Genomic DNA, 144,179 nt, shown 5'->3' on the forward strand with positions numbered 1-144,179 from the left:
GAAGAAGCTGCCCCCCCGGGAATGCCACTCCCTGTCCCCCAGAAGAGAAACAGGCTTTCTGCTTTGTTCGTCTGAACTCAAAGGGCCTGGTGACCTCAGAGAGTGTCCCTGTTTGCGTTGTCCCCCTTCCCTTCAGTTGGTCTAATCATCCAGGTGCTGTTTAATCTTTATTATGGTTCAAAGGTGTGCAGAGTTACAGGATCCAAGAGCACACGGTGGAGTCTGCATGTGGGATCCAGACCCGCCTGGGCTTGCCTGGTAACAGCTGTGGGCGAAGTCCTTCTCCGGGAAGAGCTGAGGGACGTTGTGGGGGAGATGTCCCCCCACAGAGCCCACCCAGGCGGCGCTGAGCGGGGGTGAGCCCTCAGAGCACAGCCCTTGCGCTGGTGGCCCGTGTGCACCTGTCTGGGTTTCCAGGGAGGCAGTGGGGCCTGCAAGCAAAGCCTTGTGAATTCTGACAGGTGTTCTGCCACTGTGGTGCCCACTGCCTGGCAGCTCGGAAAAACAACGTAGTGTTGGAAGTCTGAGAAAGAGGCCTCTGGCTGTCCCTGGGGACCCCAGCTGCCCTGGGCCACCCCCCCCACCTGTCCCAGGGCTTTAGGCCTCAGGACGGCAGTGGCATGGGTGGTGGCTCGGCTGGACGAGGAGCCCATTAGTCCTCCCAGGGTCACTGGCGAGAGCGCATCTTGATGAACTGATTTAGTCCTCTCAAAACAGCCCTGGCAGTGAACGCTTTCATCACCCCACAGCCAGGAAGGCACGAGCACTGTGGACTGGCCAGTGTGGCCCAGAGCCCGAGCCCCAGGTAGAGGCGCCAGCCGCATGATCAGCCCGAGAAAGGCGCTGTGCTGAGGGGTAGGACAGGAGGGAAGGCAGGGTCCGTGTAGCCCTGCCCCGTGGTCCCCGGGGCTGTGGGCGCGAACGTGGTCCCCAGGGCTGTGAGCACTAACGTGGTCCCTGGGGCTGTGAGCACTAACGTGGTCCCTGGGGCCATGAGTGTGAACGTGGTCCCGGGGCTGTGGGCAGGAACGTGGTCCCCCGGGCTGTGGGCGGGAACGTGGTCCCCGGGGCTGTGAGTGTGAACGTGGTCCCCGGGGCCGTGGGCGCGAACATGGTCCCCAGGGCTGTGGGCATGAATGTGGTCCCCAGGGCTGTGAGTGTGAACGTGGTCCCCAGGGCTGTGGGCACGAACGTGGTCCCCAGGGCCATGAGCGTGAATGTAGTCCCCAGGGCTGTGAGCGTGAATGTGGTCCCCGGGGCTGTGGGCGTGAATGTGGTCTCCGGGGCTGTGGGCGTGCAAGCCGCGTTCCCTGGAACCCGAGAGAGGGGGGTGTTGGGGATGGATGCACTTCAGTGTGGCAGGAGACAGGTTGCAGTGAGAGTCACTCAGCAAACACGGGTCGAGCCATCTTCCCAGCGACCGTCAACACAGTGCGCAGCGCCATCCTGAGTCCCGTGGACCTCAGTTACAGTCCCACGGGGGACTTTGCCTTGAAGCGCTCCAGGGTAAAGACAAAGCGTTTACGTCCACGTCCAGCGCTGTCCTTTGCACATTGTTGGGAGACTGGGCTTGTCTAGGGTGTGGGTGGAGGGAGCAGGCGGGTGGATGACTGGGGGGGGGGAGAGGATCAGAGAGGTTTTCCGCTGGGGGACTGAGGGCTGTCTCTTGCTGTTCGTGTAGCAAGTGTGTGAGGGCCTAGATTGTCCTGTGACGCCCACTTCCCTCACACTCACTCCTCTGTGATCAGCAGTGCCAAGGCCCGCGCTGCACGTGCCCAGACTTCTCCCCCGCTTGTTCCAGCTTCGTCTTTTCTGCTGTGAATGTTAACCCACCGAACAAACTCTTCCTGTCTAGCTTTTCCTTGGGCCAATTCTCCTATCCTTTCTTATCTTCTTCCCTGGTCAACCTAGCACCTGTAAGAGATGACTCATGGGGGCCGGTGCTGTGGCCAGTGGGTTAAAGCCCCAGCCTGCTGCCCCGGCATCCCATATGGGCGTCCTGGCTGCTCCACTTCTGATACAGCTCCCTACTAATTGCCTGGGAAAGCAGTAGAGGATGGCTCAAGTCCTTGGGTCCCTGCACCCATGTGGGAAACCCAGAAGCAGCTCCTGGCTCCTGGCTTTGGCCATTTGTTATGGCCGTTTGGGGAATAAACCAGTGGATGGAAGATCTCTGTCTCTTCTTCTCTCCCTCTGTAACTTCACCTTTCAAATACACTAATAAATCAATAATTTTTTAAAAAGATGACTCCTGGGTGTTATACCGAGTAAAAATGGGCCTAGACCCCTCTGTGCTCCAGTGGTGACGTTTGGCTCAAAGCAGCCACTGCTACTGTGAGCTTGATACGTAAGCTCATTCTAACCGGAGTATACCCTTGGAACAAGCAGCTGAGTCTCAGCCAGCCACAGCAGCCAATCGCAGGCTGCCAGCTGATCAGGCCACGCCCATATACGAGACAAATGCCCACCATAGCCAATGGCATTGTTTCTGTAGGTTACTTCCTTTTCTTTGGCTATAAATATAAGCCGGACAGATGGATCATTTTGGATCAACTTCTGTCTGGAATGCTGCTGAGTTCTAGAATCTTTTTCTTGCCCCAATTTTGGTGACTTTACTCGCATTTTTCTTTGCCATCGCTTACATAATGCTGAGCTAGAAGCCGGAAGGACAGGCAGTCTCCTTTTCCGGCTGACCCTCCTTGCTTAAAGCAGGCAATCAAATTTCCGTCTCCTTATTTCTCTTTTCTAAGTGGCTAAAGAAAGCACTACTTTCTTTTGAGGATTTGTACCCTTCACTGCTCTCTAGTTCTTTTTAAAAAAAGATGTATTGATTTATTTGAAAGGCAGAGTGACAGAGGGACACACACACACACACACACAGATCTTTCATCAACTGGTTCACTCCCCAAATGGCCACAGTGGCCCGGGGCTGGGCCAGGCTACCAGGAGCCAGTAGTTTCATCCAGGCCTCCTACATGGGTGGCAGGGCCCTACAGACTTGGGCCATCATTGTCCGCTTTCCCAGATACATTAGCAGGAAGCTGGATTGGAAGAGGAGCAGCCAGTGGCTTAACCCAATGCACCACAATGCTGGCCCCATCCTCTCTCTTGTAGTCGGAAGGTCTCTCCTTTCTCTTAGCTCCAGGCATCAGCATTTCCTGTCCTACTCACATCTGCCTCCAAGCTCAGGCTGACTCCTCTCTTAGAGCTCTTGTTTGTCGCTGCGGGAGAAAGGTTGAATTCCCTCTGGGATCTGCCCACCTGTGCTATCTCTGCTTAGTCTTTTGGTTTGGGCTCTGGCCAACTGAGCCCCAAGTGTTTTCCTAAGTAGAGTACGCCTCTTGTGAGTCTGCCACTCTCTCTTGCCTTCCTCCCTGCCTCTCTTTCATGTCCCTTTTATCTTGCTCTAAATCATATATTGTCCTAATAGAATGCACTCTCATTTAATAAACAGGCATTCTGAGTCCTGGGCACCTCTTCTGGATTGAGTCACCCTGTGTTCCGTTCAGCCTTGGGATCCTTAACTAAGAAAAATGGTTACTTCTCTAAAATATTGGTCTGTCTGCATTCAAACAACTGACCTGACCTTTCTCTTCCTCCATGAGGTGGCTTCAGTACAAACTGTCCTATCCCAGAGAATTCCCCCTGCTTTCCTCGAGAACAATACTTCATTACAGCTGAAAAGATATTTGTTGAATAAAGTTATTAAAATCAAGGTTTGGATGGATGAGGACATAAAAATACCCACTATACATTATTAGTTCAAAAAGAAAGCAGTTTACAAAGTTGAATGCTTAGCAAGGCCGGAATTTTATTTAGAAGTTTATATACACAAAATTAGAAAGCAAAACTGTTCACATGTTACACCAAAGTTTTAACAGTGGTTGTCTGATTGAGGGAGTTATGACCAAATTTTATTTTTTCCTTTGGCTCATATATTTTCCATGTGGATGTATTACTTTTATAAAAGGAGGAAATGCTTTTATATAAGTAGCAACATTGAAGCATGCCTTAAACCTCCCTTGTGTGTTTCATCACGGCTTTCTTTGTCTTCCACTGTTTAATTCACATTCACTTCTTGGAGATGGCGTTCCAATGATGTCAGAGTTCAAATATCTCACAGTAAAAGGGCACTGGCCATTTCCCAGGGGTCGCGGGGGTCACCTTTGCTGAGGTGGATGTGGCCTCAGAGATTTAGGAATTAGGGATTAGGGAGGTGGCATTACAAGGGGCTGACCTTTGCAGACACTTCGATTGTGTTGTTTGATTGTTTTTGTTTTTAATTATTCTGTTGATAGGGCACTTACTTCAAGCACTTCCACAAAATTTATTGAGAACCCTGAGTACCAAGAACTGTTTTTTTTTTTTTAATTAATTAATTTATTTGAAAGTCAGAGTTACAGAGAGAGAGAGAGAGAGAGAGAGAGAGAGGTCTTCCATCCACTGGTTCACTCCCCAGTTGGCCGCATTGGCCAGAGCTGAGCTGATCCAAAGCCAGGAGCCAGGAGCTTCTCCTGGTCTCCCATGCAGGTGCAGGGGCCCAAGGACTTGGGCCACCCTCCACTGCTTTCCCAGGCCATAGCAGAGAGCTGGATCAGAAGTGAAGCAGCCGGGTCTCAAACCGCCGCCCATATGGGATGCCAGCACCGCAGGCGGCGGCTTCACCCCCTATGCCACAGCGGCAGCTCCAGGAACTGTTCTGATGTGTGGCCCTTCCCTGTCCCTGCCCTCAGTAGGAGGCTGCTCAGTGTTGCTGTGAAAACAAAAGGAAGGAAGGGGTCTCTTAGCCAGGGCGGTCAGGAGGAGCCTCTGTTTGTGGGTGGTGCTTGAGCGGAGGCTCAATGATGTACGAGTCTCTGGGAAGACCATTTCAGGGAGAAGGATCGCAGCAAATGTGAGAGTCCCAGGATCCCAATGAGCGAGGCCTGTTTAAGGCCGGCAGGAAGTTGGTGTGAGAGCGATCCATGGGTAGGGGTCGGGCATAGGGGGTAAGAGCAGGAAGCAGGAAACAGGAAGTAGGCAGCGCGTGCCGGCCCTCATGGGTCACACCAGGGACGCTGACATCTTTCCTAAACACCACAGGCAGCAACAGGAGGGACAGACGGACTTTGACCTGCAGCAGGTGAGCCCGAGTGCATGATGGCCGCTTCAAGTCTCCCTTCACGTTCAGTCTCCCAGGATTTACGACAGGGAAGAAACCACAGAAGACACTCCCTACCACGCTGGACAGTTCTGTCCAGGAAACTCAGCTACAGAAAATTTTAAATTTTCCCAACCCTGTTTAGAGAATTTCTTACACTGATGTAAGGTGGTTCTTGGGCTCCGCCTGTGTAATTTCAAAAATGGATTCTTTGTCCCCGAAGTGTTACGTGATGTTCCGTGTGCATCAAAGTGCTCCGTGAGGTTCTCCCCGCTGATGACAGCAGAGGTTATAGCATGTCACAGAGGCCGCTGCTGTGGTGCAGTGCTGGCATCCCGTGTGGGTGCTGGTTCAAGTCCCAGATCCAGCTCCCTGCTAATGGCCTAGGAAAAGTAGTGGGTGACCCAAGTGCCTAGGAGACCCAGATGAAGCTCCTGACTCCTGGCTTTGCCCAGCCCAAGCCTGGCCATTGCTGCCATTTGGGTAATGAACTGGCAGATGAGATGGAAGATCTCTCTCTCGTGTCTCCCTCTCTCTCTCTGTAACTCTGCCTCTGAAACAAACAATAAACCTTTAAAAACAGTAGTAAGTAACCATTTCATCTTAAAGTAAAAAAGCAGATGTTTAGGTGGTTGTTTTCATTTTTATTATTTAAAGATTTATTTATTTATTTGAAAGTCAGAGTTACACAGACAGAGAAGGAGATGCAGAGAGAGGGAGTCTTCCATCCGCTGGTTCACTCCCCAGTTGGCCGCAAAGGCCGGAACTGCGCCGATCTGAAGCCAGGAGCCAGGAGCTTTTTCTGGATCCCCCATGTGGGTGCAGGGGCCCAAGGACTTGAGTCATCTTCTACTGCTTTCTCAGGCCATAGTAAGAGCTGGATGGGAAGTGGAGCAGCCGGGATTTGAACCAGTGCCCATATGGGATGCCAGTGCTGCAGGTGGTGGCTTTACCTACTATGCCACAGTGCCGGCCCTGGTGGTGGTTATTATTTAAAACTATACTGCAAAATTGCAAACAAAATCTGTTTCATGAATTCATGTAACAAGGTTCGGGATTCTTAGAAAACAAATACTTTTTTTTTTAATTTGAAAGGCAGTATTACAGAGAGTGAAAGCAAATCTTTTGTACAGATTTAAGGGAACTTGGTTCTACATTATTATTATTATTATTCCTTTAAATTATTTCTATTTTTGAAAACTTTCAGATGGTGTAGAAAAGCTTTGATGATATAGAAATTAGAAACATTTAATTCCCCAATCTGGTTTAACAATTATCTTAAGAAAGAAAATAGTTTATCTGTCCCTGAATTCTTCGATTTGTTTTCTTTGTAAATGGCATCATGTATTTGAAGTACTGGTTACATTAATAAGTTAGTCCTGCAATATCTTTACCCTGGCGATAATCCTTTAGCACCAAGTAAAAGATGTTGATCTCTGTGAATAAAAGAAGTTAGTTTAAGAACATGGTGCTACTAGTTCTGGACTGCTGATTTTGTATCAAGAAATTATTCCATGGCCTGTGGAGGTTTATAAATAGTAATTCTTTTTAAAAAAGGTTCTTTTATTTATTTGAAAGGCAGAGAGAGAGCGCGCGATAGCAATGAAGACAGAAATCTTCCATCTGCTGTTTCATTCCTCAAATGGCCACAATGGCCTGAATTGGGCTAGACTGAAGCCAGGAAGCTGGAACTCCATCCAGGTCTATCACGTGGGTGGCAGGGGCCCAAGCACTTGGGCCATCTTCTGTTGCTTTCGGTTGCATTAGCAGGAATCTGGATTGGAAATGGAGCGGCTGGGACCCGGAGTGGTGGCGGTAGGGGAACGCAGGCATCCCAAGAGGTGGCTTAAGTGGCTGCAGCATGATGCCGGCTGCTCCTTGTCTTTCTAGACCGTGGTTTAACTGTAGATCAGGGCTGGCAAGCAGGATTCACCCCACGGGCCAACCCTACACAATCTAAACATCTGTGACCCTGATGTGTGCAGGGAAATGTCGTGCTGTGTAGACAACACCCAGCCTGTGTAGACAACACCTGCTGGCCCTGGCTTATGTGGGACGGCAGACTTGTGTGTTTGCAGGTTTGTGTGTAGCCTGTGTGCTGATTGTCTTTCTTAGGGCTGTTACTTGTGTTTCAGAAAGTGGCAATGGCAAAGGAGTGTAGTCCATAGAGTGTTGTGGCGACAGTTAGCAAACTTGTATTCCGGGGTTGAACTGAAGCAGCGAGAGCGGGCATTCTCAGCTAAGTCCTGATTGTAACTCTAGAGCTTCCTACCTTTGCTGGAGGCACCTGCAGAGTAGCCCAACCCGGCTGAGAGGGCTGCGTTCTCACCCTGGAGCCTGTGACTGTGGTGGGTCACCTGGCCCCGGAGAGTTAAGGCTGCTGGCGAGGTGATCTGGAGATGGGGGTTGGTGCTGGATTGTCTGCCTGGGCTCTGTGACCCCACAGCCCTTGGAGGCTCAGAGGGGGGCAGGAGAGAGGAGAGGAGACCAGGCAGGCCTGCAGCGGCTCAACCTCTCTCGCTGGCTTGGAAGATGGAGGAATGACCAGGAGCAAGGAATGTGGTGGCCTCAAGCACCAGTGGAGGGACAGCTCCTCCAGAGCCTCCAGGGGCGCAGGCCAGCTGCCATCCTGAGTCCAGCCCAGGGAGACCCCGTCGGGGACAGCTGTAACAGGACGCGTTTGTGCTGTTTGTGCCACTGCTGATGTGGTGGCAGAAAGCAGATGAAAGTGCGTTTCTGCCAAGTCAGGGAATCACTTTCTAGACTTAGTTTCTTAATGGAAAAAACGCAGTGGTCGTGGCTGTTATCCAGCATGTTTTTGTTTTCTTCAGCCATCTGACATCTTCCAGTTTTCGGACGTGAAGGACACGTCCTGTGTGTCATCTAGGCATTGGCACGCCCCTACGCTGGTCAAGCGTTCATAGCCACATGGTATCTTTGTGATGCCTTCTATTGCGTTCCGGTTACTGAACCCCAAAACTGTTCCAGGCCACACTGGGACAGGATGGGCCATGGCAAGAGCAGGGCCACTCTGTAATCACAGGCTGAACACAGACGGCACTTGAACATTACCTAGGTTACAACAATGACCACGCAGCCTTCGGTCCTGGCAAAAATAGAGGGGTACCTGTAGCTTTTTCTTTCTTTTTTTTCTCAAGCCAAGTACATCTTTAGCCTCACTAATTTTCCTCCCCTACCAGATAAAATTTGTTGAAATATCCAGTTGTTCGCTGATAACATCCAATCCAGAGCAAAGTCTGGCAACCTTAGGCTCTCCCTCAAGCCACCGGATGTCAACTTGAATCTGCTAAGTCCTTCTGAAGCCTTTTTTTTTTTTTTTTTGACAGGCAGAGTGGACAGTGAGAGAGAGAGACAGAGAGAAAGGTCTTCCTTTGCCGTTGGTTCACCCTCCAATGGCTGCTGCGACTGGAATGCTGCAGCCAACGCACTGTGCTGATCCGAAGGCAGGAGCCAGGTACTTCTCCTGGTCTCCCATGGGGTGCAGGGCCCAAGCACTTGGGCCATCCTCCACTGCACTCCCTGGCCACAGCAGAGAGCTGACCTGGAAGAGGAGCAACTGGGACAGAATCTGGTGCCCCAACCGGGACTAGAACTCGGTGTGCCGGCGCTGCAAGGCGGAGGATTAGCCTATTGAACCACGGCGCCGGCCACTTGAAGCCTTCTTAAAGAGGGGTCCCATGAATTCCCATGGGCTGTGCCTTCCTCTGCTGCAATGATTCACAATGCAGTTTGTCCAACTGCAGGTGTGCTCCTGGGAGTCTTCGGCTAAAGGGCATTGACAATGGCTAGCTTTCACATTTTATAGCATCCAATTATTTTTTTGAAAATTGAGATACAGTTCCTATATCATAAAAGTCACGTGATTAAAGGGTGCAATGCAGCTCACACTTTATTTATTGCAAAAGTTATCAGAAAATTGTGCAACCATCACCACTCTCTGGTTACAGAACATTTTCACCGCCCTAAAAGGAAACGCCATACTCATTAGCAGTCACACCATATTCTTATCTCCTTTCTGTCTTTGTGGATTTGCATAATCTGATCTTTCATAAATAGAATCTTGCTTTTTTGGGTCCAGCTTCTTTTACTGAGTGTAGTGTTTTTAAGGTTCACCCATTTTGTAGCATGAATTGTGCTTCTTTCCTTTCTAAGAGTGAAGACAGTTCTGTTATGACCACATTTATCTATTTGTTCATCAGGTGATGAACATTGGGGTTGTTTTCACTTTTGTCACAGCACAGTGTGAACATACTGTATGAATTTTTGTGTGAACCTATGTGTTTAATTCTTTACTAGGATTGAAATTCCTGGCTCATATGATAACTCTGTTTCATTATTTGAGGAACTACCTAAATGTTTTCCCAAGCTGTTTTACCAATTTTCATACCCAGCAGACATGTATAAAGATCCTTTTTGTACATGTCATCATCAACACCTGTTACTGACTGCCTCTTGTTAATAGCCCCCTGACTGGCTGTCATGTGATATCATCTCTTGACTTGCTTTTTCCCGAAGGCTAATAATCCAAAACTTCAATTTTTGTATGGATTCCTTGTAATTTTCTCTATATAAGATTATATCATCTGAAAACAGAGATTTTTTTCTTTCTTTCCAATATGAATGCCTTTTAAAGTTTTTCTTGCCTAATTACCACAGATAGAATATCCATTACAATGTTGTAAGAAGTTTGTGATATCTTTGTCTTATTCCTGATCCTAGAGGTAAAATTTCAGTCTTTTATTATTAAGTATGATATAGCTGATTTATTTAAGGAAATATCAGAATGCTTATGAAAAATGAAATTAAAAGATCAAAAAAGAAATTATAAAATTTGTTTCCTAATGTTATCTCCATCAAGTTCAAAAAACAACTTTTTTTTTGTTTATTTGAAAGGCAAATAAAAAGAGGAAGAAGAGAAGAGGAGAGCAGAGGAGAGGAGAGATAGGTTAACCATAGTGATGGCTGAGGGGGCTGAAGCTAGGAACCAGGAACTTAATTCAGATCTCCCATGTGGGTGGCAGGGACCCAACTACTTGAGTCATCACTACTCCTTCCCAGGGTCTGCCTTAATGAGAAGCTGGAGTTGGGAGTTGGAAGCAAGCACTCCATGTGGGAAGGGGGAGTTATCACTGGCATGTTAACCTCTGGGTCAAACACCTGCCCTTTACGACGCTCTGTAAGTGATGGTATCAGCCATTTAATCTGTCACCAAAGAACTGGGGGTCTTGGGAATTTAATCATGTCAATATAATCTTTTTTACATTATTAACTGAAGTAAAATGGGTGTCCTTTAAAGATTTTTTAAGATTATGAAACCAAAAGGGTTTCAGCAAGGGTCGGATCAGGACAGTAGGGCGAATGCCTAATGATTTCCCATCAACACTCATAAAATTGCTCTTGTTTGATGGGAGGAATGAGCAGGAAAATTTTCACAGTGGAGATGGACTGCCTGGTAAAGGTTTCTCAGGTATTTTTCTGCTAAGGCTGTAGCCAATTTCCCCAAAACATTCCCTGAATAAGCAGATGGGATGATTCTTTGGCTCTCCAAAAGATCCACAAGCAAAACGCCTTGAGCCTCCATAAAGATGGTTGCCACGACATTTTTCTCTTGACCGTCCACCTTTGCTTTGACTGGACCAGACCACTGCTGGTAACCAGTGCTTTGATTGTGCTTGGTCTTTGGGAGATGTTTCCTCTCCTGTTGCTATTCTTGTAAAAACTACTTCAGGATATTGATTCACTTGTTTACAGTTTCCATTGAAAGCTCTGCTCTTGTCTACAGCTGATCGGAGTTGCTATGGTTTTGGCACCCATCCATCAAAAAGTTTGCTCTACTTTAATTTTGCAACCAGAATTGTGTAAGCTCAACCAGGTGAGATGTCTGTGGTCTTGGCTATGGTTTCTGTTGTTAATAATTGGTCTTTTTCAATTAGGGGATGAACAAGATTGATTTTCTCATAGTGGATGTGGATGATTTGCTGCTACAGGCTTCATCGTCAAGATCTTGTCCCTTCTTAAAATGAGCTGTTTGCAGCAGGCAGTAAGCACTGGGGATGCTTACATCACATACAGCGTGCCTGGGTTTGAGTGCCTGCTCTGCTCTCAATTCCAGCTTTCTGCTAATGTGCACTCTGGGAGGGACCAGGTGATGGTTTGAATCGCTGGATCCCTGCCACACACATGGGAGCCTTGGACTGAGTTCCTGGCTCCTTGTCTTGACCTGGCCCACCCATGGATGTTGCATGCATTGGGAATTGAACCAGCAAGTGTGAATCTCTCTCTGTCGCTTTGTCTCTCTACCTTTCAAGTAAAGAATACTAAAAATGAAAATGAATCATCCATTTGTAAGTTGATGATTTGTTGGGGACTTTGTCTTTATAAACTTTTTTGTAAAGCAACAGCTATTTCAGTGTCCGTCTTCTGAGCTTTACCTGAATCTGATGTTTGTTCTGACTTCAACGCGAGCTGAATCCATGTTGCTCTGAGAGGGGCTGTCCTCACACTGATGTCTTCTATGTGTAGTGCCTCAAACTAGATTTTGTTCAGATGTCTTATAACAAGTTAGCATTATTGATTCGGGTGTCATTTTTTGGAAGTTCATGTATAGTTTTTCATAATATGCATTTCCATGAACTTTTTGAATAATCCATCAGTGTGAGATGATTTTCTTCTATTCCTAGTTTGTTGAGTATTTTTTTAAAATATTTACTTATTTATTTGAAAGTCAGAGTTACAGGGGAGAGAGAGAGAGAGAGAGAATGAGAATATGACAGAAAGATCTTCTGTCTGCTGGCTCACTCCCCCGTGAGCTCTACAAAGAGCAAGGCTGAGCCAGGCCAAAGCTGGGAGCCAGGATCTTCTTCTGGGTCTCCCACATGGGTGGCAGGGGTACAAACACTTGGGCCATCTTCCGTTGCTTTTCTCAGGCCATTAGCAGGGAGCTGGATCACAGAGAAGCAGCCGAGACACAAACTGGCGCCCATATTAGGATGACGGGGTCTCAGGTGGTGGGGTGGCCTTACCCACTATACCATGATGCCAGCACCAAGTATGTTGTTTCTTAAACCCTAGAAATGTGTTGGATTTTCTCAAATTCTTCTTCTAAATTCATTGAGGTGATCTTGTGGTTTTTATCCTTTTTCTATAAATACAATGTATTGTTTTTCCTGAGAGTGATCTTTTTCTAAGAAAGATTTACTTATTTATTTGAAAGGCAGAATGGGAGGAGGGGAGAGAGAGAGAGATAAAGAGAGAGAGAGAGACACACACACACACACTTCCATCTGCTGAGTCATTCTCCAAATGGCTGCAATGGCTGGCCTGGGGCTGGTTCAGGTTAAAGCCAGGAGCCTAGAACTCGATTATGGTATCTGATGTGGGTGGCAGGAGCCCCAGAACTTGAGCCATCTTCTGCTGCTTTTCAAATAAATAAGTAAATCTTAAAAAAAAAAAAGAATCCTTCAGAGGCATCCTGTTGCCTTGCCTGGGCACACAAGGCCATTCATTTCTTGGTTGCTGATACTCCCCTCCCATTCTCTTTCTCACTCAGCCAGCACCGACTTCTCCCCATTGGTATCCAGTAGGGCAGAGAGGAAGTAATATTAGCCTTTCACATCAGGCACTGCACGCCCTGCAAGGCGGATGACTCATTTCTCCCTAGGCTTCCTTGTCTATCTTTGGTTTCAGGGTGTTTTTGGTTTGGACTGTTCTGACCTGATGCTGCTCAGTAATCCCCTGGGGATGTAAGGAGCTTGTCCACTGGGTCCAGCTCTGTTGAGAATGTGAGGTACTTGGTGTATCTTGTTCTCTGCTTTGGGCATTAGCCTCAACTCCAGACAAGATAATTCTGCTTGACATTCTGTGACTTGAGTTTGTGCTGATATATGAAAGTATAATATAGGAAATTCTATAATAGATGTATGAGAAAATATAGAGACACAAAAATTTAAGGCTTTCTCATATCCGCTTGCCTTTTAGATAAACACTTTAGATCTTCATTTAGAAACATGAAGATGATGCAGATATCTAGAAAATGAATCCTTGCAGTTCTGATCATGCAAGCTCATGTCTTCTGCACCTGCCTGCATTGAATCTGTACCTGGCCCAAGGTTCCTGGCTGAAACTGAGGCAGAACAGGGATCCCACTCCAGTTGGTGCAGCTCAGCTTCGGGTGTTGAAGGTGATACCCCTCAGTGCACACGCCGTGCCCCCTCTTCCTTTGTGTCTAGCTCTCTTGCTCTTGTACAGTAGGGTTCTGAGAGAGACCCTCTGGACAGGAATCAGAGTAATTCCGTAGTGATTGGATGGCGCAGGCAATGTCTTCCAGCTAACAGATCCTCACGGGTGTTCAGCTGGCCCTCACTCTGCCAGCTGGGGGAAGTAGCCAGGTCTCATCTTTACCTGTTAAACAGGTCTTCACTACACGTGGGTGCTCTCGTCCACAACTTGAAATTAGGAATGTTCTTGATTGTGGCAAATGAGGAGACGATAGGCACACAGAGTTCCCTGGGTCACTGTGAGAAGCCGCAGGGGCACCCACTACCATGAGATACTGTGAACTTCTTTTGCTTGACTGTGCTTCACCCTGCTGGAATGCCTGCTGGACATTTGGAGAAAGCAGTTGTTAAGAATCTGCATGTGCTATGCCAGCTGTGTGCAATTTTTAGAATATGGCTCTGTTCTCTATTTTGAGAAGACATTTTACTCCGTTTCCAGTTGGTCAGCGTTACTGAGAGACACTTGTTCATCAGAGGTTACTCACAGGGCAAGAACAGTTGGGAGAGGGAGATGCAGTGATCCAGGGCATATCGAGTGCCAATGCTCAGAGGGAAGCAGCTTTGTTTCTGCTTGAGATGCCACCCCGCTGTGTTAAGACAGCAGGTGTTGGCCCACCATTCCGGGTTTTTAAATGTGTTATGAGGAGGGGGCTGGCGCTGTGGCATAGCAAGTAAAGCCGCAGCCTTCAGTGCCAGTATCCCTTATGGGCACCGATTCTAATCCTGACTGCTCCACTTGCAGTCCAGCTTTGCTATGGTCTGGGAAAGCAGTGGAAGATGGCCCAAGTCCTTAGGCCCCTGCACCCACATGGGAGATCCGAAGAAACTCCTGGCTCCTGGCCTCAGATCAGCACAGCTCCAGCTGTTGTAGCCATCTGGGGAGTGAAACAGCAGATGGAAGACCTCTCTCTCTCTCTCTCTCTCTCTCTTGCTCTCTCACTCTCTCTCTTTGCCTCTGCCTCTCTCTAACTCTGCCCTTCAAATAAATAAATTAAAAAAATGTATTATGAGGAGACAGAGCGCGGAATTCTTAGCGTGTGAGTGATTTCGGTGACGTTTGAAATGACACGCTTCACTATCCAAGGAACTTGTTGGTAGAAACTATCGTGTTACCATGACGAAAGACACCAGGTCCAAAACAGGAAATCTGCTCATCAGGAGGCAGCTTGCAGCAAAAGCAAAATTTCCAGTCTGCTGTCTCTGGTCCAGGTGGCCTATATTCTTGTTCTTAGCATAGAATTGGATTTGACATGAACGGTTTCCTTCTTCATATTCTGTTTTTGATTGGGGTAAAATTTTTATTTGGTGAAGCGTGCAGATACTAAGTACATGAGTGTGTATCACTCAATGAGTTTTGGTAGATATCTATTCTTGTGTAACAATTGCAATGAAGATACAGAACATTTTCATCAGCCCCCAAATCCCTTCATTCCTACTCTGTTCTTCCCGCTCCTTACAGGCAAGCATTGGCCTGCTGTTCACCACTGCATGTGAGTTTTGTCATTCTAGAACTTTCTATGGACTCATAGAGTGTACCCTGCTACCTTGGGCTTCTGAAGACCAACAGGATGCTTTTGAGTGTTGTCCATTCTTTCACATGGATGAATAGTTATCTGAGTTTCTGGGATTTGTAAGTTAATTATTTTTACAAAATACAGGAAGGTTTCAGCCATTATTTCAGGTAGTTTCCCCACCCATTTTCTCTCTCCCATCATTTGAGGACTTCAGCGGCTGTGGTTATGCTGCCTGATACTGCCCCATGCGTCACCGAGCTCTGCTCATTTCTTATCTTTACTTCGGGATGGCTTTCTGTTTATATGGCTTCAACTTCAGTCATATTTTTCCTCTAGTCTGTCTTTATATTCACCAAGTTAAACTTTTATTTTGTGATTACAATTTTCTGTTCTAGAATGTTCATTTTTTAAAGATTTATTTATTTATTTGAAAGACAGAGTTACATACAGAGAGAAGGGGAGGCAGAGAGAGACGGGGCGGGGGTCTTCCATCTGCTGGCTCACTCCCCAATCGGCCACAACGGCCAGAGCTGCGCTGATCTGAAGCCAGGAGCCAGGAGCTTCCTCCCATTCTTCCCACAAGGGTGCAGGGGCCCAAGGACTTGGGCCATCTTGTACTGCTTTCCCAGGCAATAGCAGAGAGCTGGATTGGAAGAGGAGCAGCCAAGACTAGAACTGGCGCCCATGTGGGATGCCAGCACTTCAGGCCAGAAAAAAAAAAAAAAAGAAAAAAATGCCTGTTCAAGTCCTTTGTCCGTCCCTCCCTCCCTCCCTCCCTCCCTCCCTCCCTCCCTCCCTTCCTTCCTTCCTTTCTTCCTTCCTTCCTTCCTTTCTTTCTTTCTTTTTTTTTTTTTTTCGGATCAGTGTGATGTGCTGGCCACAGTGCGCCAGCCGCGGCAGCCATTGGAGAGTGAGCCAATGGCAAAAGGAAGACCTTTCTCTCTGTCTCTCTCTCTCTCTCACTGTCCACTCTGCCTGTCAGAAAAAAAAAAGATTTATTTTATTTATTTAAAAGACAGAGTTACAGAGAGAGGTAGAGACAGAGAGAGAGGTTTTCCATCTGCTGGTTTCCTCCCCAGATGGCTGCAATGGCCAGAGCTGGGCTGAATCGAAGCCAGGAGCCACGAGTTTCTTCCGGGTCTCCCACAAGGGTGCAGAGGCCCAAGGACTAGGGCCATCTTCTACTGCCATGCCAGACCATAGCAGAGAGCTGGATCAGAAGTGGAGCAGCTGGGACTAGAACAGGCGCCATATGGGATGCTGGCGTTTCAGGCCAGGGTGGTAACCTGCTGCGCCACAGCACCAGCACCTGTCCATTTCTTAACCGGATTGTTTGGTTGTTGTTGAATTTCTCGAGCTCTTCATAGATTCTAGATGTGAAACCTTTATCAGCCGCATAGTCTGCATGTACTTTCTCCCGTTCTGTTGGTTGCCTCTTAATTTTGCCGAGTGTTTCTTTTGCAGTGTAGAATCTTCTCAGCTTGATGTAATCCCATTTGTCAATTTTAATTTTCATTGTCTGTACTTCTGGGACCTTTTTCAAGAAGTCTTTGCCTATGCCAATGTCTTACTGAGTTTCCCCAATGTTCTCTGGTAATCCGATGATATTGGGTCATAGATTTAGGTCTTTGATCCATTTTGAGTGGATTTTTGTGTAAGGTGTAAGGTAGGGTGTCTGGTTTCATACTTCTGCACAGGGAGATCCAGTTTTCCCAGCACCTTTGTTGAAGAGACTGTCCTTACTCCAGGGGTTGATTTTAGCTCCTTTGTCAAAAGTAAGTTGGTTGTAGATGTGTCGGTTGATTTCTGGAGTTTCTTTTTTTTCTTTTCTTTCTTTCTTTTTTAAATAATAAATGCTCAATGACCATATATTGAATACCAAGTAGATCTCCACTTTATTTATTTATTTATTTTAGTTTTTTTTTTTTTTTTGACAGGAAAAGTTAGACAGTGAGAGAGAGAGACAGAGAGAAAGGTCTTCCTTCCTTTTGTTAGTTCACCCCCCAAATGGCTGCTATGGCCAGTGTGCTGTGCCAATCCGAAGCCAGGAGCCAGGTGCTTCCTCCTGGTCTCCCATGTGGGTGCAGGGCCCAAGGACCTGGGCTATCCTCCACTGCCTTCCCAGGCCACAGCAGAGAGCTGGACTGGAAGAGGAGCAACAGGGACAGAACCGGTGCTCCAACCGGGACTAGAACCCAGGTGCCAGTGCCGCAGACAGAGGATTAGCCTAGTGAGCCGCAGTGCTGGCCTCCACTTTATTTTTTTTTAAAGGATTTATTTGAAAGTCAGAGTTACACAGAAAGAGAAGGAGAGGCACAGAGAGAGAGAGAGAGAGAGAGAGAGAGAGAGAGAGAGGTTTTCCACCCACTGGATTACTTCCCAATTGGCTGCAACAGCCGGAGCTGTGCCATTCCGAAGCCAGGAGCCAGGAGCTTCTTCCTGGTCTCCCACGTGGGTGCAGGGGCTCAAGGACTTTTGCCATCTTCTACTGCTTTCCCAGGCCATAGCAGAGAGCTGGATTGGAAGTGGAATAGCTGGGTCTCAAACCAGTGCCCATATGGGATGCTGGCACTGCAGATGGTGGCTTTACCCACTATGCCACAGTGATGGCCCCCATTTTATCTTATTTTTTAAAAAGATTTATTTATTTATTTAGTTGGAAGTCAGAGTTACAGAGAGGAAGAGGCAGAGAGAGAGGGATGGAGAGGGAGGGAGGGAGAGGTGTCTTCCATCCACTGGCTCACTCCCCAGATGGCCACAATGGCCAGATCTGTGCCAACCTGATGCCATGGAGCCAGGAGCTCCTTCCAGGTCTCCCATGTGGGTGCAGGGGCCCAAGCAATTGGGCCACCTGTGCTGCTTTCCCAGGTCATAGCAGAGAGCTGGATTGGAAATGGAGTTGCTGAGACTTGAACTGGCACCCATATAGGATGGCTTTACCCACTATACCGCAGCACTGACCCTGATTTCTGGAGTTTCTATTCTATTTCATTGGTTTATCCATCTTTTTTTATGCCAGTGCCATGCTGTTTTGATAATAACTGCCCTGTAGTATGTCTTGAACTCTGGTGTTGTGATGTCCCTGGCTTTGTTTTTATTTTATGACTGCATTAGATATGTGGGGTCTCTTGTGTTTCCATATGAATTTGGCATTATTTTTCTAGATCTAGAAGAATGTTTTTGGCATTTTGATTGGTATCTCACTGAATCTGTAAATTGTTTTCAGTAGCATAGACATTTTGATGATGTTGATTCTTCTAATCCATAAACTTTTGATTCAATTTTCCATGAACTTTTTTAAGTATCTTCATATAGTAGTCATTGACCGCCTAAATATCTTGATAAATGAATAGGATAATTAAGAAAAAGGGAAATATTAAAAAGAAAACTTGAAACTTGGATTTAATGAAAACTTCAGTTTTGGGTGGTCTTTTTTATTTTATTTTAAAGATTTATTTATTTGAAAGTCAGAATTACAGAGAGAGAGAGGGAGAGACAGTGAGAGAAAGATCTTCCATCTGCTTGTTCACTCCTCAGAATGCTGCAATGGCCGGGTCTGGGCTAGGCTGAAGCCAGGAGCTTCATCCGGGTCTCCCATGTGGGTGGAAGGGGCTCAAACACTTGGACCGTACTCTGCTGCTTTTCCCAGGCCATTAGCAGGGAGCTGGGTGAGCAGTGGAGAAGTTGGGACACAAAGGATGCCCATTTGGGATGCTGGCATGGCAGGCAGCAGTTTTACCTGCTCTGCCACAACGCCAGCCCCTTGGGGTAGTCTTTAAATGGTGTTTTCCAATACTGAACTTTGTCCTGAGTTATCAGTATTTTGGGGTCAGTTATTTCAATATCCATTAAATGTTAGCATTGAAAAATGCAAGACCTTGGTTTACTGCTTGGGCAGGGGGAAGTTCAGAATCAGGTCAGCCGGAGGGGGAGGCTTAAATCCTAAACTCATTTGCTTTTAAAAAAAATTTTTTTTTTTAAATTTATTTGATAGACAGAGTCAGACAGCGAGAGAGAGAGAGAGAGAAAGGTCTTCCTTCCATTGGTTCAACCCCCAAATGGCCACTACGGCCAGAGCTGCGCCGATCTGAAGCCAGGAGCCAGGTGCTTCCTTCTCGTCTCCCATGTGGGTACAGGGCCCAAGCACTTGGGCCATCCTCCACTGCACTCCCTGGCCACAGCAGAGAGCTGGACTGGAAGAGGAGCAACTGGGACTAGAACCCAATGCCCGCAAGGGATGCCGGCGCCACAGGTGGAGGATGAACCAAGTGAGCCACGGCGCTGGCCCCAACTCATTTAATTTGATTTCCCTTGAATTCTAACTCAGAGAAGCACTCTGGGAAACAATGGATGCACGGGTGCTTTCTGGGAGATCAGGTGACAGTGATGATATGTCACCTATATGTTCAATCTAGGATCAGCTAAGCTGTGTGTGTTTGTTTTTTTTTTTTTTTTTTTTTTTAAGGAAAATGACCTGAGCCAACTTATACATAAAAAAAAATTCTGATGCGATGACATAAAAGGTTAATGCCAGTATTTGAAAGGTGGGGTGGGGGGAGAGAGAGAATCAGACTTCCGTCCACTGGTTTACTCCCCAAATGGCTGCAACAGCTAGGGCTGAGCCAGGCAGAATCCAGAATCTTCTGTGGATCTCCTATGTGGGTGCAGGGGCCCAAGCACTTGGGCCATCTTCTGCTGCTTTCCCTGGCACATTAGCAGGGAGTTGGATTGGAAGTGGAACAGCTGGGACTCGAACCTGTGCCTATATGAGATGCCTATGCCACAGGCTTCAACTTTACCCATTCTACCACAACACCGGTCCCATTTGTTTTCCTTTATAGTTGCTATTGATTTTATGATTTTTTCCCTAGGGAGAAGTGATAACAATTTTGAAATAACATAATTTGAAGTAAAATAAAGTATGAAATAATGCTTATAATCAGATAATTCTGCTTGAAGGTAGAGAGATTTAAAAGCTTGTTTTCATTTACAGAATTTCATGCCTTTTCAATGAAAAAAGTACAGTAGAAACATAATTTTCAAGTCTTATATGTTAGGGAGAGTTGATTATTGAGTATCTTCATTTTTTGTTAAGTATGTTAATATTATGAAGTAACACATTAATAGCCTTTCAAAATTGTCACTTCCCTGTTCTTTGTTACAATTAGGTATGCACTGTACTGCCTTTCCCATAGCAGCGTTTAGTAGGATTTTTTTTTTTTTTGACAGGCAGAGTGGACAGTGAGAGAGAGAGACAGAGAGAAAGGTCTTCCTTTGCCGTTGGTTCACCCTCCAATGACCACCACAGCTGGCACGCTGCGGCCGGCGCACCATGCTGATCCGAAGGCAGGAGCCAGGTGCTTCTCCTGGTCTCCCCTGGGGTGCAGGGCCCAAGCACTTGGGCCATCCTCCACTGCACTCCCTGGCCACAGCAGAGAGCTGGACTGGAAGAGGGGCAACCGCAAAAGACTCCAGTACCCTGACCGGGACTAGAACCCGGTGTGCCGGCGCCGCAAGGTGGAGGATTAGCCTAGTGAGCCGCGGCACTGGCCTAGTAGGGTGTTTTATAAGAGCAAAGCTTCATGCTGTCATGAGCTGGGATATCCTGCTCCGAAGTACATGAAGGGACATCCTAATCTCAGTAGTGGAAGCTGGAAAATGGGATGTGCAGTGATGTTTACCTCAGGATAAAAATTTACTAAAAGAAAACGGCTGATTTTCTAGCTGCGTCTGGGGATGAGAAGAAACTGGGGGAAACTTGCAAAAGGTTGTGTGGAGAAAATACAAACTTTAAAGTGGAAATAGAGATATAACTGTTAAGTGTAAATGCACTTTACGAAGATATGTGATCTTTTCCCATGAGGTGTTGTTTTATTTAATCCTTTTATGTCCTCCTTCACTATCACTCCATTTCCAATCAAGTTATAAGAATAGTTTCTATTGTACTGATGCATTCTGATTCTGGAAACCCGCGTCTCTAATTGCAATTTAGCTCTGGGAAACCTGCAGTAAGGAGGGCCGTCTCACGTTGCAGTTTTATAAGCGAAGCGTCAGTGCTGGGACTTGGCATAGGAGCTGTGACGAAGATCAGTTTCAGTGATGTGGGTTTCAGTGATGTGGGTTTGAGAGCTGGCGGGAGGTATTTTAGGCAGACCAGTGTTTTTTTTTTTTTGTTTTGTTTTTTATTTATTTTTTGCTGGTGTTTTACCAGGAGGGATGTGCATATCATTGGTAAGGTCAATGCAGCTTTATTTTTGAATTCATGACACAATGTCATGACACTGACATAAAGAACTTTGGAGGAAGTCTCGTTTATTAGCCTTTCTATGGTGTGAAATTTTAAATTTTGTTAGCGCAATGTTGTCGTTCCAAATGAAACTCGCAATGAGGCTTTCTTCATTGTATACTTCGGAATGCTACCCTTCTATTCTGCATTTCCAGTAGAAATGTGATTTCAGAGTCCCTGCGTTTTAGTACTCAACTCTAGTTGCTCCTGGGGTAGGTGAAATGTTAGGATTAGATTTGTATCAGCTTCCTTATTGGCTTTCCTTCGCTTTCTCCTTGGACTTTGCACAAACAGCTGCTAAAGTTGGCTTGAGACCTTTTACGACTTCTCTCCCTCCCAGTCTCAACTATTTTAGCACTGACCTTTGTCCTTCTCTCTGGAGTAGGGACAACTTGATACTGCCAGCCACAGAGAGGGAAACTGAACACGGAGGAGACAGAGAAGTGAGCTCCAGAAGCAGCACCAGCGAGTTTGAGGGCATCAAAGAATGGAAATTCCCTCTGGGTATTTTCACACAGAATCAGGTTATAAGAGCAGGTAAAATGTTTTATTGTTTTAGTTTCTTTGTCTGGAAGCAGAAAAAGTTGAAGAGATGGAGGCCACGAAGCCTTTGCTGGAAAAGACTGATCTTGTTAGACTGAGTTTAGTCTGCTGCTCAGAGTGTCTTTTTCCCTTACATCTTCTACTCGTAAATACATTGCTGGGATCCTGCTGAATTCTGAGCGTCTGTGTTTCACCTGGGAGCCCACACCAGATAACTCTAAACAGATTTCTGCTTCTTTTATTGCCTTCCCCCAAATGCATGTGCCCCAAGTAAGGCAGAGTCACCGGAAAGGAACATGCTTCCACAGCCACCCCTTTGAGTTGCCACCATGATTGCTTTATTTAGTACCATCTGGCACTTTCTTGTTCCCTTGTTTCTTTATTATTCGTGCCCTCCAATTAGACATTGACTTTTATGACAGGAAATACCATCTGATGGGTTCCATCTCCTGGAGCAGCGTCAGGCACACAGCAGGTGTGGATGCTGGTTGAGTAAACGGGGGAGGTCCGGCGTCCTGGGCAGATCTAGGCCACAGTGAAAGAGTGCCCCCCCTTGGCTCTGCAGAAATCTACTGGGAGATCCGCACCTCTGTTTCCAGCGCTCTCCCTGCTTTCCCACTTGAATGGGCACACGCCCGCTGCAGACCTGCCGACCTTTCCAGCCAGGTCCCTTCTTTGTGAAACACCCAGCAGAGTCATCTCAAGTATCGCTGACTCGACTCCTCTTTTTCCTTCACTCCCTGTATCTGTGGTCCTGCTTTGTTCACAGGGGATGTGTTCCAGGACCCCTGTGGATGCTGAACACATGCACTGTGCTGAACTCTGCATTCTGGTTTTTCCTATACACACATAATAACTAATACTAAAATAGAACAGTTACTACAGTGTGCTGTAATAAAAGTTGTGTGAATATAGTCTCTCTCTCTCTGAAAATATCTTAGCGTACTGCAAACTGTGGTTGATCATAACTTTAACCACGAAAAGTGAACCACTGATAAGAAGGTGTTCGTAGTGCACACAGCTCTACTCCCACAGGTTCCCCAGTCCATCTCCTTTCTTCGTCTTTTGTTTTCCACGTGGATGAGTTGCTACGCTCCTCCGCGTAGGCCTTCACACCCCTGAGTGAGTGGTATCTCATCCCACTCTTGTCCTTCATCCGTCCTTCACACAACAGCTAAAGGGTTATTTAAAAATCACAAACCACTTTAGAATACCTGCCCACTACCATTACAGCAGTGTCCAAACTCTTTATCACGGCTTTAGCCATCTCCACGTCTGGGTTTTGGCCTCCTCTTCAACGTCCTTCAGTTCTACTTTTCTTTTCTTTTTTTTTTTTTTTGACAGGCAGAGTGGACAGTGAGAGAGAGAGAGAGAGAGAAAGGTCTTCCTTTTGCCGTTGGTTCACCCTCCAATGGCTGCCGCGGCCAGTGCGCTGCGGCTGGCGCACCGCGCTGATCCGATGGCAGGAGCCAGGTGCTTCTCCTGGTCTCCCCTGGGGTGCAGGGCCCAAGCACTTGGGCCATCCTCCACTGCACTCCCTGGCCACAGCAGAGAGCTGGCCTGGAAGAGGGGCAACCGGGACAGAATCTGGCACCCTGACCAGGACTAGAACCCGGTGTGCCAGCGCCGCAAGGCGGAGGATTAGCCTGTTGAGCCGTGGCGCCGGCCCAGTTCTACTTGTCTCACCAGCGTCCAGCCCAGTGATCTTCCTCTGTTCATCCGTGAGTCATGGTCACACCTACTGGGTGGACTTTCCAGAACCACTTTCTAGAATGTCAGTATTAGTTCATCTTATCACTCAGATTTCGACTCTGATTTATAGAAGTGCCCTCGGTCATGCTCCTTTACTTCCTGTACCTTGTTTTCTTCATCAAACTTAAACTCTATTAAATGAACCTTTTTTTTTTTTTTAATTAAAAGCTCATCAGGGGCTGAGAACCAGGTCTTTGTCTTTCTTATTTCCTGTTACAGTCCCAGGGCCTAGCACAGGGCTGGGTTTATAGGAGTAGATGTTCAGGGATGTATTCTAAGAGTGGAAGTGTGTGTGAACACTTAGAGACTTGTGTGCATCAAAGCCGGGAAGGTAGTCGTATGGTGAGAGTGGATACGCCTATTCATGAAAGTGACAGGGGACCTACGACGACCCTACCGCACTGGGCGGATATGAGATGGTTTCAGGCCTGTGAAAACCACTGACACAGAGAAGAGGAAGCCGACAAGAATCAAGGAGCTTTCTGAGCTCCAAGCTTGTCAGGAAAAGGCCACAGGCTGGGAAGAGTGGTAGGAGAGGGTGCAGCGCCGGTGCGAGCGCTTTTGCCATTCGTGTGTGTGTGTGTGTGTGTGTGTGTGTGCCACTCTCCCGATCCCTGCCCCTCCTGCCGCTGTCAACTTGAAAGGCTACGCTCCCTAAAGCTTACTCAAGCGGCGGCCCATGCTTTTGCGTCAAACAAGTGAGGGTTCCAGGGAAGTTGTAGAAAGCAAGGTTATCTCTGGGATGTAAATAATATGTTAACGTTGCGCTGGCCTCTGCAAAGCTAAGTGCCTTCTTGGAACGCGCTGAGCCTGCGGTAAGTTGATAGCCAGCCTGCAGCCGCCACGGGAGGACTTTGGTCTTCGTGCAGAAGGGAGTCTGGTCAGCTAATAGCCCCCGGGGCCCTGCCCAGGCTATTTCGGGGAGAGGGCACCGGAGAGGGCTGAGGCACTCACTCTGTGAGGAGCAGCTGGCCGAGTGGCTCAGCTTCAAAACCCCAGAACCCGTGTGTGGGGTTTAATCAGACTGGCTCCGGGGAGAATTAAAATGAGAGGGAATGCCGCAATCGGAAGGTGTGGACGTGGGGGGATGCCGCTCTGCGGCTGTGAGAGAGGCCGAGGTGGACTTTCCAGACTTTTCCGCTGCTGTGCCTGAATTCCGGGGGGAGGGCGCTCTCCCCGCCCCCCTCTCCTTCCACTGCAGGGGCCACCACTGAAAAGCTTGTGGGAGGTCTGACCCGAGGCCCTGCTTTAAAATAGGCTCCTGTCTGTCTCCCTCTGCATTTCCTGTTCCATGCGGTCAGGTCAAAGGAACCACTGTCTGCAGTTATTTGGGGTTTTTGGGACAACCCCTACTAAAATAACTTGATTGTGGGTTACATTGAGCTGTGAGTGTGTTCTGGAAAGTGCCCTGACCCCATGAGGCTGGCCGTGTTGCCAGTGGGGATGGAGGGAAAGGGGGTTTAGCAACTGAGTTTACAAGCTCTGCACTGGCGCCCGTGCTGTGGCGAGGCGGGTTAATCCTCCTCCTACAGTGCTGGCATCCCATATGCACACTGGTTAGAGTCCTGGCTGCTCCACTTCCCACCCAGCTCTCTGTATGGCCTGGGAAAGCAGCAGAAGATGGCTCAAGCGTTGGGGCCCCTGCACCTGCGTGGGAGACCTGGAAGAAGCTCCTGGCTCCTGGCCTCCAATCAGCCTAGCTCCAGCCATTGCAGCCACTTGGGGAGTGAATGAGAGGAAGACCCCTCTCTCTGTCTCTCCCTCTCTCTGTCTGTAACTGTACCTCTCCAATAAATAAACAAAATCTTTATTAAAAAAAGTTATGCACTCACAACTGGTAGTGGCACATAATAAAAAATTAAAACAGCACAAGTGAAAATAACATCCCATAAATACAATTAGAAAGTGGTCCAGCAGTGATTATTATTATTCACGTATATGTTGGCTCCTCCTCCCTCCTCCAGGAACTTTATTTCAGCGTTCGCTTCCTTCACTATCTTCTAAAAATGCTGGATTAGCTCCTCAGATCACAAATTCAGTTCTGCATAATTTTTTAAGTGTGATTGTACGCATGTCCAAGGGCTAGAGATAGCATCAATGAAGAAAATACCCAAAGTCAAGTGAAGTGTGTGAGGTCTTGAGATTTTTATTTTTAAAGACTTTATTTTATTTACTTGAGAGAGAGAGAGTTACAGATAGAGGAGAAGTCTTCCATCTGCTGGTTCACTCCCCAAATGGCCACAACTGCAGGAGCTGGACTGATCTGAAGCCAGGAGCCAGGAGCTGCTTCCAAGTCTCCCATGTGGGTGCAGGGACCCAGGAACTTAGCTCATCTTCCACTGCCTTCCCAGGCTATAAGCAGAGCTGAATCAGAAGAGGAGCTACCGGGACATGAACCGGTGCCCACATGGAATGCCGGCGCCACAGGCAGGGGCTTAGCCTACTTAGCCACAGCGCTGGCCCCAAGTGTTGATATCTTTAACACATTCCAGGAGAGGCCCATGGAAGTGCTAACCTGCTGGGTAATTAATATGTTTTTGGCATTATTTTCTTGATTGAGAAAAAGTAGCAAGGCCACTTTATTCTAGTCTGGCTCCAGTCATCTTTACCTAGCCCTGCAGGAAAATCCTGTATCACTGATGTTATGTTTATGTAACGCCAATGTGTTAGGTGGAACACATGTTTTTAAATAAGAATGCCAGAGACAGAGAGAGGCCCTTTTAGATACCATAAAGAAAGACGATACTCAGGGTCTTTTTTTTTTTTTTTTTTTGCATGGTTTGTCAGCTTCAATTCCTGTTTGTACTTAAGTCTTCTATTTGATCTAGAATATGAATGCATTTTAGAAAAGAAGTGTATCTATGTATGATAAAATTTATTATTAAAACGGACTTAAACCAGGTCTTGGCTCCCATGAATTTGTTCAAACTGAGCTACTTTGAACTCAAATTCCTGTGTAGCACTTCAACTGCGTAAGCAGGGAGCTGGTTGAGGCTGGTACAATGAGCCAACATGGTTATTAGATTACCTTAAATCAAAAACTGTGTGATAATTCATGTTGAAATTAGAAGAATCTGAAGTGAGTTCTTTTTCCTTTTATGCTGTAATGGCTTTAGTTTAAATTATGTTATTCAAAGAGTGCTGGAGCTTTCATAAATTATTCATTTGCGAAGATTTAGCTGTTTCCAGCCAGATCCTGCAAAACAGAATGGGTTGAGTACAATGCTTTCATTTTGCCGACACATGCATGAAATTCCTTAGCCTTACCTGGGTATCTGTTTGTGAAAGGGACAATCATTGCTTCCTAGCGGGTCGGCTCATCTGATGGTTCCCCTGGCAGAACAACTGGGGAATGAGCTTTTCCTCATTCTGATCGTCACCCTAAGTTCAAAATTCAGAGAGAAATTAAAACTGCGTCTCTGGGGATTGCAGCAACTTTTGTATCTTTCTATCAAGCTAAGCTAGTCTTTTCCTCAACCTTTGTCATCTCATGTTTTTCTGGAGAAGCAATACTGTTTGTATGGGTCTTTCTATAATGTGTACTGGTAGCTACAGTAATAGGTGTATCTTCTCAGAGTCTTTTTCATGTATTTTTGTTAGGATGACTATCCATTAGTTAGGAATATTTCCAAGATTCCTGTTTTCTGGTCAACACACTCCATTACTGGACACAGATGCTCAGCTGGCAATCAGTCATCTATAATTATGCTTTGGAAACCCCCCATGAACAAAGACAAGGAACTTGAAGTCATAGCTACAATTTGTAGGTAATTCTGTAAAATTCATCTTCTGCAACTCAGTGATGGAAAGATTGCTTCTCTTCCCACAACAAGCATTATTTAGTATAAATGGTATTATTTTGTGCAACAGTTTTTCAAGCTTTGTTGGGTTTCAAGTTCTGAGTCATCTATGTTTTTCCTTCCTTTTCCTTCTGTTCCCTTTCTACGCCTCAAGTCCCTTGATTATAGCTGACCTGGTGGGAAATGAGAACTGGAGGCAGGTGTGGGAAGAGACTCCACCTGTGGGACCACATCTCCATCACAATGGCTGGCAGCAGCCTAACAGCCAAAGTAGCAGGTTCTCACAAGCGATGGCCACCAGCCTCCGAGAGCAAAGCGAGGAGGAGTGGATGAGAACAAGTGGAAGCAACAAATGCAGAAAAGCAGCTTTTTAGGAAAATTGGTCATGAAGTGAAGGGTACTGAAGGGTGGTAGCTGGAGAGTGTGTTAGAATGAACAAACTTATTTAAAGCAGGGCATGACTTGGCCATGTTACCTAGAGGGGGAGGTGAGGGAGAACAGGGCAATTTCTGAGACAAGGGGAAAGGAATGGACTGTGATTCCAGCTCCTTGGAGGAGGTGAAGGATGGAAGATCAAGAGCTCACACGGAGGGGTTAGCATTACTGAAGAGGCAGAGCAGCTTTTGAGAGACTGTGATGATCAAAGAAGCATTAGGAAGACAGAGATTTTCATGGTTGATTTTAAGTGTCAGCTCGGCCAGGCTTGCGGTTCCCAGGTGTGTGCTATGGACTGTGTTTAAAGCTGTGATTGATGTTTACATCAGTAGATTCTGAGGCAAGCAGATTACGCTATAGGGAGTGGGGACCATCTGATCAGTTGAATGCTTGGAGAGCAAAGACTGAAGTTCCCGAGAAAGATAGAAATTGCCTCTAGGTGACTGCAGTAGGCTCAGCCTACTGGCCTGCCCTGCAAAGTTTAGATTTACCAGATCCACATCATGTGAGCCAGTTCTTAAAAATCCCCTCCCCTTCCCTCCCCTCTCCTCCCCTCCCCTCCCCCCTCCCACATATCAGGGAGGACATTTGGTATTTGTCTTTCTGAGTCTGGCTTATTTACTCAAAATGATGCCATCCTGTTGCATCCATTTTACTGTAGAATTTAATTTTTTTTGACATTTAACATGCATCTAAGGTGAACCAGTTTCATATACGTCATCTATACAGATTTAGGAGCATAGTGGTACTTCCCACCCTGCCTCTCTCTCACCATACGTGCTCCCACTCTTCCCTCTTCCTTCCTTCCTTATTCTTTCCTTCAATCAATGGCACACTTTCAATTTATTTTATGATCATAAGATTAACCCTCCACTAAGTAAAGAATCCAACAAACGCTGTTTCTCAACAATAGAGACAAGGGCTGTAAACAATAATCAATCCCCAAAACATCAATTTTGCTCATACTCTGTTAGTTACCACAGATCATGGAAAATACATGGTATTTGTCTATTTGGAACTGGCTTATTTCACTAAGTCTAGTGGTTTCCAGTTGCATTCATTTTGTTGTGACAGACAGAATTTCATTCTTCTTTATGGCTGAGTAGTATTCTGTAGTGTGCATAAACCACATTTTCTTTATCCAGTCATCAGTTGATGAGAATATGTGTTGACTCTATATTGTAGGTATTATGAATTGAGCTGCCATAAATATGGGGTACAGATAACTCTTTCAAATGCTTATTTCATTTTGTTTGGGTAAACTCTCAGGAGTGGTATGGCTAGGACATATGGTAGACCTATTTTCAGCTTTCTGAGGAATCTCCATACTATCTTCCACAATGGTATACTAGTTGGCATTCCCACCAACAGTGGATTAGGGAACCTTGTCCCCCACATGCTCACCAGGGTTTATTGCATTTTGATTTCTGTATGAGAGCCATTCTAACTGTGGTGTTGTGAAACCTCACTGTGGTTTTTATTTGCAATCAATTCCCTGATGGCTAGTGAATCTGAGCGTTTTTTCATGTATCTGCAAACCATTTGCATTTCCTCTTTTGAAATGCCTGTTCAAGTCCTTTGCCCATTTCTTAATTGGATTGTTTTGTTGTTGTGTTTCTTGATCTCTTTATAGATTCTGGCTATTAATCCTTTATAAACTTCATATTTTACAAGTATTTTCTCCCATTTGTTTGATTACCTCTTCACTTTGTTGAATGTTTCCTTTGCAGTGCAGAAGCTTCTTAGCTTGATGTGATCCCTGGTCTCCATTTTTTTCTTTTTTTGCTTGTGCTTCTGGGGTCTTTTCCAAGAAATGTTTACTTATGCCAATGTCTTGCAGAGTTTCCTATATGTTTTGCTCTGTAATTTGATGGCATCAGGTTGTAAATTTGGATTGTTGATCCATTTTGAGTTGATTTTTGTATAAGGTGTAAGGTACTGGTCTTACTTCTGCCTGTGTTGATTCAATTTTCTCAGTACCATTTGTCGAAGAGACTATCCTTTCTAAGGGATTGATTTCAGCTCCTTTGTCAAAGATTAGTTGGTTGTAGATGTGTGGATTGATTTCTGGGGTTTCTATTCTGTTCCATTGGTCTATATGGGTATCTTTTGTGCCTGTACCAGGCTCTTTTGATTGTAGCTACCCCATAGTATGTCTTAAAATCTTGTATTGTGATGCCTCTAGCTTTGAGTTGGTTGTATCAGATTGCTTTATCTTTTTGGGGTCTCTTGTGTTTCCATATGAATTTTCCATAATTTTTTCTAGATCTGAGAAGAATGTCATTGGTATTTTGATTGGGATCACATTGAATCTGAAATTGCTTTTGACATTATGGACATTTTGGTGATATTAATTCTTCCAATCTGCTAACAAGAAAGATTCTTCCATTTTTTTGTGTCTTCTGTTTGTTTCTTACATGTTTTGAAACTTTCATTATAGAGATCTTTCATCTCCTTGATTAAATTTAAATTTATTCCAAGATATTTAAATTTGTTTATAGCTATGGTGAATGGGACAGATCTTACAAGTTCTTTCTCAGCCATGAAATTGTGTATACAAAGGGTATTGATTTTTGTGTGATAATTTTATATTCGCTACTTTACAAAACTGTCTTATGAGTTCTAGTACTCTCTCAGTGGAGTCTTATGGTTCTCCTATATATTGAATCATGTCATCTGCAAACATGGGTTATTTGACTATCTCCTTTCCATTTGTATCCCTCTGATTTCTTTTTCTTGCTTAATGACTCTGGCTAAAACTTTCAAAACTATATTGAAAAGCAATGGTGAAAGTGGGAATTCTTGTTGGGTTCTGCTTCCAACTTTCCGCATTTGATATGATGTTGTCTGTGAATTTGTCATATATTTCCTTGGTTGTGTTGAGGAGTGTTCCTTCTATAGCCAATTTGCTTAAGATTTTTTATCATGAATGGGTGTTATATTTTATCAAATGCTTTCTCTGCATCTGTTTTTAAAGATTTATTTATTTATTTAAAGGCAGAGATACAGAGAGAAGGGAGAGAGCTATAGAGAGATAGAGAAAGAGATAGATAAAGGTAGATAGATAGACACACACACACACACACACACACAGAAATCTTCCATCTGCTGGTTCACTCCCCAAATGACCACATGGCCAGGGCTGTGCCAGGCTAAAGCCAGGATCCAGCTTCTTCCAGGTCTCCCATGTGCTTGCATTGGGTCATATCTCGTTGCTTTCCCTGGAGCATTATCAGGGAGCTGGATTGGAAGTGAAGCAGCTGAGAGTTGAACCAGTGCCCATATGGGACGTAAACACTGCTGGCAGAGGCTTCACCTTCTATGCCACAGAGCTGTCCCCTATCTGCATCTTTTGGGATAATGATACAGTCTTTATTCTTCAACTTGTTAATATATTAAGTTGCAAATGTTGAGCCATCCCTGTATACCAAGAATAAATCCATTTGGCCTGGATTAAGATCTTTCTGATGTGTTGATGGATTTAATTAACTAGTGTTTTGTTTAGGATTTTTGCATTTATGTTCATCAGTGATATTGGTCTATAGTTATCTCTCTTCTTTTTCTGGTTTTGGAATTAAGGTGATGCTGGCCTCATAGAAGGAGTTTGGGGAGGATTTTCTCCCTGTCAATTGTTCTTAATAGTATGAGAAGAATTGGAATTAGTTCCTTTGTTTTTTTTTTTTTGTTCCAAAGCCCAGAGCTGCTTAAATTATTGTAGCTATTCCCTTTTCAGCCATCTTGGATTTCACCACTCTCCTGTTTTTAAGCCCTTTGGTGTCTTCCTGTTCCCTTAGAATAAAATCCAGAGCCTGAATTATAACATCTGGCAATGACCTGACTCTGGTCCATCTGGCCATGGTCTTATCCACACCTTGGTCCAGTCACTGTATTCTGGCCACGCTGGCTGCTGCCTTTTTCTAGCGTGTGCTGACTCCTTCCCACCTCAGGGTCTTACACCCACTGTTATTTGTTCCGGGAAGCTGTGTGCTGGGTTCTCTGCATGGCCAACTCTTCCTCTTTGCCTGGAGCTCAGCCCAGGTGTCATTCTCCATCCCGTTTGTCTACTTCAATAGGAAATAATCCTTTGGAGGGCAGTCAGTCTGGCTGGCCCTGGGTTCTCAGACTGGCACATAATAAAAGCCTCAAGAAATGCCCATTGGATGAGTGACTGAGTCAGCAGAGTGAGCCTCAAAGATTCGCCCTCATTGTCTCTGACTTGAATCTACTACCCAGGCCGTGAATTTGCCAACACCAGCTGCTATCTGAAGATTTAGCCCTGTCCTCTGCTGCAGGTTAAACAGCACCCCCCGACCCCCAAGGTTATGACCATGGCACAGTGCCCAGACCCGGTGAATGTCACCTTACTTAACAAAACAGTCTTTGAAGACGTGATGAAGTGAGCAATCTTGAGATGAGGTCATCTTGGGTTAACTGGGTTGGGGGAGGGGACTCTAAATTTGATGACAAATACTGTTGTGAAGGAAGAGGGGCTGGTGGGCTCAGGGGAAACACTATGGGAAGACGGGGGTAGTGATGAGTGTTCTGAGGCCACATGGTGAGAACGCCTGGCCTGGCTCTTGTGTAGGGAGCACAGCCCTGCACTGACCTGTGCACGCCTGTATTGCAGACTTTCAGCTTCCAAACTGCAAAAGAATTCGATTATGCTGTGTCAGGTACTTGAACAAGTTTTAGTGTATGTCCCAACTTAGAAGGGACCATATTTATACTAAAACGATTATTATGTATCTGGATTTCTAATTTAACTGAGCATTCTGCTTTTTTTGTTGTTGCAAAATCTGACAATCTTGCTGTATTATTAGGACTATTTGAAAGTGAAAAATTGATGGAAATGATATATAATTTATTCCACGGAAGAACTAGCTTCAGAGTCCAGTGCTGTGGCTTAGTATGTTAAGCCTCCACCTGCGACACAGGTATCCCATGTGGGTACTCGTTTGAGTCCTGGCTGCTCCACTTCTGATCAGCTCCCTGCTAAAGTGCCTGGGAAAGCAGTGGAAGGTGACGCAAGTGCTTGGGCCCTGCACCTCTGTGGGAGAACTAGAAGCAGCTCTGGGCTCCTGGCTTCAGTGTAGCCCAGCCTTGGCTGTCACAGCCATTTGGGGAGCGAACCAGTGGATGGAAGAGATTTTCTCTCTCTTTCTCTCCCTCCTCCTCCTCCTCTTCTCTGTAACTCTGCTTTTTAAGTAAATAAAAAAAATTCTTTAAAAAAACTGGTTTCAAAATTTTAAAAATCAATGTAAGTAAGAAGAAAGTGAAATTGATGTCCTGAGAGCTTTAACTATGCCACAAAATCCTAAAATTTTTCCCAGAACAATAACTGAACCAAGTGCTTAGAATAATTGTAAATGATTTTCACATTTTAATTCTGATCTAAAGCTAATTTGTTTTTTGAGCCATAAAAAATAATAATCAGAGACTATCTGATCCTGACTTAATTTTCAAAAATCTCTAGAGAATTGAGATAGGTTTGGGACTTTCTCTTATTTCTACCACCAACAGTTTATTAGACTCACCTTGAATAGAAGCAAATTAAAGCACAGGAATTAAAAATACTGGGCTGAGGGCAGCTTTTCTGGAGCACATTAAGAACCATCATCTTCTGGGGTCTGCAAGTCGTCCTGGAAAGCAGGAAGGAGCCTTCCTTAAACCGTTTGTCCCCTACACACCTCGTGAGCAAGTCACAGCACCAGCAGGCAGAACTGTTCTCCTCCACTCCAAGTCTGTGTGCGCATCATTTACAATCACTGTCCTTCTTTTCCTTTGAGAATTTTGAAGTACGAATTTTGTGCAGTCTATTAAATAAGTAATTGAATCCATTTTAGGATGAGTTCCACAAGGGGGAAAAAAAAGCCACATTCTTACATAGAGAGCCACAAAAACTTCAAACCTGTTTATTTAAAGAAATACTAAATAAATTGGGCAAATTTCACCCAGGAATTTAGGTGTCCGTGGTGCTAAACCAGGTAGAAAGAACCTAATGCAGAGATTCTCCTCTGTCAGCTTTATTTCTATCCTGGATGCACTAAATGTCATACCCGAGCCAAGGACAGTCTCCCCAAGCCCCTGGCGATTGAAGAATTTAAATTATGTATGCGGACCACTATAGTTCAAAAGTTGTACTTATGAAATTTATATTTACTAACTAAAGGAACTAATTCCAATTCTTCTATACTATTGAGGTAGTGATACGGGAAGGGGAGAGAGTAGGACTCGGCTTGGAGAGTGGAGCTGGGCCTATAGCATCGAGACTCACACCTGATCAAGCCCCAAAGCCTCTCTCCCCCAGGCTGGTGCTCACAGACTGAGCCTCTAGGCTTGCCTTGCATCGGCAGAGACCTGTGCTCTGGTGGTCAGACTCATTTTGGTGTCACTGCTGTCCTGCAGCAGGCCTGGTGGGCACCCCTGGAACTTTGTGGGGCCCAGTGATGGTGGAACCCAGTTATGACCAGCCTGGGCCCAGTCTGGGCTGTCTTTACCCTCCTCCAGTGCTGGGCAGACAGCGAGGGGCTACAGGACTGTGTCTTGAAAGTCGGTGCTGGGTTGGTATAGCCCAACACTGGACATATGCTGATGCCTCCATCCCTAGAGTCAGGGCCCTTGGACAGTCTCTGGACTTGGACTTGCCCCACTTTTAGGCAGAGACCTGTGCCTTGGTTAGACTTGTCTGGGTGTTAGAAAGAACAGTCTGATGGGCCTGGTGTGAACTTGCAGGATCACACAGGGCTTGGTGACTGTGAGACCCGGATATGGCCCACCTACAGCCTGAAGTAGCTGAGAGGCTCCCTCTAACACCCCTCCTACAACCTTGGGTGGACAGCAGGGAATTACAGGATAGTTTGAAGATAAAATGTCAGGCTGATGAAACCTAGTGTTGATTAGATCCTGACAATCCCAGTCCCAGACTGGTTCCTGAAGACAGTCTCTGGACCCGCTCCAGTGGACAGCAGAGCTCTGTGGTCCTGGCTGAGCAGTCTGATACCTGAGCCAGCTTCACTGGTGGCTGGCAGGAGCAGTCCTGGGCAGCAAGTCACCCCAGCAACAGACCATAGCAGGGTTGGCTTCAGTCTTACCCCAGACAGCACTGGTCTTGGTGGGCTGTTCTTTGATTTCATCTAGCGTCGTGGCATTTGTAGACACAGGAAAAGGAGTCTGAAGCTCCCTTAGGTCCAGGAAGAGTTTGCAGGGATGGACTACTACGCTTTTGGCTATCCCAAACACATCAACTGTACATTTGGGTCAAATTTGAGTCTAGGGAGTATTGTAGGACTGAAATATTAAAAGTGTATACACAGAAGACCTGGGACAACTCCACATACAGTGCTATCTAGTGCCAATGTAGCAGAAATATCCATAGGCTCAGAGAAAATAAACAGACGCTTAGAGTTTCAAGAAGGACAGCTGAAAATGAAGCCAGATTGCTAAGACTAATCTTTCAGTGCCCAGATGACACCATACTGCAGCAAGCATCGGGAACTCCCAGGAAATGATGCCCTCACTTACAGAGCGAAATAGGGCGCCAGAAACCGACCACTTAGGAACTGAAATTTCCAAATACTTGGATGAAGAATTCAAAGTAGATGCTTTAAGGAAACTCAAAGAAATTCAAGAAATCACAGAGAGATGATTTAATCTTCTAACAGAGATTTGATAGGGAGAACTGGACATAATTAAACATGATCTGGTGATGTGGTATAGCTGGTAAGCTGCTGCCTGTGATGCCAGCATCCCATATGGGTGCTCGTTTGTGTTCTGGCTGCTCACTTCTGATCCAGCTACCTGCTAATGGCCTGGAAAAAGCAGCGGAAGATGGCGCAAGGGTTTGGGCCCTGTCACCATTTGGGAGACCGAGATGAGACTCCTCAATCCTGGCTTTGGCCTGGTGCAGCACTGGCCATTGAGGCCATCTGGGGAATGAATCAGTGGATGGAAGATCTTTCTGTCTCTGTCTCTCTCCCTGTTTCTCTCTAACTCTGGCTTTCAAAATAAATAAATAAATCTTAAAAAAAAATCTTATCAAAGAAAAGCCCAGGCCCAAATAGCTTCATTGCTGAATTCAATTAAACATTTAAAGAATTAACACCAATCATTAAATTATTTCAAAAAATAGAAGAGGTAATTATTCCAAACTCATTCCATGAGGCCAGCATTGCCTTGACACCAACACCAGAAAAGCACACAGCAAAAAAAGAAAACTATAGGCCAACACTCTTGATGAACAAAGATAGAAAAATCTTCTACAAAATACTAGCAAATTGAATCCAGTAACACATTAAAAAGATCATTACAATTATGATCAAGCGGAATTCACCTCACTTTTGTTAGTTTGGCTATTATAAAAATATAAGAATCAGTGTTGGTGAGGATGTGGAATAAAGTGGACTCTGTACACTGTTGGAATGTGCATTAGTGCAGTATTGTGAAGGTTCCTCAAAAAACTGAACATAGAACCATATGGCCCAGCAATCCCACTCCTGGGTATATGTCTAGGGGAAATGATTCCAAAAGACATCTGGTTTCCCATATTTATTGCAGCACTGTTCACAATAGCCAGGAAATGGCAGCAACCTAAGTGTCCATCAGCTGATGATTGGAGAAAGAGTAAGTGGTACATACACACAGTGAATATAACTGTAATGTTATAGCCACAAAAGAGGATAAAATCTTGTCATCTGAAGTAACGTGGATGGACCTGGAGGTCATTTTGTTGGTTGAAATAAGCCAAGCATGTACAGATCACATGATCTCACTTGTATGTGCAGTCTAAAAAGCAGGTGAGCTCATAGATGTCAGAAATGTCATGGTGGTTACCAGAGGCTGGGAGGGAAGTGAGAGAGGAGGGCTGGAGAATGGTTGATGAATGGGGATTAAGTTACAGCTGGACAGCAATAAGAAGTTCTGAGCTTCCACTGCATAGTGGGATGACAATTGGTAATGCTAGTGTGTTGTATATTTCTCTATTAAAATGAACTAGGAGCTAGGATTTTTGGTGTTTTCACTATAAACATAATTTAATTGCCAAAAGGACAAATGTGTTTACCTGACTGAACATTGCACAATGTATACATGTGGAGAAGCATTGCCTAGTGCCTTATAAATATGTACAATTTTTGTGTCTGTTAAAATAAAAATTTATTAAAATACAAATAAATAAGTAAAACTTTAAGAATCTGGGAAAAAAGTCATCCTGAAGTGCATTCCACTTATTGCTGATCATTTAATGGCTAAATCTTCCATTGTTTTAATGAAGAGAAACCTTTCTCCTTGCTGCCAGCAGTAGTTGATAACCCTGCCGTTAGTGGCCATGCACCTGCTAGAACCATGGTCTATGGAACATTCAGGCCAGCTTTCTCCAGAAATACAGTTATTCAGGGAATGCATTGTTCAGTCTCAGCTTACAAACAAAAGTGTTGTATGTAATACCCCTGGGACAAACTAGTCTGATCAGTATGAATTTTGATATCTGTGTCGGCTTCAAGTCATTTGGTAGTGACTTCTGTCGCTCCCCCTCTTCGTGGAGGAACGACACTAAACCCTGCCTAGGCTTCATATCCGAGTCACGGCACCATTATGTCGCTCCCCGTCTTCGTGGAGGAACGACACAGGACCCTGCGCTGTTCTTTCGTCTGCTCGGCCCTCCCCGGGTTTGCTGCTGGTTCTTCCCGGGTTGGCTACTGTCCCTTCCACCTCCGTGGAAGGGCAGTTCCCCCTGGCCACTTTCCCCACTTCCGCAGGGGAGCGGCACACCGCCGGCCGGCTCTTCTCGGGGGCTGCACAGGTGTTCCTTCAGCTAGATGTTCCCCTTAGATGTTCCCTGGTGCATGCCGTCTCTCTCCTCCTTTGTAGTCCTCCTCCGCCAATCCCAACTCGGCTGCCCACACGCCGAGTACGCTGCTCTCCTCCAATCAGTAGCAAGTCCTACAGTTTATTGGTTGACTGGAGGCAGCTGTGCGGAAGCTGTTTACTTCTCTCCCAGCGCCATATTGTGGGAGAGCAGATGCATAGAATAAGTCTTAATTCCAGTAACTCAGTCCAGTCCGGGCTGCTCCCCACAACTTCTACTGGTGTTTGCAGGGTGCAAGGACCCTAGGTTGGTTAGGGCAGCTGCTCTGATCTGACATCGCTTTAGGGCACTGCTTCTCAAACTTTAGTGTGCCTCCTGATCCCCTTTGAGACCTGTGGGTCTTGGAGAGGAGCTGACATTTTGCTTTTCTCAATGTAGAAGCTCCTAGGTGGTGCTGGGGCTGCTAACCCAGTGTCTAAACACGCAATACTGAGGGCTCAGAATGAGTGGAGACCAATGCTCTGGTTTAGAATCTTGATTCTGTGTGCCACAGGACTAAGACAACATATTAGAAAGCAATGCTTTGATGCCTGCAATGTGCAGACACTGTGCAAATCACAAGGTACATATATAGAAAAGCACACTCTCCACCCTCCTAGACAGTGACATTCTACGGGTGCACCTGTGTGTGTGGGTTGAGGGGGAGGGACTAGAGGAGAGTGATTCTTTTTTATTTCGCCTTGGGTTGTGTCATAAGTTACAATGAGTAGTTTCTTTTCATCATTTTAAATACAAATCATGTAAAAGGTTTTACTTTCTAAATTGGCACACAGATATAAATATTTGTGGGGTACCATGTAGGGTTTTGATACCTGTATATATTGTGTAATGTTCAAGTCAGCGTAAGCGTAACTATCTCCCCACTTACTATTTCTTTCTTAGTGGTGAAACATCCAATATCCTTTCTTATAGCTGTTTGGAAATATCAAATATTTTATTGTCAGCTATGATCAGGCTGCTGTGCCAAAGAGAAGAGCTTCTTTCTCCTAACTATAACTTGGTATCATTAACCAACACCACCACCTACCACTCTTCCTAACCTATGGCAGCCAGTAGAAGTTATTAAGTTTTTACAGGTTTATTTGTTTGAAAGAAGGGGGGGAGAAGGAGAGAGAGGGACAGAAAGAGAGACAGAGGGAGAGAGAGAGAGACAGAGACAGAGACAGAGAGAGAGACAGAGAGAGAGAAAAGATGGATGGATCTTTTGTTTGCTGGTTCACTCCCCAGATGGCTCCACAGGCAGGGTTGGCCTGGGCTGAAGCCAGGACCCTGGAACTCCATCCAGGTCTCCCACATGGGTGGCAGGGGTCCATGTACTTGAGCCATCATCTGCTACTTTTCCCAGGTGCATTATCAGGGAGCTGAGCCTCACGCTGACACTCCAGTATGGGGTGTCAGCATTGCAAGCTGCAGCTTAACACGCTGTGCCACGATGTCAGCCCCAGCACTCAGAGTTATGAAGAGCAGCTGACATTGTAGTAGGGAAGGAAAACAATTAGCACTTGACATTATAGCAAATCAAGTGTTACTGTGAGACAATAGGAGTTATTGTGTAACATATTATGTGTTACAAAGCTTATTGTGAGCAGAGGAGGGATGAAGGATATAATGACAGTTTGGTTTGAAGTGGTAGTTCAGGATTCAGACTTCAGCAGGTGATAAGCCTGGAGGCAGAAGAGGCAGCTAGGAAGCTGTTACTGCAAACTCAGGGTTGAGCTGGATAGAAGGGGATGCATGTGCGAAGACAGAATCAACTCGTGCTAGACTGTGTGGAGAGTAGAGAGACCATGGAGGGTGACTCCCACTTTCCCAGTTTGAGCAGTTGGGTGAATGCTGACCCCATTCGCTGGGAAGACAACACAAGAGGAGGAGATTTTGGGGCTTGAAGTGAGACTGGCACGTCTAAGTGGGTCTTGGAGGTGGAGTTGTAGGATTCAGGATGGAAGGTAGACTTGGATGACAACTGAAGCCATGACAGCAGTCACGTTCATTCAAGGAAGCATTGTTGAGGCTTTTAGAATATTTATTTATTTGTTTGAGAGGTAGTGTGAAAAAGGGAGGTGAGAGAGAGAGAGAGAGAGAGAGAGAGAAAGAATATGAATTCCCTTCCCCAAATGGCCTCCATCATGTCCAGATCTGGGCCCTGGGCTGCAGCTGGGAGCCAGGAACACAGTCCATATCTGCCCACGTGAGTGGCAAGAACCCAATACATGAGTCATCACCACTTCCTCAAGGGACAGCATTTGAGGAAGCTAAAGCTGAGAGTGCAACCCAGTTATTTCAATGTGGGATCTGGGTGTCTTAACCACCGGGCTAGCCTTCCTGCTCCTGCAGAGACCTGTAAACCAGATTCCTGGGAATATGCTTATGGACTTCAGCGGGTCTGCGTCTTCACAGCTTGGAAGAGGCTTTCAACTATTGTATGAAGATTTTCTGGGAGTAAGATGAGAAGATTTTATAAAATTCGTACAAGAGCCTTTTACCTTGAAAAAACTTAAGAACCGATAGAGTGGAGTATGAAGACAGATGAGGACAGACAGAACTTTAGGCAACAGGAAGACGGGTTAAAAACTCGAAGGCTTCGGAATCAACTCCTGGGAATGTCATCTCCATGGGAACTCGTTAGTTCTTGCCAGACCCCAGAACTCAGCCGCCCCTTATGTTCCTCCAAATTCTTCATGGGTACATTTCTGGAAAAGGAAGGCCTGGCTCTCACAGACTTGAGCTACGAACACTGAGTTTGGGGGTGCAGATGACTTCCTAGGGGTAAGAGGACTATGAAATATTTAACTCCAGGCTTCAGAATTCTGGAGACATTCCTCTTTGTTAGAATTTTAAAAACCTCAACATTTCCAATTAAATCTTGGGTAAAGAAAATAAATATAATTCCTCAAGTACAAAGGATTCTTGTCTGTGGACCATGTGCCTGGCTTTTTATTCACTTGTCTGGATGGAAAGATGAAAGCTGAGTCCAGCATTGGATTCACCTGGTAAAATTAAGATAAAGGATCAAATATCTTTTGAAGTACAAATAGAATATTCACTTCTGATTCATGTTTTTTTGCAAATACATTATGTTCTGGAAGGCTTTCACACATGAATTGGATTAAGAACAATTCAAGTTTGATTCTACGTCTTAGAATTTTTTTTTAACACAACTATCAGCATGCTTACTTTGTCCTCACAACTCAATTTTCTGCTTAGTTTTAGAGGTTTCAAGCAAAAATTCAGGAACTTTGTTAGCGTACTAAACAGATAGTAACAGTAGTCACAAAAGGAAAGGAAAGAGACTCTACCACCAGTTATGTTCTGTCTGGAGCGTCTACTCAAGAGGCCAGATACTATGCTTCCGGCTTGGCCAATCCTCTCTGTATTGCTGATTAGTTTTCCTTTGCCACATGACAGGTTACCTCCAAGCAAAGTAGTTTAAAACTAAGCTACCTTATGTAAGAGACCTTGGTTCCTCTTCATAGGGTTGCCCAGTGGCCCTGTGATGCGACAGCTAGCTATCGCCTGCTTGAGTGATCTGAGAAAGCAAGATAGAAACCTTGATGTCTGTGATGACCTGGCCAGGAGGCCACTTCGGTGCAGCCTCCCATTGGTTACACAGGTTTGTTCTATGCACAGGGGACTACCCAGGGGCAATACTAGCAGGCATAGGAGGAGCACAGCAGGCAGAGAGTGTTGGGAGCTATTGTGATTTTGTAGATTTCATTAAAGCATCACTATCCCCACCACTCCCAAGCATGCTGCTTTACCAGTATGCCAAAGAACTGCGCATGACATAACGGAGCCATGGTTATGTCTAGAGACAGAGGCATTGTCTGTAACACTGATTTAGTCTTGAAGAGCACTGATACCCAGGAGTTTTTACTCCCATTTTTAACATGTCCGGTGGACTCTAAACTGAGAACTGGAAAATCAGCTTTAAGGAATGGTAGAGCCAGGTAAATGTGGGGTTAGGCAAAATAGCTCATGGGTATAATTATGGTGGCTTGAACCTCGAAAGGGAACAGCTGATTTCAATCAAGAATTTCCCCCAATGAGGAGTAAGCCTTCTGTCCTTGTTTTATGGAAAATAATTGGTGTATCTCATCCTTTCCATGCAATCTGTAAGAAGCTACACTTATGGGTCGGCGCCGCGGCTCACTAGGCTAATCCTCCACCTGCAGCACCGGCACTCTGGGTTCTAGTCCCGGTTGGGGCACCGGATTCTGTCCCGGTTGCTCCTCTTCCAGGCCAGCTCTCTGCTGTGGCCAGGGAGTGCAGTGGAGGATGGCCCAAGTGCTTGGGCCCTGCACCCCATGGGAGACCAGGAGAAGCACCTGGCTCCTGGCTTCGGATCGGCGCAGCACGGTGGCTGCAATGCGCCGGCCATAGCGGCCATTGGAGGGTGAACCAACAGAAAAAGGAAGACCTTTCTCTCTATCTCTCTCTCACTGTCTAACTCTGCCTCTCAAAAAAAAAAAAAAAACTTAAAAAACAAAAATAGAAGCTGCACTTATGAACAGTGTTTCCCTGTAAGGAGTAGGAAGTCCTTTAACACGTTTCCCTTCCCTCTTCCTTCCTTGCAAGATTTCCCAAATGCCAGTTCTTATGGGGATCTGATTGACTCTAAGACAGCTTGTCCCGGATTACAAATTTAGACTTAGTGTAAGTTTGGAGCCTGTTCAGTGTCCCATTGGAGGTTATGTAAAGGACATGAGGGACACTGAGGCAGGCCATGGTGCAGGTCAGAGGTACGCCTCTCTGCACAGTCTCTCCTCAGCTCTGCTGAGTCACGTACAGGGAGCCGCTTCATCCTGAAAACTCAAGGGTCACGGCAGCATCTGGGAACGCGTATGGGCAGCTTCCCGGCGGCTGGACTCCATCTTTCTGGATCCAGAGAGAGGAGCTGAGAGGAGGCTGTGTGCGGGACAGAGCTGCTTCCTGGAGGTCATTGCCAGACTTTAAGAGATTGCAGATTGGGGAGAATGCTTTTGAGATGTTGAAAGGAATTCTCTGGATGGTCTTATTTGAGCTTTCTGTCTCATCAAAGAACGTAAGCCCTGGTTATATTTTAGAACAGCTTGATTCTGCCAGTTGAGGAATAACTCAAGAAGAAGGAGAATTTTTCAGTGGGCTCTCCAGAGTGGTAGGAGGCTTAGCCAAATCACTAACGCTTCCATGACTCTGCTTGTATTGATTCTGTGAAGCGGAGGTGCAACTAAGTTCACTTTAACTGCAATTATCACACAGAAATTCATATCTGTTTTTGTGTCTTTATTGATAAAATAATGCAAATATGCTTCTTAAATTCTAACAGGAAGCTTGCTCCTTCTTTGAAGGATTTACTGCCCGTTTTGTGGGTCAGATGTTTAGACGTTTCTCAGAAAACATTTCTTTAGCAATTCTTAGAGCGAATCAATAAAACAGAAAACTGATAAGCGGGAATGCTCCTACCTGTACCAGCAGATAGTTTAATCACATGTTAGGACAAAATCTGGGCCAGCAATTAATAAATAACCTTGATATCCTACCAACACCCAACATGCTCTGTATCACACTGATGATTCATTCATTTCTTGCAAATAAGGAGACTATTCCCAGTCTATCAGAACTGACTAGGCAGTGCTGCAGTTAAAAAGGTACCCAAATCTCCTTAGTGTGAAACAACACAAGTTAGTGTTTTGTTTATTACAGGTCTTTTGTGGGTGTGCTTGGGCCAGACACACGTTACCTGACTCCAAGGTACAGACTCAGTGCACTCTGAGACATTACCTGTGTGGAGAGGGGGAAGGAAGGCTGCGGGCCCATGTGCCGGCTTTTAATTTTTTTTTTTTTTGACAGGCAGAGTGGACAGTGAGAGAAAGAGACAGAGAGAAAGGTCTTCCTTTGCCGTTGGTTCACCCTCCAATGGCCGCCGCTGCAGCCGGCGCACCGCGCTGATCCGATGGCAGGATCCAGGATCCAGGTGCTTTTCCTGGTCTCCCATGGGGTGCAGGGCCCAAGGACTTGGGCCATCCTCCACTGCACTCCCTGGCCATAGCAGAGAGCTGGCCTGGAAGAGGGGCAACCGGGACAGAATCATGTGCCGGCTTTTACAGTTGCTAATTTCAAGTGTGTCTCTGCAGCCCACAGCAAGGCACACGGCCAATCCTGCTTTCAAAACCCCAGGGATGTACAGTGCTCAAGCGGAAAGGGGCACTGCCCATTGTGTCTGAAGGATGATCCTTTAGGGAGGGGCAGCAACTTCATTCAACATCGACACAATCCACTAGACCCACTCAAGGGCTGGTGGGAACGAGTCTAGAACAAGATGTAACTGAACGATGGCTTGTGCATTTATGAGAACCAATTGTACAGACTATACATGTGTCATTACTGGTGGTAGTGGACTGATACCAACAGACAGGAAGCCGTATGAGCTAGGTGTTGACTGAATGATAAGACAGAAACTTTAAGTAGATAAGATGTTTAATGGTACCTGTAAATGCTAAAAGAGAATTATAAAACTTGATGATAATCCTAAAAAAGAAACAAGAAATTTGGGAATGATCAGATAGCCTGGGCTTGTTGAACCTTTACCCAGCAATGCTCTGTAGCTGAGAGCTACAGTGGGTTTGTCCCAAGGACTACTGGTTTCATATATCCTTGCTCCTGTGAACCCAGGTCATTTTCTGAGATTGGACAAGGCCAGGAAGGTGGACAGCTAGAGGCCTGCAGATTCCTGAGAGCTGGTGACATCACAGAGACAGTTGCAATCCCCCATGGGTAAGGAGGAAAATGACCTTAGCAGGGGAGCAGTAGATGGAAACGGCAGGGAGTGAATCCCTGGCTTCTCTCAATGCCTCATCTGTTAGATGAGTCTGAAGAAGGTGACCTGTGAAAGCACCTGGCAGCACTTGGCCAAATTGTGGTGCTTTATGATAAAGCATAAATCCATCAATAATAAGCTCTTAATTCATGTGGGGTGAATGGGAATCTGGAAGGGGCCTGACAGAGTAGAATAACAGAGGACCAAACATGGTTCTAGAATTTTCCTTCACCTGTTAGGACCTCTATTGATCCAGCCTCTGGTTTCACCGGTGCCTTTTGTTCCTTTGTAAATCTGGCTGCACGGCCTCGGGCTATCTGTGCAGATGGCCCCACACTGTGAGAAGTGCCCCGAGTGAGTCTAGCAGATCCGCTGGCCCTCTTTCTGCACGGAGGGTGTTGTGTTTTCTCGTGAATCTCTGTATGCCAGTCACACCTGACTTGACATGATTCATGTAAATACTACATGAACTGATGAAATATGAACACAAAAGGGAGAGAACATTCCTTCCATGAAAAGTTAAGATGAATGATGTGGAGACAGGTAATAAAAGTTAAATAATTGCTCTCCAACTCTTCACGAAGATGTAGGAAAATCAGAACTGAAAAAAATGGAGGATTGTGTGTGTGTGTGTGTGTGTGTGTGTGTTTGCATGGTGTAGCATCACGGGGCAAGCAATGGATTCTGGAGCTAGACCTCTCTGGGTGCAATGTGCCTTTACCCACTTGACATAGTGTCTCAGTTTAGTTTTCTGTGAACAGGGATGATAAGTAACCCCAATAAAATTAGGTTTTATGTTACTGCAACAACTTATTCTCAAATTTAAAATATTTACCTTGTATAAATATAATTTTTATATGTCCATGCATATACATTTATATGTTCATGCATGTTTATAATGTATTCATACATACATGACTTTGCATATATATTTTGTTACAAAAGTTGGATCATTCTAAATATTGTTCCACAACTTGTCCTTTCCTTCACAAAAAATCATGGATATCTTTCCTAACAAATGCATCAGGCTTTTAAAAGGCTGCATACTATCCCATAGTATGGAAGTGCCATTTTTCTAAGCTCTTTGCACATATTTACACAAGGTTATCCCCCAGCTAATCAAACTCGACAAACAAAATCCTAAATTATAATTTTCATTCTAAACTGTTGGATCTCTCTCAATTGGGTTACTTATTATGGTTAAGAGTGTCACTCTCCTGGGGCCAGCTCTGTGGCTTTCTTGGTTAATCCTCTGCCTGCGGCACTGGCATCCCATATGGGTGCCGGGTTCTAGTCCCGGTTGCTCCTCTTCCAGCCCAGCTCTCTGCTGTAGCCCGGGAGGGCAGTGGAGGATGGCCCAAGTGCTTGGGCTCCTGCACCTGCATGAGAGACCAGGAGAGGCACCTGGCTCCTGGCTTCAGATTGATGAAGCTCTGGCCATAGCGGCCATTTGGGGAGTGAACCAATGGAAGGAAGACTTTCTCTCTGTCTCTCTCTCTCTCTCACTGTCTATAACTCTACCTGCCAAATAAATAAAAAAGAATGTCTCTGTTCTTTCACCCAGCTGACTTGAAAACTGGCACCAGCATCCCCCCACGTCACAGCTGTTCACTGCACTATTAGCAATGTTTCCTGGAGTGTGCGCCTTATGCCTCCCACTGTGCGAATCCCAGACAGGCTCTTCTCTGGTCGCACCACTCTCACTCCAGCAATCCAAGCCAAAATGCTGCAGACCAGCTGTTTCACGTCCCAAGGCACTGAGCTTGTCCAGTTCTCCACCTAAATACCCCCTGATTTCATTGTATACTTCTCCCTGCTTCTTCCTCACTCTTTTCTCTAACTGACACATGGTAATTGTACACATTTACTGGGTACATTGTGACATTTAAATACATGTACACATTATGTAGTGATCAGGTCAAGATAATTGGCCTGTCATCTCAGACATTTATTAATTATTTGTGTTGGGAATATTCAAATTTTTTTCTAACAGACATTTTGAAATATTCAATTAATTATTGTCAAACATAGTTATCTTACTGTGCTATCAGACATTAGCAATTATTACTCAAATTGACCTGCACCCTGTCCCTGTTCACCATCCTTTCTCCATCTCTCTCTCAGATATACCCTTCCCAGGCTCAGTTAACCACTATTAGATGCTTCTTCTTCTTCTTTAAAGATTTATTTACTTATTTGAAAGACAGAGCCACAGAGAGGCAGAGGCAGAGGCAGAGGCAGAGAGAGAGAGAGAGAGAGAGAGAGAGGTCTTCCATCCGCTGGTTCACACCACCAAATTGCTGCAAAAGCCAGAGCTGTGCTGATCTGAAGCCAGGAGCCAGGAGCTTCTTCTGGGTCTCCCACTTGGGTACAGGGGCTCAGGGACTTCAGCTATCCTCTACTGCTTTCCCAGGCCATAGTAGAGAGCTGGATCGGAAGTGGAACAGCCAGGACTTGAACTGGTGCCCATATGGGATGCCGGCACTGCAGATGGTGGCTTTACCCACTTACCCACTAGGCCACAGCGCTGGCCCCTATTCACTACTTCTAAGAGATCAACTTTTAAGCTTCCATATAGAAGTGAGAATATGTGATGTTTAGGTTTTTGTGTGTGACTGACTTACTTTGCCTAACATAATGTCCTCTGGTTCAATCTATGTTCCTGCAAATAGCAGAATTTTATTCTTTATGCTTTGATGATATCCTGTTGTGTGCATCTACTCATTTTCCTTATCCATTCATTCTTCAGTGGACAGGTAAGGTGATTCCATGTCTTGGCTGTTGTGAACATGCTGCAATATGCATGCAAAGGCAGGTGTTTCCAAGGCACATGTTTCATTTACTTCAGATATAACCCCGGGAGTGGGATTGCTGGATCATGTGGCGGTTCTATTTCTAGTTTTTTGAGCAACTGCTGTATTATTTTCCACAGAAGCTGTGGAACAATGCGTGAGGGTTCCCTCTTCTGCTTGCTTGCCCCCATTTTTGTCTCTTGATAATAGATACTCTGTCTGGAGTGAGGTGATAGCTCACTCTCATTTTCATTTATATTTCATTGATGGTTTGTGATGTTTAGAATTTCATTTTATTTTATTTTCCCAAAGAAATAATTTATTTAAATATTACAAGCTTCATGGATTTCCTAAGTACAACTTTAGGAAAATAGTGATTCTTTGTACCCTACCCTCCCTCCCACCCACACTCCCACACCTCCTCCCTCTCCCATTCCCAGTCCCAGTCTCCACTAAGACCCATTTTTGATTAGCTTTATACACAGAAGACCAACTAAGTAAAGAGCTCAACAATTTGCACCAAACAAAAACAAAACAACAGAAAAACTGTTCCTTAATAGTTGAGACAAGGGCTGTTCTTTTTTTTTTTCAGAAGCTTAATTAACTTTAAAGAAGCACCCAAGAATAATACATCTTTTACAAGCACTTAGACATAATTATAATACAACTCTTTGAGGACAGAGGTCCTGCATGGGAAGTTAGTGCAGTGACTCCTGTTGTTAATTTAATGTACATCAGTGATCACCCAAGGCTCTTGACATGAGCTGCCAAGGCTATGGAAGCCTTTGCAGTTACCAACTTCCTCCTCCCTCTCTTATTCCCAGTCTTATTTTTTACTAAGACCTATTTTCAATTAACTTTATGCACATAATATTAACTCTATACTAAGTAAAGCATTCAACAAATAGTATAAAAACAAAACTGTTCGATAACCATAAAGACAAGGGCTGTTCAGAGTCATCACATCTCAAAATATCAGTTTCACTTCTATAGATTACCTTTTAGATACTCTATTTGTTACCACCTATCAGGGAGACCACATGGTATTTGTCCTTTTGGGACTGGCTTATTTCACTAAGAATAATGGTTTCCAGGTGCATCCATGTGGTTGCAAATGACAGGATTTTTTTTTTACTGCTTTGTAGTATTCTATGGTGTACATACCCCATAATTTCTTTTTCTTTTTTTCATGGAAAACAGAATTGAAAGATAAGTTTATTTTGGTGCAAAAAAACCTGAAATACATGCATAGTGTTTTCAAAATGTGAATGTCCATGAGCTTTTTGAAGAAATCTTTTAAGCCTTTTGGCATATACAAGGATACATTTACAGGCAAACAAACAACAAAACTTGGTAAGAGCAAGGGGCTCTAAATGACTTTCTCTATGACTATTCTATGTATAGGAAAAGGGATATTATATCATTCTGGGGATCGTAGCAGACACTTTGTGAGCCTCAGAAGAAATAGAGCCGTCTGGTAGCCACTGATTCTCCTGGTCAAGAACAATATGTAAAGATAGGATCACTTGCCCTTTTCATCAGACCTGATATTTTACTATTTTTAAAATTCAAATGCATTCTTAAAGGGGAACTCCATACCACTGAGGATACTCCAAGGAATATAAGAATCTCTAAAAACAGTTCTGAAAGGGAGTTCTGAAAATGTTCTTAGCAGTTGGCAGCATTTTTAGACAAGTTTATAGAGACAAAATATTTTGAATATATAAATTCTGTGATTTTTTTCATTTTTTAAACTTTCATTTAATAAACATAAATTTCAAAAGTACAACTTTTGGATTATAGTGGTTTTCCCCCCATAACCACCTGCAACCACCCCATCTCATACCCTGTAATTTCTTTATCCAGTCTTCAGTTGATGGATATTTGGGTTGATTCCATGTCTTAGCTATTATGAGTTGAACTGCAATAAATATGGGGTACAGATAACTCTTTCATATGCTGATTTCATTTCCCTTGGGTAAATTGCCAGGAGTGGGATACCTGGGCATATGGTAGTTTTATATTCAAATTTCTAAGGTATCTCCATACTGTCTTCTACAGTGGCTGCACCAGTTTACACTCCCACCAACAGTGGATTAGGGAACCTTTCCCCCACATCCTTACCAGCATGTGTTGTTGATTTCTGTATGAGAGCCAGTCTAGTGGGGGTGAGGTGGAATTTTATTGTAATTTTGACTTGCATTTCCCTGAAGGCTAGTGATCCTGAACATTTTTTCATGTGTCTGCTGGGCATTTGGATATCCTCTTTTGAAAAATGCCTGTTTAAGCCCTTGGCCCATTTCTTAACTTCGTTGTTTGTTTTGTTGTTGTTGAGTTTCTTGAACTTTTTATATATTCTGGATATTAATTCTTTATCAGTTGCATAGTTTGCAAATAATTTCTCCCATTCTGTTGGTTGGCTCTTCACTTTGCTGAGTGTTTATTTTGAAGTGCAGAAGCTTCTCAATTTGATGTAATCCCATTTTTCAATTTTGGTTTTGATTGCCCATGCCTCTGGGGTCTTTTCCAAGAGCTTTTTGCCTATGCTAATGTCTTCAGGGTTTCCCAAATGTTCTCTAATAATTTGATGGTATTGGGTCATAGATTTAGGTCTTTGATCCCTTTTGAGTAGATTTTTGTGTAAGGTACAAGGTAGGGGTCTCGCTTCATACTTCTGTGTGGGGATCCAGTTTTCCCAGCAGCATTTGCTGAAGAGACTATCCTTACTCCAGGGATTGATTTTAGCTCCTTTGTCAAATATAAGTTAGTTTTAGATGCTTGGGTTAATTTCTGGAGTTTCTATTCTGTTCCATTGGTATATCCATCTGTTTTTATGCCAGTACCAGGATGTTTTGATTATAACTGCCCCCTTGGTATGTCTTGAAATCTGGTATTGTGATGTGTCCAGTTTTGTTTTTGTTTTATAAGATCATTTTAGCTATTTGGGATTTTCTGTGTTTCCATTGAATTTCAGCATCATTTTTTCTATATCTGAGGAGCATGTACTTGGCATTTTGATAGGTATTGCATTGAATCTGTAAATCACTTTTGGTAGTGTGGACATTTTGATTAATTTGATTCTTTCAATCAATGAATATGGAAGGTTTTTCCATTTTTTGGTGTCTTCTATTTTTTTAATTTTTTTGTACTTCTCATCATAGAGAGCTCTGACATTCTTGGTTAAATTTATTCCAAGGTATTTGATTTTTTTTAGCTGTTGTGAATGGGATTTATCTTAAATGTTCTTTCTCAGCCATGACATTGTCTATGGATACAAAGGCTATTGATTTTTTTGGGTTGATTTTATATCCTGCTACTTTATCAAGCTCTTCTATGAGTTACAATAGTCTTTTGATGGACTTTTGGATTCCCTATATATAGAATCATGTCATCTGCAAATAGGGATAGTTCAGCTTCCTCCTTCCCAATTTGTATCCTTTTGATTTCTTTTTCTTGCCTAATGGTTATGGCTAACACTTCCAAGTCTATATTGAATAGCAGTGGTGAGAGTGGGCATCTTTGTCTGGTTCCAGATCTCGGTGGGAATGCTTCCAACTTCTCCCCATTCAATAGGACACTGGCCATGGATTTGTCATAAACTGCCTTGATTATGTTGAAGAATGTTCCTTCTGTACCCAATTTACTTAAAATTTCATTATGAAGGGATGTTATATTATATGAAATGTTTTCTCTGCATCTATTGAGATAATTACATGGTTTTTGTTTTTCAGTTTGTTAATGTGATGTATCACACCGCTTGATGTGCATGTTAAACCATCCCTGTTTCTGAGTTTTTAATGTATTATTCAATCACTTTCATTGGTGTGTTGTAATTTTCTCTGTAAAATCATTCACTTCCTTGGTTAAATTTTTTCCTAGATTTTTTTTATCTGGCATGAATGGAATCAATCACTTTCTTAATTTCTTTCTCAGTGATTTTGTCATTCATGTATTTAAAAAGCTACTTATTTTTGTGTGTTGACTTTTTTTTTTGCTCTGAAAACTTACTGAATTTGTTTATTAGTTTTACATTTTTTGTGGTGAATCTATTAGGTTTTTCTGTGAATGAAATCATGTCTGCAAACTGGGATAGTCTGAACTCTTCCTTTCCTATTTGAGTGCTCTCTATTTCATTATTTTGTGTAATTACTATGGAAGGTTTTTATCATTAAGGGATATTGAATTTTATCAAATTCTCTTCCTGCAACTATTGAGGTGATTGTATGGATTTTGTCCTTCATTTGTTGTTTTGACATACTGTGTGTTTTTATTTGTGTATGTTGATTTGCCTTTGCATCTCTGGGATACATGCTGCTTCTTTATGGTAAATGATTATTGCAACGTGTTGTTAGATTCAGTTTGCTAGTGTCTTGTTGAGAACTTTTGCATCTGTTTTCATCAGGGATATTACATTGGCTATAGTTCCTTCTTTTTGTCCTGTCCTTATATGGTTTTGGTATTAGAGTATTACAAGTTTCTTAGAATAAGTTTGGGAGGGTTCTCTTTCTTACAATTCTTTTAAGTGCTTTGAGAGGAGTTGATATGAATTCTTTAAAGATAGGGGAAAATTCATCTAGCTCTGAAATTTTGTTTGTTGGGACACTTTTTAATATTGATTTAATCTTGTCTCTTTTTATTGGTTTGTTCAATTTTCATGTCTTCATGGTTCAGTTTAGAAAGATTGTTTAAGGATACTCCAGAAGTAGGGCCGGGCAAGATGGTGGAATAGGAAGGGAGCACACTGATAGTCCAGGGAGAGACAGTTTAATAAAAGTGGAGATACTGCAGGCTCAAGGAAGAGTAGGGGAGGAAACAGCAGAAGAAACTCTTCCAGAATGCGTGATTCACAGTGGACCTGCGTGGAGAGCGTGGGAGCCCACAGTTCGGGACACCTGGGGCAGACTCAACACACCAGCACTGGAACGCGAGGTGAGCCGAACCTCAATAGCCTGAGACACCGGCAGGCAAGTGGAGAGAGGAGACTAGAGGGAACGACCCCCAGGGGAAGGGAAAGTTCACCAGGCTAACTGGAAGAGAGAGAGAGAGAAAAAAAAGGTGACTGGTACGGACACGGGTTTCTCTCTCTCCTCTCACCTCTCAAGGGCGAGCAAGACAAAGAGCAGGTGCCATCTTGGACATATGTCATAAGCAGAGCGACCTCAGGTCTGCACCGGCCCTGAGCCTAGCAGAAAAACCTGACTCTGGGCAGGGCGAATTAACAGGAGATTAGGACCTAGTAAATCTGTGGTGCTACTGAACTGAGACTGTGAAAAAAGAGACGGTGGGGGAGAGAACTCACGGAATACACGTGAGTACTCTCCAGAGATGCTACAATTCCGTAACTTTGGCAACCCAGTGGGAGACTGAAGGAGAATCTGAGCCCACCCTGAGGGCAGAACAGATTCCCTGTGTGGTCCTTGGGAAAGAGCTTCCAATCTCTGGCTCCTGTGGGTATATCATTTGGCTGCTAACTACCTCCAACTTCGTTCAGCTGTGCGGAATTACTTCCCTTTTGAATCAAAAAAAGAAAGAGAGAGAGAGAGAGAGATCTACTACGCCTAACCTGGGAGTGTCACCTTTGGCACACCAAACAGAGCTCTCAGGCCACATCCATCTCAAGCCTCTAAGGCTCCATCAAAAACAGACAGTCCACTTAATCTAGAGTCATAGTATAACAAGAAAAAGCACCACAGTGAAGAAACCAAATATCTCCAATATGCCAAATAACAAACGCAAAAACCAAGGTAATAAAAACAAGGAAGTCACCATGACGTCCCCAAATGAAAAAGACACCCCAATTCAAGATTATGAAGATGATGAGATAGAAGAAATGCAAGAAGCAGATCTCAAAAAATTGATAAGAACATTAAGAAGTTCTCAAAAACAAATTCTTGAACTACAGAAATCCTTAATGGACAAGGTAGAAAATCTCTCTCGTGAAAATGAAATATTAAGGAGGAATCAAAATGAAACAAAACAACTAGTACAACAGGAAACTGTGATAGTGACGAGAAATCATAATGAAGTGAAGAATTCAATAGATCAAATGAAAAACACAATAGAAAGCCTTACAAACAGAATGGGTGAAGCAGAAGAGAGAATATCGGACTTAGAAGACAGAGAACAGGAAAGGATACAGTCAGACCAAAGAAAAGAAGAGGAAATTAGAAATCTGAAACATATTGTCGGGAATCTTAAGGATACTATTAAAAAACCCAGCATTCGAGGTTCTTGGAGTTCCTGAAGGCATGGAGAGGGAGAAAGGATTAGAAGGCCTTTTTAGTGAGATATTAGCAGAAAATTTCCCAGGTTTGGAGAAGGACAGAGAAATCCTAGTACAGGAAGCTCACAGAACCCCTAATAAACACGACCAAAAGAGATCCTCACAACGACATGTTGTAATTAAACTCACCACAGTGAAACATAAAGAAAAGATCCTAAAATGTGCAAGAGAGAAACGTCAGATTACTCTCAGAGGATCTCCAATCAGACTCCCAGCTGACTTCTCATCAGAAACCCTACAAGCTAGGAGGGAATGGCGAGATATAGCCCAGGTACTAAGAGAGAACAACTGCCAGCCCAGAATATTATATCCTGCAAAGCTATCATTTGTGAATGAAGGTGAAATAAAGACTTTTCATAGCAAACAGAAATTGAAAGAATTTGTTGCCACTCGTCCAGCCCTGCAAAAGATGCTTAAAGATGTGTTACACACAGAAACACAGAAACACGGTCATCAATATGAAAGAAGGTAAAGGAAGGAAACCTCACAGCAAAAGATCACAGGGAATTCAAAGCATATATTAGAACTTATCTTTGGCAAATGGCAGGGCAAAGTTACCACTTATCATTAGTCACATTGAATGTGAATGGCCTGAACTGTCCAGTTAAAAGACACCGATTGGCTGATTGGGTTAAGGAACAAAACCCATCTATTTGCTGCTTACAAGAAATGCATCTTTCCAACAAAGATCCATACAGACTGAAAGTGAAAGGCTGGAAAAAGATATACCATGCCAACAGAAATGAAAAAAGAGCAGGCGTAGCCATCTTAATATCGGACAACATAAACTTTACCACAAAAACTGTTAAGAGTGACAAAGAGGGACACTATATAATGATTAAGGGATCAATACAACAAGAAGATATAACAATTATCAATGTATATGCACCTAACTACAGGGCACCGGTTTATCTAAAAGATTTGTTAGCAGACTTAAAGGGAGACTTAGACCCCAATACAATAGTACTGGGGGACTTCAATACTCCACTCTCAGAAATAGACAGATCAACAGGACAGAAGATCAACAAGGATACAGTAGATTTAAACGACATTATAGCCCAAATGGATCTAACAGATATATACAGAACTTTCAATCCTACAGCTAAAGATTTTACATTCTTCTCAGCAGTGCATGGAACCTTCTCTAGGATTGACCACATACTAGGCCATAAAGCAAGTCTCAGCAAATTCAAAAGAATTAGAATCATACCATGCAGCTTCTCAGACCATAAAGGAATGAAGTTGGAAATTAGCAACTCAGGAATCCCTAGAGCATACGCAAACACATGGAGATTGAACAACATGCTCCTGAATGAACAATGGGTCATAGAAGAAATTAAAAGAGAAATCAAAAATTTTCTGGAAGTAAATGAGGATAACAGCACAACATACCAAAGCTTATGGGACGCAGCAAAAGCAGTGTTAAGAGGAAAGCTTATATCAATAGGTGCCTACATCAAGAAATTGGAAAGGCACCAAATAGATGAGCTTTCAATTCACCTCAAGGATCTAGAAAACCTACAGCAAACCAGACCCAAATCTAGTAGGAGAAGAGAAATAATTAAAATCAGAGAAGAAATCAACAGGATTGAATCCAAAAAAACATTACAAAAAATCAGCCAAACAAGGAGCTGGTTTTTTGAAAAAATAAACAAAATTGACATCCCATTGGCCCAACTAACTAAAAAAAGAAGAGAAAAGACCCAAATCAATAAAATCAGAGATGAAAAAGGAAACGTAACAACAGACACCACAGAAATAAAAAGAATCATCAGAAATTACTACAAGGACTTGTATGCCAGCAAACAGGGAAACCTATCAGAAATGGATAGATTCCTGGACACATGCAACCTACCTAAATTGAACCAGGAAGACATCAAAAACCTAAACAGACCCATAACTGAGACAGAAATTGAAACAGTAATAAAGGCCCTCCCAACAAAGAAAAGCCCAGGACCAGATGGATTCACTGCTGAATTCTACCAGACATTTAAAGAAGAACTAACTCCAATTCTTCTCAAACTATTCAGAACAATCATAAAGGAGGGCATCCTCCCAAATTCTTTCTGTGAAGCCAGCATCACCTTAATTCCTAAGCCGGAAAAAGATGCAGCACTGAAAGAGAATTACAGACCAATATCCCTGATGAACATAGATGCAAAAATCCTCAATAAAATTCTAGCCAATAGAATGCAACAACACATCAGAAAGATCATCCACCCAGACCAAGTGGGATTTATCCCTGGTATGCAGGGATGGTTTAATGTGCGCAAAACAATCAATGTGATACACCACATTAACAGAATGCAGAAGAAAAACCATATGATTATCTCAATAGACGCCGAGAAAGCATTTGATAAAATACAACACCCGTTCATGATGAAAACTCTAAGCAAACTGGGTTTGGAAGGAACATTCCTCAATACAATCAAAGCAATCTATGAAAAACCCACAGCCAACATCCTATTGAATGGGGAAAAGTTGGAAGCATTTCCACTGAGATCTGGTACCAGACAGGGATGTCCACTCTCATCACTGCTATTCAATATAGTTCTGGAGGTTCTAGCCAGAGCTATTAGGCAAGAAAAAGAAATTAAAGGGAAGGAAGAACTCAAACTATCCCTCGTTGCAGATGATATGATTCTTTATTTAGGGGACCCAAAGAACTCTACTAAGAGACTATTGGAACTCATAGAAGAGTTTGGCAAAGTAGCAGGGTATAAAATCAATGCACAAAAATCAACAGCCTTTGTATACACAGACAATGCCATGGCTGAGGAAGAACTTCTAGGATCAATCCCATTCACAATAGCTACAAAAACAATCAAATACCTTGGAATAAACTTAACCAAGGACGTTAAAGATCTCTACGATGAAAATTACAAAACCTTCAAGAAAGAAATAGAAGAGGATACCAAGAAATGGAAAAATCTTCCATGCTCATGGATTGGAAGAATCAATATCATCAAAATGTCCATTCTCCCAAAAGCAATTTATAGATTCAATGCAATACCAATCAAGATACCGAAGACCTTCTTCTCAGATCTGGAAAAAATGGTGCTGAAATTTATATGGAGGCACAAGAGACCTCGAATAGCTAAAGCAATCTTGTACAACAAAAACAAAGCCGGAGGCATCACAATACCAGATTTCAGGACATACTACAGGGCAGTTGTAATCAAAACAGCACGGTACTGGTACAGAAACAGATGGATAGACCAATGGAACAGAATTGAAACACCAGAAATCAACCCAAACATCTACAGCCAACTTATATTTGATCAAAGATGTAAAACTAATTCCTGGAGCAAGGACAGTCTATTCAATAAATGGTGCTGGGAAAACTGGACTTTCACGTGCAGAATCATGAAGCAAGACCCCTACCTTACACCTTACACAAAAATCCACTCAACATGGATTAAAGACCTAAATCTATGACCTGACACCATCAAGTTATTAGAGAACATTGTAGAAACCCTTCAAGATATTGGCACAGGCAAATAATTTCTGGAAAAGACCCGGGAGGCACAGGCAGTCAAAGCCAAAATCAACTATTGGGATTGCATCAAATTGAGGAGTTTCTGTACTGCAAAAGAAACAGTCAGGAGAGTGAAGAGACAACCGACAGAATGGGAAAAATATTTGCAAACTATGCAACAGATAAAGGGTTAATAACCAGAATCTACAAAGAGATCAAGAAACTCCACAACATCAAAACAAACAACCCACTTAAGAGATGGGCCAAGGACCTCAATAGACATTTTTAAAAAGAGGAAATCCAAATGGCCAACAGACACATTAAAAAAATGTTCAAGGTCACTAGCAATCAGGGAAATGCAAATCAAAACCACATTGAGGTTCCACCTCACCCCGGTCAGAATGGCTCACATTCAGAAATCTACCAACAACAGATGCTGGCGAGGATGTGGGGAAAAAGGGACACTAACCCACTGTTGGTGGGAATGCAAACTGGTCAAGCCACTATGGAAGTCAGTCTGGAGATTCCTCAGAAACCTGAAGATAACCCTACCGTTCGACCCAGCCATCCCACTCCTTGGAATTTACCCAAAGGAATTTAAATTGGCAAACAAAAAAGCGGTCTGCAGCCTAATGTTTATTGCAGCTCAATTCACAATAGCTAAGACCTGGAACCAACCTAAATGCCCATCAACGGTAGACTTGATAAAGAAATTATGGGATATGTACTCTTTAGAATACTACACCGCAGTAAGAAACAACGAAATCCAGTCATTTGCAACAAAATGTAGGAATCTGGAACACATCATGCTGAGTGAAATAAGCCAGTCCCAAAGGGACAAATACCATATGTTCTCCCTGATTGGTGACAACTGACTGAACACCAAAAAGGAAACCTGTTGAAGTGAAATGGACACTATGAGAAATGGTGACTTGATCAGCATAGTCCTGACTGTTAATGAACAACTTAATACATTATCCCTCTTAGTAGTTTTTTTTTTTGTCTGTTCTACTTAATATGACTGGTTTAATTTTATAATTAATACACAGTTATTTTTAAGTGTTGAAATTTAACTGAAATGTGATCCCTGTTAAACATAATAGTGGGGATACGAGAGGGAAGAGATGTACAATTTGGGACATGCTCAGGCTGACTTGCCCCAAATGGTAGAGTTAGAAACATACCAGGGGACTCCAATTTAATCCCATCAAGGTGGCATGTACCAATGCCATCTCACTAGTCCAAATGATCAATTTCAGTTCACAATTGATCATAATGAAAGGACTAAGAGTCAAAGGGAGCACATAAGCAAGTCTAGTACCTGCTAATACTAACCGATAGAATAAATAAAGGGAAGAGTGATCCAACATGGGAAGCGAGATACTCAGCAGACTCATAGAATGGCAGTGCTGTTAGGACATTTGCCATTCTATGGGTCTGCTGAGTATCTCACTTCCCATGTTGGATCGTTCTTTCCCTTTTTTATTCTATCAGCTAGTATTTGCAGACACTATTCTTGTTTATGTGATCCCTTTGGTTCTTAGTCCTATCATTATGATCAGTTGTGAACAGAAGTTGATCACTGGAACTAGTGAGATGGCACTGGTACATGCCACCTTGATGGGATTGAATTGGAATCCCCTGGTATGTTTCTAACTCTACCGTTTGAGGTAAGTCAGCATGAGCATGTCCTGAATTGCACATCTCTTCCCTCTCTTATGTTTAACAGCGATCACTTTTCAGTTAAGTTTCAGCACTTAAGAAGAATTGTGTATTGATTACAGTATTCAACCAAAAGTATTAAGTAGAACAAACAAAAAAGATACTAAGAGGGATAACATATTAAGTTGCTCATCAACAGTACAGCTTATGGATTACAATGGCTTCCCCCCATAACGTCCCTCCCACCCGCAACCCTCCCCTTTCCCACTCCCTCTCCCCTTCCATTCACATGAGGATTCATTTTCGATTCTCTTTATATACAGAAGATCAGTTTAGCATACATTAAGTAAAGATTTCAACAGTTTGCTCCCACACAGAAGCATAAAGTGAAAAATACTGTTTGAGTACTAGTTATAGCATTAAATCTCAATGTACAGCACACTAAAGACAAAGATCCTACATGAGGAGTAAGTGCACAGTGACTCCTGTTGTTGACTTAACAAATTGACACTCTTGTTTATGGCCTCAGTAATCAACCAAGGCTCTTGTCATGAGCTGCCAAGGCTATGGAAGCCCCCTGAGTTGACTGACTCTGATCATTTTTAGACAAGGCCATGGTCAAAGTGGAAGTTCTCTCCTCCCTTCAGAGAAAGGTACCTCCTTCTTTGATGACCAGTTCTTTCCACTGGGATCTCACTCGTAGAGATATTTCATTTAGGTTTTTTTTTTTTCCCCCAGAGTGTCTTGGCTTTCCATGCCTGAAATACTCTCATGGGCTTTTCAGCTGGATCCGCATGCCTTAAGGGCTGATTATGAGGCCACAGTGCTGTTAGGACATTTGCCATTCTATGGGTCTGCTGAGTATCTCACTTCCCATGTTGGATCGTTCTTTCCCTTTTTTATTCTATCAGCTAGTATTTGCAGACACTATTCTTGTTTATGTGATCCCTTTGGTTCTTAGTCCTATCATTATGATCAGTTGTGAACAGAAGTTGATCACTGGAACTAGTGAGATGGCACTGGTACATGCCACCTTGATGGGATTGAATTGGAATCCCCTGGTATGTTTCTAACTCTACCGTTTGAGGTAAGTCAGCATGAGCATGTCCTGAATTGCACATCTCTTCCCTCTCTTATGTTTAACAGCGATCACTTTTCAGTTAAGTTTCAGCACTTAAGAAGAATTGTGTATTGATTACAGTATTCAACCAAAAGTATTAAGTAGAACAAACAAAAAAGATACTAAGAGGGATAACATATTAAGTTGCTCATCAACAGTCAGGGTGAGGGCTGATCAAGTCACTGTTTCTCATAGTGTACATTTCACTTTAACAGGTTTCCTTTTTGGTGCTCAGTTAGTTGTCACCTGTCAGGGGGAACAAGTGGTATTTGTCCCTTTGGAATTGGCTTATTTCACTCAGCATAATGTTTTCCAAATTCCTAACAGGGATCACTTTTCAGTTAAAATTTAAACACCTAAGAATAATTGTGTGTTAATTACAGAGTTCAACCAGTGGTACTAGAACAAAAAAAATACTAAAATGGATAAAGTATTACATTGTACATCAACAGTCAGGGCAAGAGCTGATCAAGTCACTGTTTCTCATAGTGTCCATTTCACTTCAACAAGTTTCCCCTTTGGTGCTCAGTTAGTTGTCACTCATCAGGGAGAACATATGATATTTGTCCCTTTGGTACTGGCTTAATTCACTCAGCATGATGTTTTCCAAATTCCTCCATCTTGTTGCAAATGACCAGGTTTCGTTGTTTTTGAGTGCTGTATAGTATTCTATAGAGTACATGTCCCATAATTTCTTTATCAAGTCTACTGTTGATGGGCATTTGGGTTGGTTCCAGGATTAGCTATTGTGAATTGAGCTGCAATAAACATTAGGGTGCAGACAGCTTGTTTGTTTGCCAATTTCATTTCCTTTGGGTAAATTCCAAGGAGTGGTATGGCTGGGTTGAATGGTAGGGTTATATTCAGGTTTCTGAGGAATTTCCAGACTGACTTCCCTAGTGGCTTTACCAGTTTGCATTCCCACCAACAGTGGGTTAGTGTCCCTTTTTCCCCACATCCTCGCCAGCATCTGTTGGTAGATTTCTGAATGTGAGCCATTGTTACTGGGGTGAGGTGAAACCTCATTGTGGTTTTGATTTGCATTTCCCTGATTGCTAGTGATTTTGAACATTTTTTCATGTGTCTGTTGGCCATTTGGATTTCCTCTTTTGAAAAATGTCTGTTGAGGTCCTTGGCCCATCTCTTAAGTGGGTTGTTTGTTTTGATGTTGTGGAGTTTCTTGAATTCTTTGTAGATTCTGGTTATCAACCCTTTATCAGTTGCATAGTTTGCAAATATTTTTTCCCATTCTGTCGGTTGCCTCTTCACTTGTCTGACTGTTTCTTTTGCAGTACAGAAACTTCTCAATTTGATGCAATCCCAAATGTTAATTTTGGCTTTGACTGCCTGTGCTTCTGGGGTGTTTTCCAAGAAGTCATTGCCGGTACCTATATCTTGCAGGGTTTTTCCAATGCTCTCTAATAATTTGATGGTGTCGGGTCGTAGATTTAAATCTTTAATCCATGTTGAGTGAATTTTTGTGTAAGGTGAAAGGTAGGGGTCTTGCTTCATGATTCTGCACGTGGAAATCCAATTTTCCCAGCACCATTTATTGAATAGACTGTCCTTACTGCAGTATCCCTTTAATTTCTTTTTCTTGCCTAATAGCTCTGGCTAATACTTCCAGGACTATATTTAATAGTGATGGAGAGAGTGGGCATACTTATTTGTTACCATATCTCAGTTTGAATGCTTCCAACTTTTCATTCAATAGGATGCTGGCCATGGCTTTGTCATAAATTGCTTTGATTGTGGTTGATGAATGTTTCTTCTATACCTAATTTTCTTAGAGTTTTCATCATGAAAGGGTATTGTATTTTTTTTTAATTTAACAGGTAGAGTTATAGATAGTGATAGAGAGAGAGAGAAAGGTTTTCCTTCCACTGGTTCACTCCCCAAATGGCCACTACAGCTGGTGCTGCGCCATTCCGAAGCCAGCAGCCAGGTGCTTCCTCCTGGTCTCCCACACGGGTGCAGGAGCCCAAGCACTTGGGCCATCCTCCACTGCCCTCCCAGGCCACAGCAGAGAGCTGGACTGGAAGGGGAGCAGCCTGGACTAGAACCCAGTGCCTCAAGGTGGAGGATTAACCAAATGAGCCATGGTGCCGGCCATTGTATTTTATCAAATGCTTTTGAGATAATAATATGATTTTTGTTCTTCAGTATATTAATGTAATGTATTAAATTGATTGATTTGGGAGTGTTGAACCATCCCTGCACACCAGGGATAAATCCCACTTGCTCTGGGTGGACAATCTTTCTGATGTGTTGTTGGATTCGATTGGCTGGAATTTTGTTGAGGAGCTTTGAGTCTATGTTCATCAGGGAAGTTGGTCTATTGTTCTCTTTCTTGTTGCATCTTTTTCAGGTTTAGGAATTAAGGTAATGTTGGCTTCATAGAAAGACTTTGGGAGGGTCCCCTCCCTTTCATTGTTTTGAATAACTTGAGAAGAATTGGAGTTAGTTCTTCTTTAAATGTCTGGTAGAATTCGGCAGTGAAGCCATCTTGTCCTGGGCTTTTCTTTATTGGGAGAGTCTTTATTACTGATTCAATTTCTGTCATGGTAATGATTCTGTTTAGGTTTTCTGTGTCTTCATGGGTAAATTTAGGTAGGTTGTATGTGTCCAGGAATCTATCTATTTCTTCTAAGTTTCCGGGTTTGTTGGCATACAACTCTTTGTAGTAATCTCTGATTTTTTTTATTTCTGTGGTGTCTGTTGTGACATTTCCTTTTTCATCTCTAATTTTGTTGACTTGCATCTTTTCTCTCCTTTTTTTGGTTAGTTGTGCCAATGGTGTGTCAATTTTATTTATTTTTTCAAAAAACCATCTCCTCATTTTGCTGATCTTTTGTATTGTATTTTGCTTTCAGTTTTGTTGATTTCTTCTCTAATTTTAATTGTTTCTTTTCTCCTACTAGCTTTGGTTTTGGTTTGCTGTTGTTTTTCTAGATCTTTGAGGTGCATTGATAGTTCCTTTATTTGGTGCCTTTCCAATTTCTTGATGTAGCCACTGATCGCTATAATCTTTCCTCTTAACACTTCTACTGTATCCCATAAGTTTTGATATGTTGTATTGTCATCTTCACTTATTTGTAGAAATTTTTTTATTTCTCTTTTTATTTCTTCTATGACCCACTGTTCATTCAGGTGCATGTTGTTCAGTGGCCATGTGTTTCATATGCTCTAGAGATTCCTCAGCTGCTGATTTCCAGCTTCATTCTTTGTGGTCTTAGAAATGCATGGTAAGAATTTGATTTTTTTTTAATTTGTTGAGACTTGCTTTATGGCCTAGAATGTGGTCAATGCTAAAGAAAGTTCCATGCACTGCTGACAAGTGCAGTCTGCAACTGTAGGATGAAAAGTTCTATACATATCTGTTAGGTCCATTTGGTCTGTAGTTTCAATTAAATCTGCTGTTTCCTTGCTGATTTTCTGTCTGGCTGATCTGTATATTGCTGAAAGTGGTGTACTGAAATCCCCCAATACTATTATATTTGAGTCTATATCTCCCTTTAGTTTCCTTAACAATTTTTTTAAATAGCCAGTTGCCCTGTAATTAGATGCATATACATTTAGAATAGTTACATCTTCCTGTTGAATTGATCCCTTAATCATTACATAGTGTCCTTCTTTGTGTCTTTTAACAGTTTTTGTGTTAAAGTCTATTTTGACTGATACTAGGATGGCTACACCAGCTCCTTTTTGGTTTCTCTTGGCATGGAATATCTTTTTCCAATCTTTCGCTTTGTCTGCATGCATCTTTGTTGGTGAGATGTGTTTCTTGTAGTCAGCAAATAGATGTGATTTGCTTTTTAATCCATTCAGCCAGACTTTGTCATTTAACTGGAGAATTAAGGCCATTTACATATATGGTGACTATTGATAAGTAATGATTTTACCCTGACATTTTTCCAAAAACATTTCTGTTTTTACTTTGGATTTCCTTCGTACTTTTACTGGTAGATTTTCTTCCTTTACCTTCTTTCATAGTGATGACTGTGTTTCTGTGTGCAGTGCATCCTTAAGTATCTTTTGCAGGGCTAAATGTTTGGTGATATATTTGTTCAGTTTCTATTTGTTATGGAAGGTCTTTATTCCATGTTTTTCCATAAATGAGAGCTTTGCAGGGTATAGTATTCTGGGTTGATGGTTTTTCCTCTTAAGACTTGGACTGTATCTCACCATTCTCTCCCAGCTTGTAGAGTTTCTGATGAGAAGTCATCCATGAAATCAGTTGGAGATCCTCTGAAAGTAATCTGGTATTTCTCTCATGTGCATTTTATAACCTTCTCTTATGTTTTATTTCGGTGAGTTTGTTTACAATGTGTCATGGTAAATATCTTTTCTGGTCATATCTATTTGGAGTTCTATGTGCTTTATGTACTTTATGTTTCTTTCTTTCTCAAAATTAGGATGTCTTTTATTACTTCACTCAAAAGGCCTTCTAATCATTTCATTGTTTCCACACCTTCAGGAAGTCCTAGAACACGTTTGTGGGTTATTTGATAGTATCCTGTAGATTCCCAACAGTTTTTTTTTGTTTTCTAATTCCTTCTTGTGTTTGGTTTGAGTGTATAATTTCCTGGGCTTTGTCTTCTAAGTCTGATTTTGTTTTTTTCTGCTGCACTGTTTCTGTTTTAAGGCTTTCCACTGCAGTTTTAAATTTGTTCTATTGAATTATTCATTTCCAAGATTTCATTTTGATTTATCTTTAAGATCTTAGTTTCTTGGGAGAAATTTTCTTCATGTTATGTATGTATTTCATTAGTTTGTGCATTTGCTTCTGATTGCTTCTATATAGTCTTATGATCAATTTTTTGAATTCTGTTTCTGGCATTTCTTCTATTTCATCATCTTCAAAATCTTGTATTGAAGTGCTTTGTTCTTTTGAGGGCATTATGTTGTCTTCCTTATTCTCGTTTCTTGAATTGGTACATTTGTAATTTGGCATATGTGGAACTACTCATTGGTTTCTTCTTCTTCTTCTTCTTTTTTTTTTTTTTTTTTTTTACTGTGGCAGCTGTTATCTTTGTACTATACCTCTGTAGAGTAGTGGAGTGTCTGCTTTCAGTGAATACCTAGAGGTGTGTAGTGGATGTGGCCAGGAAGCTCTGTTCAGTGCTCCAGGTGGAAGGGCATGTCTGAGGTGACACATCCAGGTTTGGCATGATAAATTTCTCTCTCTCTTTTTCAATCAGAGTGGCGTTTATTCTGCTCAGCTGAACTCCTCTCCTCAAAGGAGACCAGTGCCTGAACTCTAGCCCCAGCGGGAATGGTATTCATCCACTCTGCCTCCAGGACCACACAAAGGATCCGTGCAGTCCTCAGTGTAAGCTCAGATTCTCCAGCAATGTCCATCATTAGGTAAGCAGGGAGCCCTGGGTGTGTGGAGCCTCCCACAGTGACTGCCCAGAGTCCCAGCCCCACCGTGAGTCCTCCCACACAGCCTCAGTGTTTCACAGTCCTGGCACAGAAGCCTTCTGCAGTCACAAGCACCTACCTCCTTGTCAGTTCTCCCCACCAGACTCAGGAGTCTCCATTCAGCTGGTTGCTGAGTGTGGACACGAGCTGGTGTGTATGTCCAAAATTGCACCCTCTCTTTATTGGCTTCTTATGAGATGCCATTGCAGGGTGATTGAGGAGAGAAAAACATGCGCCTCCCTTTTCCCTCTAGTTTGGCAGGCATATGGTCCCCCACGGGACTCCAAGCCAGAGTCCCTCTAGGCTCTTCCTGTAGTTTACCGCCAGGGGCTTAGGCTGCTGTGGTGTGGTCTCACCTCGCTCTCCAATGCTTGTGTGGAGGTGCTCAGCTGCTGAGGTCCTGAGTTGTGGGTGTCCATGCCCTCCATGTAGGTCCGCCATGTCCCTGTAATATGCGTAGGGTCTTATCTGCTGTTTTCTCCCTAATTCTTCCCTGAGACTCCACTTTCCACATTTTTAAAATTATCTTCTCCCAGACTAGAGCAGTAAGGTGCCTCCCTACTCTACCATCTTAGTCCTCTCTCTGGATTTTATCTGTGTTTTCTTTTTGAGTTTTTCATTTAACCATTTATTATTCAAGAGAATATTAATTTTCATGTATTTGTACAATTTCTGAAGTTTCTTTTGTTGCTGATTTGTAATATTATCCTGCTATGGCCATAGAAGACATATGCTAGATGTTGGGTTTTTGAAGTTCTTGAAACTTGTTTTGTGACCTGATACAGGTATATTCTAGAGAATGTTCCATGTGCTGGTGAAAAGAATGTATATTCTATGGCTCTTGGGTGAAAAGTTCTATAAATGTTGGTTAGATATAGTTCTATCATACAACTTTTAAAAAAAGATTTAGTTTTTATTTACTTGAAAGGCAGAGTAATAGAGAGAGACGGGGGGCGGGAAGAGATCTTCCATTGGCTGGTTTACTCCCCAAATGGCTACAATGGCTGGGGATGGGCCAGGGCAAAGCCAAGAGCCAGGAGCTTCTTCTGGTCCCATATGGGTGCAGAGGCCCAAAGACTTGGGCTATCTTCTCTGCTTTCCCAGGTGCATTATCAGGGAGCCGGATCTCAAACTGGTACACATGTGTGATGCTGGTGTTGCAAGCGGAAACTTAACCTGCTATACCACAATGCCAGCTCCTTCATCATATAATTTAACTTTAATGTTTCTTTGTTGTTGTTGTTGTTTGGTCTGGATGACCTGTTCATTAACAAAAGTGGGGTACTGAAGTCCTCATATTATTATTGTATTTTTTAAAATTTTTAATTGACATGTGATAATTGTAAATATTTATAGAATTCAGTGTATATTTAATACATGTACACTATGTGTAAGATCAAATTTAAGTTACTGTATCCATTACTTCAAACATTTATCTTTTCTTTATGATGAGAACATAGTCTTCTTTTCTAGCTAATTTTTTAAAAAAGATTTTATTTATTTATTTATTTGAGAGAGTTAGAGAGGGGGAGACAGAAAAAGGTCTTCTGTCCACTGGTTCACTCCTCATATAAAATGGCCACAATGGGTCTAACTATTCTGAAGTACTGTTAATTGTGGTCACCCTGCTGTGTGATAGAACACCAGCAATGACTTCTGACACTAAATACCAGACCTGATTCACAGGTTTAAGGCATTGTGCTCCTAAGATTTCTTTCACTTCAACATCAGTTCCAAGAACCCTCACTTCTGACTAACTGGCTATAAACTGGGGATTTTGACTACTTCCACAAGCTCAGTGATTTTTCAGAATGTTTAATAGAACTCAGGTAAGTGCTACACCTAGGACTACAGTTTTATTATTAACAAAGGGATGTCAACAGAACCAGCCAAAGGGAGGGTTGCAGAGTGAAATCTGGGAGGATCCGAAATACAAGGTGTTCCTTTCCCCGTGGAGTCCTTGGTGCCATCACCTCTGCCTGGCCTATTGATGAGTGATTGTAGTCGGATGTGTTGCCAACTGGGGAACTCAGCTGAGCTGCTTCGCGTCACACGGGCACCATTGATAGAATCATTGCCTGCACGACTGAGCTCCATTTGCCTCTTGTATCTGGTACCACGCGGCTCAAAGCTGGACATCTCCAGCCACTCAGTACTCTTGCTGTTCTACAGAAATGATCTAATTTATATTTTCAAGTTGCTCTTAATACATGGGCTGTTTTATTTCTGGTTAATTATTCTTTTAAAAGAACTGATATAGAATAGAAGTAGTTTGAAGTAATTATATAAAAGCTAAAATGAGAGCAGGACTTTGCAAGAATCTAATGCTGAATGAGGAGACAAAATACAAGCAAGTGGGCATAGAACTTAACTGTGCAGAGACTATACCATTAGGTTCTCATAATATCACCATGCCACTAAGGAAATGCTTCTGATCTTGAAGAACCCATTTTTAGAAAGGTGTCTGTCAAATGATTTTAAAAACCCTTGGTTTGAAATTGTTTCTGCTGGAAATTAATTTATGTAAAACATCTCATTTGCTGACAGGTGAGTGGTGGAGATGTGACTGTGAGATGGAGGAAGGGCAGAGTGATCTGGAGGCCGGGGCACTGAGCAGCTCTCTCAGGTCAGGTACAGTTTTTCCATTTCTCTGTGTTTAACTTTCCTTAAGTGTAAAATAGAGATGTGACTGTCTGCTTCACAGGATTATTGTGAAGATAAACTGAGAGCCAATATCTGAAATCATCTGGGAGTTGCCTCGAAGATAAGACTGTAATAAGAGTCCTCTTAGAACTATTTGCTGTTGTTACACAAACACTAGAAAGTCCTGCATATTTCAGTGTCCTTAAGCCTTTAGCTGCTGATCATCTAGCAGCTTTTGAGATTTTTTTAAAAAGTGGGTTTACAGTTAACAGAGCTAAACACTGAAGGCTGGTGGGATGATGAGGTCTGAGAGAGATAATTGAAGTTTGCAGCCAGTGATTTTCAAGAGGGCAATTTCTTTGAGTGGCCTGGTCGCAGGGCCTTGTTTTCCGAGGAATTGCTTTAAGATGCTGGGAGGAGAAAGAAAAGAGGGCACAGGGCTGAAGGGCATTATGCCAAGGATGTCTGTTTCCAAGATGGTGACAAGATGACATCCGGAAATTTCTTGAAGGCCAGCACAAATAAAGAAGAAGGCAGTAGACGGAGCACAGGTTGAAGAATTAGAGTTGTTTCAAGTTCAGGCTCAACTATTAACTCAGAGTGTGGCCTTGGGCCTGAGCCTCAACCTCTCCAGGTTTCTGTAAAATGGAGGTGTTCATAGCTGCCTTGTCTTCCTCATGAGTTTAGGGTGAAGGTCATTTGAAATAAAGCCTGTAAGATACACTTTGAATATTCTAGAGTATGTTATTATCCAAAATAAACACACAGCAATATTCAGAAAATGGCCTGTTTGTCCAACATGGTTTTCTTTATGGCTGGTGTCATGAGCATTTTCTTTGCTTGCCTGTGAAGAGTGAGTCTGTTGGAGAAGCATTTATTGAACTAGTTGGACTGAGCGAAGCCCGCCTTCCCATTTTTTAACCTGAGAGCCCTTTGCAGTCTCTCGCTGGATGCTCTCCTTGGGTTCTGGTTGTTTTCATCACTTCTCAACTGCTGTGCCGTCGGTCAGCTCTGTGCTCTTCCTCTCACACAGTTTAACCCTATCTCTTGGTAATCTTCTGATGAAAGTAATTGCCAGAAGCCAGCGCTGCGGCTCACTAGGCTAATCCTCCACCTTGCGGCGCTGGCACACTGGGTTCTAGTCCCAGTCGGGGCACCGGATTCTGTCCTGGTTGCCCCTCTTCCAGGCCAGCTCTCTGCTGTGGCCAGGGAGTGCAGTGGAGGATGGCCCAAGTGCTTGGGCCCTGCACCCCATGGGAGACCAGGAGAAGCACCTGGCTCCTGTCTTCGGATCAGCGCAGTGCACAGGCTGCAGCACGCCAGCCGTGGCGGCCATTGGAGGGTGAACCAATGGCAAAGGAAGACCTTTCTCTCTGTCTCTCTCTCTCACTGTCCACTCTGCCTGTCAAAAAAAAATTAAAAAAAAAAAAAGAAAGTAATTGCCAGCTCTTTGTTTTCATCCAGGCAAAATGCTACCCACCAAGAGTCCATTTACACAAGTAGGAGGAATGACTGTTCAGAATCCAGTGCCAGCCATGGCTTTTCCAAACCATGTTGTGTGTTGAACACTGTGGTATCCATGCAGACTTTTTTTTTTTAGCTGAAGGACTGTGAAAGATCTGAGTTTTAAATAGAACCTTTTAATTTTTGGCTGGGTTTATTCTTCAGGTTTTGAATTTTTTGTTTTGGTGCAGTTTGAATGTAGGGGGCAAAGGAAAAAAAGAGGTTTTCCAAGAGTTGTAAACTTCACAACAAGAATATCAACACTTTTATTAAACATAAAAACTCCACCTAGGTTGTAGCAGTTTGTTCTCTGGTTTGGGAATTTGTTCCTCAAACAGGCATCACACTAGAACCGGGAACACAGAGCTGAGCCAGACATGACAGTATTCTCAGGGAGCTCGGACATGTGAATTCATGGATTTCAAAGGATTTCTACGTCAAATGTGTTTATTTGTTAATTCCATTTTCTGTGAATTGTTGAAGTAATCTCTTAGAAGAAAATACTTGTAGCTGAGTGATGAGCATTGTCAGAGAAGTGTGTGTGAAATCGGATGGGGGCATAAAGCAGTGCCCAGGAGCTCCTGCAGAGGAGCTGAGAAAGTTGGTGGGCAGCGAGTGGATGCAGCGGCAGCGCCTCCCCCACGGCTCTGCAGGCTGCAGTCTTTCACATGTGCGTGCAGTTGCTACCGGTACAAGTGCAGGGCCCAGAAAGGCGGTGTGATCAGTGTGACTTCTTGTTTGGCTATTGTGCTTTGGTACTTGGTTGCTTATTTAACAGCTTGATTAGGGTGAAACTGACGCACGGTGAGTGACACACATGTAGATACATTTGGACATATGTTTGTCCCTGTGGAAGGATCACCACCATGAAAGCTGTGAACCTAGCCGCTGCCCCAAACATTTTCTCCTGTCCCTTTGTGATTTTTTCCTTCTTCCTCTTCTCATCTTCCCCAGCAACTCCAAATACTCTTTCTGTTACTTCAAATCCAGTTGCATTTTCTAGAATTTCATTTAATGGAATCATACAGTATTTGCTCATTTTGCATCTTTTTTGTGCATACTAATTTTGATACTCATCTATTTCATTATCTGCATAAATGCTTAATTTTTTTTGGTTGAGTGGAGTTGTATACTTTGTTTATTTACCTGCATTGACATTAGAATTGTTTCCAGGTCTTATCTATCAAAGCTAAAGCTGCTATGAATATTCCTGTATGAGATTTTGTGAGGGTGTAACCTTTCATTCCTCTTGGGTAAATACCTAAAAGTGGATTGATAGGATCATATGGTATGTGTAGGCTTACTTTTTTTAAAAAGTTTCATGTTTCTCAGAGTGATTGTACCAGTTCACTCAGTTCAGTCCCTCTACATCCTTGGCAACACTTGCTATGGTTAGAATTTTAAATCTTTTTGCCGTTCCGTTGGGTGTTTAGTGGCATTTAACCATGGTTCTGCCTTGCTTCTCTCTAATGGCTCGTCATGACCAGCGTCTGTTCACATGCTAACTTCCATCCAGCTATCTTCTGCCTGCTGAAATCTCTTGCCTTTTAAAAAATTAGGTTACCTTTCCTACTGAGTTTTAAGAGTTCTTTGTATATTCTGGATACAAGCACTTTATTATGTGCTTTATAAATAATTGTTCATAGTTTGTGACTTATTAACAGTGGCTTTCAAAGAGCAGAAGTTTATAATTGTGAGGAAATCAAATTGGTCAGTTCATTCTTTCAGGGGCGATGCTTTCTGTGTATATCAGCTTTGCCTCAGCCAAGGTCACAGAGGTCTTCTCCTAGCACTTCTATAGATTCACTCTTTACATTTAGGTTTGTGATGTATTTTGAATGAATTTCTGTAAATGGTATGAGAGATGGATCAAAGCTAAGAAACAATTTTAAAATTTTTAGTTATTTACTTTAGAGGCAGAGGGACAGTAAGAGATGGAGATAGAACCATTTGATGGTTCACTCCCCAAATGCCTGCCAGACTGGGCTGGACAAAGCCAGGAGACAAGAACTCCGTCCAGGTGTCCCACATGAGTGGCAGCAATTCATCACTTGCACCATCTCCACTGCCTCCCCTGATCTTTGTTAGTAGGATGCTGAGGTTGGGAGCTGGGGGCAGATGCTGAACCCAGGCACTCTGACGTCGGACGTGGATACTTTAGCCATGAGGGTATATACCTGCCTCACAGTTTTGTTTTTGCCTCAAACAATTGTTCTAGTACCACTATTGGAAAGACAACCCTTTTTCCAGGTAATTGCCTTTTCATCTTGGCCAGAATTCGTTGCCCATGTACGTGGGAATCTACTTCTGGATTTTATAATCTGCCCCATTACTTTGTGTTTCTTTCTGCCAATACCACACTATACCACAGATTAAATAGCTTCCTAATAGGTCTTTAAAATAGATCATGTCAATGTTTCAACTTTTTTCTTCCTTATTAAAAAAGTTATTTTAGCTATTTTAGGTCCTTTGCTTAATCAGTCTGGAAATAGTTCATCCTCACCGGCACACAAGTATGCTGGGAGTTTGGTTCCAATTGTCATGAGCTACAAATTCATTTGAGGGAGAAATGAAATCTTAATAATAGTGAATGTTGACGTGGGATATCTGTTCACTTAGGGCTTTTAAATTTTCTCTTCGCAGTGTTGTTGAGTTTTAAGTGTAGAGGTCTTTCCAATGTTTTGACAGATTGGTTTATCCTTCTGCATTTCATATTTATTGATGCTAAATGTGTAGACTTTAGTTTTAGAGTAGTTTTACATTGATAGCAAGATTAAGCTGAATATACGTAGTTCCCATATGCTCTGTACTATTCCCTATATAAGCATAGCCTGCTCCACTGTCATATACCAGAGTGGAATGTTTGATATAGGTGATAAACCTGTCTTAACACATCTTTGTCAACCAGTATCTGTAGTTCACATTAGAGTTCACCCATGGTGTTGTACATCCTGTGGGTTTTGAAAAATGTAAAATTGCAGGAACCCACCACTGTAGTATCATACAGGGTATTTTGCTTGTCCTGATCCCTTATACACTTTGCCTTTTGTGTTTTTCTGCTCTGTGCGCCCTGGGAACAACTGATCCTTTTACTCTCTTCATATTTTTGCTTCTTCCAGAATGTCCTGTGGTTATAATTTATAGAATTAGATAGTAATCTATTTTATGTTTTTTTCTACTTAGTTTTATGCATTTAAGGTTCTTCTAGATCTCTTCCTGGCTTGATATCAAAGTTAGCACTAAATAGTATTCCTTTATGTTGATGTACACAGTTTATTTTTATTTTATGTGAGGTAAACACACTTATGTATTTCACATATACAGATTCAGGAACATAGTGATTCTTCCCACTCCCTTCCCTCCCACTCATGCTCACCCCCTTCTTCCTCCTTCCTCTCTTATTCCCTCTCTTAGTTTTTTTAAAGATTTATTTATTTTCATTTGCAAGTCAGAGTTACACAGAGAGAGAAGGAGAGGCAGAGGCAGAGAGAGAGAGAGAAAGAGAGAGAGAGAGAGAGGTCTTCCATCTGCTGGTTCACTCCCCAATTGGCTGCAATGGCCAGAGCCATGCCTATCTGAAGCCAGGAGCCAGAAGCCAGGAGCTCCTTCCTGGTCTCCCACATGGGTGCAGGGGCACAGGGACTTGGGCCATCTTCTACTGCTTTCCAGGCCATAGCAGACAGCTGGATCGGAAGAGGAGCAGCCGGGACTAGAACCAGCGCCCATATGGGATGCCGGCACTGTAGGTGGTGACTTGACCTGCTATGCCACAGCACTGGCCCCTCCCCCCCTTAATTTTTACAGTGATCTACTTCAGTTTACTTTATACACGTAAGATTAACCCTATACTAAGTAAAGGGTTCAATAAATAGTAAGAAGAAAAAATACTGTTCCTCAACAGTAGAGACAGGGCTGTAAACAATCATTGGATCTCAAAATGTCATTTTCACTCCTATACATTACATTTGGATGAGTTACTACAGATCAGGGAAAACATATGGTATTTGTCTTTTTGGGACTGACATTTCACTAGACATAATGGTTTCCAGTTGCTTCCATTTTGTTGCAAAAGACAGGATTTCATTTTTTTTTTTTTGACAGGCAGAGTGGATAGTGAGAGAGAGGATTTCATTTATTTTTACAACTGAGCAGTATTCCCCCCCCCCACACTATATATATATATATATATATATATATAGTCATCAGTTGATGAACATCTGTGTTGATTCCATATCTTAGCTATTGTGAATTAAGCTGATATAAATATGGGGTACAGATAAGGCTTTCATATACCGATTTCATTTCCTTTGGGCAAATTCCCAGGAGTAGGATGGCTGGCTCATGTGGTAGGTCTATATTCAGACTTTTTTTTTTTTTTGGACAGGCAGAGTGGACAGTGAGAGAGAGAGACAGAGAGAAAGGTCTTCCTTTGCCATTGGTTCACCCTCCAATGGCCGGCGCACCGTGCTGATCTGAAGCCAGGAGCCAGGTGCTTCTCCTGGTCTCCTATGGGGTGCAGGGCCCAAGCACCTGGGCCATCCTCCACTGCACTCCCAGGCCACAGCAGAGAGCTGGCCTGGAAGAGGAGTAACTGGGACAGAATCCGGCGCCCTGACCAGGACTAGAACCCAGAGTGCCGGCACCGCAGGTGGAGGATTAGCTTATTGATCCACAGCGCTGGCCTATATTCAGACTTTTGAGATGTCTCCATACTGTCTTCCACAATGGCTGCACCAGTTTACATTGCCACCAACAGTGAATTAGGGTACCTTTTTCCCTACATCCTTGTCATCATTTATTTTTTGTTGATTTCTGTATGAGAGCCATTCTAATTGGGGTGAGATGAAACCTCATTACTGTTTTAATTTGTATTTCTCTGATGGCAGTGATCCTGAACATTTTTTTATGTGTCTGCTGACCATTTGAATTTCCTCTTTAGAAAATGCCTGTTTAAGCCTTTTGCCCATTTTATGATTGGATTGTTTGTTTTGTTGAATTTATTGAGCTCTTTATAAACTCTGGATATTAAACCTTTATTGATTGCACAATTTGCAGATATTTCCTCCTATTCTGTTGGTTGCCTATTCACTTTGCTGAGAGTTTCCTTTGCAGTGCAGAAGCTTCTCAGCTTGATGTAATCCCATTTGTCCATTTTTGCTTTTGTTGCCTGTCTCCTCCAAGAAATATTTGCCTATGCCAATGTCTTACAGAATTTCCCCAATGTTCTCCTTTAGTAATTTCATTGTATCAGGTTATGGATTTAGATTGTTGATCCATTTTGAGTTGATTTTTTGGTATAACGTGTAAACGTAGGGGTCTTGTTTCATACTTCTGCATGTGTTCCCAGCACCATTTGTTGAAGAGACTGTCCTTTCTCTAGGAATTGATTTTAGCTCCTTTGTCAAAGATTAGTTGGTTGTAGATGTGTGGATTGGTTTCTGGAGTTTCTATTCTGTTTGGTCTACGTGTCTATTTTTGTGCCAATACCAAGTTGTTTTGATTATAACTGCCCTATAGTATGCCTTGAAGTCTGGTGTTGTGATGATTCCAGCTTTGCTTTTGTTGTGTAAGGTTGCTTTATATATTTGGGATGTCTTGTTCTTCCATATGAATTTTATTATTGTTTTTATTTGGATCTGAGAAGAATGTCATTGGTATTTTGATTGGGATCGCATTGAATCTGTAAATTGCTTTTGGTAGTATGGACAAAATGTTGGTATTAATTCTTCCAATCCATGAACATGGATGATATTTTACATAATTTATTTATCTACTCACCCACTGAAGGGCATTTTGGTCATTTCATACTTTTGGCAATTATGAGTAAAGTTTCTATAAGCATCCATGAGCGGAATTTTTTTGTTGACTTGAGTTTTTGGAGTAAATACCAAGGAAAATGATTGTTGGATTGTAGAGTAAGAGTATATTTAATTTTGTGAGAAACTGCTAAACTGTCTCCCCAGGTGGCTGTAGCATTTTGTACTCCCACCAGTAATGAAGAAGAGTTTTTGTTGCTCCACATGCTTGCCTGCATTTGATGTTGTCAGCATCTTGGGTTTCTGCCATTGTAACAGATGTGTGGTAGTATCTCATTGTTGTTTTAACTTGTTAATTCTCTAATTACTTATAATGGTGAATATTTATCATATTCTTATGGCTCTCTGGATATCTTTTTGGTGGGGTGTCTGCTCAGATCTTTTGCACATTTTAATTGAGTTGTTCATTTTCTTCTTGAATTTTAAGAGTTTTTTGTTTGATGTCCTTTAACAGATTTCAATTTTGCAAATATTTTCTCCTTGTTTGTTGCTTATTTTCTCATTCTTTTGACAATAACATTTGTTAATAGAGTACAGTTTATTAATTCTTCCTTTCATGGATCATGACTTTTTTTTTAATCTAAAATGGTCATTGCTACATGTGAGGTCATCTAAAGTTTCTTCAATTATCTTCTAGGAGTTTTATAGTTTTGCATTTTATATTTAAGTCTATGATTCATTTTGAGTTAATTTTTGTCATAGATATAATGTTGGTATCTGGGTTCATTTTGGGCATAGGAATATTCAGTTGTCCCTACACCACTTATTAGAAAGACTGCCTTTTCTGTATCGGATTGTCTTTGCTCTTTTGTCAAAGATCAATTAACTCTACTTATATGAGTCTGCCTGGGCTCTCTATTCTGTTCCATTGATGTATTTCACCAACACTATTTTGGTTATTGTAGCTTTTTTTTTTTTTTTTTTTTTTGACAGGCAGAGTGGACAGTGAGAGAGAGAGACAGAGAGAAAGGTCTTCCTTTTGCCGTTGGTTCACCCTCCAATGGCCGCCACGGCCGGCGCACCGTGCTGATCTGAAGCCAGGAGCCATGTGCTTCTCCTGGTCTCCCATGGGGTGCAGGCCCAAGCACTTGGGCCATCCTCCACTGCACTCCCGGGCCACAGCAGAGAGCAGAGAGTTGGCCTGGAAGAGGGGCAACCGGGAAAGAATTCGGCGCCCTGACCGGGACTAGAACCCGGTGTGCCGGCTCCACAGGCGGAGGATTAGCCTAGTGAGCCACGGCGCCGGCCAGTTATTGTAGCTTTCTAATAAATCTTAAAATTAGGTAGTGTCCCTTTTCTAACTGTTCATCTTTATTATTGTGTTGGCAGTGCAGAGTCTTCAGTGTTTCTGTATAAGCTTTAGACTCAGTGTGTTGATATTCACAAAATAACTTCCTGGGATTTTGATTGAAATTACATTGAATTTGTAGGTAAAATTGAGAAAAACAAACTTTTTTTTAAAAAAAGATTTTATTTATTTGAAAGTCAGAGTTACAGAGAAGCAGAGGCAGAGAGAGATCTTCCATCTACTAGTTCATTCCCCAAATGGCCACAATGGAAGGAGCTGGGCCAATCCAGAGCCAGGAGCCAGGAGCTTCTTCTGGGTCTCTAGTGTGGGTGCAGGGGCCCAAGAACTTGGGCCATCTTCTACTGTTTTCCCAGGCCATAGCAGGGAGCTAAATCAGAAGTGGAGCACCTGGGACTTGAACCCCAGGCCCATATGGGATGCTGGCTTTAACTGCTATGCCACAGAGCCAGCCCCAAGAACAGACATCTTGACAAACTGACTCTATGAATATGAAATGTCATTGTATTTATTTAAGTAGTTCATGATTTCTTTAGAGTTTTTAGTTTCCTACTCTAGATTGTTAAACATACTTTGTTAAATTTGTACCTAAACACTTCATTTGGGAGACTGCTAATGAAAATGGTATTCTATTTTTAATTTCAAATTCTACTTGTTCATTGCTAATATATAGAAAAATAAGTTATTCTTGAATGTATATTAACCTTGAGATCTCGAGTCTTACATTCTTTCTATAATCACTAATTCCAAGAATTTCTGAGTTGATTCATTCAGATTTCCTATGTAGATAATTATGTCATCTGTTTAACAAGGACAGTTTTAATTCTTCTTCCTAATCTGTGTACCATAGATTTTCTTTTCTCATTTTGTCGTTTTAGCCAAGTTTTCCAGTACAGTATTGAAAAGAAGAGTGACAGAAGTCATCCTCGCGTTTTCCTGATTCTAATAGGAGAGCTTCTAGTTTCTCACCATTAAATGTGATGTTAGCTGTAGGATTTTTGTGGCTGTGCTTTATCAGGTTGAGAAAGTACCCTCTCTTTCTAATTTTCTGAGACTTTTTAAAAATTGTAAATCGAAGTTAAATTTTTCAAATTCTTTTCCTGCATCTACTTGTTTGCTGTATGATTTTTCTTGTTTAGACTGTTGATGTGATGGATTATGTTGCTTGACTTTTGGATGTTGACCCAGCATCACATGCCTGAAATAAATTATACTGGGTCATGGTGAATGGTGCTTTTTTCTCAATTATAGATTTCAGTTTCTTAGTGTGTGTTGCTATAGAAATGTACTTGGTTCTTATAGGTTGATCTTGTATATTGATTCTGTGAAGTTGCTAAACTAATTAGTTCTAGGAACTAGATGTTAAAGACTGTTGGATTTTCTGTGTGGATAATCATGTTGGTTCTGGCTTGAGGGAGACCTCTGAAAACCTTCAGCATTCTCTTCCTGTGTCCTCTGTCCTCTATGGTCCGCCACCCTTCTAGCCACCTGATGTCCAATGTTCCCAACGTGTTGTAAATCAGGGAACTTCATGGGCTCCGTCTGGGTCTCTGTGTCCTATAAATGACTGGAGAGGCTCTTCGGGTAGTAAGGTCACAGGGCTCACCTCAAATGTTCTCTGGGATTCTACATCACTGTCCTTGATTGTCTGATGTTCAGTGTATTAGAAATCCTTGTTTCATACGTTGTTCTGTTATGTTTAAAGGAAGCACTGTATCTTACACTTGTGTGCCATAATTTATTTAAACATTTTCCTGATGGGAGATGTGTAGGTTGTTTCATTTTTTTTCTTTGGATGAGATTTATAATAAACAACCTTCCCTGTATTATCTGAATTGTACTGAGTTTTGCCAAAACATTAAATATTTACTGAGTTACTTTAAATTGTATTTTTAAAAACAGCAAAAGTGAGTGCCAGTTATCTGACCAGAATTATATTAGACAATGATCAAATCTTCTTGAGAATTCCGACTAAATGATGACATATTCAAAAGAATTACAGCACGAAATGAAAGAGTAGGAATTCATAGCCACACTCAGCTTATCTGGAATCCTAGGCAACTTAGATATTCTGGATAAATGATGTTTTTTGACATCAGAAATGTAAACATTAAGCTAAAATAAGATGCTATCTTGACCTAATTAAAATGAAATCCTGAAAACCATGTTAAATCTTTCTAACTTTAGTATGAAGAATAAAGTTGAATAATTTCACACCTTGATGACTTACAGCATCCTCCTGTATATGAACATTTTGTTCCGCTGTAGATGTGGGGCGCTGAGCTGAACCCTGGCAACAACCCTCAGGGTTTAGGAGAAGGGGTGTGGCAGCTGACTTTCTGGCAGAAGGACTCCTCGTCCTGGTGCTCTCATGGTGTGTATTTTGTCTGTAGATCTGCACCTGCTATTGGAGTCTGTCAGTCGCAATGATTTACACTGGTGTCCTTTATTCCTCCCAGATTGTTAGTCCTTGGACAGGGACACTGTTCTTCATGCTTTTAAACCCCGTAGTGTCTGGGTAAATATTGGAAATGATTAACTAACTCAGGTACCTAAAGGACTCAGGAAGTTAATTTTGGATACATTGGAATGTAATTAATACATAATTGAAAAGACAATATTGAAAATGCTAACAGTCCAATATTAAAGAAAGCAAACGGACTATATCTTAACCTGAAATTTATTTCTATACATGCAGAGTTTACTAATGTGTGCATGGACCAGCAAGCACACATAAGGAGAGTGAGGGATGAATAAAATGCAGAAAGAAATCTCTTTGGTCATTCTAAGTATGAAAAGTTTTACTTTTTGAAAAGGAAGAGGACAAAAGCAAACTGACTTTTTTTTGAAAGATTTATTTATTTATTTGAAAGAGTTACTGAGAGAATGAGAGAGAGAGAGAGGGAGACAGAGAGAGAGAGAGAGAGAGGTGGGGAGATAGAGAGAGAGAGAGAGAGAGAGAGATCAAGATCTTCCATCTGCTGGTTCACTCCCCAGATGTCTGCAACAGCCAGGGTGGGCCAAGGGGAAGCCAGGAGTAGGAGCCAGGAGCTTCTTCTGGATCTTCCACGTGGTAGCAGGGGCCCAAGCACTGGGGACATTTTCTGCTGCTCTTCCCAGACCTTTAGCAGGGAGCTGGATGGGAAGTGCAGCCACTGGGACTTGAACCTGTGCCCATCACAAGCTGCCCCTTTATCCACGATGCCACAATGTGGCCCAAACTTACTTTCCAGAAGGAAAAGGAGAAGAAGTTCAGGCTCAGCTGAGCGTTTTGTGTCCTCTTTCCACTCTGACGTGTTGCCATTGAGAGAGAGAGGTAGCCCCTTACCATCAGTTATTGATCAAATGCGGAGTACTCACTACTCGGTTATATGGAAATTCAGGACTTGCTACTTGGGTATCTGTTATCTGGCCAAGGCCTGCTTCCTCTAAAATAGAATTTTCCTTCGGGGTCAAGAAGATAAATCACAAAACGAATGAGTTGGAAAATAAATTGTGAGGCTCTTCTCAAAGGCTTGTCTTTTGCTGTGAATAATTCTTGCTTGAGCCATTTGAAAATGGAATGTGGATGAAGGTTGGCAAGCCTTCATCTGAGAGAGACAAAAATTTTTGGAAGATTTAGATGTACCTTAAAATAATTAACTTCTGCATTTAAAATTTTATTAATAATTTATGATTGTGAACTGCCCTGGCCAACTTTGCAAGCGAAAAATGAACCATTTTTCATTTGTGTGTCTTGCATCTTCTCCGTATTGCAGTAATTATATTACAAAATCAAGAGGTATACAGCCCAATTGTGGTTCTGTTCCACAGGGATTGTTTCTGTACTCTGTACCCTAGAGGGTATGGTGAAGTAAATTGCTGGAAGGAGGTACTGCAGGAAAAATGTTGATCTTGTTTCCAACTTTGTTGCAGGGTTGGAGAAAAAAATTCAAAAAATGAGGGAGAATATTGAATTTTGTTTTTCTAATTTGCTGACTTCTAAGTGCAAGATTCTATTTTTATTAATCTTTATTAATGTAAAGAGAACGGATTTCAAGTAGTTCATGATATAATTCTAAGAATATAATGATACTTCCCTTTCTAGCTTCCTTTCTTTTTTAATGCTTATAATAGTGTTTTTAATTTACTTTATAATCACAGGCTTAATGCTCCACTAAAGAGTTTAACAAGTAAAAGTAGAAAGACCGCTGGGCAGCAGGAATATAGACAAGGGATATAAACAGTAATCAGATCTCAAGATGTCGCTTTTCCTCGTACGCATTAAGTACCTTTTGTACTCTATTAGCTCCCACAGATCAGATCAAAGATTCTGTCTTAGAATACATTCCTTTCTGACATCTTTCTGATGCATTTGGCATGTCATTAATTTCATAAATTGCTTCAAATGTAACATCTTTCTATTTTAGTAAGTCATTGAAGCAATCTGATGGCAACTGAATCTAGACCTGAACAGGAGAGAATACATACAGGCTAGGTTCAGCGTAAGGACCCAGGGGAGGCACCGTGGCAGAGTTGGGCCTCTGCTGGGGACACCCACATCCCACGTCAGAGAGTCAGTTAGAGTCCTGGCTGCTGCGCCTCTGACGCAGCCTCCTGTGATACACCCTGGGAGGCTGCTGCTGTGGCTCAAGTGCTGGCCTCGGCCTCCAGCACCCACGAGGGAGACCTGAATAGAAGGGGGGGCTCCCGGCTTTGGCCTAGGCCAGCCCTCCTGTTGTGGGCATTTGATGGAAATGTACTGTTACAACATGTTCTTTTTCAGCCACAACATGATCAGATGGCCATAACCCAATTTCAGTATCTTAAAAAAGGTTATGAAGAAGTAAAGCAATAAGTATTACAGACATTGAATATATGTATGTAAAAGTGCAAGTTTAAAAATATTTAGGTGGTGAATGATAAAACCATTCATTTTGGTGTTCAATTATTCTTTCATAAGAATAAAGAATATGGTTTTTAACATTGAAAAACAGTTTTGAAAAAGTGACATTATTTCTTTTAATTAATATTTATTTGAAAGGGAGAGAAAGAGAGAGAAAGAGAGAGAGAGAGAGAGAATGACAGACGGAGATCTCATCTGCTCATTCACTTCCCAAATATCCTATTGAGTCAGGGCTATGCAAGGCTAAAGGCAGGAGCCAGGAACTGCACCCCATCTCCTGTATGGGTGCAGGGACACAAGTACTTGAGCCATCTCCCAGGGTCTGCACTAGCAGGAAGCTGGAGTCGGGCATGGAGTCGGACTTGAACCCCAGGCACTGCGATATGGGATGCAGTCACCCCAGGCAGCATCTTGAGGGCTGTGCCAAATGCCTGTCCGGTGGTATTGCGGGGTAGATCTCGTGCTCTTTAGGAGTGTCCCGAGTTTTAACCCTCTGCCGCTCTGTGCGCTGGCAGTCAGCGTGAAGGGCACTGTTGGCTCATGGATCAGGGAGCCTGGGTGTTTGAATTTATACAGGAAGGTAAATTGTTTGTATGATTGACATTCTGATTATTACTATCAAAATGATTTCAACACTGCTCATCACCAGTGACATCACAGACATTGAGAATTTTCTAAGGAAATGAGCTGAGGACAGGACATAATTGCACTGGTTTTAAAATACGAAATTTCTGGATTGCAAGGGACACATTCTGTTGAGGAAATAGTTTTTCTTTTGTTTATTTCTTCTTTTGTTATGATCTCAAGAAAGGAAAGTTTATGTTGCAATCAGGTGACATCCGTGGAGGATGGGCAGTGATTTTGCTCACAGAGATGTTGGAAGCCCTGATCCACCCCTCCTGTGCCACTCACAAGGAAGTGACCTCTGTCCCCTGGAGTGCAAGGGAGGAGGGGAGACTCAGAGAGGCAGGGTCTGGCCAGTAAGGGTGTTATAGGGCCCAGTCAGTAAGTTGACTGAAGTGAAACCAAACAGCTTGTCTGTAGAACCATACTCGAAGCTGAGTTTGTAGGTGACGGGTAGAAAAGTGAGATTTAGGGCAGCTGGCATTGTGGCATATTAAGTAAAGCCATTGCCTGCAGTGTCAGCATCCCACATGGATGCTAGTTTGAGTCCCAGATGCTCCACTTCTGACCCAGCTTCCTGCTAATGCACCAGGAAAGTAGCAGAAGATGGCCCAAGAGCTCCGGCCCCTGTGCCCATGTGGGAGACTGGAAGATGCTCCTGGCTCCTGACTTCACAGCCTGGCCCAACCCCATCTGTTGTGGCCACTTGGGGAGTGAACCAGCAGATGGAAGCTCGCTCGCTCGCTCTCTGTCTCTCCCTCTCTCAGTAACTCTGACTTTCAAATGAATTATAGTAATAAACGAGCAGGTTGTTAGTGCTTATTAGGCTGGACTGTGTACGTTCCTTCTCTTCAGGAATAACTCGTATCGATGAGCGACTCACTGAAAGTAAAAAGGTCAGAGTAATGTTTCAGCAAGCTGTGCCCACAGCACTTGTGGGCTAGGCCTGGGGGGTACCATGGGACAGTGACAAATGGAGGATTCCTGCATTGACCTGATCCATTGGTCTGTTGGTGCAGACGGAGTGGGGACGAGGAACAGTTACAAGGTGAAGGTGTCCAGGTGGGACGATGCTTGTGGGCTTACTGCCCTCACAACCAGGATGCCTGAGAAATTCCTGGGTGGCTGCTGTTAATGCTACATGGAGAATCCAAATAACCAATCCAATAAAATAAGACCCAATAACACTGTCTCTGTATCTTTAGAAATCTGTACTTATTCCAAAGGTGTGATTAAAGGTTGGAAAGCAGTAAGCACCAGTATTTCTAATGGGGGGCTGTAGAATCTGCAGGAATTTTCCTTCAGATTGGAGGAAAGTCACCCAAGGTGTGTGTGTGTGTGTGTGTGTGTGTGTGTGTGTTTTGACAGGCAGAGTTAGACAGTGAGAGAGACAGAGAGAAAGGTCTTCCTTCCATTGGTTCACCCCCAAATGGCTGCTATGGCCGGCGCACTTTGCCGATCTGAAGCCAGGATCCAGGTGCTTCTCCTGGTCTCCCATGCGGATGCAGGGGCCCAAGCACGTGGGCCATCCTCCACTGCCTTCCCGGGCCACAGCAGAGAGCTGGACTGGAAGAGGAGCAACCAGGACAGAATCTGGTGCCCCAACCGGAACTCGAACCCCGGGCACCGGCACCGCAGGCGGAGGATTAGCTTAGTGAGCCGAGGTGCCGGCCCCAAGGTGTGTTTTACCAAGGGTTCCAGGCTGTCTGGAGAACTGGCATAGCCCACCTTTGGGATGCTATTGGTGTGTGTGGGAGTGGCTTCAGGCAGCAAAGGAGGAGAGAAGGAGCGGAGCAGGCACTAAGAGCCATGCTCACCTGTTTCTCACTTGTCTGGCTTTGCATTTGGCTCTTGAGAGCCTGGATACAGAAACAGTGGCTACAGCCTCTATGCCAGTAGAACGCTGATCCACATAAGAAGCCTGGAAACCAAACTACAAGTTCCTCAGCTGCCAGCGCAGGCAACCAGACCACAACCTCAGGAACAAATGGCTGGAGATGGTGAGCACTTGTGCAGTGACCAGCAAGAGCCCTCCTTTGGCCCCAACTTCCAACTAGGGACCAAGCAGGGGAAGCCAAATGCATTCAGCAAGCGAATCCCATATGCTGCCCTGTTTCTTGTTCACCTGCCTCCCACCTCCCCAGAGCAACAACTTCCAATCAGAGCAGACCCCAGCCTTCCCTTCGTGTCACGAAAAAGCTTTCCCACGCCACTATCTGCCTTTGAGTCTCTGCCAAAGGTAGCTAAGGGGGCCGAGTCCCTTGCTGGAGCAGGCGCTGAGTAAACATCCCCTGTTTGTTCTCACTGAGGCTGTTCTCACTTGTTGCCACGTTCCATAGAATTTCAGTTTGTTTTCATGAAACAATAATGTATTAAATTACCGGCGGGTAAAATAGTTGTTTTAGTGGAGTGCCGTGTTTATCCTGAGTCCCTGGTGCGCGCAAGCCCTACTGTGGTTTTGGGATCACCAGATCTTTTTGTAAAAGCAGTTTTATTGAGGTGAGGGTAACAGGTGCAGTGCAGGGGGAATGTAGCAGGCCTGAGACTCACACAGACCTGCTTGCCAGCTGGGCTCTTGGTTGGCAGTGTGGAAGCATGGCTATCAGGGAGGGTCCCACAGTCCTCACTTTGCCCAGACTGCACAAACAATGCCATTTATTTGTTTTCCTCCTGGGAACCTGAACATTTGGTGGGTTCTAGGCATGGGGTGCCTGCCTACATGATTAGTGAAAACTTTGGGGACTGAGTGTCTAATGACGGGGTGTGTGTTGTCGGAATTCCACGTGTGGATTCTTCCCTTGCCCTCAGCACCGCTTGTCTTTGCTGATTTGGTTTTGTTTCCTTTTGTTGCAGTAAATCTTAGCTGTGAGTCTGACTATACACCAAGTCTTGTGGGCCTGCTTAGCAAATGATTGAATCGTGGAATGATGCTGAGGACCCCCAAATATTAATCACAACAGCATTTTATAAGAAATTAAGACCTCATTTGAACCCACAGTCCGGATGCAAGGAAAATGTTACAAAGGACATGTTATCATTGGTGTTCAGATTGTTATTTCCGTAAAAACTAAAGAATATAGAGAATTTCTGCTTATCTCCCACAGAACTGTGAATTAGTAATAAATACAAAATAACAGTGAAGTTGCACTATGAAATGATGAGAATTCTTGGTATATTCTTTGAAGAATATGTTATATTCCGATGGGAAGCCAATTAGGAAATGCAAGTGAGAAAGATAAAAAAAAAAACCCCTATATGTGGAAAGTTGGGAATTGAACATCAAAAATTGGAGTAAGAAGTCGTTGGTATGAGTGATCCTCTGCCCTAGTTAGATGCATGGGTATCCAGTAGGGGATATTTTTAAGGTGCTTAAAGCAAGGCATCGTTCCGGGTGGAAGGAGAAACCTCCTATGTCAACAAAGAAGACTGCTCGAGGTTTGAGGTCTCCATTTTTGAATTTTTACTGCGACTAGCAAAAAACTAGGAAATTGGGATATATACTGTGCTAAAACCATACACACTTTAAAGTACATAGTGAAATTTTTATTTTGTATTCTTTGATGTTGGGAGAGAAACTTCAGTTATGCAAGTGTGTGTCATATTAATTTAGTGATAAATTTATAAGGATCAAATGAGTTACTTTGTGTGAGGCTACAAAATGTCAAGCAAATGTAAGATGAAGGTATTAGGCTGTGATTACCATCAAAGGTAGAAAGAGGGAGAGCTGTTCCATGTCTGCTGTTAAAATAGAGGACTCTCATCTGGCCAGTTGTATTCATGTGTCACCTTTCAGAAATGCAATAAGGCACCCATGTGGCAACATCAGCATCATGGTGGGGGGCATTTATGAGGATATAATTTATGTTGTCAGTGTAAAAGTTTCCTTTTTCTATAATTCTTAAGTATATAGGGAAAAATTTTAGACCTGCTGATGGTTAATTAGGGAGTTCAGTCTGTGGTCACATTTTGCTTCAGAAACTGTGGATCAGGAGTTTAGGAAGGTGCCGCCTACAGTGCTGGCATCCCATATGGGTGCCGGTTCAGGTCCTGGCTGCTCCACTTCTGATCCTGCGTGGGGGACCCGGAAGAAGCTCCTGGCTCCTGGCTTTGGATTGGCGCAGCTCCAGCTGTTGCAGCCATCTGGGGAGTGAAACAGTGGATGGAAGACCTCTCTTTCTTTCTCTCTCTCTCTGCCTCTGCTTCTGCCTCTGTGTAACTCTGCCTTTCAAATGAATAAATAAATCTTAAAAAAAAAGAAAGAGAGATTAGGAATTCAGACCAGTTCCAAAAGGATTTTGTGTATAACTGAAAACACTAGGGATAGCACCTGGCCAACTCATTGGGAATCATAAATTCAACCAAGGGGACAGAAAAATACCTTGGAGCAGATCTGAAGGTATGTGCCAATGGTTACTAAGAGTAAAGGTGACATTTAAAATGAGTTGACCTTTTCATTAGGGTTATGCTATTTTAAAATCATCTAGTTTGTAAATACTTGATTCTGTATTCTGTAAGTTTCTGGACAAAGTCAATAGTTGCTTTTATACTTTTAGTTAGATTTTAGAAAAATTAGTGGCACTTTTTCATTGATACCAGATGCCAAATCAGAACCTGGAGTGGCTTACTTCTTTCTTTTCCAATTTAATTAATTCCAGCAGATCATATGTTAAAATGAAACATTTCTTCAGTAAAATTTGCCACAAGATCTTCAGAGCTATTTCTTTCCTCTTTTTAATTTTGCATTCCATACTAACATCTTTGACTTCTCTAGAGAATCATTTCTTTTCATTCTCTGAAATGATTTTTCCTGCCTTTCCCCTTTAATGTGGAAGTGCTCCTTCAGCATTGCACAAACCGTCACATCTGTTAAAGAACATCTCCAAGTGATTCATTGCGAAGAGCAGTAAAAAGCTAGGATTATCCCCTTACTGAGGAAGAATTTATTATTCGCGTAATCTGAAAATGACTGGAGATGCTGAATACAGTAACATATACTTGAGTAGGTTGCAAAACAGAGTATCAGAGCAAATTGTCTTCTGTATAAACATAGATGGTATTCATAGTAAAACAGCCTTTTTTATGAAGAAAATATTTACATGGACAACATGAGCAACACAATTGGCTATGAATGGCAGGAGGAAAAAGCAATACTGTTGTGTAGAATTGTGCTAACTGGCCAGCCTTTAAGGCATGAGGTAACATGCACCTTTTTATAGTTTGCCTATTAGAAGTCCTGGTAATTCACAAGAGGTAAAGTTTTGTTTTGTTATATTGCTATTATTTTAAAAATTAATACATTGATTTATTTGTATTGATGCTCCTATTTTTTAAAAAGATTTAATTTTATTTATTTGAAAGAGTTAGAGAGAGAGAGAGAGAGAGAGGGAGGTCTTCCATCCGCTGGTTCACTCTCCAAATGTCTGCAATGGCTGGAGCTGAGCTGATCTGAAGTCAGGATCCAGGAACTTCCTCTGGGTCTCCCACATGGGTGCAGGGGCCCAAGGACTTGGGCCATCTTCTACTGCTTTCCCAGGCCATAGCAGAGAGCTGGATCAGAAGAGGAGCAGCTGGGACTAGAACCCTGCCTATGGAACCCTGCCTGCCCTCCTCCTCTGCTTTTTCAGGTGCATTAGCAAGAAGCTGGAGTGGAAGTAGAACACCCTGGACTTGAACTGGCAATGATATGAAATGCCAGCACCTCACGCAGTGGCTTAGCCTGCTGTGCCATGCCAGCACACTGACCCATTGATTCACATAACAGGTATAGGCAGCTTCTGATACAGCTTTCAAAGATCGCCACCTGCTGAGCTTACATGATGTGAACCCCACCTGCTGTGCTCCATAATGCCTCTGGTCTTGAGTGTGGGCCGACCTAGTGGATTGCTTCTCATCAACAGAAAGCAGCAAGATGTGTGTGTGTATGTGTGCGTGTGGGGGCATTTCTGAGCCTGGTTGCTAGTATTCCTTTTCTTGCTCTCTCTTGCTTGCTGCCTTCTCATGAGATGCTCTGTTGAAGGGTCCCTGTGGCAAGGAACTGGACTGACCTCCAGCCAACAGCTCATGAGACACTGAGGCCTGAGTCAAAAATGGTAACAGTAGGCATGGGAATGGATCTTTCTTTGTTGACCCTTGGGATGATGGAAGACTTTGGAGAGGCTGGAGCTGGAGTTACGCTGTGAGGTAGTAAGTGTTGGTTCAAGCCACTCGTATTTTGGGGTAATTTGTGACACATATGGTAGATGACTAAAGCAATGAATAAATTGGAGAACTGAACCGTCCATGGATTTGGGTTGTGGGGACATACAATTTAGTTCATTTAACTCCAGTAATCTGAAATGCTATATAAAATCTCTCTGAAGAGTTAAAAAGAATCATAAAATATTTTGAACATACTTTATTTTTCTAATTGTCTCTCTCCTTCACACCCCTCCCCCTGAGAATCCTTTTGTAGTTATTTTTCATGGAGATAGAACATTTCTTTATAGTTAATTACTTGCCAGTCAAATGATGAAAATGAAATAATGTGACAAAAATGTCATGTCAAGGAACACAAAATAGCACATATATTTATCACATGTTCATTACCCGTGAACAGAGTTACTTCCCGCGGGGTGCTGGGGCCATGCTCCTTTGAGGTAGTCTGCATGGGTTACGCCAGTCATCACGCATTACATCACATGTGAGTGGGGGCCAGCACCGTCAAATGCAATGTGCCACATGGAAATTGTCAAGGGAAGTTTCCTTTGAACTTACATGATGGAAAATTTTCAGTGCCTGATCTCACCCTGCGTACTCACATGTATCGATAATTCACAAAGCATATTGTGAGCAGCTAGCATTCTGGAGAATGTGATTAACAGCGTGGTGTTAGCTCTATGTGCATCGTTAAGTCTCCCATATTGTCATTGTACAGCTTTGAGCGAATACATCCACGTGAGCAAGGTGTAAGGAAAGCAGGCCTAGAGTTTATTGAGTTCATGTGCTTTGCTAGAGCAATTCAATGAAATTTAGAGATATTTCTGGTTTCATTTTTTTCCAGGTTTCATTTTTTAAATTTTTGAGTAAGTCTAGTAGCTCTGATTTGAAGCTGTACTGTGTTGTATGTTCATTCTCTTATGAATATAGCTAATTTTAAATAATTTAGTGCTTGGCTTAAGGGCAAATTTTGGCAAAATTAAGGGCAAAGATTCTTATTCCTGTACTTAAGGTACTCTAAGCATTTCAGTCAGAAGCAGAAGGTAAGCTCAGGTTCTCTCGTAGTTTGTTTGATTGGCTGTTCTGGTAAAAGGGGTTTAGAGGAGGGGAAAGTTTGATTTAACAGACATCAGCTAATTTCAACAATCCATAGTAGTTTGAGTACCCTTTACGCAGGAATCTGCTGGTGATTGGTTTTCTTTTTATTTTTTTATTAAAAAAAATGTTTTTTGAGAGGCAGAGTTAGACAGTGAGAGAGAGAGACAGAGAGAAAGGTCTTCCTTCCATTGGTTCACCCCCCAAATGGCCTCTACGGCCAGTGCTGCACCAGGAGCCAGGTGCTTCCTCCTGGTCTCCCATGTGGGTGCAGGGCCCAATGACGTGGGCCATCCTCCACTGCCCTTCAGCAGAGAGCTGGCCTGGAAGAGGGGCAACCGGGACAGAATCCAGCGCCCCGACCGGGACTAGAATCCGGAGTGCCGGCGCCACAGGTGGAGGATTAGCCTAGTGAGCCACGGTGCAGGCCTGGTGATTGGTTTTAAATATCAGCTCCTGCTGGATCAATACAATGCTAGTCAAGATAGAACAGAAGAAAAGTATACTCACAAGGGTTGGACTTGACTCGAGTGATAACTGGTTTGTAGTTCTGTAGTTAAATGTTATAAATCTTCTTAACATCATTGCTATGGGCAATTGGACAAACACAGCCTCTTCAAGCACAAGTCAAATTTACTTACTTTCTGGGAGTTTGCTGGTCTCTTTAGGGAGGAATTGATCTTGATTATCTGTTATTTGTTCAGAGTGCTTGTAATCAGTCAGGTGTAGCGAGTTATTCCATCTCCAAACACAAGTCTGCTCTTCCCCTGGGGCTTTTAATGGCGGTTACTTGCAGATGCCTTCGTGAAATGATCCTCTCCAAATTCCGGGAAAGGTGAAGCATGTGCTCTGAGTGAGTGACAGTGGTGGAAGAAGAGAATGGACAATTGCAGCTGTGTAGTTGGCTTTAGACATATTTCGCTACCTCAAAGTCCCGAGTAGTTGTCATCACAATACTTTGAACTTGCTGTTTTCCCTTTGCTTGAAACTTCCCAGTTACCATCTATTTTTCATTCAAGATTCAATTTAAGTGTTATCCCCAGGAAGGTGATTTTGAGGCTAGACCACTCCAAGCCTCACTCAGGTTTGCTGCCTCCCTTCGGTGCTCACGATAGCCTACGCTTACCTCTACATCATAGCACGTCTCACATTGTACTGTAAGATGGGCTTGCTTGTGTGACTCCCCTTAGCCCTCGCTTGTAATGCTTGAGGTCAGGAACCAATATCTGCCCAACACAGGAGTTCAAATGACAAGGATATTGCTTGGCACATAGTTGCTCAACAATTATTTGGATAATTGACAAATGAATAAGATTAGTTCAACTTAAAAAGAGGACAATTTATTGTTTATCCATGAGGAGTACGGCTATTCTACCATTTTATCTTATTATTGGCAATAACATTTTACTGGAAATTTTCAGTGATAAAAAGTCACAATTCAGAATTTTACCAGTCTTCTATGTGTATGTGAGTGTAACCGACATTATTATTCAAAAAACAAATCTATAGATGCATTGCATGTTAAGGGATTTTGAGAAAGTGTTACTGTTTTACATTAGACCCTAGTTAACTGCTGCAATTTTGATTGCCATAGAGAGAGAAAGTATTTCTGGTTGTTGCCTAATTATATCCAAAGACATGCATTTTGGTTATCAATTATTACATTTTTAAAAAAAATTTATTTTTTTGAGAGATGGAAATATAGACAGAGAGAGGGTTCATGACCCAGATGGCCACAACAGCTGGAGCTGGGCCAATCTGAAGCCAGGAGCCAGGAACAACTTCTGGGTCTCCCACATGTTTGCAGGGGTCCAAGCACCTGGGCCATCCACTGCTTTCCCAGACCATTAGCAGGGAGCTGGATCAGAACTGGAGCAGCTGGGACTCGAACTTCACCCATATGGGATGCCAGCACCACAGGAGGAGGCTTAACCTACTATGCCACAGCGACATTTGGTTATTGACCTTTGGTTATTGATTACTGCTATGTAACAAACTATCCCCAGCCTTGGTGATTCATAGTTCTGTTTGCTGATTTGGCTTAGCTAGACATTTCTCCCTTGTGGCCTCCCATGCAGCTATTGTAAAATGGTTGTGGTACCAGAGTCATCTGAAAGCTTGATGGGGTTGTATTTCCAAGAGGGATGCTTCCTTTACTTGTCTGATTCCTCACCTGGGATGACTGGAAAACTGTGGGCTGGCTGCTGGGTCTGTCTGTCTCTCTCTACCTAACCTCTTCATGTAGTTAGCTTGGATTTGTTCATAGTATGAAGTCTTCAGGCAATCGCACTTATTGTGTGGTACTGGCTCCCCCCATGCACTCTTTTCAAGAGACCCAGGTGGGAACTCAAGACTTATGACCTAGCCTCAGAAGTCAGGCAGTGTCTTTTTGCTGGATTCTGTTGGTAAAATATGTGTCACATTTCTAGCCTAAGTTCAAGGTGAGGAAACTCCATATAGGCATGCCTATTGGGAAGTGTTATTGGGAAGTGTAGTCCATTGGATGGTCACCTTTGGAGAATAGCTACCATTCTACATATTTCATGTTACAGAGTATGATATTTTTCTACTAGGTAGGACCTCATTTGACAAATTCAATCTCTTTTTATAATTTCTTCTGACATAATAAATATCTTAACATGATTTAAAAGATGTAGCAGCAGTATAATGGCCCTGAAGATTTTCATATCCTAATCCCTAGAGGCTGTGACCATGTTGGGTTTACATGGCTGAGTAGAATTAGGCTGGCAAGTAGAATTAAGGTTGCAATCAGTTAAACCTTAGCCTTCCAGCATAGGCACTGGCAGGAAGCTAGAATTAGAAGTGCAGCAGGGAATTGAACCTTGATATGGGGTACAGGGGTCCCAAGTGCTGACTTAACTGTAGTGCTAAATGCTTTGATTCTTGTTCTTTTTTTAGGATTTTATTTATTTATTTATTTTTTCTAGAGGTAGAGTTACAGACAGTGAGAGGGAGAGACAGAGAGAAAGGTCTTCTGTTTGCTGGTTCACTCCCCAAATGGCCGCAATGGCCAGAGCTGCGCCGATGTGAAGCCAGGAGCCAGAAGCTTCTTCCAGGTCTCCCCCGTGGATACAGGGGAGAGTGCCATCTACCACTGCCTTCCCAGACCATATCAGAGAACTGGATGGGAAGAGGAGCAGCTGGGGCTAGAACTGGTGCCCATATGGAATTAACCTACTGCGCCACAGTGCCAGCCCAATTCTTGTTCTTTTTTTTTTTTCTTAAACTTTTATTTAATGAATATAAATTTCCAAAGTACGACTTATGGATTACAATGGCTTCCCCCCCATACCGTCCTTCCCACCCACAACCCTCCCCTTTCCCACTCCCTCTCCCCTTCCATTCACATCAAGATTCATTTTCGATTATCTTAATATACAGAAGATCAGCTTAGTATACATCAAGTATGGATTTCAACAGTTCTTGTTCTTAATGGTTGAATGGTTGCATTGGTGTATCAGTAAATGGATAAACCATAAATTGTTGGCTGTTACACTCTATTGCTGAGCAATGCAGAAATAAACTTCCCTACCCACAATATTTTTGAACCTTTGTCAAATTCTTTCTTTGGGTGCTTTTCTAAAAATAGAAATTTAGAATTAAGGGGCATGAGTTTTTAAATATTTTGTTATACTCTACATTTATTTTATCACGTGAAATTTTCTGATATCTTTGAAAGACATTTTCAGGATCCTGGCTCATCATTTGATCCTTTTGTTCTTGGCAATTCGAACAGCTCTCGTTTCATAGATCAACGTGTGTCTTGGATGACCAGCAGAGGTCATCTAAGAAATTAAATATCACACCTGCAGCTCGAATTTTCAGTTGGAGGTTGACCTTCATGTAAATCAGAGAGAAAACAGTCTTGAGTCAATGCTTGCCAATTCTAATAACATATAATAGTAAAGTCAAACCTCTGCTTCTTCCACATCACCGCCTACTTTTTTTTTAAGTGCCTTCATGCCTGTGGAAGACTCAGCAGTATTCAATTGTAATTTCTCTGGTCGCAAGCTATGTTATGGCCTTGCATTTGGAACATGTTTCTTTTTCATGCTTTTTGTTGTTACTTTCACATATTTTCTCTTTTATTCATACTTGAATTAGTTTATACCAAGCAGCACATTCCAGAGATCTTGGGATCAAAATGCCTAGTATAAATTATTAAGTATAGACTTAATACTTTTGATAAGTACTTTTCCTGTTATATGCTTCACGCTCCTATATAATGATGTATATTATAGAGGGGTGTTCTAGAGTTAAACAATTAATGTTATCTTGTTAATACAGTTACACTTCCATGAATATGTTATCATCATTCTTGAAGTATATATTAATATACTTTATAATCATTTAGCATTGATCTAAGTGTGTGAGAGTTATTACTTTCTATGTTCAACCATTCTATATAAACAGGAAATAAGACAGAAAAGATTACAAAACAAAATACCAGTAATAAAAAATGTTTAAATGTTTTGTCCTAAACACTTCTTTCTGTGCTGTCTTTGGAAGATAGCTTGGACACGACAAATGCCTTCTGTGAAGGTTAACTTATGTGTCAACATGATGGGCCGGGTGCCTAATGTCTGAGTAAATATTTTTTCTGGGTGTGTCTGGAAGCGATTACCTTTTGAATTGGTGGCTGCGTGAACAGGTGACGTTCGCCAAAGTGGAGGGGTCCTTGGCGGGCCTGGGGAGGAAAAGAAGGCAGAGGAAGGTCGGAGCTGCACTCTCCTCCCCCTGGCGGTTGGAGCTGGAATGACATCTTCTCAGCCCTCAGTGCCACTGGTCCTGGGGCTTCAGCCTCAGTGTGCAAACCATGCGCTCAGTGCTCTGGCTGTCCAGATGTGGAAGGGGACCACTGGCTAGCCAGGCTCTACTGCTGGCACGTGGGAGGGCATGGGATTTTCCAGTCTCCGTAATCATGTAAAGCAATACCTTATAATAAATGATTCATTTAGCTAACATAATCTAAATCTCTTATTTGTTCTAGTTTTCTGGAGAACCTAATAGACCATTGAAACAGACGCTTGTTAGATATAGGAACGTTGGTTTGTGTTTTGAAAGTTCACCTGGATGACCCCAACAAAGCTGTTACCTGAGCAAGGCAACAGAGGCCCTGCTGTTTTCTTCTCTGCCAGAATTAACCTGGTTATTTTAATTTTACATATAAAATATATAATTTTTATTACAGTTAGATTTTTATAGCACACACATATATAAGGGGGTTTCAAAAAGTCCTTGGAATTGGTTATTATGTAAGAACTACATTTTTCCTTAAATTTATTTGAGAGGCAGAGTTAAAGAGAGAGAGAGGTCTTCCATCTGCTAGTTCACTCCCAAGATGGCCACAAAGGCCAGAGCTAGACCAGCCTGAAGCTAGGAGCCAGGGGCCTCTTCCTGTTATCCCAAATGGGTACAGGGGACTAAGCACTTGGGCCATATTACACCTCTTTCCCAGGCCATAGCAGAGCTGGATTGGAAGAGGAGCATCTGAGACACAAACTGGCACCTTTATGGGATGCTGATGCTGCAGGCGGAGGCTTAACCTGCAACGCTACAGCAGTGGCCCCGTGAACTACACGTGTTTAAAAAAAACTTTTCAGGGCTGGTTTTGTGAGGTAGCCGGTAAAGCTGTGGTCTCGGATGCCAGCATCTCAGATGGGCACTGGTTTGTATCCCAGTGGCTCCACTTCCAATCCAGCTTCCTGCTAATGGCCTGGGAAAACAGTAGCAGATGGATCAAGTCCTCGGGCCCCTGCACCTACGTGGGGGACTGAGATGAACTCCTGGCTCCCGGATGGGCCAGGCCGTTGTGGCCATCTGAGGAGTAAAGCAGCAGATAGAAGATCCCCCTCTCTCTCTGTCTCTCCCTCTGTAGCTCTGACTTGCAGATAAATCTTTAAAATGTTTTTCCACTAAAATTATCTTTTTTAAAGATAAAGTTAATCTTTTTAACTTAAAAAATTGTTTATTTGAGAGGCAGAGAGAAAGAACTCCAATCTGTCTTGAAAGAACTTCCCAGATGCCTACAACAAATGGGGCTGGGCTGGGGCTGCAGCTGGGAACCGAGAATTCAATCCAGGTCTCCCAAGAGGGTGGCAACAACCCAACTACTTGAGCCATCGCCTGCTACCTTCCAGGGTCTGCATTAGCTGGAAGTTGAGTCAGGAGCCACACTAGGAATTGAACCCAGGCCATGTGATATGGGATGTGGGTGTCTTCACTGCTAGTCTAAATTCCTGCTTCCGTAAATTTACCTTTTAATTCCCTTTTCCATGAACATTTTAAAGTACTGTCACATGAACGCTACCTTTTCCTTAAGGTAACAGGCTCATTGCAGTCTGCACTGAGTTCGGGGTTCCTCTTTCAGCATACCCTGTTGAAGGGATTCTTTGGCCATCATGTTAATATGGGCTCCTTTTAAAACACACAGTGCAATCTCACTTTGATCGAATCAGTCCACTTCTCACTTTTTTAAAAAAGATTTATTTAATTATTTGAAATGCAGAGTGACAGAGAGAGGGAGAGGGAGAGGGAGAAGGAGAGAAAAGAGAGGGTGAGAGAGAGAAGAGAGGGAGGGAGGGAGGGAGCGAGGGAGAGAGACAGAGAGGGTGAGAGAGAGAGAATTTTCTACTTGCTTGTTCTCTCCCCAGATGGTTGCAATGGCCCAGGCCATATTAACTTGAATTAAAATTTCTTTCCTTTTGTGTCTCATTTGACTTTGTCAGAATTCTGTGTTGCTGATTGGGTAGGTATCATCCTATAATGTTCTCCCGTAGAGTTTGTCACCATCAAATGTGTAAGCAGTTATTTTCAGCATGAGTGTTGACAAACTGACATGCATTTTTAAACATTTTATAAATAGAACTTTCATTTGCTGAATTTCGTGAATGAAATGTCTCAGGTATGTTTTCACATTCAGGAATTTGTGACTCATGGGACCAGTGATACCATTGTTCTTGTCTCAGTGACGTCACTGTTCAGAGCAGTGGAAATTAGAGTAACAGGTTTAATTTTGTTCTCTCTGACAAATCCGTGGTACAAAAATTGTGCTTTATATTTATGTGGCATTTCCATGACTGATTCAGATCCTAAGGTGAGAGGGTGAAATTCATCTTTCCTGATAGGCTTTATTTCCTCAGAGCAGAACTTCTCTGCCGAGCGGGACTGCTAATATTGTTTTTCTTGGATAAAACTCTATGACACCATTTAGGTGATATGTGCAATTTAATCTGTGTTAATAAGGGTCAACGTTACCATCTGGAATACAAAGTAAAACCACCTCTTGAGGAAAAGAAATGATCAAATATAGAAACCCATTAGAAGAGTTTTCTTTAACATTCATTTAATTATGATATGGAAGGGAAATTTCACTCTGTGAGAGTCAGATTTTGGAATTAAAGTTAGCCCAAGTGCTGGGAAGTTTCGTGGTTTCTGCAGGCTGCAAAGCTCTGAGTGAAGTGTGAGACGACAGTGGCTGGTCTCAGTTCCTGTGTTTGCTGGCTGCCATTACTTTAAAATGTCTGGCTCTCTTTGCCACCCCATCTCCTCTAAGCATTTTGTTTTTAATCTCTTTTTAACCATGAAGTGCTTAAGTCTCTCCTCTCCAGGGTTTCTCATTGATCAAAGGCACCAACATCCTTTTTCTTCTACTACTAATTCTGAAACAGACCCCTGCCAGGCTGAGTCTGTAATGCTTCCAGACCATTTCTTGTGTTTCCCTTTCTCCCTTTCGCACCCTTTCCTGTCCTTCTCCCAACCTTTCTCCACGGATGCTTGCTGTAAAGAAACACATTCTTCCTGTATTAAGTTAAAATCCCTAATGTTCTAGAAGATAAAGCCTATAATGTTCTGTAATGTTCTTTTATATTTGAGATCTGACTTTTTTTGTTTTACACAATGACCTGATGGCTTTTAAATTAATTAGACAATATAAAATTTGTATATAAGTCTCCATAACTTGGTGTGGTGATTATACATTACTCTCATACTTTCTGGCATTGTTAAATCCAACATGTTTTTAAACAATTCCTGACATGGTGATTTTGAACAGATTTAAACGTTCATATTAGGAGAAGCATTTATAAAACTCACCTCTGATGGTTTGGTTTACATATAGGTGATTTGTTTTAATTTTGATGAATTATGGCTTTTTCAGCTTCAGGTGACACAGGGACACTGATCATGGTAGACAGGAAACTTTGAAAATGAACCATATTTTGCTCTTCTGAAAGAATTGCTCATTTTACACTTGGGTAAAGGGCTAAAGGGTTTTAAAGATCTATTTCCTCCAGTAATAGCAAGGAGAATTTCTTTTAAAAGAGCCATGCCAAAGGTAGGGATTTTAGGATTTCTCCACCGAATCCCAGGGTAGCAAGGACCCTGAGCGCAGTCCTCTAAGATGTGCATTGCAATTATAAAAATGATGTCCTCGATGAACACAACCTCTCAGGTATGGGACTCAAGGACTTCAGTGATGGCAAAAAATTCAAGCCGTTACTTTGGTCGGATGACTCTCTCCCCCCGACCCCGTCTCTCTCATCATGGTGAGGTAGTGCACCACATTTTCTTTTGGGTGACTCTTGAACTTGTCTTACTCCTTAGGTTCTGTAACAGGAAGGACACTGGAATTGTCACACAAAGACTGAATGGTCCAAGGAGCAAACACAGCATCCATCTCCCTAAATCCTTGGAGATTCCTGAAGCACTTGGATCCTTGAAGATATCCCCGGGTGCTCTATCAGCTCTAATCCAGATTGTATTGAAGCCATTCTAGGAGGAACTTCTGACTCTGCTTCTAAAAATGTGGTATTTATTGGGTATTGATCCATTAGTCTGCTTTTTGAACCAGCAAACACTAGCAGTGATCATCTCCTTGTACCCACCCAGCAGTGAGCAACAGAAAGCACCCCTGCCCTTACTAGGCCTGCTGTGAGACGGATGGTTACATGATGGGAGAAGCCTACACCGAGCTGCTTCCAGCCAACGATGCATGTAGTACTGAAAATCCCCCAGGATAATGGGACAGTCAGTAGCTGGGTGATTCCTGTTTATTGAAATGATGATGATGAGAAGATTTTTAGATATAAAATCTGTCTGGAGATGGAACTTGTCCTGCATGGATTCCAAGAAGAAATAGTTGAGGGGAACAGCCAGCTGGATATGTGCAAAGACTGGATAGCATGGCTAGGTTCCGAGAGTGTAAGGAGTGAGACTGAGAGCAGTAGCAGGTGAAGTCAGACAGGAAGACCGAACTAGGCCAGGCAGGGCCTTGGAGAACCCGAGGGATTTTATTTTATTTTATGTAGATAGAGAGTTTTAAGGAAGGAACTAATATAAAAAAGAATGTATACTTAAAAAGAGATTATCTTGGCTGCTCTGAGATGATGGATTGTAGAAAATAGATCAATATTTTAGTTTACATACTAATTTTTTTTTTTGACAGGCAGAGTGTACAGTGAAAGAGAGACAGAGAGAAAGGTCTTCCTTTGCCGTTGGTTCACCCTCCAATGGCTGCCGCAGCTGGCGCACCAGGCTGATCCGATGGCAGGAGCCAGGTACTTCTCCTGGTCTCCCATGGGGTGCAGGGCCCAAGCACTTGGGCCATCCTCCACTGCACTCCCTGGCCACAGTAGAGAGCTGGCCTGGAAGAGGGGCAACCGGGACAGAATCCAGTGCCCCGACCGGGACTAGAACCCGGTGTGCGGGCGCCTCAAGGCGGAGGATTAGCCTAGTGAGCCGCGGCGCCGGCCAGTTTACATACAATTTTTAATCTTCACGATGTACAAGTGAAAAAGATATTTGTAATTTCTGTATAAATGATGAGAAATCTGAGGCTTGAAGAGCTTGAGTAATTTGTACAAAACCATACAGTTTGCAGTTATCAGTGTGAGGACCTGGATTCCCGTTCATCTCGGAAGTGTAAGTTTATATTCCCTTTAAACATTTGCTTGTTTTTATTTTATTTGAAAGGCAATGAGAGGGAGGGAGGGAGGGAGGGGAGGAGGGAAAGAGAGAGAGAGACAGAGAGAGAGAGGGAAAGAGAGAGAGAGATCCATCTTATATTTGCTAGTTCACTCCCCAGATGGCCACAATGGCTGGGGCTGGGCCAGGTTGAAGACAGGAGCCAAGAGCTTCTTCCAGGTCTCCCATGTGAGTGGTAGGGGCCCAACTACTTGGGCCATCATTCTCTGTTATCCCAGGACATTAGCAGAAAGCTGAAATGGAAATGGAAAAGCTGGGACTTCAACTGGTGCCCATAGGGGCTACTGGCATCACAGGAGGAGACTTCACCCACTATGCCACAGCGCCAGCCACGAGCAGCATCTTAACCACTGCACCGCACACCCAACCCAAAGATCTTGTCTCTTTTTGGCAGGTGACTCTAGTTAGGGTAACATACAGAATAACCACAGAGGAAAATGAACTCCCATAATTACTAGGTAAGAGTAAGTAAGCTTAATTTATTATTGGATAACATGCATGCATGCAAAATAGAAAAGTGCATACCTGCATGTTTATAGCTCGAGGATTTGTTACAAAATGAACGCACCTGGCTTGCTGTCACTAGATAAAAGCCTCCAGTGCCCTTTCATACGTGCTATTTCTCTATAAAGATAACCATTATTTTGATTTCTAGCATTTGAGGTTGTATTTGCCTGTTTTAAACACTGTATAAAACGAATCATTATTCTGTGATGTCTGGCTCTTTAGATCAATATTTTATTTGACAAATTCATCTATGTTGTTGTGTATAGTGGTTGTTTGTCCATTTTCATCCTTGAAGATTATTCCATGGTTTGTATACACAATGATCTATTTATTTCCCCCATTGGTGGATATTTAGGTTATTGACAGTTTTGGGCTTTTGTAACTATTGTTGTAAATAGTCTCAGATGTAGCTCTGGTGAACACATATAGGCAAGTCTGTTGGAATTTTAAGTAGGGGAAAGTCTGCAGGATTGTTAACGTATGTCTTTAGCCCTAGTCATAGGTAAGATGGAGTGTTTGTACCAGCTCATGACATTGCACATTTCCCAAATTCATGTTCAGTGACATCATGTTGTTATCTTGAAGCAGCCGCTAGAGGAGAATTTCTACCGCGGAACGGTCAAAGCTGCGGATCATTCCCCAGCCCCTATCAGAGAATCGGTTGTTAAATGTTTACTGACACACCACTGGCTTTGGTTATCATTTTCTTACTTCTTTCCTTATTAGTTGCACTAGTTTGCATACCCATCAATGATATGATGGGTCTTTTTTTTGAGTTATAATTCATTATTTTCTTTTAAAATTAAAGTAGTAGTCATCCTTCCATACAAGGAAAGGATTGGAAGGAAAAAAATCATAATATTCAAAGATAGGCTTTTGGTGAACAAAGCAAGTATGGACTTTGAGCTACATGAGATCTTCAGAAAGTGCTCAGAATATATTTTTTTCTACAAAGAAACCTTTTATTTAAGGAAGATAAACTTCATACATTTCATAAGTACGATTTTAGGAATATAGTGATTCTTCACACCATACCTGCCCTTCCAACCACTCTCCCTGCCTTCTCCGTCTCCCTCTCCCGTCCCCTGTCCCATTCAACATGAAGATCCATTTTCAATTAACTTTATAAACAAAAGACCAACTCTATAGTAATAAAGAGTTCAACAATTTATTTGAAAAAAAAAAAAAACAAGAAAAAAATGCTCCTCAACAGTTGAGACAAGGGCTGTTCAAAGTCATTGCATCCTGAAATTAATTTTACTTCTTTTTTTCTTAGAAACTTAATTAACTTTAAATAAGCACTCAAGAATGATACATCTGTTGCAAGCACTTAGACATAATTATACAACTCTTTGAGGACAGAGGTCCTGCATAGGAAGTTAGTGCACAATGACTCTTGTTAATTTAACAATTAACACTTTTTTTTAAAAAAGATTTCTTTTATTTATTTGAAAAACAGAGTTACACAGAGAGGTAGAAACAGAGAGAGAGGTCTTCCATCTGCTGGTTCACTCTGGCTGCAACGGCTGGAGCTGGGCCAATCTGAAGCCAGGAGCCTGTAACAACTTCTGGGTCTCCCATGTGGGTGCAAGGGCCCAAGGGCTTGGGCCATCTTCTACTGCTTTCCCATGCCATAGCAGAGAGCTGGATTGGAAGAGGAGCAGCCGGAACTAGAACTGGTGCCAATATGGGATGCCAGTTCTTCAGGCCAGGGCTTTAACCTGCTGTGCCACAGCACCAGCCCCAACAATTAACATTCTTAAGTATGATGTCAGTGATCATCTGAGGCTCTTGACATGAGGTACCAAGGTTATGGAAGCCTTCTGAATCCACAAACTCATTCCGTAGTTAGACAAGGTCATAAGCAAAGTTGAAGTTCTCTCCTCTCTTTAGAGAAAATGCCTCCTTCTTTAATGGACACTTCTTTCCACCATCTAAGTCCTTCGTGTAGGACATTTTTGTCACAATATCTTGGCTTTCCATGTCTGAATGCTCTCGTGGACTTTTCAGCCAGACCAGAATGCCTTAAGGGCTGATTCTGAGGTCAGAATGCTTTTTAAAGCAATTATGAGTCTGCTGTGTGGACTGCTTCCCATGTTGAAGCATTCACTCCTTTTAAATTCTACCTATTGTTATTACCAGACACTCAATCCTATCCATATGATCACTTTAACACTTAGGCTGGGTGGTAAAAATACCATCTTAAGGGGGTTTGGGGTTCCATGTGCTGGGAAAACTGGATTTCCACGTGCAGAAGCATGAAGCAAGACCCCTACCTTGCACCTTACACAAAAATCCACTCAGCATGGATTAAAGACCTAAATCTACGATCCGACACCATCAAATTATTAGAGAACATTGGAGAAACCCTGCAAGATATTGGCACCGGCAAAGAATTCCTGGAAAAGACCCCAGAAGCACAGGCAGTCAAAGCCAAAATTAACTATTGGGATTGCATCAAATTGAGAAGTTTCTGTACTGCAAAAGAAACAGTCAGACGAGTGAAGAGGCAACCGACAGAATGGGAAAAAATATTTGTAAACTATGCTAAGATAAAGGATCTACAGAATCTACAAAGAGATCAAGAAACTCCACAAAAACAAAACAAACAACCCACTTTAAGAGATGGGCCAAGGACCTCAATAGACATTTTTCAAAAGAGGAAATCCAAATGGCCAACAGACACATGAAAAAATGTTCAAGATCACTAGCAATCAGGGAAATGCAAATCAAAACCACAATGAGGTTTCACCTCACCCCGGTTAGAATGGCTCACATTCACAAATCTACCAACAACAGATGCTGGAGAGGACGTGGGGAAAAAGGGACACTAACCCACTGTTGGTGGGAATGTAAACTGGTAAAGCCACTGTGAAAGTCAGTCTGGAGATTCCTCAGAAACCTGAAGATAACCCTACCATTCGACCCAGCCATCCCACTCCTTGGAATTTACCCAAAGGAAATTAAACTGGCAAACACAAAAGCTGTCTGCACATCAATGTTTATTAGAGCTTAATTCACAATAGCTAAGACCCAGAACCAACCCAAATGCCCATCAACAGTAGACTGGATGAAGAAATTATGGGACATGTACTCTATAGAATACTATACAGCAGTCAAAAACAATGAAATTCGATCATTTGCAACAAGATGGAGGAATCTGGAAAACATCATGCTGAGTGAAATAAGCCAATCCCAAAGGGACAAATACCACTTGTTCTCCCTGATTGCAACAACTAACTGAGCACCAAAGGGGAAACCTGTTGAAATGAAATGGACACTATGAGAAACAGTGACTTGATCAGCCCTTGCCCTGACTGTTGATGAACAACTTAATACATTATCCCTCCTAGTATTTTTTTTGTTTGTTCTACTTGATGCTATAGGTTGAATTCTGTAATTAATACACAGTTATTCTTAAGTGTTTAAATTTAACTGAAAAGTGATCCCTGTTAAATATAAGAGTGGGAATAAGAGAGGGAAGAGATGTACAATTTGGGACATGCTCAAGCTGACTTGCCCCAAACGGTAGAGTTAGAAACATACCAGGGGATTCCAATTCAATCCCATCAAGGTGGCATGTACCAATGCCATCTCACTAGTCCCAGTGATCAATTTCTGTTCACAACTGATCATAATGATAGGACTAAGAGTCAAAGGGATCACATAAGCAATACTAGTGTCTGAAAATACTAACCGATAGAATAAAAAAGGGAGAGAATGATCCAACATGGGAAGTGAGATACACAGCAGACCCATAGAATGGCAGATGTCCTAAACAGCACTCTGGCCTCAGAATCAGCCCTTAAGGCATGCGGATCCAGCTGAAAAGCCCATGAGAGCATTTCAGGCATGGAAAGCCAAGACACTCTGGCAAAAACAAAAACAAAACAAAACAAAACAAAAAAACAAAACCTAAGTGAAAGATCTCCGCGAGTGAGTGAGATCCCAGTGGAAAGAACAGGTCATCAAAGAAGGAGGTACCTTTCTCTGAAGGGAGGAGAAAACTTTCACTTTGACTATGACCTTGTCTAAATATGATCAGAGTCAGATTTCATTTTTTTACATTAAATAAACATTTAATTCCATTTTCCATGAACTTTTTTGTGTATGATAGCTCATGTTATTCTACATTCTCACCATATTTGCTGTCTTGGTTTTAACTTCAGCTATTCTGATAGCTTTGTAGCAGAGTCTAATTCTGAATTTAATTGCTATTTGGAAACAGCTTTGCGTTGCTCATTTGAGCTTGCTCCCTGAGTTTGGGAACTGTGATGTGAATTTTGAGGGCAAACCTTTCACAGTGAAGATGGGAGCAGCTGAATGCAGCCTGCTGTGGATTGGGGGTGTGGAGATTCTTTCATTCTGCAGAAGGTAACAGTGCGCTGGCCGCTTAGAGTGTCTTCTCTCTTTCAGAGATGTGTGAAACCTTATTTCTAACTTCCGCTATAGTTCCTTTATTTATAAACTTCTGTAATAGGTTGATACTAAATGAAATTTAATAATGTCCATAAATAAAAAGTGGTGCTACGAGATGTAAACATAAAAGATGAATTTCTCCTTGACGTCTACTCGTGGGACCCCCTGGGAAGACAGATGGCCTGAGAACCCATACACTGCGTGCTCAAACAGCACATCAAGTTCTTCACCATATCTTAGGTTTTGCAGGTGGCGGCGAGTGGTCTTTCCAGCTTGTGTCACAGTTGCCAGCAGCCTACTGGTGGGTGATTTCTGGTGACTGCCCCAGCCACTCTGGCTTTATCTGACTTCTGTGTTCTGCCACACCAAGCAACTGACTGGACATCAGCTTAAAAATAACCTGGTGCATTTGGATTTGAGAAGCTAAAAGCTCTTTTAAGCCAAGATGGCATTTGCTGCTATATTTGAAAATGATTTGTCTACCCGAGTTGGGCCAGGCACAGTAATATGCTTTATGTTGCATGTCCCATTCTTTCTTTATTAATTGAGTAATGAAAAGTAAGTGGGAAGATGTGTGAATATAGAAACAAGGATTTCCATAACAGAGAAACGTTCTGTGAATCCTGCGGAGGTTACTTCCAGAAAGTTACTCAAATGCCATCTTAGTATGGAAACTGGAAGAGCCATGCGTAGAACAGTGAGATTCAGGACCCTGATTACACAATAAACAAGATGCTATGGAGGAGCACACGGAAACTACATGGAGTGATTCTGGATCTTTCTGCTTTTTTGGGTGGAGGAGTCACTTTTAATTTATGTTTTGTCTTAAAATATTTTGCTTATCCAGTTTTATTGTGCAAATGAATGTACAGGACTAGGGTATATAAAGCCTCTCTATGGAACTGACAGTGAAATCTTTGGGAACACGTGTGGATTTAGGAAAATAAGCACATGGAATTCAGGGACCTTTCAAAGCAGGTAAAGTGGTTTGGTGGCTTAAATCTGGAGAGTTCAGCAGGTGAGGAGTCAGCTCAGAGGTCCCGAAGCTGAGAGAAGTGCAGGGCTAAGGCCAGTGCTTCCAACGCTTCCCCCAGGAGACACACGCCTTCCTCTGAGGCCACATCTTTTGTCTATCCTGCTCTCTCCTCATACCTAATCTCCCACTTGTACTCTGGACATCGCATCAGACTCTCCCTGTCACCTGGACCGCTCCCAGTCCTATCAGAACACAAACATCTTTTGGTCTTTCCTGTCTTTGGAAAACCCTGAAAACTTTCTGGGTCCCCATATTCCTTCCAGTGACCCCTCCATTGCTGAGTAGAGAGAGAGAGGCGTCCCTGACTGTCCCCTCCCGAGTCCTGAGGGACTCCTGGGACTGCTGTGTTGCTGAATGACTGTAGCCCCCGTCAGCCACAGTCCCGGGGGTGCACACTCTCAGGGATCCTTCTATCCTCATTTTCTCTCCTCTCTGTCATCAGCACAGCTCGGGGGCCCCGGAACCTGAGCCCGGGGCTGCTGCCTGTCCTCCACGTCGCTCACCGCGGCCGGCACACAGCCCTGGTGCTTCCCCTCCTCAGACCCCACACCTGCTCCTTGTTGTCAGGAGAGAGCTTTCCTCCACTCTGCGTGGATAATTTCTCATTCTTAGTGCTCAGCCTTAATACTGTCTTCTCAGAGATGCTTCCCATAAATGGTTTATGTAAACTCTCTGGGGTGGGTGTGCACTAAGATACCTGTGACACAGACAAGGAGGAGCTAGCAAGGAAGAGCCGAGGGCTCCAGTTCCTCCCTAGAGCCCAGACTGTGCCATACAAATTTCTCCCTTTCTGTGGGAAAACCCAGCTTCCCTGGCCACATAGAACCAGACCCAGCCAAAAATAACCAACATGGCTGATGGCTGTGTCTCCATGATGATTTTTAGCTCATTACAAAAATATCACCATGGCTGACACTCCTACTCCCACCATGCACCAGGCTCCTTGACACTAGTGAGATTTCTAAAAAAGGCCAAGAAATGGGTGGTACTCAAACCCAGCTCCAAACTCCTCTGCAAACGAATGTTCAATTAAAGCTCACCCAGACACCACACCCTGCACCTTCAGATCCTGTGAAAGATTGGCCCTGAATGTCCTCGCGTGTTGCTCACTGCATCTGGGGAGTGACAGTGGATGGAAGCTCTCTGCCCTATTCGGAGTGGAAGCTTTGTTATCAAAAACTGTGCTAGATATCCTTGAAGAATGAATAAAGGCAGAATCAAATGGATTAAAATTTATATGAATCTTGCTATGATTTTATCCCAATATATAGGCCTTGTTTTGAATTCAAATGATAGCATTCTCAAGTAATTTTTCAAAAAAGTTTCATTTTTCCATATGTATGATGCTGCTATAAATAAATTGCCTTTTCATTGAGCTTTTCATCCAAAAATTTTAGGCAGCATTTAAAAAGCTTTGGATCACACTCATGCTCTACCCCCACTTAACTGAATCTGCTTACTTGTATTAATTTTAAATTAAGCAGAGTTGTGCAGCTCGACACCCTATGAAAGGTGCTAAAATCCCCCACATTCTCAGGTTTGCTCCTCTCTACTCCGCTGTGTAGAAGTTCTGCCTGCCTTTGTGGCTCTAATGTCACCTGATTTGGGTTGCTCCCTATGTCTTATTAATTCCACTGTCTGGTGTAATTGCAGCCAGAAGTGCAGAGTAATTTGAATGCTTTTGACAAGGATAGCTTTGGATAATCTTTTATTTATGTAATTAGCTTGGCTTAATTAAGGGTCAAACCTGAGGGGCTTCTGCAGCCATTGCTATTCTACACTCCACATTAAATGCTTTCAGTTTTACCCAGGGTAATTCCATTTCAGGACAGAGAAGTCCCAGCAGGACAATCTGACCTGATTCTGTGCCCTGTACACACACAGAGATAAACTCAACTGCAGCTCCAAGGGCTTTGTGTTTTTGACTTGTTCATCTTTTCCCGACTGCCTTGCAGAGACATTGCTTCTCTCCTGTTCTCATTTTATTCGTTCTCTTCCTAACCCTCAATTGTCTGTTTGGCTCATCCAAAAATAGAAGCGTTATCTTCAACAAGCTGTTGATAACTGCTTCTGTGTCAGGGAAGAGACGCAGACCCTGACTGGATCATGTGGCTTTTCCATTTGTCTTCTCCTTTAGTACAGATATTCCTGCAAAAGTGTTTCTGATCATCCAGAGATTTGAGTAGAAACTGGAGCACAGAGAATAGGCTATAAGATATTCTTCATTAGCAGGGGAGGCCTGGGGCTGCTGAGCAGAGGGAGGCGGGCTGGAAGATGGGCCGTCAAGACAGGCGCAGCGGAGCTGAAACTTAACAGGAGGGCTTGGAACGGAGAGGAGTTTGAACATGCTGGAAATAGAAGTTATGTGAGATAAGTAATGAATGTCTCATGTTCTCAGAATTTTCTTTTTAAAAATGTATTTGAGAGGCAGAGAGGAAGAGCTTCCATCTGCTGGTTCATCCCCAAGTGCTTTCAAAGGCTGGGGCTGGCCGGGACCAGAGCCAGCAGCCTGGAACTCCACGCAGGTCTCCCAAGTGGGTGAAGGGACCCCAGTTACCTGAGCCACTGCTGCTGCCTCCCAGGGTCTGCACTGGCAGGGCTGGGAACAGAATCTGCTGTGGGGCAGAGCTTTCTCACCCGCTAGGCTAAATGCCTGCTCCTCTACATTTTTCTTTATCTTGGTTTTGCTTATACAAGACAAAAGCTTGTGACTATGTGGATCTTGTCCAGGTTTGTTGAGGATTTTCTTGTTCTGTGGGGAGGAAAAATGTATGATCCTTGCTTTCCTGTCTTTTCCTCTTTTAATTCATTCTGTGCCCGAGCTAGCAGATTGATTTCCTAAAACGTGCCTTTTGTCATGTCAAGCTACTCTTCAGGAATCTAAAATGGTTCCTCACGGCCTATTGTGTAGAGTAGAAACATAGCATCCCTTGCTTTAATTATATCCAGCCTTATTTCTCACTCTTTCCATGTCTCCCCTTTCTCACTCCAGGCCTTTTCTTGGCTTTGCATTTTTAAACTCATGTCCATGGATCACATATGTATTTGATTCTAGTATAAGACCAATGCAACCCTACTGTACCCTACTGTGGATGATCCAAATATGAATAAGATAAGTTTAATAATTTAGTGGGAGGGAAAAGCCCTAAAGAGACATACACAAAAAACTCTATTTATGCAAGCTTTTTTGTGGGGAGTCTAGAATGCCCTTTTTTTCTACTTTTATAATTACAGTGTAAAATTCAGGGTTTCTAGGCCTCTGATCTCTATTAATGCTTCTCAAACTTTATCATGAACAAGAATCATGTGAAGATTGAGATTCTAGGGCCCCAACCCCAGGGATTCTGAGTCAACACATGAGGGCTCAGACTAGAATTCCTGGTGGTTTTCATGCTTAAGCTACAGGGACCATACTTAGCGGAGATACAGTCTATCCAACAACCTGAAGAAGTAGATTGTGTCTTCTCCAACAGGGAGAATGACACTCAAAGGAGAATAGCTGACTAGTCCATGGCCCATGGCTCATGAATGATTGCTCACGTGTTGTGACCTCTGCATCCTACTGCCTTTGTTCAGTCTGCATGGTTTTGAATGCATAGCTCAGTTCTCTTGTTTATAATCATTTATGCTGTAGTTCTCATGGCGCAGTACACAGACCCTATGGGCCTTCAGATCCATTTGAAGTTATTTTTATCATAGTAGTAAAATGTTATTTCTCTTTTTCACTGGGTTGACATTTGCCACCATGCTGCCAAAACCAAGGCACCTTAGCCTAAAGTGTAGCACTGGGACTGAGCTATGCTTGTAGTCATTGTCTTTCTTTATCACCATGTGCTTTCTGTTGGAAAAAATGCCTGTGAGAGTACTGATTTTATTAAATCTCAATTCTTGAGTGTATATCATTTTAACATTCTGTATGACAAGATGGGAACTAAGCATAAAGTCCTTTGGATGTATACTGAAGTATGGCGATTGTTTTGAGGAAAAGCATTTGTTTGTGTTCGTGTTTGAGTTGGGAGCTGAAGTAGCTGCTGTGTTCATGGAATGACATTTTCACTTGGAGGAACAACTGACAAGCAAGCTAGAGTTACCCTAGTTCATTTGGAAGATATTTTCTTGAAAATAAATGAAGTAAGCATGTCATTAAAAAAAAAATCTACAGACTTTTTTTATTGCCAATGAAAAAAATGTGAGCTCTCACACAAAAATTAGAAAGCTGGAAAACTTGTATTTTTCATCATGAGCTAGTCAGTTTCCCAATATGTAAAGACTTTTCCAATGAGACTAGAGGTAGTTTAATAAATGAGATTTTTTTTGACTGTGTGATAAAATGGGCAGTGGATGGAAGATCTAGATAGCTCAGGGAACCAATACTTTGCGCATGATCAATACCTTCTGTGATGGTTTTGGTTGTCAGTCTGACTGAATTAAGGACTATCTTGACAATTGTAGGACCTTACTTCTAGGAGTGTCAATGAGGGGCCTTCCAGGGGAGATGGGCATGCAGGCCAGTGGAGCCATTCTCTGTCAGGTGATTTCAATCACAGTGATAAACTTTGGTGTATGGCAGTTATGGCTGGCTGGCCACAGAAATTTCTTCTTGTTTTCTGTTGTATAGTGATGAAGCTGGAAAGAAATCTCTCTTTCTATCTCTTTGGGGAGCTGAGTGTGGACATATGACTATTCTCGGCAGTAGAATGTTGGCAGAAAGGCTATATGCTGTTTTTGTACCAAAGCTTTCATGAAACAAGTATATTTCTTCTTTGCATTTCTTTCCCCTTCCATGGCCTGGATGCAGGTGACAGTGATGGTATAGGGGACAGCAGACTCACTGAATGAATGATTGTGGGCATGTGAGCTGTCACATGGAAAGACCTCCATATCTCTTTGAACTTCACTGTGAGTGAGAGATAAACATCTCTTTCTCTCTCTCTTATATATAAATAGATATATTTATATATATATAGATATCTATAAATAGACCTATACATTTCTGAGCTTTTTTAAACAATGTCATTTACTTTAAGATAATGTAGGTCTATTTATAGATACCTGTTTGTTTATATTGCTATATATAAAATATATCAGAGATAGAGATAGAGAGAATCTTCCACTCACTGGTTCACTCTCCACATGGCCACAATGGCCCAAAATGGGCTGGAGCCAGGAGCCAGGAGCTTTTTCTGGGTCTCCTACATGTGTGGCAGGGGCCAAGAACTCAGGCCTTTTTCTGCTGATTTCCCAGACACATTAGAAGGGAGGTGCATTTTTGAGGTGGTGGTGGTGGGATATAGGGAAGAGTATATATTTGAGATGTCCTCAAGTTTATATTTAGCACTTCTAAGTATTTTTAGTTCTATCATAATTTTGTTTTTGAAACTTCTTAAAACAACATGGAGATCATTATGTTAAGTGAAATGAACCAGGCAAAGAAAGACAAGCATTGTATTGTCTTACTCATGTGTGGAATCTAAAAACAAGACCCTCTCCTTACACCTTATACAAAGGCAACTCAAAATGGATCAACAATCTAAATCTATGACACGATGCCATCAAAGTACTAGAGGAGAACATTGGGGAAACTCTATAAGATATTGGCATAAGCAAACGTTTCTTGGAAAAGACCCCAGAAGCACAGGTAATCAAAGCAAAAATAGACAAATAATATTATATCAAGATAAGAAGGTTCTGCACTACAAAAGAAACACCCAACAAAGTTGAGACAATGGACAGAATGGCAGAAAATATTTGCAAACTTTGCAGCTTATAAAGGATTAATATCCAGAATCTAAAAACAGAGCTCAAGAAACTCAAAAAACAAACTCAGCAAAACAAACAATCCAGTCAAAAAATGGACAGAGCACTTCAACAGGATTTTTTCAAGAGAAGAAATTCAAATGGCCAACAGACACATGAAAGATTTTTCAGGCATTAGGGAAATGCAAACCAAAACCACAATGAGGTTTTACCTCATCCCATTTAGAATGGCTCTCATACAGAAATCAACAGATAATAAATGCTGGAGAGAATGCAGGGGAAAAGGTTCTCTAATCCACTGTTGGTGGGAATGCAAACTAGTACGGCCTTTGTGGAAGATAGTATGGAGATTTCTAAAGAATCTGAATATCGATCTACCATATGACCCAGCCATCTCATTCTTGGAAATTTACCCAAGGGAAATGAAATCAGCATATGAAACAGTTATCTGTGCCCCATTTTTAAAAAGATTTATTTATTTATTTGAAAGCAGTTACAGAGATGCAAAGGCAGAGGGAAAGAGACAGAGAGGTCTTCCATCCACTGGTTCACTCCCCAAATGGCCACAATGGCTGGACCTGGGCCAATCTGAAGCCAGGAGCCAAGATCTTCTGGGTCTCCCATGTGTGTGCAGGGGCCCAAGGACTTGGGCCATCTTCTATTGCTTTCTGAGTCCGTAGCAGAGAGCTGGGTCTGAAGTGGAGCAGCCAGGACACGAACTGGCACCCATATGGGATGTTGGCACTACAGGTGATGGCTTTACCTGCTATGCCACAGCGCTGGTCCCTTTACCCCCATTTTTATTGCAGCTCAATTCACAATAGCTAAGATAGGGAATCAACCCAGATTTCCATCAACTGATGACTGCATAAAGAAAATGTCGTATAGATACACTATGGAATATTATTCAGCCATAAAAAGAATGAAATCTCATCTTTCACAATAAAATAGATTCAAGTGGAAACCATTATAATTAGTGGAATAAGTCAGTCCCCAAAAGAAAAATACCATAGATTTTCCCTGATCTGTGGTAACTAATAGAGCACAAAGTAATGTAATGTATAGGAGCAAAGTTGACATTTTGAAAATTGATCATTGCTTATAGCCCTTGTCTCTACTGTTGAAGAACAGCGCTTTTTTTCTGTTTACTTTTGTTGAATTCTTTATGTAGTGGAGGGTTAATCTTATGATTATAAAATAAACTGAAAGTATTTCATTATAAAAGTTAAAAGAATAAGAGGGGCTGGCACTAGGTATAGTAGGCTAAGCTTCCATCAGCAGCACCAGCATCTTCAGATCCAGCTCCCTGCTTATGGCCTGGGAACGCAGTGGCAGATGGCCCAAGTGCTTGGGTTCCTGCACCCATGCAGGAGACCCGGAAGAAGCTCCTGGCTCCTGCCTTCAGATCGGCTCAGCTCTGGCCATTGTGGCCTTTTGAGGAGTGATTCAGCAGATGGAAGACCTTTTTCTCTGTCTCTCCCTCTCTGTGTCTGCAACTCTACCCCTCAAATAAGTAAATAAAATCTTTAAAAACTTTTCTTTAAAAAAAGAATAAGAAAGGAAGGAAGAGGACGGGTGTGAGTATGTGCAGGAAGGAGTGTAGAGTGAGAGTATACTATGCTCCTAAATCTCTATATATGAAATACATGAAATTTGTTAAGCTTATAAAGATAAAAGTTATAAAAATAATCAAATTAAAGAAAACAAGTTATAATTAGGAGAAATAACTGCTGGTGTTCTGTCCAATGCGAGGACTATAGACGTGTGTGTGTGTGCTATTTCAAAGCTAAGAAAAAGAATTTTGAATATTTTTACCAAGAGATGATAAATGTTCAAGGAGATAGTAATGTGTACCTTGTGTTGATCATTGTGTATCAAGACATCACACAGTGGGGCTGGCGCCATGGCGTAGTGGGGTAAGCAACTGCCTGCAGTGCTGGCATCCCATATGGTCGCCAGTTCGTGTCCCAGCTGTTCCACTTCTGATCCAGCTCTCTGCTATGGTCTGGAAAAGCAGTAGAAGATGGCCCAAGTCCTTGGACCCCTGCACTCATGTGGGAGACCCAGAAGAGGCTCCTGTTTCCTGGCTTCGAATTGGCACAACTTCGACTGATACGGTCATCTGGGGAGTGAACCAGCAGATGAAAGACCTCTCTCTCTCTGCCTCTGCCTCTCTGTAATTCTGCCTTTCAAATAAATAAATAAATCTTAAAAAAGACATCACATAGCACCACAGTAATAATGTACATTTTTTTGTATTTGTTAAAAATAAATAAATGTATAAAGGAAGCTCCTGATCTCTGAATATTCTTTACTCTGCATGTAGTTACTGTTTCATACTGCATCATGATTATATTTATGTAGGTTTTTTTAAGATTTATTTCAAAGTCAGATTTAAAGAGAGAGAGCGAGACCTTCTATCCACTGGTTTGCTCCCCAGATGGCTACAATGGCCAGAGTGGGCCAGGCTGAAGCCAGGAGCTAGGAGCTTCTTCCAGGTCTCCCACGTGGGTAGCAGGGACCTAAGCGTTGGGCCGTCCTCCGCTGCTTTTCTCAGGCCATCAGCAGTGAGCCGGATTGAAAATGGAGCTCCTGGGACATGAACTGGCGCCCTGTGAGATGCCAGCATTGTAGGTGGCAGCTTTACCTGCTATAGCACAATGCCAGCCCCTGTGCGTTTTTATTATGGTTGCATTGGTGTTTTCTTCTACTTCCTGATTTTTCTATGCTCCTTCTAAGTTTCTTTCACTTACCTGATGGCTTATTTAGATCTCCTTTTTAAATATTAGATGCTTCTACTTCATGAACTACTAATCTTTGAGTGTCCTTAGAAAAACAGCGAAAAATTAAAAAGCTAGGAGGAAACTCTTTGTCCATGGGTAGAGGACCTTGTTGTTGGCTTCACTGTAGTGTGATGAGGTGATAAAGTGATGTCTTTATTACAGCATCCCATAATTTCCATACCTGGTTGACTGTTCCCTTGAATCAGTTTGGGTCTTCTTAGAAAAGCAGCCTCAGCTTCATGTTGTTATAGTGAAATACCCAAGGTAATTAATTTTAGAAAGAGAAAAGCTGTGTTTAGCTCACAGTTTCGGAGGTTTGAGTTCAAGATCTGGTTTGGGTCTGTGAAGTTGATGGATGGTGGTGCTAAAGCTCTTGGGGAGGAAGGTTCCTGTGATGAGCAAGGAAGCAGGGAGACTGGCTCAATGCTGGCTTGTACAATAACTGTTTCCTGAGAACCGCCTTCCAGGGCCCTAAGAGCCGCCTACGAGGCCCTTCCTAAACCCCTAAATAGCTGGAGTGTGTTTCCACCCTGTTGCTGCCTTTCACTTTCAGCTTTGGTGTTGAACGTCTTGCATGAGTTTGTGAGCTAAATCATAGTCACCCTATCGCACAGCACTCTATGCACGGGTTAGGAACCTGGCGGAGAGGGTGGGGGCCTGGGATTCTCAGCATTCATGAAGACGTTATTAGACTCCTGTTATCATGCAGTAACTCACCTTCCTCCTCATTGGTGCGATCGTCTTTATAGATGGAACTTCCCATTTTCTGCAAGGTTCAGGAAGCAGTAGTTGCCTGGCTTGTTAACTGTATACAGAGGGACTCAGGGGTTTAATTGTTGTAACCAAACATTGAACCAAGCTTTCTGTTTTCAATGCCACTGACACCCAACCTTCCAGGTACTGTGTGCTTCCAAGCACCTGAGTCTGGGACTTTGGGGCAGGAATGGCTTGTCTCTGGCTGGCATCTCACCATTGAATGCTCAGGTTTTGGTCTTCTCTGTTCTGAGTTTGTTAAAAACTAACCACAGATTTTTCAGCTTTTAAAATTTTGTTGACATCTTTTATTTGATATCACGTCATTTTTTTTCTGTTCTAGTGAGATTATTTATTTTTTATTTCTTTTATGTTGCATTACTGGTGAGCTGCAGAAAGAAGCAGGGGACTGGGGGATAATAGACACTAGTATCAGTTTGACATGTTTAATCTAAAAAGAAAATTGCTTAGAATTTTAAAGAAGGACTTTGGAAAATATTTGTACTTTTGTGATCCCCAGAACATAAGGAAAGAAGAGGCCATGCAGGTCTGGGAAATGGTCTGGTTAAACCACCAACTTGCGCTTTCTTCCTTGTAGTTTAGAGAGAATCTTCCTGGGCTGGTATCCAGTGTGAATCACACATTATCCATTTAATCTTCCTGGAAAGTGACATTAAACTTTAAGACATTAAATTCCTCACTTAATCTACAGAGCATCCTGCTCATGTAAGTTGCAAATGAACTGTGTGGATCAGACCCACCACTAGAGTCAATTGCTTGCAGCCTCCTGACAGTGAGAAAACCTCAGACTCTTGGGCCTCATTTTTTCCCCTAGCTGACAGATCAAATTAAAGGATAAAAAATGCTGGCCCTAGGGGTTTGGAACCCGGAATGCAACTTTAAGCCTAAATTCTGCTTTTATATCGTTTCACTAAAATATCCTGTAACTCGAATTTGTTTGAAAGGAAAGAAGTGGTGTATACTACTTTTGTGTGCTCCATCCCTACTTCACAAGCATTTTCAGAATTTTTTTCTTTATCCTACCAGTATTAGCATCTCTGAAGGACTTGTCAGAAATGTTGACCTCGGGTGGACATTTGGCACAGAAAAGATCTGGGGCATCCATATTCCATATCAGAGGGCCTGGTGTCAGTCCTGGCTCCTCTTCTGACTTCCTGCTGGACAGGGGATGGCTCAAGTACTAGGGTTCCTGGTATCCGTGTGGGAGACCTGGATTGAATTCTGGGTTCCTGGCTCCAGCCTGGCCCAACTCCAGCTCTTGTGGGCATTTGTGGGGAGTGAACCAGTGGATGAAAGGTTTCTTTATCTCTCTGTCTCTCTTTCAGTGTCTGTCTTTCACATAAATAATAAGAAGAATTCTAAAAATGTACACCTACTGAACCCAAATGTGTGTGGAAGGGCCTGGAATTGGACTTTTAGCCAGCATCTGAGATGGGTCTGATTATTGTAAGATCTGAAACCCACTGCCTCACAGGATGCTGAGTAATATGGACAGTTTAAAAACATTGTTTAACTCAGCAAATGCTCATCCTATACCCTACATCACTGAAATTCACTTTCTTAAAAGTAAAACTGTGACAGTCTATAGTGACTGGTCTTTGATGAGTAATGACTCCAGTGGAAACTATGTGATGATCTGTTTAGCCTGAGAGAAAATCCTTGCTAACTGATGGCAGGACCATTTGATAGAATGCTAACAACTTGTTCTTTTATTTTTTTTAAAGATTTATTCATTTATTTAAAAGGCAGACTCAGTGAGCGAGTGAGGGAGAGGTTTTCCATCCACTGGTTCACTCCCCAGATGGCCACAATATCTGGGGCTGCACCCATCCAAAGCCAGGAGCCAGGAGCTTCTTCTAAGTCTTCCACGTGGATGCAGGGGCCCAAGGACCCGGGCCATCTTCTGTTGCTTTCCCTGTCCATTGCAAAAAGCTGGGTTGGAAGTGGAGAGGCCGGGATCTGAACCAGAGCCCATTTGGGATGCCGACACTGCAGGCAGGAACTTTACCTGCTACACTACAGTGCCGGCCCCTAACAATTGGATCTTGATGAGTAGTGATTTCTAGTCTTCACAGCTTCCAATAGGGAGGAGCCCAATGGACATGTTCATTAATTTGTTGTGTTGCAAATTACCTTGAACGCATGGCAAAGACCACAGCTGTGTTTGTTTACGATGGAAAGGTGGGAAGGTGGATGAGTTTTCTCTGCTGCACAATGTCTGGGGCCTGAGTTGCAAAATCCAAATTGCCTGGGGCTGGAATCACACTGGGCCTCCAACACTGGCTCCTGCGGGCCAGGAGGCCAGAAGCCTGGGCTCGGCTGAGACTGCTGAGCAGGGCCCATGGTCTCCGCCTGTGGCTCAGGCTGCTAGGGCAGGGGCCTGGGTTGTGAGAGGGAGCAGCTCCAAAGGCAGCCAGCCAGGGGGACTGGGTCAAGGAAAGCAGGCAGAACCTGCAGTTACAAATACACCCAAAGTCAAGGGGCAGGGTCTAGACTGACCTCCCTCTCTCCCTCTCTCCCTCGCCCTCTCCCTCTCTCCGTCTCCCTCTCTCCCTCTCTCCCTCTCCATCTCTCCCTCTCTCCTTCCCTACCTCTCTCCCTCTCTCCTTCCCTACCTCTCTCCCTCTCTCCCTCTCTCCTTCCCTACCTCTCTCCCTCTCTCCCTCTCTCCTTCCCTCCCTCTCTCCCTATCCCTCTCTCCTTCCCTCCCTCTCTCCCTCTCTCCTTCCCTCCCTCTCTCCCTCTCTCCCTCTCTCCCTCCCTCCCTCTCTCCCTCTCTCCCTCTCCCTCTCTCCCTCTCCATCTCTCCCTCTCTCCCTCCCTCCCTCTCCCTCTCTCCCTCTCTCCCTCCCTCCCTCTCCCTCTCTCCCTCTCTCCCTCTCCCTCTCTCCCTCTCCCTCTCTCCCTCTCCCTCTCTCCCTCTCTCCCTCTCTCCCTCTCTCTCTTTCAAATATTTATTTACTTCAGAGACAGAGAGATACCTCTGCCATGTGCTGGCTATTTCCCAAATGCCCACAAAAGCTGAGGCTGGGCTGGGTCAGGCCAAAGCCAGGAGCCTGGAGCCCAGCCAAGGTTTCCCACCCGAGTGGCAGGGGCCACTCACCACTGCCTCTCAGGATGCATATCCGTGGGAAGCTAGGACGGGCACTGGGGCCTGGACTCAAACCAGAACTTTGATATGAGACGTGGACATCCCAGGTGATGCCCACTCCACCCCATCTGTCGATGGGACAAGTACCAAAGACTTTGAGACCATTATTTAAACTATCTCAGTGACTAAACAAAGGAGCACTTCTCATCAATTAACTTCCCAAATCCTGTCTTCGCCCTGTGTTTGATCCTTATAAATAAGAGTTATTTTTCTCTTCTTTGATGAAGGCAAACATAGCCTTACCTGGTCATCTTTTCATGTTAACAACCCCCCTCCCCATTCTCACCCCCCTGCTTTTAAACAAACGAAGGAGCTGATGAGCTGTGAGGCGGGAGAGCTTGGCCAAGGTTACACGGAGGGGAGGGCTGACCCTGCGCTCAGGCCTGGGCTGCTCTCTTACGGGCAGCACCTGCAGTCTGTGGGAGAGCCACTCATGAGAATTCCAGAGGTTTGCAGGGATGTTTAATCATCTAAATGTCACTGGCGAGAGCTGAAGTAGATTTCTAATCACACTCTATCAAATACCCAAACCACCTTTAACATTGCTGTTGGCTAGACGGCAGCGGCATCGTAAACCTCACCATGTATGAACGCACGCAAGGGCTACACATTCCAAAGGTTTCATTTCCTGTGGAAAAAGAAAATGTTTCTATTTGTACTCTGCTGCTGAATTTTGACCAAGGAGTACAATATGCCTTTCTCTGTGAAAAGGGCAGGGCATGTCCATTTGTTTTTCTCTGAGGGGTTGGCTATTTGGTCTAATTTTTGTGATAAGCTAAGGGTCACGGAATGTCAGGTGTGCAGAAGGCCCTTCTGCAGCAAAACCTTGGGCAGGAAGAAGAAAGGGTGGTGTCGGGTGGATGCTATAAATAGAATGCAGGCCCAGGGAGGGTCAGAGCCAGGGACACGGTGGTAACTATCTCAAATCAGTTAGAACTACACGCCGGATCTACAGGCCAGGTCAAGTCAGAATTTGTTGAATGAGGCTCCAAATTGGAGATACGAAGTGTAATATGGGGAAGCTGCAAAAGTCGCCTTTCATTGAATTAAAATGTTGAGGCTAAGGCAGCTTTTGTGTCTGCTCATTTGTAAGGCCTGGTTAGCAGCTGATGGAGGGAGAGACATGGCTGGAAGTGGGTGTCCACTGTCCTGAAGGTCTGCTTATGATCCACACGAACAAGAACACCAAAGTCCTAGTAAGGTGTTTTGGAGTAGAAAAACAGGGCAAAATTCAAACTGACCTTGTCCATTTCTTCTTAAGATTTCTGTTTCCTAACACAGGATCACTTAGTTGTGAATTGCTTTTTTATGAGAGATGACGTGGCACTGATTTCATCTTTAAGTATATGGGAACATCTTTTCTTGACATTAGACTTTTCCAGAACCTATGACTTTTGCACTTGCCTACTTCCTTTGCCCACTGATGTTTTGCTTTGGTTTACAGAATCATCTTGTAGGTAATTATTACCTAAACTTTTTGTCTTCCTGAGTAATCTAAATAAATATTATAGTACGCTGTGTCAATTAATGGTGTTTAATCAGCACTAATTTTTTTGCCACTATTATTTTAAGTTAAAAGAGAACAGGGTTGCAATAAATCTAACTGCATCCACTATCCTTTATCTGTCAAAGACATGCTTAACTGACCATTGTACTCAAACTGACCTTGGATCTTTCTCAACCCATGTTTCAGGTGGCCACTCTGATTTGAGTGATATTTGAGCTAAGAGTGAATAGAGAAAGAAAATCGTCCATTTGGACTAACTGTGGAACAGGTGGGCTTACAGAGATGACCCTCTGATAACAAAGGATCTGATAACAGAGGACAGTTTGGAGCTTCTTGGAGCAGCTTCTGTTTCCTGGTGCCAGTGCGTTCTCCCACCCCTCTGGATGGTTCCTCCCTTGAGCACCTGCCTCCTTCCCTTCCTCTGTGTGAGAGCGTTCTGCAGTGGTGCCAGAGCTTCACCATTGTAGAAGATGAACCAGAAATTTCAAGGGTGTTCATACCTTGGGCAAGGAGCAACCCTCAGTCAGGCAGATGGCAGTGGCAGAGAAAAGCCCAGCCCCTCTGTCCTGCTGGATGGGTCCTAGGTGAGCCTCCTCAGGTTGTTCAAGTGTCTCCAGCAAAATGGGTCTCCCTTTGCATTTTACTGGTTCTTTTCCCTGCCCTGTCTCCCTTTCCCAACTTCCTTGTATGTTTCCCTGGGTCCTCCACCCAAATCATCTATTGTCCTCTATAACCAAGTCTGAGAGTCTGCTTTTAGAGGAGCCCACATCAAGATTCTAGGCTGCTAAACTATTCTAGGAACCATGAAAGTTTCAGTTATGCAAGGTAAGCTCTAGAGATATGCCATGCAACACTATGCACATAGTTAACAATACTGCAAAGGAGATGTAACAACAGACACCACAAAAATAAAAAGAATCATCAGAAATTACTACAAAGAGCTGTATGCCTGCAACCCGGGAAACCTAGAAGAAATGGATAGATTCCTGGACACATACAACCTACCTAAATTGAAACAGGAAGACACAGAAAACCTAAACAGACTCATAACCAAGATGGAAATTGAATCAGTAATAAAGACCCTCTCAACAAAGAAAAGCCCAGGACTGGATGGCTTCTCTACTGAATTTTGCCAGACATTTAAAGAAGAACTAACTCCAATTCTTCTCAAGCTGTCCAAAACAATTGAAAGGTAGGGAATCTTCCCAGATTCCTTCTATGAAGCCAACATCACCTTAATCCCTAAACCTAAAAATGATGCCACAGAGAAATAGAACTACAGAACAATTTTCCTGATGAACATAGACACAAAAATCTTCAACAAAATCTAGCCAACTGAATCCAACAACACATAAGAAAGATCATCCACCCAGAACAAGTGGTATTTATCCCTGGTATGCAGGGATGGTTTGACATTTGTAAATCAAACAATGTGGTACATCACATTAACAAACCATATAAACAAAAGCCATATGATTATCTCAATAGATGCAGAAAAAACATTTGATAAATACCCTTTCCTGATGAAAACTCTAAGCAAATTGCGTACAGAAGGAACCTTCCTCAACACAATCATGGCAATTTATGAAAAACCCACAGCCGGCATCCTAGTGTATGGGGGAAAGTTGGAAGCACTCCCACTGAGATCTGGAACCAGACAAGGATGCCCACTCTCACCAGTGCTATTCAATATAGTTCTAGAAGTTTTAGAGCCATTAGGCAAGAAAAAGAAATCAAAGGGATAAAGACTGGGGAGGAGGAAGTCAAACTATCCCTCTTTTCAGATGACATGATTCTATATATAGGGGATCCAAAAGACTACACTAAGAGACTATTGGAACTCATAGAAGAATTTGGTAAAGTAGCAGAATATAAAATCAGTACACAAAAATCAAAATCTTTGAATACACAGACAATCCCATGGCTGAGAAAGAATTTCTATGATCTATCCAATTCGCAATAGCTACAAAACAATCAAACACCTGGCCGGCGCCACAGCTCACTAGGCTAATCCTCCACCTGTGGTGCCGGTACTCCAGGTTCTAGTCCCGATTGGGGCGCCGGATTCTGTCCTGGTTACTCCTCTTCCAGTCCAGCTCTCTGCTGTGGCCCGGGAGTGCAATGGAGGATGGCCCAAGTGCTTGGGCCCTGCACCTGCGTGGGAGACCAGGAGAAGCACCTGGCTCCTGGCTTTGGATCGGTGCAGCACGCCGGCTGCAGCAGCCATTTGGGGGTGAAACAAAGAAAAGAAGACCTTTCTCTCTTTCTCTCTCTTTCACTGTCTAACTCTTTGTCAAAAAAAAAAAAAAAAACAAAAAACCTTGGAATAAATTTAATCAAGAATGTCAAAGATCTCTATGATGAGAATTACAAAACATTAAAGAAAGAAATACTAACTCTGCCTGTCAAATGAAAAAAAAAAAAGATACAAAAAAATGGAAAACTCTTCCATGTTCATGGATTAGAAGAATCAATATTATCAAAATGTCCATACATCCTAAAGACATTTACAAATTCAGTGCAATACCAATCAAAATACCAAGGACATTCTTCTCAGATATAGAAGAATAATGCTGCAATTCATAGGCATCCCCTATTAAAGTGGATAGGCCAAACTCAGGAGCCAGGAGTTCAATCCAGGTCTTCTCCATGGATAGCAGAAACCCAGCCACTGGAGCTATCACCTGCTGTCTCCCAAGTGCACATTAGCAGCAGGCTCCATTGGAAGGAGAGCCAGAGCTTGGACCCAGACACTCTGATATGAGATGTGGGTTTCCCAAGTGATGTCTTAACTGCTGTGCCAAATACCTATCACAGAACAGTCTGACTGTTGCAGATCTGTAGTGTTGGGTAGTTAATCTTGATGTCACTAGAAGTGAAAGACATAGGAAGACTATTCTTATTCAAACTTGATTCATATGAAGAAGACATGTTTCAGGTCAAGTGGCTCAAAACAAAAGTGGCTCTGCAATCCAGTTTCCAGACTCTGGCAGACCTAGAACCCCTTGAATGGCAGAAGAATGAGTCTCCTCCAGGAAGGACTCTTGTGCAGCTCTGAAATTTTTTTCTGTTAATCTCTCTCCCAGCTTTCCCCAAGGTGTCTGTGGCAGAGTAGCTGGGCACTGGGAGAAAGGAAATAACCAGAATTTTTGAAGATTGTTGGACATTGGTGCTAAACTGACACTGATTCCAGGAGACCAAAAGCATTAGCACTCTGGCCTCCCAGTCAGAGTAGGGCTTATGGAAGTCAGATGATCAATAGAATTTTTGCTCATCCCCATCTCACTGTGGGTCCAGTGGGTCCTTACACCCAAGCTGGTCATTTCCCCAGTTCCAGATACATAACAGGAACAGACATACTCCGCAGCTGGTAGAACTCTTGCCTGTCACGCTTAATTACTATTTTTTTAAAAAAGATTTATTTATTTATTTATTTGAAAGGCAGAGTTACAGAGAGGTAGACGAGAGAGAGAGAGAGAGAGAGAGAGGTCTTCCATCCATTGTTTCGTTTCCTAGACATTTAGAATAATAAAATAATTACGCACTAATATAGTGTTATTATGAGGAATTATTGCTTCTAAACAAAACCTGCAGTGATAGAAGTGACATTCCTTCACTTTTGTGCAGCTCTTCTAAGTCTGGTTTGAAAATAGCTGGATTCTCCTACTACTTCTGCAGCCAGTCTGTTGCTATGTGGTGTTTTGTCCAAATATCTGAAGAAATTCAGCCTCACAGAGAAATGTGGCTGGAAAAGGAGAACTATTGTCATAGCGTTTTCAGATAATTCTCCCTTTGCTAGTACACAAACATTTGGATAATTTAAATAATTTCAGATGAGTTTCTTCCTTTGATAGTACACAAAACATTCAACAAGGGAGGTCTCTAAATGTGGGACCTGAAACTGTATCAGTGAATTTCGTGTGTGTGTGTGTGTGTGTGTGTGTACGTTTTACATTAGTATTCATTGGCCTATTTTACACTTTGAGTAGATCTTTTCCCAGGGCGTCACTTACATAATTTTCTTTTATAACATTCCAGTGGAACTAAATACAAACTATGAAACACAAAACTAAACAGGAATTCACTTGAAAAGAGATAGCAAGTTTCTGGAGCACAGTTGATGCTATAACTACAGAGACCTTTGAGAAATTTCTAATTCTCACGCCTATTGAATGAGAATGGACTTGGACCTGTCGATGGTTCTACGAGGCTGATGTGTGTGACTTCCTGGTTGTTCATATGTTCACTTTGTTTGCCACTGAGTATCAATAGCTGTTTATTAGCTACCTGATTACCTTTACTATCATTGACAGTTTTTCAAATGCTCTGGGTCAAGGCTATTGAGTTCTAATTTCTGTTTGGCAGCATCTTAAAAGTGTTTCTTTGCCTGTCGGTGGTGGCTTTCCACTGATCTTTTCAGTGGGTGACAAATCTCTGCTCTCAGTTTCTTCTTTCTCACCCTGGAGGCTCCCTTACCCTCACTAGCACTGATAAAGGCTCTTGAGAGTGAACACTGTCCTACAATGCCAGGTCATTTCACCTTGATGTTTTTGTTGATTTAAATGATATCTCTGCCCCATGACAAAGCATCAAGTAGATGAGGGCTGAAGATCACCCACTAGCTGACTCGAACTGCAGGGAGAAGCACATGACAAACTTGAGTCAACATGGCTTGAATTGCACCCCCTTTCTGTGTCACTGTTCATCCATGGCTGTTGGGAATCTTTATACCATGAATGACCCCAGCATGGCCATTCTTTCACCCCTCCTCTACAGTTAACTTCAGCTCCTCTTGGGAGGCTCAACTCAGGTCTCACCTCCTCTGGGAAGATTTCCATGATCATTTCCTTTGTTTTCTGGCTATGTTTCTCTTGTGGCACCTTTTGCATGCTTCCATAATAACATGGTGCTGAGTCTATGAAAGTATGGTGGCTTCTCTCTCTCTCTCTCTCTCGAGCTAGAAGAATCAAAGGGGGAAGCTATGACTGAGTTGCAGAGTGTGTGGGGTGGGGTGGGGCTATGGGAGGAGGCAAAAAGTGGCTGCATCTAAGAGAACACTTTCATCACTACTGTTGCTGGAATGGTTATGGGAAAAAACTTGTTGCTAGGACAGATGAGTCAAATTTTACACCTTAAGGCAAGAATATCCCAATGATCTTGATGAGGGCAATGGGGTCAATTTGTATAACACTACCTTATCTCATCAAATGTTCTATTTCAACGCTATTCTATACATTCTTTTTTTTTTTTTAATGATTGTTTTTTGACAGGCAGAGTTAGTGAGAGAGAGAGAGACAGAGAGAAAGGTCTTCCTTCTGTTGGTTCACCCTCCAAATGGCCACTACAGCCAGCGCGCTGTGCCTATCCGAATCCAGGAGCCAGGTGCTTCCTCCTGGTCTTCCATGCGAGTGCAGGGTCCAAGCATTGGGCCATCCTCCACTGCCCTCCCAGGCCACAGCAGAGAGCTGGACTGGAAGAGGAGCAACCAGGACAGAATCCGGCGCCCTGACCGGGACTAGAACCCCGGGTGCCAGCACTGCAGGCGGAGGATTAACCTGGTGAGCCGTGGTGCCGGCCACTATTCTATACATTCTAATTATTGACTATGTTGACATGGAATAAAACAGTCTCTCTTTAGATTGCTATGAGTTGTGGAGGGTTAGTGGCAGAAAATTGACTTTTCCATACAGACATGATGAGAGAAGGGTCTGTCACATGAACTTGAAACCCCAGGCTCATCCAGAGTCCCCTTCTTGATCTCTTGCAGCACCCAAGTGAGGAGCTCAATGGTCACACTTATATTATGAAACCTGGAATTTGCTTTTACTCTTTTATCCTGAATTGTTAGATTTTTGAGGATTGCTATGTAAGTATACATTTTTTAATATTGATTTAATAGGAACTAATGAATACTTGGTACATAGAGAAAATTCAATAAATATTTGTAAACAGTTATCTTAGAGATTTTTCCAGAACAGCCTTCTGTTCAATGAGAATGGTAATCTTTTCCTCTGTTCTCATTCCCTCCCATCATCCAAGCCCACCTTAAATCCTGTATTTGGACGAGATCTTCTGAGAGGCATGTACATTTGGCATCTCGCCCCTCCTGGTCTGGCTGCCTCCTGTTCCCCCCCCCCCCCCCCCATGTGTTGAATCTAGGGAAATCTCTGGATTTGGCTAGAATGAGGATGGAAAAAACTTTAAGTTGTTGACACACTGGCAAAGAGGAGGAACTCATTAAAACAAAGATAATGTGACAATTTCTGAACTGGACGTTATTTCTTTTCACCGTGGGAAGCCATAAGCCTAGGCCTGGTATCTCCTTTGTGACCTTGCCCCAGGCAAATTCCTTGATTCAATTTTAACTTTTATAAAAATGATGTGTCTGTGTAGAAAGGTGAGGGTTGAGATCTTAAGCAGTACACTATGATACTGGAATGTTAAAACTACACTGCAGACAGCAGTCTGACATTTGAAGAGAGTATCGTGTTTCTTTGTTCTACAGAGAAGAAAAGATAATTCACATTATTTTGGTAAAATATCTTTTAAAAAAGAAGTTTTTTAGGAGTGTGAAAGAAATTTACCACTAGGTCATTAAAAAAAAAAAACTCAATCCAATAAAAATACCCCACTCTAAATTAACCCTAAGCCGTGTAGGCACTCTTGAGTCACATGTATTTTAAGAATAAATATCCAGAGCCGGCGCCGTGGCTCAATAGGCTAATCCTCCACCTTGCAGCGCCGGCACACCGGGTTCTAGTCCCGGTTGGGGCGCCGGATTCTGTCCCAGTTGCCCCTCTTCCAGGCCAGCTCTCTGCTATGGCCAGGGAGTGCAGTGGAGGATGGCCCAGGTGCTTGGGCCCTGCACCCCATGGGAGACCAGGAAAAGCACCTGGATCCTGGCTCCTGCCATCGGATCAGCGCGGTGCGCCGGCTGCAGCGGCGGCCATTGGAGGGTGAACCAACGGCAAAGGAAGACCTTTCTCTCTCTGTCTCTCTCTCTCACTGTCCACTCTGCCTGTCAAAAAAAAAAAAAAAAAAAAAAAAAAAAAAAAGAATAAATATCCATATTGAATTTCTCCTCACAGACCCTCTTATGAATTAAGACCTTATTTCTCATTTTTAGATATCATTTAAGCTGATTTAACACTGGTAGACAAAAGCGCTGAACTAGTGTTATAGACAACAGTGCAATATTCTTGTTGTATGTGACCTAGGGCACTGCTTTATAGATTTTTATATCAACAAAACAGTTTCCATTTGGGTACCCAAAGAAGCAGACTTTGAGACAGATTCCTTGTACAGAAGAATTTCTCTGAGCAGTGTTGGTGCTGTGGTTTGGATGGGGTTTAAACGTGTCCTCTCCAAGGCTGCACGTGTTGGGAGTTTGGTCCACAGTGTGGTAAGGCTGAAAAGTTGGTTCCCAGTAGGTAGTCAATGGAAGGGATTGAGTGGTTCTTGTGGGACCCTGTCGGTTCTCACCAGAGGCTTCTTCTTCTTCTTTTTTTTTTTTTTTGACAGGCAGAGTGGACAGTGAGAGAGAGACAGAGAGAAAGGTCTTCCTTTTGCCGTTGGTTCACCCTCCAGTGGCCACCGCGGCTGGCGCGCTGCAGCCGGTGCATCGCGCTGATCCGAAGGCAGGATCCAGGTACTTCTCCTGGTCTCCCATGGGGTGCAGGGCCCAAGCACTTGGGCCATCCTCCACTGCACTCCCTGGCCACAGCAGAGAGCTATAGGCTTCTTGTAAAAGAGTGAGACTGGCCCCTCCCTGCACTGTGGCTTCCTCATCTCTCTGTGGTTTGTACAGGGTCCCACCGTGATAGGGTCTACCATGAAGTAAAGGAATCAAGACCTTCAGCCCCCAAAACTGTGAAATGCATATGCCTCTTCTCTTTATAAAGGACCCAGTCTTAGATGTTTTGTCAAAGTTTTAGAAAATGGGCTAACATACAGCAAACATCAGTAGGGAAATGGGGAAGCGAGATAGCAAAGGGAACACAGCCGATAAAAGGTACGCTATCTAGCTGGAGGAGATGGTGTAGAACATAGACTTCAGAGGTACCCCACTTTGGGATGAGGAATGTCCACGTCTATGTTTGCTTATCTACATTATCTACTCTGCCTGCCTGCCTGCGTGTACGTGTGTATGTGGGTGTGTCTGTCTATAATCTGTTTCAGTAGGAACTCCTTACCTTCATCAGGAACTGGTTGAGAGCTGCCCGGGGAGTATACCAGGAACTTCTGGCCCTCTATTTGCTTAGACAGGGAAGGCTTTCAGAAGCTTCAGGGAAAACCTCTCAGTCAAGAAGGTCTGGACTGGTAGGTGAAAGGGGGCCCAGCGTAACTGTCAGTCTGCATCCATCGCATGACCCTTTGGTTTCTGAGCGGGAAATCCTCCGTGTGAAACTGCTTGACGGTTTGTCTTTTAGCTATAAATCAATGCAGTGTGTATTTGCTTCCTAGCGTATTTGTAATTAATTAATTATGTTTAAAATCAGTTATCTGAAAATGAAAGAGAATGTCTTAGCCTAGTTTCATTGCATGAAGAGGCTGAGACATGTCTTGCATGTACTTCTGTTTGAGGAATAATATCAGGGGCAGAGAGGAAGGGCTGGGATGAGAAATGGGGAAGGAACAAATGTCAATCAAGGTGGCCCCTGCTGTGGAGTGACTGGTGCTTGATCTCCTTGGGGTCTTGCAAGGAGCCTATTAAACACCTTTCAGAACTGTCCTAGGAGCCTATCAAATACCTTTCAGGACACCATCTTCCAGAGGACCTAGCTCTTGGCTTCTGGCTTTGAACTGGGCCAGCTCTGGCCCTGTAGGCATTGGGGAGTAAGGTAGTGATGGGTCTCCCTCTGTCTCTCTCTCTCTCTCTCTCTCTCTCTCTCTCTCTGTGTGTGTGTTTCTCTCTAGCAAATAAAAATTAAAAAAGAATGTCAGTCAAGTGAAATGGTGGTGGGCGTCAGGAGAGAGTGGAAGCAAATGCAAAAGCCAGAGGTAGGAGAGGTTTGGTGTGTGTAAGCAACAAGCAGGCAGGAAGACCATTGTAAATGGGAGGGAGTTTTCTTGAGTGAGATTGAAGAGCTATTAGGGACTGGAGTTTATTCTCAGAGAAATGAGATTTCATGGAAGAGTTTTAAACAAGGGATCATAAAATTAAATTCATTCTTAAAAACATCAGGCTATTATATGGAACGTGGGTAGCTGGTGACGTGGGAGCAATATGGAACAGAAAACTGGCTCAAGCCTCTGGAATGAGTCCTGGGGAGAAATGTCAGGGCTCGGGGCTATGGAGTCGGCACAGATGGACAGCAGTGAACTGACTCGAGGTGTGTCTTGAAATCAGGACCGTAAAAATATAGTGAATGTGGAAGAGCTTTTTCCCAAAATAAATTTAAATATTGTGAGAAATTTTTTGCTGGAAATCAAAACCTTTACAACAGGGGCTCATGTAAAGAAGAAAGCTTATAAATGTTATTAGTGTGAAAAAAAGCCATTTGTCAGAAATCAATCATACATCAGATAATTCACACAGAGGATTTCTTAAGAGTGTAATGAATGTGGAAAAATATTTTCCTGTAATTTAGACTCATATAGATATAGAATTCACAAAAGGTGATATTCTTTGAGTGCTATAAGTATGAGAAAGCAGACATCAGCAATCAGAAAATTCATAAAAAAGTAATAAAAAAAGAAAACATTTTGCTATAAACCAGTCATCAGTTCCCATGAAGAGACTCAGAAATGAGAAAACATGCATGCAGAGAAAAGTTTTGTATCATAAGTCATCTTTGAATGGTAAACTGGTAACTCACACGAAAGAAAAATCATGACTGTAATGTAATTGGGAAAACTTTTACTGTAAAGCATACTTCCACAAAACTTAGCAAGAGTACAGAGAAGTCTCTGAAATTGCAACGTATCTGGAAGAATTATTTGCTGGAATCATACCTCAGCAACTACTAGGCGATTCACATGATGAATTGTGATGGAGACTGGTTAACCGTTCTTCAGATATTCTTCTCTTATACAATCTGCGGTTTTAGTTTCCCATTATTGTAAGTGGATCCATGAACTGTGCTTTCATGTAAAAAAAAAAAAAAAGAAGTTAGAACCAAGAGAACTTGCTGATGGATTACACAGTGAGGGGAAGGGAAAGATTCATTGATTTTTCACTTGAATGATTCAGTAGGTTGCACTTCTGTTTCTTGGGTTGGGAAAGACAGAGGACAAGAGCTCTGCTTTTGTCTTATGAGGTTCCTCTTAGGTGTTGAAGAGGTGTTTTCAGGCAGGCGGTGGCAAAATCTGGGCTTGGATCTGGGAATCACTTTGGAAGTTGGTTTTGTAGCTGGTAGTTGAAAGTGTGGGGTGGAATGTGACCATCAAAGGATGCGGTTGAAGAACCAAAAAAAAAAAAAAAAAAGGAAAAAAAAAAGTGAGCATGGACTGGGACAACAAGGGTCCTTGGCATCCTTAACAGCCAGGACATTTAAAGAATGAGTTGAAAATAGGGAAGTGGAGCTAGCAGATGTACCCAGCTCATTCAAGGAGTTTAGCTGAGAAAAGAAGAAAAACAGTGTTTGCTGGGTTAGGGGGAAGTGAGGGCGAGAGAGGTTTTGGTTTTTGAAGTTGGGTGATTATTAGTAAGCATATTTGCAGACTGAAGGGGAAATGACCCAGCAGAGATGGTAGATAGACAGCAGGAAGCAAAGAGTTTATATTTTTTTCAATGAAATTGATGCAAGATCCTCATCTAGGAAAAAAGAGAAGTGGTTTGAGGAGAAAGGAAGCTAGTCCTGGAAAGCGGGAAAATGGACTTCCTGGGAGAGTTGTAAGGTTGCTGAGAATTGGTGACTGGCCATTCTATGTTACAGTGAGGTGAGGCTGAAATCAGTAAGTCAGGATGTGATGTTTGCTAGCCAGATACAGTTGCTGAGTGGGAGGCAGAGGCGAGGAGAGGTGATACATTCTTTTCTCCTTCATTTAAGTACAATGGTGCAAGATAGGACAAGGAAGTGGAGGGTGTTTCAGAGAGGATGGTTATGGTCAAGGCCCATGGACTGCAGCTTGCATCTGAGAAATGAAAGCAAGAAGAGGAAGGGGATGGAAAAGCAATGCACTGGGCTGGCGCCGTGGTTCACTAGACTAATCCTCCGCCTGCGGTGCCGGCACCCCGGGTTCTAGTCCTGGTTGGGGCGCCGGTTCTGTCCCGGTTGTTCCTCTTCCAGTCTAGCTCTCTGCTGTGGTCTGTGAAGGCAGTGGAGGATGGCCCAAGTGCTTGGGCCCTGCACCCACATGGGAGACCAGGAGGAAGCACCTGGCTCCTGGCTTCAGATCAGCGCAGTGCGCTGGCCACAGCATGCAGGCCGTATGGGCCATTCAGGGGGTGAACCAACAAAAAGGAAGACCTTTCTCTGTCTCTCTCTCTCACTGTCTAACTCTGCCTGTCAAAAAAAAAAAAAAAAAAAAAAGGCAAAAAAGCCATGCACTGGAGATGGGGGTCAGAGTGAAATAAGAGTCAAGGCGTTCCGAGGGAGAGCTGGGAGAAGAGGATGGTTGGAGTGTGATGCTTCCAGCGCAGATTTGGATGGTGATACACGCTGTGGCTTGACTGTCCACCAGAGCACAAGTTGAAAATTTTTTTTTGTAGTAACATACAGGCTTTTTTTAATTACATCACTGTATTATGAAATTATTTGAAGTGGTGACAAATAGGAACAGTATTGTTAGATGCCTGCAACTGTCATGGAATGTAAAAAGGGTATCTTGTATTGGTAGGAAAAATTGCAGGTACAGTGTTTACTACTGCGAGTTGCTGCCAGCATTCATAACTGAGAGCGAAGCTAAATTTCGGTCATCAGGAAAATAAAGCAGTGACATTTCCCTCCATCAGGTTCGTGGATGCCCTGGCTTCCATGCAGGTGGAGAATGTCTGCTTTTCATGGAGATTCTAGAGGTAACCAGCACAGCTCTGTAGGCAAGGCCTCGTCAGGAATCCCACAGAGGCACGTGCTGTCTCACTGATCCTTGTCTTCGCGGTAGTGGTTACACATCCCAACACCCGGCTTGTTTGTTCAGTCTCTGTCTATGATGTGCTTTTTGAAAACAGGTTCAACCCAGCTTCTGGTTTTCCTGATAACAAGTAGTTTCCAGTCTTAGCTTGCCAGCTAACTTAACGTGTTAGGGTGAACACTGCATTTGAGTGTCTTCCATCCTGGGGCCAGCAGGAGCTGGGACAGCAAGTCCACTCTGCTGCTGGGGCACTGCTGAGGTGGGTCTCCTTGGCTAGCTGTCCCTTCTTCCTTAACATACAGGCCTCCTGGTACAGGGGTGAAGTGGGGGGCTGAGGGAGGAGTGTTCTTGTACTTGGAGCTGTCACATCGGTCCATGAGTAATTGTAGCCTGACTCATAGTGCTCAAGGCCCCATGATCCACAAAAGGCACCATGGTGTGGGTGGGTCCAGCCCAACCAACTGAGCTTGTATGAGTGGTCCAACAAGGGCTTGCTCAGGTCAAGCACGAAGGTCCACCCAGCTGACTGAGCTTGTATGAGTGGTCCAACAAGGGCTTGCTCAGGTCAAGCATGACCCTGGGAGGGTCGTGACCCTGAAAGAAAGCAAAGGTCTCCATGCTGGAGTTCTGACTGCTCTTGGGATTGGCTTGGAATATGCTGGAGAAGATGTGCAGCCAACTGTTGTCCTGGCCTCAGTATATCTTGGCCACAAAGCAGACCTTGACTTTAGGATATGTGTGGCAATGTTCAGAGCAGCTAGAAGGCACTGGGCTGCATATACTTGTCAACATCATGTAGGATGATTACATCAGGAGCCCCATCACACACCACTAGGTCCACAGGAAGCCCTCAGGGTGCTGGATGATCCCTTTGGCAGTGGAGAGTTGGGTGATGTCTCCCTGGATATGGCTCCCGCATGGTATTGGAACTATGGCCTGTAGGTCCACAGTCACCACGTGGCCAGACTCTTGGCCCCCAGTCTTCACCTTAGCAACTGACTGCAGTGGCCCAGGGCTGTACACAGGTCACCTGCCTATGTCACACCTGTAAAGGGTTGGATTTCCTCATCGAGTTGTAGCAGTATGAAGGTGCTGTGGGCACTCCAGCCACTCTCCTTGGCCAGGTAGTAGTTGGAATCCTGCTTGTCCTTCGATGTACATGTTGTTTGCCCAGGGATCTGTGACACACGTTGCAGTAGAATCCCCGCTGTAAAGTATTTAGAGATGCGACCAGGTGGAATCTTTAATAGGACTGGATCATGGGGCCTTTGCCTTTATGCATGGATTAAACCTTTCATGGATTAACGGCTGGCCCAGGAATGAGTCTATCATGAAAGCCAGCTTCGCTCTGTTTCTTGGATGCACCCCTCTCATTACACGAGGCTCTGTGCTGCTCCTGCACTTTGCAAGGTCCCCGTTAGCAGGGATGCCCTCACCCCATGAGGCCCCTCGACCTTGGACCTCTCAGAACCATGATCCCAATAACCCATTTTCCCCCTTTTTATATTGTCCTTTCTATGATACTCAGTTATAATAATAGGCAATATACTACATGCATTTAATGAAAAGAGGTGGTGACTGTGACAATCAAAATGTATGATTAGGGTGGTTGAGTGTGAAAGTGGAATCAGAGAACTGGTAAACCCAGGCTTTTGATCTATCATCCATGAGACTGCTGAAGTCACACAGCGAGAGGCATGATGTAGGGATGGAAGGAACGAGGGGAGTCAGGTAGCAGTGTCTTCTACAGGAGGGAGGTCTGCGAAACTGAGGCTCATGGAAGAGAGAAACGAGAGTGGGTAGCAGAGCTTCACAGGAGCCGTGGAGTTTGAAAGCGTTTGGAGAAATAAATGGTTGAGGAGCAGGGATTGAGGATCACTTCCCTTACCCCGAGACGGCTGCCCAGAACAATTTAAGATGAGCATAGGAGCAAAGGGACAGAGAGAGAAAGAATGAGAACACTAGCGGGCTTGCTGGTGGGATGCCTGCAGTCCCACAGGCACAGTGAGTGGGCGAGGAGGGCGGGTTTAGGGAGGAAACGTCCCATCAGGCATCAGTCCCCCAGATGCTGTAGGTCTTGGAAAACCAGAATTTTGGGTAGCAATCAACTGCTCTCTTCCGAGAGCTGGTATGGTGATGGGAACTTAAACATGCTGTCCCCAGTGGTCGGACCCTCACACGCACTGAGAACATGTCTGTAAAACCCGTGCTGTAGCACAGAACCACGTCCAAGTTTGAGATATTTGAATTCCCACTTGTGAATGTCATGGAATATGTCAGTGCTGAGATAGGTTGTGTCTTGCTCCAGGGAGTTTCAGAGGATTCCAGCTTCTCTCCTCTGTGGGATCAGGTTTTAGGGTTTAACTAGGTAAAAAATTGCTCTCTTCATCTGGAAGAGTTGGGTAGATATTCAGAGAATGAAATTTTCAGGTGAAAATACAAAACACATTTCTAGTACTTGGTTATAGAGCGCACTGTCGAGGGCAAAACATCTCCTTAAGAAACAGTGGAAGAGAACGGTGTTATTCTGAATCTGAATTCTGAGTGACTGTGGACTCAGAGCCTGACTTTGTGATCTCAAACAAAAAGCTGGCACAGCAACAGATACTCCAATGGGAAAAGAACAGTGTGAGATAGGAAGGCAACAGACAGGGAGAGGAATGCTAACTGCCCTAGTGTGGGCATATCCTATGCAAACTGCCCTGATACATGCGCAGGTGTGCTGAAGTAGCACCCTGCACCCCACAAAAATTCCCAATACAAAAAGGCAAGGGGCCACTCTTGTGTTGTGGCAGGTTAAGCTGCTGCGCTTGTCAGTGGTATCCCAAGCTGGAATGCTAGTTTGAGTCTTGGCTGCGCCATTTCTGATCCAGATCCCAACTAACACACTTGGGAAAACATCAGAGGATGTTCACAATTCTTCAGCCCCTGCCACCCACTTGGAAGACCCAAATGGAGTTCCAGGCCCCTGGCTTTGGCCTGGCCCAGCCCTGGCTGTTGCAGCCACTTGGGGAGTGAACCAGTGAATGGAAGATCCCTCTCTACCTGTACCTCTAACTCACTCTCTACCTCTGTCTCTGTCTCCCTTGTTCCCTTTCACTCTGCCTTTCAAATAAATATATCTTAAACAAACAAACAAGAAGAAAACACAGCCAAGAAGTTGGGGCTTTATTAATTCCTAGTAAAGGCTTTTAATAATAGAAACTATATTTATATGTAGATTTTTAGGGGGGTATAATTATATTAATGCATGAATAGAATAAATTTCAATTTCATAATGTTGGTCAAAGATTCTCAACCACTTTTGGTTTTCTCCCCTAAAGTGTCAGGACAAAGAATGTCTCCCATTACTATGAAATGTAGACCTCTGAATTTAACTTTGATGACAATTGCAGTCAAGGTTTTGGAACTCAGATTGGGCAAGGAAGGCAAGCTGTGCCATTTTTAGAATGTTGTTTTAATAAGGTTTATTCCTGCCTGGGCCAGTTGCATTTCACATAGGCAATCACCAGGCCAGCAGAAGGAAGAGTTATTGCCATGACAACCAGGATGACTGACTTGACTTTCAGACAAGTGTGTTTGTAGATGGCAACTGTGGTTCTTGGTGACCTTCTAGAAGGTCACACTTTGGGAAAATGGTTCTCAATGGTGTGGAAAGACTCCTGGCTGAGAAAAAAAAAAATGTGAGCTAAGTTCTAGTTATGCCTCCCCCTCCGCCAGCAGGTGTATGCCCCAGGCAAGCCTCACCCTAGTGGGACTTCAGTTTCTTAATCCATTTAATAGGAAGCTATAGCCCCACTGGGTAGTCTTAAGGTTGTGTACAGTTCCACATTTCTGCAGGGCCACTGGTTTATATATTCACGGGCTGCTGAACGTGGTAGTCTGTGAGCACTCCTTAATCCTGTCTTCACTTTCAAGTGTTTTGTGGATTTTCTTTTTGTCTTATCTTCAGAACTGGTTATAATCACACAAAATCCATTTCTAAATCTTATAAATTTTGATCCAGATTACTCTTCAGATTTTTGTTAAAAACAAATAATAGTCTTTCAGCTTAAAAAAGGATCACAAGGGTAGAAATTTGCCTTAGAGACAAGTTAGTGATTATGACTCCCATGTCTCACATTGGAGAAGCTGGGCTCAATTCCTGGCTCCAGCTTCTGATCGCAGATCCTGGGAAGCAGAGGTGCTGGCTCAAGTAGCTGAGTTCCTACCACTCGCGTGGGAGACCTGGGTTGAGTTCCCAGTTCCTGGTTTGGTCCAGTCAAGCCCTGACCTCTGTGGGCATTTAGGGAGTGAGCCTGAAGATGGGATTTCTCTGCTCTCTGTCTTCTACTTCGTGGGATTGCAGCTCTATTAGGCTGCAAGTGTAATTTTTCAAGGTAATGGTTTGAATGCCTCAGGTCACTTGATTCACACGTGTATGCTGGCAGTTTTGGACATCAAAATGTGCACTGTAACCTACAGCTGATTATTTCGGTTAGTTTACAGTAGAAATATGAACTCAGTCTACACTGTGAGTTCTCTGATCTTCCTGGCTGTAGGTAGTGTCTGGCAAGACTTTTTGGCTGCCTTTAACAGTAGCTCTCTAACTTCTGATTTGGTGTAACATAAGTCAATGTTTCATAATGAATGGTTTGTGTATTCATGATATGTGCTCTGCATCTTCCATCATTTGAAAATTTATAATGATATGGTTTCCATCACTACACAGTCTCTTTATTCTGGCAGGATGTTCATGTAGACCTGCACCATGCCCTACTCGCAGCCCCTCCTCCCAGTTTCAGGCTGGGCTCCTTGAAGGTATGAAGGTTCTTGGTACCAGTTTGTTGGCTGCTTGATTTTGAGGCTCAAGTACATTCTTGAATCTTTTGACCCATTTTCTAGTTTGCCCTTGGCAGCTAGAATTGGCCTAGCTTTGTCTTACCTCGCTTTTTCTTATCTGTTCATTTTTTTCTTTTCTAAAAGATTTACTTATTTATTTGAAAGGCAGAGTTTCAGACGGACAGAGACAGAGAGACAGAGAGACAGAGAGACAGAGAAAGAGAGAGAGTTCATCTGCTGGTTCATTCCCCAGATGTCCTTAATAGCCAGAGAGAGAGAGAATGAATGAATGTGAATTGATCTGCTGGTTCATTCCCCAAATGTCCTTAACAGCCAGGGCTGGATCAGGACAAAGCCAGGAGCCAGGATCTTCATCTGCATGGGTGGCAGGGGCCCAAGCACGTGGGCCATTTCCCGCTGCTCTCCCAGGCAGAGTAGCAGGGAGGTGGACTGGAAGTGAAGCAGCTGGTACATGAACTGGTGTCCATAGGAGATGCTGGCATCACAGATGGCAACTTGACCTGTAAGCCACAGTGTTGGTCTCTCTTCACTTTGTCTTCACTTCTTATTTTTGTCTATTCACTGCCAACCTAATCTAATCCCTTTCATTGGGTCTTCCAGTATTTTCCTTTCTATGTCCTTAAATGTTTCTACACTTTCATCTGAATTCATGTGGTGCTTATTTTTATCTTTTCTCATTTTACACACCAGCTCATGTCTTCACGACCACGCAGGATTCTTCGGCTCTACAGTGACATGGTGTTCCATATTTAGGAGGGAACCCCCTACTTTTTTTAATGCTCTGCTTTTGCCATCTTGACAATGTTAATAACTTTTTTTTTTTTAAATTTTTTGACAGGTAGAGTGGACACTGAGAGAGAGAGACAGAGAGAAAGGTCTTCCTTTACCGCTGGTTCACCCTCCAATGGCCACCGCGGCCTGTGTATGGCGCTGATCCGATGGCAGGAGCCAGGTGCTTATCCTGGTCTCCCATGGGGTGCAGGGCCCAAGCACTTGGGCCATCCTCCACTGCACTCCCTGGCCACAGCAGAGAGCTGGCCTGGAAGAGGGGCAACCGGGATAGAATCCGGCGCCCCGACCGGGACTAGAACCCGGTGTGCCGGCGCCGCAAGGCAGAGGATTAGCCTAGTGAGCCGCGGCGCCAGCTGAAAATGTTAATAACTTTTGAATACGGACTTTTGCCTTTTCATTTTGCTCTGGCTTCCACAAGCAGCGGTTTCTGAATGTAACTGTCTCTCCCTCTTCTACTTGGATACATGGATTTAAAAAATCTGTTTCTTTTTCATTCCTTATTATATTTTTAAATGTATTGCCTTTTAGAGGTACATCATTTTGGCTGCTAATATCATTCATATTTAGTGCTATTTATTTCTCAACTCCTTCAGCAACATTTAGCTTTATAGGAAAAAAGACATAGTCAACTCTTTATTAGCCAACCTGACTAATGGCAGAAGGAGTGAGAGAATCAAGGAAATTTACTGTTTGTATGTGGAACAGGCATTTTGGAGAACGTTACGTGGGTTTTCACCTGCAGGAGATGTATCTTTTTATTTTGTTTGCTCAGGTTAATTTGTTTGCACCATGACTACACAGAGATTGGTGGGTGGGGTAGCCTGCTGAGGAGCAGGGGTTAGCTGACTTGAGGTCATTATTCTCATTCTTGTTTTTAGATATAACAGTTTAATTGTATTTTGATTTTACTTGAGAGAATTAGTGTGATATAAAGACTTTTCTAATAATTTTCATCTACCTTTCTCTTTCTTGGTTCCGACAAAGCAAATAGCTTCTCCTTTATCTTTTACCTGGTGGTTGTCTGGCACCCTTTACCTTGTGATACTGCCTGGGATACTCAAAGTATTTCAATAGTGCCCAAACCTGATGCGTTCCAGGTTAACCCAGCTGCCCAGGTGTACGAAATTCTTTTTCTTTTTCTTTTTTTATTTTATTTATTTATTTTTTGACAGGCAGAGTGGACACTGAGAGAGAGAGACAGAGAGAAAGGTCTTCCTTTGCCGTTGGTTCACCCTCCAATGGCCACCACGGCCAGCACGCTGTGGCTGGCGCACCAAGCTGATCCGATGGCAGGAGCCAGGTGCTTCTCCTGGTCTCCCATGTGGGTGCAGGGCCCAAGCACTTGGGCCATCCTCCACTGCACTCCCTGGCCACAGCAGAGAGCTGGCCTGGAAGAGGGGCAACCGGGACAGAATCCGGCGCCCCAACCGGGACTAGAACCCCGTGTGCCGGCGCCGCAAGGCAGAGGATTAGCCTAGTGAGCCGCGGCGCCAGCCGAAATTCTTTTTATTTTTAAACACACTTTCTCATATCACTTATTAAGTGCCAGGCATTGTTCTAAGAACTTAAAAATATAAATTGATTTGATCCTATGCGATAGCTACCATTAATGATCCCTACTGTACCATTGATTAAAAATGAGAGACAGAGAAGCTCTTTTTTTATTTTTTTGACAGGCAGAGTTAGACAGTGAGAGACAGAGAGAGAGAGAGAGAGAAAGGTCTTCCTTCCATTGGTTCACCCCCCAAAAGGCTGCTATTGCCAGTGCGCTGCGCCCATCCGAAGCCAGGAGTCAGATGCTTCCTCCTGGTCTCCTATGTGGGTGCAGGGCCCAAGCACTTGAGCCATCCTCCACTGCCTTCCTGAGCTACAGCAGAGAGCTGGACTGGAAGAGGAGCAACCGGGACAGAATCTGGGGCCCCAACTGGGACTAGAACCCGGGGTACTGGTGCCACAAGAGGAGGACTAGCCTAGTGAGCCACGGCGCTGGCCTGAGACAGAGAAGTTCTATAGTTTTCCCAAAGACATAGCCTTGAGCACTTAAATAAGGATTTGAACGCTGGAGTTTAAATCCAACCCCAGCCGGGATGCCATGCGATGGATCTATGTACGATCTGTTTAATGTGATCTTTTCAGCACCCCCCACAGAGCGGAAGCCCAGATGACTGATACATACTTTGCAAAGTAAAGTCTCTGCTTCCTTAACTGTTCTTCAGCTAGCAACACATACTCTCGATGTCAGGGATTTGTAACCAACAAACCTAGATACTGAAACTGCGTGTGACTCTGAAGCAGAAATAGCCGAGGTGTTACCTGGATCTGAGACAGAAAAGATGCTGGAGAGTATAATCCCGGGGACTGGCGTTAAAGAGCTGCATCACTGCCACAGTCCCTTTTGGAAACCTGTGATTGCAGCTGGTGACACCGTGACAGCTTTCATCTGTTGAATGCTTTCCCCTGGGCAGACCTGGCTGAGTGGGGGTTACGTGGCCAATCGATGCCCGGCTCCAGAGCGGGTAGCTCTCAGGGAGCATTTCATTAGGCCAGGAGCCTTCCCATCTCTCACTGCTGTCTGGGCTTTGGCCATTCATTCATGAAAAAGGAGAGTTTGGGGATTATTTTCTCTACCTGTGGCTTCTTGTGGACAAATGAATGCCCGATTATTGTAGAAGCCTAGTCAATAAAGCTGTCAGAATCCCTAAAACATCGACAGTAGAGGGAGTTCAGTGTACTTAACCTCTGTGGTAAGTTCAGCATGTGAAATGGAAGAGAAGAAAATGATATTTATAAGAAAGTGCCTTGAAGTATATATTTAAAAAAAAGTTAAATATGTTAGATGACAGAAAATAATCCTGAACTTGAAGTTGGGAAACCAGAGCTCTTGGCTTGGTTCTGTTACTGAGCATTCTGGGCACTTAAATAAATGCTCATAAAATGAGTGAATTTAACCTGATAATTGTTGGTATTCGTAACAGCCCTAAATGGTAATTTTTAAGAAAAACTTTAAAGAATTGTTTGTCCACAAATCTGTTTCTATTTCTGGTGGGTAGAACTCATGGCATTCACATGGCCCAGTGACAGGAGGAACAGCGTGGGGTCTTGGTTATTTTGGCCTTCCCCTGTTTGCTGCCAGCACACAGAGGAGTCCTCTCACCTGCCCGCTCACATCTGCCTCTCCCTCAGCCTACAACAAGTCGGAGCCCCTGTGTCAGCTTCACTCCTAGACTGGAACCTGGAGTTTTTTCTCTGATTTCTTCCTTCAGGGAACAGGCATTCGGGGCTAAGGTGCGTAGCTTTACCTTCCGCGTATCTTAATTTCTCTCTCAGAATCCTAAGGAATTTGCCCACTCAAAATAACACGTTCATGTATGAGTAGAGATAAATGCTAACAGCTGTCACAGATAAATGTCAGACCTCAAGGGGCTTGGCACAAATTTGGCATCAACTGGAGGCTTTTCTTCAAACCCTACTTTGGGGGTCCAGCTTCCTGGAATCCTGGCTTCCACTGTCATCTATACAAACCTTTCAAGGTCACCAGTTTGTCTGAAGCAAGACAGTGGAAAGGGCACACACTGCATAGTGTGCATTGGTCCTGCTCAGTGGCTGTTCTGTTGTCTACATCCAGGTGTCTAGTTTTCCCTGGGAAGAGAACTGCTTTGATGGAATCTGGTCCTGTGCTCTCAGCAATCACCTGAACGGACTGGTAGGCCCCAGACTGCTGTGCTCCAGTCCCAGCAGTTCTGATTCTGTAGATCTGGAGCAGGCCCACGATGCTGCCAGTCTGCTTTAGTTCCTAGGAGATGCTGTTGCTGTCCACCCAGGGGCAACACTTGGCAAGGAGCAGCAGAGACTTGGCTGAAGAGGAGGGGAGGGCTCCTGAGCACAGAAGGCCCACAAGACTGTGTGGTCCTGGCAAGTTGCTGCATCTCTTAGAACATTGGTTTCCTGTCTGTGAGATGGCATGGGCAGCATCAGTTCTGCCTAGAACAGATCAAGTGTGAGAATAGAATGAGGTGAGGGTCATGAAAGAAGACACTTGGACTCCTTTATGGGCAAGAACTGTGTTTTAGTAGAGAAACATTTGATGATTCTTTTTTTTAAATATTTATTTATTTATTTGAAGGTCAGAGTTACACAGAGAGAGGAGAGGGGGAGAGAGAGAGAGAGTCTTCCATTCACTGGTTCACTCCCCAATGGGCCACAACGGCTGGAGCTGAGCTGATCCAAAGCCAGAAGCCAGGAGCAAGGAGCCAGGAGCTTTTTCCAGGTCTCCTACATGGGTGCAGGGGCCCAAGGACTTGGTCCATCTTCTGCTGCTTTCCCAGGCCAGAGCAGAGAGCTGGATCAGAAGTGGAGCAGCCGGGACTAGAACCAGCACTCAAATGGGATGCTTGCACTGCATATGGCGGCTCTACCCGCTACGCCACAGCACTGGCCCCAAACATTTGATGGCTTTCTTGAGAGTCGGGAGAAAAAAGGAGGAAAAACCACTTTGCAGAAAAACAGACTGGGAGCAGGGAAGAAGAGAGCATGGGAGAGGAGGGAAGAGCATTGGTGGGAAGGGGCTGCTCTTTGCCAAGGCAGTCCTCCGAGCAAGCGTGTGCAATGTTTGCTTCTCAGATGCGTCTGATTCTGGACCCAAGTTTCTCTATGTCCCCAAACTTTCCGTACAGTTGTGGTTGTCTTGTGGATGGAGATAAGTGAGAAGAAAATGGGTTTTACGTCTGTCGGTTCAGAGCAGAGACGAGGATACCCGGAGTGGGGAGCAAGGAATGAAAGTGTAGGCGTGGAGACCTGGAGTTTATCCTGGGCCCCATACCCCGAAAATGAGGTCAGTCTTTACCCTCGCATACCATGATCCTCTTGTCTTGGAGTTTGTGGAGGAAAGCCTGACACACTGCTGCCAACGTAGGGTAACTTGTTCCTAGGTGGACCAAAGGCAAGTAAAATTAGAAACCTCATCGTGGTATCTCTTATGTATCTCTTCTCTCTTAGTGTTAGCTCTTAATCATTCATGGATTGTTTATATTACTATTACTCTCTTAATTATATCTTTTTTGAGCCTTTGAATTTTCATCTTTTGTGTTAAGTTCAGGTGTGCATGTATTTTCTAAAAACTACCAAGTTATCCAAACAGAACAGATGGAATTTCAAGGTTAGGGAATTTTTCTAATAATAATTTATGGTCCAGGGATAATGTGATGAAGTAGGGTGGTGTGCACGTAGCTACCAACCTGATAATGTATTTTCCAAGCACTGGACCAAAAACGGGAGGAAGAATTTTTGGCTCTTGTTAGAAACGCTCTTAGAATTTGTTAATTACGGCTAAAGAATGCTTTGATGTATTTTAGAAAAATGGCTCAATCGGTAGAGATTTCATCTGATGTAAGATTCTGCTTCCTGTGCATTTTTCTCTTAAACTATAAAATTAGACTCTGTCTTAGTTTCTAAGAACACTGTAACACCCTTGTAATGGTGGAACTGTTTATCAAAGAGTGCAAATTTTGTATCTTCACGGTTGACAGTTCTTTTTCCTCAACCTCTGCCTTTTTGAGTGTTCGCAAAGCTCTGTAAATGACAGGTGTACCCACAGTGCGCAGTACCCTGGGCTGTTTCTAGAGGTAGCGCTGAGTAGCGCCCTCACTGAGTAGCGCCCTCACTGAGTAGCATCTTCACTGATTATTTAGCTTCCTCCAAACCGCTTATGTGCGCTTTGGATCAGGGAGAGAGCTCAGTGAGCTGTCACTACTTTACATAATTAAGCTTTTCTTGCTAAAAAAAGCACGTTACAAAATATGGGGTGAGAGGATGCTTAAGGTTAGGTTTTAAAACATCTTCCATTCACATTATCTCCCCCATTTAAAGTAGCCTGAAATGAAAGCAGAAGAGCTGAGATGCAGAGGGGTCCTGCTTGGGTCAGGCAGACAGGAGACAGCTCACACCTCACTGCAGAACTCGTAGGGGTCAGTGATGAATGGTGAGTGCCACACAGAAACAATCTCCCATTGTTCAAAAGCCCATGGATGTGGCATGTGGGTGAGGCCAAGGGAGGGTAGGGAGAGACGGAGCTAACAGCTCAAATGTACTGAAATGACAGATAATTTCACGCTTCTCCTATCACTTTAAATTAGTACAAAATCACTGTAAAAGACCTGTGCCTAATCCCAGTTTTTCTAGTAGAAAATAGGATCCCGAATTAGGTGGTCAGACTTCTCATGCCTCCATAGGACGTCCACTCACTTTCTAGATCCGTGTGGATGAAAACAAGTTTGCTCGCCCAGCTGCATTGAATCCCCTGTTTCTTCTTTTTGGAGTGGGCTGCTATACCCAGTGGAATTCCTGCCTGTATTGATGGAGCTCTCTGAAGTATGGGGGTGTCTTTCTCTGGTTAGTGTAATAGGGCAAATTACATTTGCTTATCTATTGCAAATGAAAATCACTTGGGGAATATACAAAGCACTTTCGGTTCTGCTACCGTTATTTCAGAAGTAATCAGATGCAGAAGAGGGAGAGTCAAACGTGAAGGAAAATGCTGATAGATTGGGCAAGCCGCATGGCTCTCTGCGAGGACCATTATCACTTCCTTGTTCAAGAGGAAAATGCAACTTTGAAAGACGGTAAATTCCATCACATGCAATCAATCATTCATCTCCCATGGCAACAATAATTGCTGAGGAGGTAGTGTTCAGACATTAAGTGTGTAGTTGTACCAGTTTGTTTGTTTCAAGACATACTAAATCTTTTGCAATGTTATGTGAACATCCTCGTCCTACTAGAATGTGGCTCCTAGTTGGCTTCTTCAGATACTGGTACCTAGGTCACTATTGCATCCACAAAGAGCAAGGGTCTTGGCATTGTCTTTTTCTGGAATATTTTTTTGCTTTCATTCCAGATTTCAAAAAAAGGTTAATCTGTCTATGTTTTATGCATTTTTCTACCTTTCTAATCTGAAGGTGATTTTATTAATACAGTAAATCTTGGTTGACTGATACTTTAGGAAGTTGCTTTTTCTGGGTGAACTAAAAGGCTCACATGGTTCTTCCTGATGGCTTTAAATATTAGCAAGTCTCTCTCCTCTACCCTCTTCCTATTCATAGTATCCTTCAGTTTAGTGATAGAAAGCAGGTGGTAGGGTTGTCAATACTTGGCTTCCATTAAAAACGATCTCTGAGATTGTAGTGTGTTTTCTCATTAGTGGATGTCTTGGGCTCAAAGGCTCATATGCCAGTTGGGAGAAAGATATATCCTGTTTGAAACCAATGTTCTCAGTGTCTTAGTGCCATGAAATCAGATATCATGGCTTTTGCCTTTTTCAAAAAGCTTTCCATTACGGGTTCTGG

At 43.2% G+C, this 144,179-nt stretch overlaps 1 long non-coding RNA gene and 1 pseudogene across 1 annotated transcript; one reads left to right on the plus strand and one right to left on the minus strand.

Annotated features, from left to right (window-relative positions):
* Positions 1 to 4,817: 4,817 nt before the first annotated feature.
* LOC138844856 (uncharacterized) lies at positions 4,818 to 98,632 on the plus strand. The gene is made up of 4 exons (XR_016219484.1): positions 4,818 to 5,122; positions 64,962 to 65,127; positions 67,732 to 67,810; positions 97,877 to 98,632. It is a non-coding gene; the product is annotated as an uncharacterized LOC138844856 (long non-coding RNA).
* A 32,728-nt stretch (positions 98,633 to 131,360) lies between these two features.
* Positions 131,361 to 132,695, minus strand: LOC108178152 (tRNA (cytidine(32)/guanosine(34)-2'-O)-methyltransferase-like; annotated as a pseudogene).
* Positions 132,696 to 144,179: the final 11,484 nt, after the last annotated feature.

The sequence above is a fragment of the Oryctolagus cuniculus genome, chromosome 13 (assembly GCF_051225735.1).
Source record: "Oryctolagus cuniculus isolate XC-2025 breed Fujian yellow rabbit chromosome 13, ASM5122573v1, whole genome shotgun sequence".
Classification (NCBI taxonomy): domain Eukaryota; kingdom Metazoa; phylum Chordata; class Mammalia; order Lagomorpha; family Leporidae; genus Oryctolagus; species Oryctolagus cuniculus.